The 144,179-nt window shown below is 43.4% G+C and overlaps 5 protein-coding genes across 6 annotated transcripts; 2 read left to right on the forward strand and 3 right to left on the reverse strand.

The window, feature by feature from the left end:
* Nucleotides 1–42,170: 42,170 nt before the first annotated feature.
* On the reverse strand, nucleotides 42,171–44,206 carry LOC122411149 (uncharacterized). Its single transcript, XM_043419715.1, has 5 exons — nucleotides 44,102–44,206; nucleotides 43,038–43,117; nucleotides 42,876–42,950; nucleotides 42,657–42,785; nucleotides 42,171–42,484 (listed from the first exon to the last, which is right to left on the reverse strand). The coding sequence occupies exons 2-5, from the start codon at nucleotides 43,110–43,112 to the stop codon at nucleotides 42,302–42,304; spliced, it is 462 nt and encodes a 153-aa protein (XP_043275650.1). The 5' UTR covers nucleotides 43,113–43,117; nucleotides 44,102–44,206; the 3' UTR covers nucleotides 42,171–42,301.
* An 11,870-nt stretch (nucleotides 44,207–56,076) lies between these two features.
* Nucleotides 56,077–60,896, reverse strand: LOC122410821 (kinesin-like protein KIF20B). The gene is made up of 3 exons (XM_043419260.1): nucleotides 57,055–60,896; nucleotides 56,439–56,856; nucleotides 56,077–56,313 (listed from the first exon to the last, which is right to left on the reverse strand). Exons 1-3 carry the CDS (start codon nucleotides 60,894–60,896, stop codon nucleotides 56,077–56,079), a joined length of 4,497 nt encoding a protein of 1,498 aa, XP_043275195.1.
* Nucleotides 60,897–71,695: 10,799 nt separating this feature from the next.
* LOC122410667 (uncharacterized) lies at nucleotides 71,696–74,121 on the forward strand. 2 transcript variants are annotated; one of them, XM_043419006.1, is made up of 5 exons: nucleotides 71,696–71,806; nucleotides 71,899–71,967; nucleotides 72,056–72,184; nucleotides 72,303–72,590; nucleotides 74,026–74,121. In XM_043419006.1, the coding sequence occupies exons 1-5, from the start codon at nucleotides 71,738–71,740 to the stop codon at nucleotides 74,053–74,055; spliced, it is 585 nt and encodes a 194-aa protein (XP_043274941.1). In that variant the 5' UTR covers nucleotides 71,696–71,737; the 3' UTR covers nucleotides 74,056–74,121. The 2 variants fall into 2 exon arrangements, with proteins under 2 accessions (XP_043274941.1, XP_043274940.1); XM_043419005.1 differs by lacking the exon at nucleotides 74,026–74,121 and having other exon boundaries at nucleotides 72,303–73,208.
* Nucleotides 74,122–74,149: 28 nt separating this feature from the next.
* On the forward strand, nucleotides 74,150–111,414 carry LOC122410536 (uncharacterized). Its single transcript, XM_043418734.1, has 4 exons — nucleotides 74,150–74,229; nucleotides 110,825–110,899; nucleotides 111,047–111,154; nucleotides 111,264–111,414. The coding sequence occupies exons 1-4, from the start codon at nucleotides 74,184–74,186 to the stop codon at nucleotides 111,368–111,370; spliced, it is 336 nt and encodes a 111-aa protein (XP_043274669.1). The 5' UTR covers nucleotides 74,150–74,183; the 3' UTR covers nucleotides 111,371–111,414.
* On the reverse strand, nucleotides 79,404–82,362 carry LOC122410534 (zinc finger protein 22-like). The gene is made up of 2 exons (XM_043418733.1): nucleotides 81,887–82,362; nucleotides 79,404–81,257 (listed from the first exon to the last, which is right to left on the reverse strand). The coding sequence occupies exons 1-2, from the start codon at nucleotides 82,052–82,054 to the stop codon at nucleotides 80,523–80,525; spliced, it is 903 nt and encodes a 300-aa protein (XP_043274668.1). The 5' UTR covers nucleotides 82,055–82,362; the 3' UTR covers nucleotides 79,404–80,522.
* Nucleotides 111,415–144,179: the final 32,765 nt, after the last annotated feature.

Raw genomic sequence — 144,179 nt, forward strand, 5'->3', positions numbered from 1 at the left:
GAGATAAGAAATTCCGACAGGCAGTGCTCTGTGGATAGGTGTCGAACGAACGAGAAGATGCAAACTGATGTTAGTTTGCATGCGGGGAAATACATTAGCCACGAAATAGCGGTACACGAGGAGAGAGGTTGGAAGGAAAGTAGAAGTTTGAGCCGGCATGAGGAAGGCGTGCGGAAAAGGAAGATTTTGCAAGGGTGCGGGATGAGGACGAGGGTGACGACAGGGCGCGCGGGGGGAGGGCGAATAAGCGAAAGGAGCAAGAGTCGAGCCATGAGAGGAAGCAGTCGCAGTGGCGTACCCCATCCATGCACATACGGAAAGTAGGGATACCCTGGTACGGAGAGAGAGAAAGAGAGAGAGAGAGAGAAAGAAAGAGAGAGTGGGAGACATATTTATTTGACATGCGACGCGACTGCACCCGAGTTTCATTAATTGAAGATCGCGGGAATGAGCACGCCAGACAGAGAGCACCGGAGCAGCAGCGGCAGCCGTAACATAGCACCGGTAACCAGGCAGACACGTACACACACACACACACACTATCTGCGCATACGCTGCGGTCTTCCAGCATCTCTTTCTTCATGTACAAGTAAAAGTGTGTGTATCTATGTATATATACGCGTGTTCGGAGAGACGGCAAATGAGGATTCGCCATTTCTGACATTCGAGCATTCAAGTTCGTCTCGATCTAGGCCACACCAAACCCCTCCGTAGCCCTTTCCTCTCATTCGTATAGAATTTCGGAGGCTGAGAGAGCGAGGTATATTACTTAGGAAGCAGCAATTGCTGTATACCGATGCCACCGTTACCCTCGGCTATATCCAGATTCTTCCGGCCCACGAAAGCTTCGAGCTTTCTTTCCATAGGGATCGTGTCCTCTTCGGATGAATTTAACGCTCGACGGCTGATGCAAGATCGTTACGAGTGCCAGTGGATAGGCTCATCTCTTCAATTTCTGCTCCTCTCTGTTTCTTCTTGCTGATGCACGCTCCTATATATACGCAACGTTGATTTCTTTTTTACTCACCTTGAGCAGATTCTCCTCTTCTTGTCTTCCTCACTCGCTCCGCTCGCATCTTCTTTGCCGTTTGGTCTTCACCACACCTCCTCGCATGGCTGCAGCCTTCCACTCTAACTCCGCGTTCCTACGCCCTCGTCTCGCCTCTCCTTTCGATGCTCTTATTTCCGGCGAATATTCCCCGCGAAAATCGCATCACTGAATCTTCCTTCGTACGAAACTCGAATCAACACCTGCACGGGCTCCTCGCACTCGCTTCTGCTTCGATGTCTCCTGGCATTGTGCGCATGCCGGATTTCATTTGTATCGTCAACCTCGAATGTCGAACTTTCCCGTTATCGAAATTCTAAGTAATGCTACTCTCCAGAAATTCGACGATATTTAAGAAATATTTTGAGCTCGAAAAATCCATTCGTCCACGAGGTTTTTCTTCGGGTATATACAAGCGAATGACGTTTGATTAAAGCTAAGAAGTCTTATCGCGGGTGACAGTAGCCCCTGAGATTCTCACGGGATCGCAGAGGTTGATGATGGCACAAGGGGGTTGTGGATAAGGTCTGCACCGTAGAATAGGTATATACGGTTTGTACAACAGGGTGTGCGATATCGGAGATGGCGGAAATTTCATTTACCCCTCGTAGAGTTATCTAAGAGCAATACCGGGTGGGCTTAATGAAACATTCAGTCGGGAGAATAGCTCAGCAATCTCGAAGGGTTGGTGGGGGAGGGTGTTCGTGGGTGGTAGCGATGGTACAAGTGCTTCGGTGGCGGTGTTCCTTCTGCCAGAGTCTCTTCCTCCCTCTCTCTCTCTCTCTCTCTCTCGCTCTCCTTCTTTCTCCGTCTTCATTCACGAGAACTCAAGAGGAATGGGTCTGATTCCTGGTAATGCAATTGCCGCGCGTTTAAAGTAGCGTTTCCCGGTTACTTCCGCCGTTCAGGTTAAACTCCCTCGCCCCTGCCACCGAACAACGCCAGCCGGTCTTTCTCAACTTGCCAGGAATGTTGCTCATTCGTACCCCTTGTATGTGTTATCTACCAGGTTCTCGCTAAAAAATACCTCACCGGAGGGATGCGTTTGTCAGTTGTACGAAGCGTTCCAGGAAGATGCTTGCTATTGGAACGTTTGGCGTTAACAAGAAATCTCAGTTTTCGAAACGTTCCGAATGGTCCACTGACCTTGAGATGTTCATCTCGCTCGCATAAGATTCTGAGAATAATGCGAATCGTTTGCCCAAATTCCGTGCAAACGCAGTAAATTCTGTGTCTTCTGTCATTTTTCTTAAGCCTGCAATCCTATAATTCGTTAAAATTTTTCAATTTCCTTGAATAAATCATAGAAAAGTATAGAATCGCGTACCTTTACGAATATGCTTCGGAATGTGGATACACAATTATTCGCGGAAATACGAAAACGTTGAACAATTATATCATCATAATGTAGGTCGTACAGGTATGAGCTCTCAAGAAAATTAGTGAGTGAGAGCGCCCGCGCGCGCGCGCGCGCGAAAAGGATCATGCACGTTGAGCAAAGGAACGGGCGCGCCAAGTCAGAGAAGGAGAAGAAGGATCTCGTGCGCGCACGGTGCGAGCTGCACAACTTTATACCGTTTTATCTCTCAATTCACATTCCAGGAGAGTCGACGAACGTTCAAACTACATCACACACAGCTAACACACACGTGAATACGGAGACGGAGAGAAGGGTCGATGGAGCCTGTAAGTGAGAGGGAAGCAGGCCGTATAGAGATAGGACTCGAGAGTGTACACAGCGCCGGAGAGGCCTACAGGCAAGCCCAGGTCTCCTGTGATTAAAACATGCCCCACCACCCAGCAGCTATACCTCTTGGTCGCTAAAATCCATCGAGTGAAAATCTACTGGGACGCATATACGTATCCACACCCCTTTCTGCAACGTACTCACGAGTATATCCCTTACCGACCTCCTCCTTCTGGCGTCCACGACACGCCAATATAATTATTACTCCGACACACGTTACCCGAGGGGCAGTTACTTGTGACGCCACCAAAGACCCGGCAAACTCTCGCGCTCTCGCTCTCTCTCTCTCTCTCTCTTTCCTTCTCCGTCACGACGTCACACATTTTGCCCTCGGGACGGAATTGAAGAGGAGCGTTGCTCAGAATTCATTCACCCGGTAGTGATATCCAACTTTGGGAATCTCCAATTAGGAGAGAACGGTTACGAGGCTGCTGCGCTATTGATGTACATGCGAGTAACGATTGAAAATATGGGGGAAGGAGCCTCGGTGGCGTCGATACTCATCGTCCGTTGAAATTTATGAAAATCTAGGGCAGAACGAGATTAGCAAGGCTGCAGTGCATTTGATGCAATTCTGGATAGACGGGAATTGAAAAAAAGACGCTTCGATTCGAGAGCTCGTAGTCAGATTCCTGAGCTCACAGGAAATAATCTCTCGGAAAGAAATCTCTTGGGGATAAATAATTTCTCGTCAAAACGATATCGATCGAGCATGAATTCTGCATAAAACCTCTTGAAATGTGTAGCGAGGGAATAAGAAAAGTAAACTGAATGCAGGAAGAACTCCGGGCGTATCCGCGAGGAGAGGAAAGATCTCATATCACTCCGTTGATTGTTCTGCTGCGCAAATCGTCATCATCTTTCGCGTATACACAAATTGTGCATACATAAAGTAGATGGCATAACGCTCATTCGGGCGTGTTGCTATTTAAGTCTTGCTACAGTTCTCGCAGACTTGTTCTCGTTCTCGATGCAAATTAACTCGTTTATGTGAAATCCTGTATCCTCTTCATATAATCCGAATATTTTTATTTTTCTTCTCTTCTTCAGATCTGACATACTCGCCTTCTGCGCCAGCTTCGCATCTGTTTTTTTCTGTCTTCTTTTTATTTTTCATACCGCCGTCTCTCTCTCTCTCTCTCTCTCTTAGCGATGTTGATTTTTCTTCATTAAGAAAAAGAGATGGGAAAATAGATAGAATGTGGAACAGAGAACGAGTCACAGGGATGACATCTTCCTCAGCTTTGATGTGCACTTTCACTATTCCTTTTCCTTTCCCTTTTCCGACTACATGCGCTCCACCCGTAGCACCCTCCCCCCTCCACTCCAGGTAGACCGAGATGGAGAAAAGTGAGATCAAGTCTTTGGGTGCACGCAGTGGGAAAACGACAGAGAAAATTACACTTTAATTTGGAAGCTGTATTCTAGCAGCAATGCTCCGTTCTGACTTCACCTCCAAACCTCTCCCTCCAACCGTTCCCATTATACTGCTACCAGACTCCAAGAGAGGCCGTTACTTCTTTGACATAATGACACGACTTTCAAGCTCGTGATATCATAATCATAATGATAATCAACCGGTGCACATTTTCCTTTAGCTATCAGAGTCTATGCAGAGCAATTTGCCGTGTTCGAACGAGACCGAATGAGAGAAAGGATGGAAATTAACCGGAGTATCGTTGCCGGGGTGGGTATATTTGTTGAATATGTAGAAAACGTACATCGCCCCCGGGCCACTCGTGTGGCTACAGTCTCCGGGCTGGTCTAGAGATTGAAAAAGGATCCGAGAAATATAAAAACGTTGAACTACCCACAAATGTATAGCGTGGCCTAATGATGCATCTAAATATCTGTGCCCATGTCCTCATGCTCCAATCTTTTCTCATTTCGATGTCCGACGATCGGCCTTATCACCGAGACAGATTTTATCTGACGAATAAACTGGCGGCACGTCTCACAATAAAATGGAATCATTCGATGACCCAATCGCAACTATCAGCAGTTTTTTCGTCCATATTATGGCCACAGGAATCACGAGAATTTACTTTCTCGTGAGAAATACTGTGAAGTTTCTTTCGAAGGCTTTTAAAACTTTATACACTGCTGGCTACTGTGATATCCGGAGTAGATTCCCCGACGTTCTCCAATGAAATATCACAAAAGACCAGGCTTATACTGGACGCGAAGGAGCCTCGAGAAATCAAACTGGATCTGCGGATTGGCCAGCTATTTCCAAGTTTTCACTCTCCGAGTCGTCGCTCCTTTTTACTTTTTACGCACTTCCAAGGAGAAAAAAGTTTGGCATGCCACGCCAAGATTGTTTTTCCGGTTGACCATATGCGAGGACAACTTTCTACAAAACATTTCGCAATATCTGTTCACTTTTTTCGTTTTTGTACTTTGGCTTTCGTGTCTCCGAGAGAAACACAAATTCATGGAATTGACAATCGGTGGGCACGAAGGAACATGAAAATATGCAAAACCTCGAAAATTTGTTTGTTGGACAGACTTTAGAAAAACTCTTTCCATACCAAACGTTTGATAAAGGAATTCAACATTTTTTATCTCCTGAAATATTGAAAGAAGACCCACAACAGCGAGAAACACCCAACAACAAAGTCAATACGACAGTCTACGCATATCAGGAACACTTATAAAGTACTTGCATCAGCACATATGAGAGATAAAGATAGAAAGCGAATGAGAGAATGAGAGAAACAAAGAGAAAGAGGCTAAAATCGCTTTAGAATTATTAATGCTCGTGAAATCCCAGAGACGTGTCCCATCGCGGCGCTTTAGCTATTGCACGAAGAAACAATGTGTTGAGAAGAAAAGTATTGTGAAGTAGAAATATGTGTATAGCGAGAAAAACGTAGGAGGTTGAAAAGTACCCGAAGGAGAGGCGAGAAGGGTGGTTGGCTTTGGTTCTCTCAGTTTTTTATTAATCCAGCCCGAACAGCTAGACGTTTTTTCCATTAGGTAGTTGAATGGATATAAGTTTATACATCCTTTATATCAAGCTGTTCGTCATCCGAGTAGTCATTCCCTTTCTTCGCATCCACAAAACTGTCCCTTATAGACATACGTATACAAGTGCATTCCGGAATTTAGCAATGAAGTTTTGTTCGAGAGAGCATCGTCGTATTCTCATTCGCACGACAATAAAGATTCAGCGAGTGTAGAGGAAGAAAGGCCGAGAGAGAAAGGGGAAGAGTAAGAGATGGAGGAGCCAGAGTTATTATAGAGCAATGCGGAAATGGACGGCTTATGTTTAATAAAACGAGTCTCGTATGTGATGTAGAGTGTGGCATGAGAGATGCACACACATGCTACGACATTCCCCTTCGTTTCGCACATTGCCCGGGTGCCGACGAAGAAAAACGATCCACGACGAGTACGTTATCCTCTTACATGTATAAACAAACTCGCGTTCAACCCTTAGAAAACGCTATATAGAGGTTTACAATTGACGACTCTTTAAAAGAATGCCCGTACCCGAGTCGTCGGATATTCTCACCCCCTCGAAAAAACCCTTTTTTCGCCCGACACCCTCCCTCAGCCCCGTTTCTCGTGCAGTTCTCCAACGACGACGAAACAAAAAACATTGAATCTTCATTCTACCGTGTGTTCCGACGCGCCACTCTGCACTCTCTCTCTCACTCCTTTCGTCCTCCCTCACATTTAGTAGCATGCACATAGATATCCGTTTCCCATACTCTATTTTCGTTTTATTTTTCGCCTTTCACGCTTTCTTCGTCACTCGCACTCTCGCGTATTTCACTAGTATTTACTCGCACATGTTCGTCCCGAAGGCGATACGCGTGCATGTACGTTTGTATCTCGCGCCTTCGTCCAAAGCAGCTTGCAATTTGCGATCGCAATTTTCAATTTCTGCCGACTTTTCAATTAGACTAAGAGGTGCTGCTTCCTACGAAGCGAGAACTCTTGGTGCCTGCTGCTGTATCTGCCATTACGAATACCTCTTACGACTCGAACACAAACATAGCGCTGTGCACACTCGGCACATATTTGTGTGTATACATTTATTTATATGCCGAAGGTGCCTGTGTACGTGTGCGAGCATTCGTTTGCCTGTGGAAAGTGAGGGAGACGCTCTTACAGCGGCGAGAAGAGAGGAACGAAAGCAGCCCAATAGTGTCGGCAGCGGCGGCTTCTCGCGAAAGCGTCTCGCGTACTCCCGGCCCATTCCACTTCTCTCCAGCACTCTCGCACCTTTTGCCTCTTCCTCCGAACGAAGCATCCCGTAGTTGGACTGATTCTAGCCCGCTCCGACTTTCACCCTGGGCGAGAGCGACGGAGAGGACGGCGAGAGAGGTCGCTCCATGGGGAAGGGAGTGCTCAGCTCGGCTCTATCCGAAGGAGTCCCGCCAGAGTGCGATATCTCGAATTGAAGCGACATCGCGCGCTCTCGTCTCTCCGGAAGATTCTCGGATTTCTTCTCGCATCGACGACGACGCTGGAGCAAAAAGAGAGCGAGGAGGAGAGGCAAACCGGCTGTGCGCCGTACTCCGCTCCGCGTCGATGTCACTCCGGCTAAATCTTCAGTTCCAGGAGTCTCTACTTCCATCACCCTCCACACCCCGTGTCTGATGTCCCTTCACCAAGAGTGCTTCTCTATAGATTGTGTAAAGACGTAGTTTGTATCGGATAGACGAAAATGTATAGAAATATCTTTGCTCCCCTGTACGAGTCCGCACGAATACGTGGGCGCGTACTTTTCGGTGAACCTGCTCAATACTTACGACTTCCTCGACACCCACACTCTATGTGTGCTGGAAAAAAGGTCGTCCAATCGGTGCAAAAATACAAGAACCTTTTCTCTCTAATTTTATTTATTTCCCAATCATCGTGTACAATTGAAATGGAATTTTCGTTCTGATTTGTCTGGGAACTTGTGATTGACGATCATCGCGATGCATCGACGAGAAGTGCAACCCACTGATCTCGTTGCAGCTGGATGCGGATCCTGATGGGTGAACAGCCAAATTAACGGGAAGGAAATTCACGAAAATTTAAACAATCATATAATTTTCCTTTGAACACGCGAGTCGGAAAATTCGCGACGAACGTTCGACTGTGAAAAGCTGCAAAGGAACGAGACGCTACATCGAGTGGTGAACACCAAGTGACAAGAGAAATGAACGAGGGTAGGGGGCATAAAACTGAGAATGAAAGGTGAGGTGTGCTATTCAGGGAAGAGAGAACTGCTCTGCTCCTCTCCTGACGAGTTCGGTGGTTTCGTCTCTCGTTGCCGTTCCACACCAGACGTAGGACAGGGAAGTAATAGATAGGTTTGTAATCCATCGAGAGCTCGAGGCGCTTGGGAATGAGATATTTGGAACGGTGGGCTTGGGGATGAGAGAAGACCAGAGCACGAGATATCGGCAGTCTGCGAATGAAATGGCGCGTTCCATCTCTCTCCTCCTCCTCCTCTCTCTTTCTCTATCGAGTATAATGTACCTCGTAGTTTCCTCCATGCAATATTCCATCTTGCTACTTTCTCGCTCTTTGTCTTTTCCTCTCTCCTCTCTCTCTCTCTCTCTTTTAGGCGAGAGCACGTGCCCTGGGCGCTAGGGAGGATACTGCCGAATCGGACCGCAAAATTCACTCCCCCTCGCGACGACCCAAACCCTCGTGAACATTTCACCGTGCGAACTTGTCAATTCGAAGACGGCTTCTATATGCCACTCCGACGATGAGTTATCGAGCATCTTCCTGATGAAAACTTTACATGGTTCAACATCTTCAAGTATTTCTATTAATTCTACGTTGTTGATATTATTGAGAGCAGGCATCGAATCGCAGATTAAATTTTCAGGAAATTTAGTACCACGAACTGCAGATTGGTGTTTGATAAATATTTATTGACCAACTGGAAATGTGGGTTCTGATTAAATTGGATATCGATGGTGGGTCAGAATGGAATTTTGAAAATCGGATCGATGGTACGAAGAGGGGGAGCAACGTTTTCACGGAGGCATATTTTAATGATTTTATTAGATAAATTTCGTTTTCATGGGAGATCGACATCGAAGCCTCGAATAGAGAATCCATTTTCTCGTTGGAACGAACCAAACGGACGAGGGCAGTATGAATAATCGAGGTTTCCAAACTCACTGTAATAAAAAGTTAGTCGTGTTGATAACGCGCAATGTCAAGACGACAAAAAGAGCAAAAATCAAGGTGTAACGAGAAAAGACAGAAGACAGCTGAAACCGTTCGAGCCCTGGAGCGAGTTGAACCGAGAGAGCGAGAAAGGGTGGAAAATATGTACTGAAATGAAATGGAATACTCGGAGGAGCGATCTCCGTCCTTTTCTCTCTGGTAATGCTTGCTCGTACACAAATGACAACAATGACGATCAGACAGGAGAAGGCTCAACTCGCCGGTGTACATGCGCCATCTCGTAGTTACGATTTAGCCTCAGGGTGAAACGAAGACTCGAGGTGGATGGGTTTTAGAGTTGCTCCGAGAGTTATTCTTCATCGTCTTTTCTCGTCAGTCTATCTTGCTCCAATTGGAAGGTAGCCTATCGGGGTACTCTTCATCCGAAAATCTCTGAATAATCGATACGACCGAGCGATAGCAGTTACCGATTCTTTTGTCATTTTCTTTGGCTCCCGCCAGTGAAAGCGGCGGAGAGTAAGGGGAAAGCAAAACTTTTTGATTCACGCAAAAAGTAATGCATCGAGAAAAGCCTCCCAGTTAAAGAGAAGGAAAAGAAGAAGAAGTAGAAGAAAAAGCAGAGATTTACCACGTCCTGGGCGTCCTGTAGGTTGCTGAGGATTTGAAATAAAAGTCTTTCGTACATCTCTGTATAGAATGTAGATAGACATAAAGGTATAGGAAATACAGGCAGAATACTACAACCGGGATGAAGCATTAGCAATTCCAATATGGCTGGAGGCGACTTTTCCGTGAAACAATGTCGAAGATTACTGGTCTTGGTTGGGCATAGGCATACAGGTATATAGTTGTATGGATAATGGAGCAGATCCGGAACAAACTCTGTAGAACAGTGGGAGCAGGATCAAGAAAAAAAGCGAGGATAGAGAAAACACTAAAGATGGGATGACATGCAGAGAGAGAGTGAGAGAGTCGAAAGAGAAAACAAGATCGGGAGTGAGTACGAGAAAAATGGAGAGAATAAAAAAAGGAATAGAGCGAGCCAGGCAGGGAGCGAGCGAGAAAAAGTGGATGAAGAGCAAAAAGGCAGGGAACAAAAAAAGGAAAGATTGTTAGGACATACATCCCTCAGGTGGGCGAGGGTGAAAAGCGCGGGCATTGAGGACAATCATTGTTCGACACAATAATATTTGTCACCGAAAATAACGCTCAAAAACCGCGAATAAGGAATAGAGAGGTTGAGAGGCGGCGGATGATGCGCTGTGGTTTGCGGGAGGATGCTGCACGGATGCTCTCCACTATGGTGCAACGAGGGGAAGGATGGGATATATCCATTCAAACGCAGACAATGCGAGAGATTCATCTGGCTGGTGTGCTATACTCACTGCTTCGTCGGTCGTTTCTCTCGAGCTCGAGGAAACCTCGAGAAAATATGTATGTATATGGATATTCGTATATACATACCGTTCCTGTAAACCCCATTTTCTGTCTCTCTCTCTCTCTCTTTGCCTCTTGCCAGCTCAACGGGATGTGGTGTTCCGGTCACCCCCAGCCTTTTCCAGCTACCCTCTTCCTCCACCAACCTGTCACGAGACACGCGCCAAATTAAAAACTCGGTTTCTGTTCCGTTGCTCCTTTTAACGTAGATAGACAGGCGAAACCAGCAGAGCAACCATCGAGCAACGGTGCACACCAGAAGCTATCGGATATCGAAAAGTTTTATCGCGAGTGAGCGCTTCTCCTTCCCCCTGTCACGAGAGAGAAAAAGCCAGAGTAGGGAACTAGAGACAACCACGGAGTAACGCAGGAGACCCTTCTCTACGTGCTCTTGTGTATACGCGAGCCAGAGGCCTCCGCGATTGCAAATCGAGCCAAACTTTATATACGCTCGACCTATTCATCGGTGCTGGTAGAATCAACGGGAAAGAGAAGCTCGATCGGAGGGAAAGAGGAAGAGAATGAGACGGAGAACGTGGACTAGGAAAGGGAAAAAGAAACTCGATCGAATTTCATCGATTCTCGTAATTGGTTTCATCACAAACTTTTTATACCCTCGGAAAACAGGATCTCGTTGAATTTTAGAGAGAACTGATTCCATGCAACGCTGCTCCCGCCGCCATCTGTCGAAGCGTTGACTGATTTAACTCCGCTTTTGATGGAGCTTCACGCTCGAGAACGTTGCTCCAAACGTTCAGTTTGTTTTTCATCGCGAAATAGCAGCTTCATTTTTCCTCGATTATTAGATTCGCCTTGCTGCTTCGATCCCATTTACCCCTCGATTAATCGCTTCCGAGTTTCATTCGCTAACTCCATTCATCGGAAAACGTTTGAACTCTCGATCAACACGTAAATCCAGCAGATTTCGAGACACCAAATCTCCCACTATCTCATCCATTGGTGAGATTTTCACTTGACCTTTTAACCGAGAATTATGCGTAAAAGGTCAAGTAAAAGGCTCTTTGGCTTCCTTTCAATCCAATCCACTTTTATCGTGTTTTTTAAATCACGAAAATCAACCTAGTGAAATCGTAATTTCATGGAGTCCAAAAAATCTGCGTTTATTACTCTCGAACCTTTGCTGAACGTCAATTTAAATACAAATACCTAAAATTATAAGGCCCGAATGAAAAAAAAAGTCGAAATTGACACGAGTTCAGCCGAGAATATTCTCCTATTTCGATTCTCATTTTCTCGATGGATTTTTACTCCGCTCTATTCTCTTTTTCGTCATTATTATTGATAGAGTGCATATACGAGATAGGAGTGTAATGTTTGAAGCACAACAACAGCCGAAGCGTCATATCGGGTCTCTCGCACTTAGCGAAATGATCAGCGAGAGAACAGAGGGCAATATCGGAATTATTGTGATTCCCGCTGCTCGTTCAGCTCCTGTTACTGCTCTTGGCAATACATTTATGTACACTCATATCTATATACGTATATATTTATTCATCTGTACGTATTACAGTGGGAGGAAGAGTTGGATGCCTCAGGGCGAGCAATCCATAGCAAGAAGAGACGCGCAGGCATTACTCCATCGAGCTCCGCGCTGCATGGATTTGAATATTGCGGTAGCAATATCCCTTCAGGCTCTAATAGTTACGCTCGCATCGCTGGAACACGAGCAACACGTTTCATCCGAATATCTGTATCTGTCGACATGCACGAATGGATACGTCTATATGAAGCTCAACTCTCCAAGACGTATTAGTTGTATCTACAACTATTCATGTATATACATTATCTTCGGTTATTAGGCATACTCATTAGGAATGTACAGACCACATTTAGTGTTTCTCTCCCATAAAAATAAATCGATGTGATTTACTAATTTTGAACTCCAAGAAGGGAAAAATCCTGGAACATCGAACTTTGCTCCGCAAAATGATATTTGTGGATCGGGTGGGTAGATTGATTTGGAGGAGGGAGCGATGAAAAAATACGACCAGAAATTCAGATTTTCTGGGCTAGTTGCTTGGTGCGAGCGGATTGAAAATATTGGAGAGTCTGAAAACCGTCGTATTGTGGGGCAGACCTCGAGTTGACTTTTTTTATTACTACTTGACGTCAACGAATGTTCGTGTATAGATTTTCGATTTGGAAATGTCGACGAGCAGATGAAGTTTGAAACCATCTGGGGAGTGGCTAGAAATATTGAGACGGAAAACGGCTTTGTCAATTTCCGGGGATTACCAAACGATTGACGGTCTCAAATACTTCACTGATCACGGGCGATAGCACAGCCATTTTTCCGAGTAAGAATATAACGCTGTGATTTCGTTGCGTATCGAACAAACATCGTAAAAATCACGTTACCTTTTTTATTGAAAAAAATCTACAATGAGTCAGGCTTCAATGTGGAATGCAATCGATGCTAGAACGCTATAAATATGGAGTCTCACTCGCTGGAGATTTCAAGCAAACAGTAAAAGGAACGAGAGTTTCGAGGAATATATAAAAGCCTGTTTGTCACGGTAATGACGAGAAATACGAAAGAAAGAAAAAACCTTGTCCCTATTCCATCTTATCTTCGTTTAGAGTCCATTATCGTTTTTGAGCTCCAACGTTTGGCAAATAATATAAATACGACATAACTCTATAGTGGTCGATTTTAATGACGCACTCTTTCGTTTTTGTAGATACATTCAATTTACGAACTGAGTTTCAGGACAAAGAATTTTATGCTTACTTCCGGCAGGCCAGATTGCAATCCTGCTGACCCGAAGTTAAGTGAACGAAAAAACAAAAATCATGCTTTCAATGAATTTGTAACGAAATTTTCTTTTAACGCGTTAAAATACAGAGGCATAAAATAATTAAACAACGTTTGAAATAACAATCAGACAAGAATCAATATTTATTCCGTATATTCTCTATTTTTATTGGCGTTATAGAATCTTGTTTTCCTTTTTCTTATATTTCTTATTGGTACTAACAGTAATTGTTCGAAATTTTCGAGAGAGATTAAAGCTACGACCTGAGTTTTGTGTTCGACGTCAGCGATCGATGGCTTGCTTGGAAATATGGGTGAAAAATGGTATGTCGACGATGATTTCCACTTCTTTCAGGCAATAAAAAGTCCTCCCAGGACTTCCAATCCTTTGACAGATCGTTAATAAGAAAAATGATCTTGGAACGGATCCCGAAATTTTGAGAAACGAGAAGACAAATTTTTCTTTTACTTTTGTTTCGAGTCGGTATTGTTTGCACGAGCGTCCTTATAATTTTGTGCGCACCAGCCGGTGGCCAGTCGACTACTAACTATTGTCTCCATGGTTGATAATTTCTCTTCTCAAATTTTGAGCGCTGGACACCTCGATATTAATATTAATGTTTGATTTAACTTACTATTTAATTCGAGTTTTTATTCTTTTTTTTCCTTTTGAGTTTATATCGAATATCAAATATTGAAATCGAATATTGAATTCTATTTATATATTGTCTGTAAAGTTGAAACTGAATAATGAGATGATTTTTTCTCGAGAGCAGTGTATTATTATTATTGGGAATATTGTCATTATGAGTATTATTATAGCCCACCGTTACTTTATGTTTGCTATTATTTTGTTATGATTTTCTAACTTATTCACTTATTTACAACCATATGCCTGCTATGTCTCCAAAATAATAGAAGTGTTGTCATTTTTATTTTAGTTCATTTTATTTTATTTAGTTAAGAGCTTTATGTTTGATTTTTTTATCTTTATTTAGTTTCTATTGTATAATTTAAGTTTTTTTTACACATGATTAATCATTATGATTGCTCACAGCTTTGGCTAGGGCACAAATAATAAAGTCAAGTCAAGTCAAGTCTCTATCTCTCTCTCTCTCTCTCTCTGTAGTTCGTCATCGTTACAAATTCTTGACGCTTCACCAATGATCAAGTACCTGGTTTACGACTTTTCGATACCTCGGCTCGAAAATTTTTGAGACCTGGAATGGATCTACGGGTTATTTGAGAATATGAAGACCGCTGCGTAGTCAGACAGAAGAACGAAGTTTATATACATGTATCTCATGGCGAACATTCCTGGAAGGGCACGTGTCTGATTGAGATGGAATCGGCAAATAAAAGAGTTGTAAATAAGAGATAAAAGAAGCTAGTAAGAAGGTACGCGGGTGGCAATGCTTTGATGGTTATAGGAGTGGAGTGAAGAGGCGAAAGTTAGTAAAAAAGATGGGAGAGAAACCTCAGAGGAGGCGAGAGAAAGCAAGAGAGAATGGAACGAAGTGACTGGTCGTGTCTAGCCGGAACAAAGTGTGCTTTTATTGGGAGTGTAAGAGACCGCACTGACGGCTGACTTCGTGGCTCAATAATCCCCTTTTCTACCCCCTTTTCTCATTTATAGCTTATAAATGATTTTAACCCCCGTAAAAATGCATTAGCTGAGAGTCGTCGAATGTTCGTCACGTGTGTGTACTCTCGAACGCAAGGAAATTCGTGATGGGGGTGTGTGGAGATCTTTCGCGGCAAGAGCGTATGGGGCCTCCGAGCCTAAATTGTCGAATTGCTCACTTTCTCCGTCAGGAGTGTCTCCATTCATTTCTATGGTAGTAAAAAATGATGACGAAAACGGCTCAACAGAATTTTCGGGTTAGGTTCAACGATATTTCAAAATCAATTTGTGAAATTTTCGAAAAGGTATTGAAAAATAATTTTACTAACTTTTACCGACATTTTCAGCAAAGATCGAGATCCGATGAAAGTTCCAATTTTTCATTTTGAAGTAAGAAATAACAAAAACCACATGTCGGTGGAGCGGATCACATTTGAATCGAGAATGGCGATACTCCGAGCGGAGTATGTAGGTCAGTTTCCAAGGAGTCACTCACCCTGCAACTGGGCCTAGAAAACCTTCTATAAAACACCCAAGGGGCCAAATGGGTATTGAGCAATGGACGGATGGCCGCGAGCAAATGGGCTCTGCTTTTAAGGAACTATAACGTGCCAATGGGAAGAGGAATGATGAGAGATCGTGGGATTGACGAGGGTTATGGCTCTTTTTGCTATTTTAACTCATTCCAAAATAGAAGGACCGATGGAGTCAAGAGCAATTCGATTCCCGTGGTGCACCGGGGCACCCAAATTCTCGACCTTCTCAAACATTCAAATTGACTTGAATAATGAAATTTCAGTTTTTTTTTCAGCGGATTGAGCCATTTTTATCGCACAAACGACACCTTAAAGTGTATTTTCCCAATGCATTTATTGCTTTCATTTTTCAAATCGATGATCTTTTATGAATAATCGATAATTCGATTCGTGCGCTTCGTTCACTAATCAAAGTGATGGGATCTTCGGTCCGATCTTCTCGAATCGATTGGGCTAAGAGCGTGCTAATTATCCCGGTGTCTGAGACTCTAATGGGTTGTTATTAATAACAGTAATACTAAGAGAAGATGATGATAATTTAATAGTTGGGAGTCTTGGGACTGAATTACTGGGGTATGCGGAGTAAAAAGAGTGCATCACCAGTAGCTCAAGCAGTCGTAGCTATTACGTACTCAGCGTCATAAAGACGCGCTCTTCGATCGTAAAAATGTTACGAGCACCTTATTCCAAGCTCGCGCTCACACTTCCGAGGCGATCCTAGAAGTACGCGAATAAACGCGTACGCGAGTGAGAAAGATGGCGGGCAATCTTTGCTGCCGGGTGTTGCGAGCGCGTGAGAATGCTAAGAACCGGAAATAGCGGTCTGCAGAAGTGGCCACGGGCGGGTTCCACCGTATAGTTGTGTTTCTTTTTCTTCCTCCCTTTCTCTCTCTCTCGCTCGCTCGCTTTTTTCTCCGTTTCTCGTGTAGACTTCGGGCGAATGAGACCATTATTCAATTGTTCGACGTCTTTTCTGAGCACACACGTAAAGAAATGCTCGTATGTACGGCCCTCGAGTGCATGTCAAGGAACAACAGCTCTACATATTTTACTGTTCGATCGAACTTAATTGCAGGCAAGTGCATGGCCAGGCGCTGCAATTAAAGGACTATTTCGACGGCTCCTCGTCGTTTCCAGGTTAATCTTACACATTTTCATCGAAACACACTGAATTTACGATCATTCTGCAAGTAAACTGACTTCTGAAGGGGGTCCACATTTTGATGCTTCACTTTTTTCTCTTCATCTGAAAAACGTCTTTACAAAGAAGCTACCTGGGAGGGTAAAATTTGTGGAGTAACAAAGAATGCACTTAGTGAGAAGCGAGGGATGTTGACGTTCTATCTGAAAGTCTCAGTTCCTTCCTAGAGGCCCGCTATATCGCTTGTTTGACCATGCTCCCACCTACATCTTTGCATGCTCATGTTTATGTGCTGAGTGCATTTATATTCCCGGGATAGCATTACAACGGGAAGGAAATTCTCCATAAAGTCTTATCGCAAACGAACGAACAATTTCCTGTGGTAAAATGAATGATATTCGTGGGTAGACCCAGGTAATAACCGAAATGCAAACATTCCCTGATTTGTTGGCTCTACGTCTGGCACTCCGGGCTATAACTTGACCGGAAGAATGCCAATTAATGTTATCGAGCCAAAAGCTGAGCAGGGAATGCGATGACGCAAAGAATTCGGATATCCGTTTTTGGCTCCCTTTGACGACTTCAATGAAACCGAAAAACCTTTAATGATTCCTCGAAAAATCTCAGTTCGATTACTCACTTCGATCGACACAAGTACAAATGATTCAACGAGTTCAGAAACTTTCCGACTCAATTCAAATACAGAAAATAAATTTAATATCCTAGTTCTATATTATGAGTGTCATAAACGCGTTCAAACTTTGGCTTTTTTCACCATTTTTTAATTACTAATTAACTCGTGAAACTCCGCAGTTTGAGGCATATTTCCGGACGTTCTGCTCCTACCCCATATCGATGATTTTTTTTCAAATTTCAGAAACTTCGTAAAAACATATGAAAGAAAACACCAATTTATGATATTGAGTTCATAAATAAAGCAGTGGGCGATGTGAAAACAAAAAAGTTATTTTTGTTTTGAAAAATATGAAGATCCACCATCCGAAAACTGGATTATGTGAATCGAGTTAGAAATGTGTGCTCCCAAAGTTGCACAAGCAATCCGAATTTACGGAATGTTGTTTTTTGCTAAATATCTGGCAATTTTTTTATCCATCAGTTGAAATTTACATCGGAATAAATCGTAAACGAGATATCAAAGAGTAAAATACATAGAAAATGTATTTTGTACTTTCATCGTATGCTTGAATTCGGGTGGTGTACAAAGTTATTTTCACGAACATCCACACTTGGGTGTGAAAAATGCTCTGATATTTTGGATCTTCGTCATGAAGAAGCTGATCATTGATTTCCGGCTTAGTGAAAATTCGTAGGCATTAAATAAATAAGTAGCTTCGTGAGGTATCGAATAAACGTTGAAATTCGTGTGTAGGATTCCGTTGGAAGTGAGTGGGGAGGAGAAGCTTCCAAAATCTGTGGTTGACGTTCGGGTGGCTCGGGTAGTCGGAAAAAGCAGGGTGCGGCAGTACGTGAAATCGCTTATTTGACGAATAAAATGAAAGCATATACACGAGGATAGAGATGGATGTATGGAAAAAATGTAAAGCAGGTAAAATAAAAGGAGGGATGCGACATTTGTGCTTCGCAAAGTCCCTGTACATTCAGCATTGCGGAGGCTTGTCGACGAAAGAAAAAGAACAATTTCAATTACAGCGGTAGAGTGTGTAGCCAACGGGGGATGAAGCGCGTCGCAGGACAGCGAGGCCGTTACGTAACTTCCGGTTTTCGCGTAACGTCCACCGAGCCCGGTGCGGCTCGTCAGAGCTTTCGTAAACGGTGGATGTTCCAGCGATAGAAATACGAGAGGAGCAAGAGCCTCGTGTATGTGTACGTGCTGGGCTCGTTAATGTGAGTACGAATGCAGGTAGAACGAGAGAGGCATCGTCGTCATCGTCGTCTCCGTCGTCGCCGTCGTCGTCAAGCCTCCTATATATTTATTCACATATTATATGTAAACGCACAAACATCCACACATACACACACATTAATTTGACGAATAAAGCGTGCACAAGCTCCGGTTCGTACACGTGCACTTACATGCAGAGCAATGTTGGTACAACGACGATGATAACCGAAAACGGTGGTTGGCAGGACAGGGGAACGTGTCACGCGATCCGTGAGTAATTCGCGCGCGCGAGCTGAGTGAGATAGAAAGAGGAAGAGTCGAGGTCGAGGCCTGACTGCCTCATGCTTGGCAAATCCTCTCGCCCTCCTCGTGCCTGCTCCTCCGGCCTGCCTGCCTGTTTAACAGAGTGTTATAATCTATTTACGTTAACATTACCAACGTTTAACGTGGTTGCTCGAGCTACCGGGGTCAGAGAGAAAGGGGTGAACAAGCGAAGCCTCTGCGAGTCTCTTCTCTCCTCTCTTCCACTCGTCTCTCCCCTTTTCTCCCTCTTTCTCTCTCACATCGTGCACGGATGCTGCTACTGCCTGGATGGCTTCTCCTCCGTACACGTTCTACCCGAAAGCGGCTCTCGCTCGGGCTGCACCAGACAGCACTCAAGAATTGTCGCGGCCACGTTAGGGTAGCTTTTGTCGTATAACAGCCAGCGCTAATTCGGGAATCTGCTGGATTCTCCCCTTGCTCATCCCTCCCTCCCCCTTTCGTCTTTTTGCGTATGGGTTATTACCCGTCGAGAGAAGCTCCCACTACTTTAAACTCCTGTAACAGCTTATCTGCTTGTGGTTACACGTGATCGCGGGAAGTTGCATACAAAATTGTATTCGAAGGTGCTTATTTGGAGCGAGCTGCTTATGCAGCACTTTCGAATAAGTTTTCGCAACAGTTTCAGCCTGGAACAATGAAAATTTTGCCACGAAATTTCAATCGAATCCTGTTGTCGTTCATTAACAATGACACTTTGGAACGAACAAATTAACGTGCTCGCTGATATAAAATGGCAGTGGGAGGACGCATTAAATTATCCAAACTTCACAGCCCAGTTCAAAGGTCTTGACCATCCAAGCATGTTTGTAGTCAGCCGCGTGTACGCAATGACAATACGGGCTTAAACGTCCTCGGAACCCGGAATGAGAACCGAGCATCGTCCAATCCCTCTTCTCTTCCCTCCCTCGCTCGCTCTCTCTTCCCCTTCCTCGTGTTCTTGCTCGCCCAACGAACTGCTGAGCACAACAAGAGAACATACATTGTACGACGATTAGAAACAGTCTACCGAAACTTTGGACACTATTATCTGAGGGGGTTATGTCGTAACAATTATGAGGCTGCCACTCCGCAGAATCAGGAGTCGGGTTAACTTGTTTGTCGTCTCCGTTCGTACCTGGAGAAATGGAGAGAAAGCGAACGAAGGGACACACGCTTCGCGCATGTATTTCGTCTGTGTGTGTGTGTGTGTGTGTCTTCAGCATATTCCATGTCACTTAATTTCGCTCGCTCACTTGCTAATGAATTACAACTGGGATAAAAGTTTTATCGATACGAATGCAAATCTTCGCTGCGGAGATTCACATCGCCGTGATCATTTACACGAATGCACTTAACTGACGAGGACACGAACGTTTCTCGATTGAGCAACGAGCTCCGAGTCCAACAAGATGAAGCAATCGATTTTAATTTTAATTTCTTCCACAACCGATTGGAGACGAAAATCCATCAGACATCTTGGAATCGTTGGAGCAAAAAGCTGCTCACTGCGGTGTGTCACATGCGTACGTTCCGTCCCGCAATAAAAAATAAATCCTCAGGCACATGCGTTCACGGACGATTGTAAAAGTTTATGGAACCAGGAGAAGCGAAGATGCTATCACAAAAACCGAAACGCCGTTATCGGTAGTTCAGTGTGCATGGGAAAAGGGAAGAGAACGAGAGAGACAGAGGCCGAAGCTGGAAGGACCATGAAGAATCTTTTACAGCGAAGAACGAAGCATAATAATAATATTTGATTTGAAAAAATACAAAATCCCTTGAAAAGTTGGGATTCGGAGGGGAAAAAGAAGAAAGAAAAACGTGGCCACTCGCGATGTGTGTGGCGAACCGTTCGGCGTTACAGTATTACATACATTATAAGCGATAAGGGATTGCCGGGCGCCGTGCAGCAGGCCCGACAAATAAAATCTGAACAACCTGCTTCGTTGTTTGCCGAAGGATATCCGACTTGTACAAATGCCGGTGCAGGGCGACATATTAGAGAGAGAAAATAAAAAGAAAGAAGCTTAATATACAAACACACAGCACACTGTAGATACTAGATACATGTCACTGTGCACACACCCACGTGTATATTCTATAGGTATTTATAACACCATTTATAAATATGTATGTATAGCCTCGTGTACGCGAACGATAACGAAATAACTGGTCTCGTTGTGTCAGCAATTTTTTCCCCTCTTATCCTATCGTCGTGACATAAATTCGAAGAGATATTTTTCCATTGGATGCACCTGAGTGAAAAATCTAGTCTTTTGTGTCGCAGTGACATGTTTCAATAATTCGAAACGATGATCGATTCTCGGTGTATCGATTCTGCTGGCTTTTCAGATTTATTATTCAAACTTGACTTTTTTACAGTCATTTCAGGATTGTACATTTTTTTCGTTGTATCGTTCGTGAGTAATTTTTCTGTGTAATGAAATTGTTTATTATGGAAATTGAATTCTGTGGTTATACGATTCTAAAGTTGAGTTGAAAATAGATTTTTTTTCAAATGCTCATTTATGAATGGACTACAGCAGCAGAATAGCATTTCGAGAATTTATTCCATTTCATTATTACTTTACGACATCAGAAAATGCATATGCCTAGAAATTTGTCTAGGGCCTTGATAAAAAATGCTCCTAAAATGGTAATGTTTATCAAAAATGAAAAAAAAACTACACGAATATTAGGTGGCGCGGCTATCAATTTTGCTTTCACCCAACCGCAATCGATTTTTATTTCCAATTAATCGAATGCGGACAGTTAAAAACTCGTGTACAAATTCACAAGAACAAGAGTTAATAAAAAGTCTCGTTAATTCTTGGACGAATCAGTGGCCTGCGTTGGTCCATTCGGATTGGACGGACCTGTCGTTTCGTCCTTTTTCAGGAAGTATTATATCAAGCTGCAAGTCTGGGACCCGTTGTGGGTCACCCTTTACTTCCATGATATGAGCAGCACGTGCGCCGCGCCCCCGAGTCTTCCGGTCCTTGTCTTTCTCAGAGGACATAACGTGGGTTACCAGGGTAAAATACGAGACGGACGAACCCGGGTTGAAGGAGGATTACCGTTCACGAGCGAGGGACAAAAATGACTCCGAAGTCGGTACACCGGAATTATATGATTCACCTGGTTCCTATTTTACGACGTTTATATTACACGAGATGCTGGAGCCAAAAAGGTGCCCGCTTCTCGAGGGAGAGCCAGCGCATTCTCTGCTGCTTCGTAATTTTCTTGTACTCGAGCTACTTTTTCATATTATTTCGTACTCCGGGCCACGCAGTCTCGTCCGCCGAGATTCTCCGCAGCATCCTGCTGCGGACCATCCGCTGTTGCATACTTCAAAGACGGAGATCCAGTAGGAGAAAAAAAATGAACCGGACGGAAAGACAATTTCGGGTATTTATTTTTCCGAAAAATTAAACTCCCCAGATAGCACGGAGACTAATCTTCGACAGCTGCCAGACACGTTAACCCGTCTCTCTGACAACTCTCCTCACGCCCATTCAATCTTCAGACTCATCTGTTTGTCCAAACTCTCAAATCTTCCGAGTAATGCCGCGCCAGTAGCGGAGCTTCTGTCGTATGTTTAGTTTATGAAAGAACCCCTCGAGGAGGCCCGCATTCGGGTTTATTTGGAGAGGGAAAACCGTACGAGATCATGATGCCTGGAGCATGAACGAGGAATTTGGGCCTAGAACAAATGTTGATAGAAATATTGAAAAGAGTCGTCGGGATGGAGAAAATTCATAAAAGTTGTTGAAAAATTTGAGCACGAATTTTTTCTACCGGCTCTAAAAGTAACGACACAAAAGTTGAGTCTCGATCTGATGAAGCAGCAGAAATTTCTTCATCGACTTCTCGCGCAGGTTAATCAACATTATTCGATTCTCTTCTCGCCTCTGCCGCTCCGTGCGTATAAAAAACCAGGCACATGGATCATGCTCTTAATTTTCGGACAAGCTTAACACTGAAAATTTTGTTTTAATTCAATTTTAAGAAATGTGCACGGTCCTCCCTTGCGAAGTGAACCTCCGCTGGATCCTTTCTCGCTTCAAGAGATCCTCCAGTTTCGCTAAATGAAGCGAACTTCCAGCTGAGGTTGTAATTGATTTTTTCGCGGTCTCTTGGCTGTGTGAAAGAAAGACTAGAAAAAAGGGTATCAAAAAAGGAGGAAAAAAGCGTGCTTTCTTTGACAGCGGGCTGGGACAACATGGGAAGCCCCCTGCGTTCCCTCTGTGTGTGTGTGTGTGTGTGTGTGTGTGTGTGTGTGTGTGTGTGTGTGTGTGTGTACATTTGAGCTGGCGAAAGTATCGCATGGACGCCCTTAAATTAAAAGCGTAGTCAGTGCCGGCAGCCTCTCTCTCTCGCTTCCATTTTTTGTATTCTTTAACTCCGAGAAAACGAAATAAGAGTAATCGTAATGGTGCAAGACCCGGCGTGCGGGTTAAGGCCGAGGGAAGAGGGAAAGTCCTCCGCTGTAGCGCACACCCAGAGAATTAAAAACGTCGGGGTGTCGCTGAAGAAAAGTTTCAACGACGTCGCTCTCGGGGCTCTTGGATTAATACCGGCTACGCTGGAAACCAACGTCATTGGATTAGACTTCCCCAGGAGAAGAAGATTTTCGGATGCATTCGTAGTGACACACTGAGCCAAGTTATTCTGCACGATTTCAACGAACTAAGTTGTTGTCGAGACCGTGCGAATCGCTTTTACGTCTTGTTAAATACGGTCAACTTCACCGCATCCAAGTATAACTGTGATTGTTAAATAAAGTAATTATCGTTAACCAAAGATTGATAAAATAAAAACCGTCGACACTCAACCTCATTTGTGAATAAAAATTTTCTCTCCTTCTACAGAAATGAAAATAAAGTTAAAATTCATATCTCGATGATCATTTTGTTGCACAAACGCTTATACTCCTCACCACGAAAATGTCATTCGAAAAACACTCTGGCGCAGAGTTAACCGAGAGACAACGAGGAATAACGCGATGAAAGAGCCACAAATACATTTTCTTTAGGTAAAATATATATTAATGATGAATATGCTGAGCAGAGGGGGTCCCAGTTTGGATTTATTCTCTTTCTTCTTCCTCTCCCATTTTCGGCTAATGCGTTAAAGCGCGGGTAGTTGTATGGATCGTTGTTAATGGTAGTTATAAGGATGCATTAGCCTGATAAATAGTAATGGGTTTTATTGGCGGAAAATCAGAAGATATGAGGATAGAAACGAACGGGGAATCCCCCTTTTCTTGTTCGTTCTCCAAGAACTCGGGCGAACGTGAAGCTACAGTCATAGACCAACTTTCGGTCTCATATTAATACATCTACGCCTGGGCGCGTGTATTGGTCATCGTTTTTCTTAAGGGGGTGTTTTTGTGCGCTCATAGAGCACCGGCCGAAAGCAGCCGTTACCGACCATAATCGGCCAGACGTGGATCTCGAGTTTATTATATTTGCCGCACCATAAGGATCCTCCATCGGCCATTTCTTTGAAATATATAGCATTCTTATTCTTCATTTCGTTGGATCATTCACGCTCCTATACGACGTTTTTCTCTTTTGCCAACAATGAATGTGCGCTGAACAGATCCTCGCGAGTTTCTCATCGAGGCGTCTCTCATTTCTCATGGGTGCGGCCAAACAAATATCGGGACAACGGAACTTGGCGAGACGAAAGCAAAATTCTTATCCGCTCTCCCACCCCCGATTTCCTTCTTTATCTTCTCCGACGTCGATCTGCTTTTTCATGGCTAACGACGCGCTCGCAAAATCTTGTAGAATCGAAGGGTCAACTTTGCGCAGATTGAACCAGTCGATCCTGGGAGAGCCATCGGAGGTTTGAACTCCAACAAAACTCAACATTTTTTTCCCCTACAATTGTACTGATCGTTCCGAAACTTGCTGGAATAATTTTGAGCAAAATTATTCCCGTTCCAATTCGACTGTCCTCGAGATCCGACGAAAGTCTAAATCCAACGATTCAACGATCTTTCTATAGCTCGACTCACAACGAGAGAATTTTATGAAGAAGAGATGAGCGTGGGATCAAATGAGTAGAGATTCGTCGGGCTCCCTTATCGTCTCTCTCTCTCCCCTTTTCTCCCTTGTTATGCCGCACCATGCGCATTACAACGCATAAAATATGTTGAACGTTGTGTTGTGAAAAGTAAAAGACAAAAAAGGGGGGAAAGGGGAAAGAGAGAGGAGGCACAGAGAGCTACTTATCAGGACGGGGCACAAGTTTGCATTGCACCGTAAAATCCACAACGTTATAAAATTCGTAGATTAGAGGAATGATGGAGTATAACGCTTGCGTCACGCGCTCTTACGCCTATAAATTATAAGCGACTTATTAAAAAAATGCATACACCGCGAGTGCATCGCGGACTCTTATCGCCGGTGCGGTGATAAAAAAATTGCGTTCTCCTCGTATCGCCGTGATTCTTCGGCTATGGGCTGTATTTCATCTGATATAACGTTACATTTCGTCACCGTGTTTGCGGTGGAAAAAAATCGTGTTAATGTTTACCGAGAGTATTTTTAAAGCGGTTTCGGATCAATTTTTATATTTCTTATGAGCTTCTCGACGTCGAAAGTACATTCAAAGGTTCAATGGCTCGTTGAAAGAGGGAGAAAGAAACCCGAGACGAGGAAAGTCACGTCAGAAAACCAAGGCCCGTTTCTTTCGTCGAATTTTCTTTAATTTTTCATGCACCATCAACGGAGAGTGATTGTTCGACGACTTAACGTCTGAGTTTAAGAAATATCGGGGAGTTCGGGACCGCTCAAGCCGCGAAATAATCTCGAGCCCCGCCATTTTGAAGATATTTTATTTTGGCGCATCCGTAGGGTGAATCCTTTGTAATTCTATGGGCACATTATCGACACCTGAATTATTTCACGGAGCTATTGTATGCAGAGAAATATATACATTTATTTGGGCAAGCGGACCCTCTTTCGGTAGGTTCACCCTTAACGAACGTTAACTACCCTTTGTCTTGGCGGACTGCTGGCAAAGCGGAGGAGAGTGCCGAGTAGCTCAGTGTACACCGAGAGAAAGAAAGCAGTTATACACATAAGGGGAGGTATGGCTAAGGGAGGAAAAAGGAACGACTGGCCATTTTAACCCCTTTTCCTCCAGAGACATAAATAATGATCGTCGCTAATTTGGCTCGCCCGGCTACCAGCGGCAGCCCTTGTCCATGCCGGTGAACGTAAACCGCGCAATTATAATGCTACCACATTAGAATTTATTCCAGATCCTGTACCTCCGCCACCGTCCAGGCTCGACTCCTCCTTCGCAACCTTTTTCTAAAGCTTACGTCCTTAATCCAATTTATATATTTATATATAGGCATGGATATATTTTACATATAATTTTTCCGGCCCGAAACAACGATACTATCGGCGTACACGCGCGACCGCGGATTTTCCTCGGCGTCCTTTCCGAGTTAAGCGCTTTAATTAAGTCAACGCGAATGTTGCCTATCGTTAGGGATATTGGGCATAATTTTTGTCGCCTTCTAAATACCTGGGAAACAAAAAAAATGTCGTTAGCACTCGCTCCAGGGGTGCTGCCGAAGACGCGGGCTTAGCTCTTTAAGCTGGGAACGAAAGTCGCAAGTAATGTCGCTTAATTCCTTTTGGTGAAGATTTCAGCGACACGGTTGGACTCGAGTATCGTAATAACAGTCACTGCCTGACGTCACTTTCCAATAGATATTCGTGCAGCTGCCATCGAATTCCCAAAGCTTTTTGTTATCTTGTTCGTGAATGGTGGAGAGAAAAAAAAATAAAATGATGAGCCCCTGGAAATCCTAGGAGCGAAAACACATGGCTCCATTTCGAGGATCCTCACATTCACAACCCTCCTTAAGTGGGCACATGAGGAAAACTCTTTCCAGAAGAACAAAAAGTGGGGAAATATACGTTCGAACGTAATTCCGATGGGAGTGGAGAGGGAAGCTAGAAGAACGGGCCTATCGCTTAGAACTGCGTCGTAAAACTTTGTTTACTACCGGTTGAAGTTTACAGCCATTTGTACTCTCGCTGTCAGCCTCTCGTTTCGTTTTTCCTATTCACAGTCGGTATATTATTTGTTTGCTTAACTTCATACCGAGAACTTTTAGGACAACTATGAAAATCCTGTGCATCGTTGAAACACAAATTGGAGGTACAGCCATGGATTAGAAGCAACACGAAGCCAACGGTTGAAAAAAAGCCAGCAAGGAGCCTGCCGCACTTCCATTAACTCGAACTAATCAGTTCCCAGGCTCTTCCATTTTTTCAATAGTCACACGGAGATAATCAAATGGTAATATTTAGGGTGAAATTCACTGTAAAATTAACCGGATATATTTTACTGCGGGGACAAGTTAACGAAAAATATTTATTCCAGTAACGCACTGTAATATTTTCAATATTTTGCGGAATTTTCAGTTTTATAATAGTAAATATTGCAGATAGTGAAATTTATGGTACCTATGTATACTAAAATTGAGAAAAAGTTTAGTTAATTTTACTGTGCATCGCGGTAAAATGTCTTTGCCCTAACGTAGCTATCGATCACTCCTTTCAGAATTTCGTAGCACACTGAAGCGGTGATTTAAGCACTTCAACGAAGGGCTGAGCATACAAAAAGAATGGGGAAATAGGCCGATGCAGCGACAAGATACCCCTGCCATGTCCCCAGTGTAGCCGCATCCTAGATTAACATTCGTACGGAAATGTTGACAGTGCAGCGCGGTAAAATTCACCGCACGAAGTCAAAATTCACTAAATGCTCCGGTGAAAATTCTTACTGTGAAAAATGAATATTATCTTTTTACACTAAAATTCAATTTCTTTACCACAATAATATAATGAATTCGTCGCCTCATTGTCGTTACTGAACGGTAATTTATCGAATTAAATTATCTCCGTGGCGTGTAAAAAAAATCTTAATCTTTTTCGATCTTCCTTCCCATCGACCGAGTGTCATGAATCTCTGAAGATAATTTTCATTGGAAAAGAATCTAACCAGCGAACGAACGAGACCTTTTTTCCAAGATCCGTGGCACTTTGCAACATCCAAGCGATCTTCGAGCCCGACTTTCAGGATACTCTATAGACGAATGGGTTGTATACCACAATTCCATATCGAATGACTGCTCATACGTAGTACAGCGTGAGCGGCTGGCTGCCCCGGCATGGAGTGGCACCTGACAAACTCATTGGTCTGACAAATTGAATAATTCGCCGTTCAATTGCTTCGTACGGATATACGCGTCGAATCTGCTATCCGCTATTTGCCACCCTCGTCCCTCCTTCCCTCCGGTTCGCGTTCACACACGCTTTCATTGAGCTCCCTCTCCGTGTATCGGCCCGGCTGACTCTGGATACAATCAGTTGGTGGTGTGCACATTTGTGCGATGAGAGAGCGTGCGGTTGTGTGGGTGAACACACACACACAGACGCGGAGTGTGGCACCGGCGCCACAGCATCGCGATGCACATCGAATCCGCAGCCCGTGCGTTTTCACCCCTTTCCTCGCCCTCCCGCCACCCTTCCTCTGTCCTCTCCTCCGCGTACAACGCAACAATACGCGTTTCGCGTTAAACTTAACGCCTCTGCGATCCCCGGTTACCAGCGTGTCACACGGAGATGGAGCTCGCACATATACACGCGTTTCTCCATGCTCGCACACCCGTTCGTATAATTCACTCCCTCTTCACTCACCCCCTTTCATTCGCTATCGGATAATAACCCTTCCTGCTATTTTCAAGAGCCCACTTCATTGACGCTGATACACTTCGCTGGCGCTCGCTCCTATGAATATTCATTTATCTACACGCGCCTTTTTTTCATCTGTTTTATTAACAAAGTAAACCCGTCGACGGGAAGGCTGTTTGGCTCGCGTTCACTAGATTTTTATCGCAGTCATTTATCGTCGATCGAACGATAACCTGCTTCGGGTCTGACTCTCCGAATTTTCTATTGCGACAATGTTTGTTTGAGGGAACTACATTTGAAATGGAAATATCGTGCGAATCTAATATTTCTGACTTTAAAATGCGTATAAACATCGATGACGAAATATTCGAGTATATTGAACCATCGAAGTAGCGGCACGAAAATGCTTGTCGAAAACATTATTTCATTCGTCGATGTCTCAATAGATAATGGTACGCTGAGCAAAGTTTCAAAAAATCGTTAAAATTGGAGTGGTAAAACGAAAGTATATGGATGAGAGCGTACATCCGTTGGGTAAAGTTATGACGCGAAAATGTGCTTTCACGATTATTGTAGAGTCGAGGAACATGCTGCACGAAACGGTGCTGAATGCGGACGTTACAGATAAAATTCGATGGATCGCAATAGCACTATGAATATTCTGTGAAACGTAAAACACGAATCGACGTACCGGTAGATGCATTGCGATATGTTCGACTCGGATTTATTGGATATGCGAGTAAACGCAGAGGACGATGAGGAGCGTGGGTCGTGAGCGCCGCGGTGGCAAATGCTTCGAGATCCGTTCATCTCGAATATCGAATCGTTCCACGCGTTATGGAGAATGCTCATCGCGGTGCATGGGCCAAACTGTCGCGATACGCGGAGACCGCGAAAGGGAGAGCTGGCAGGAGGAAGAGAAAGGGAGAGAGAGAATGGATGGGCACGAGCATTGCGGATGTTTCGGTGGGAGAAATGGATGTGAATCGTGGAACGAGAGACACGGCGAGAGAGTGAGAAAGAGCGAGAGTGTGGGGGAGGATCGTAGGCCGGGCATGTGACGTGATCACACGGTGTGTGATGTGTGAAATGGAGCACGGTAGCCGGTAATTATATGTATCTCCTCTGCATCCCCTATCGCCATTTCTCAAGCGTATATAGATATGTCGTATGCACATGGATGGGAGACTGCTGAGGTTTACTGCACCGTTCACTACTCCCGTACATATGCGAACCGATGCAATAGTGCAACAACGGATTTCGGAACAGAGTCATATAGAAACAGAGAAGGAGAGCGAGAGAGGGAGGATTATGTGAACGTATGAGTACGTCGGGGAAAGCGGTGTGGAAGGGTGTTCCGCACATCAAGAAATCAAGCTCGATGGACACCACGTGCGTGTGCTTTGGATCCCCTACCGATCCACGAGCTGCCTTATATAGTGTTATATAAATGAGTATGTATACGTTGTAAATGTACATAGACAACGCTTGGCTGCATCATTGTCCACATCAACGTTCGACCACCGCGAAATTGACCCTGGCCAATGTCCCGGATTCATCAGTGTTCTGTGCCTCGACCGTTTTTTTCGTTCATCTCGCAGCGCGTTGAAGTAAATTAGTGAAAATTTTGTTGGTAACGGCATGCTGGCTTTCGCCAGCATTCTTTGGAACGTTGCTCCGTTGGCGTATTCGCGTTTGAATTCGACTCGCCCATTTTCCCTGGCAGCAGATAAAACGGCGACGTTTCCAATCACGATTAAAACGATTTTAACGAGGAAAGACTCGCGAATCGCAAGAGTCTAGTTGACACTGTTTTCAACTTTCATCCTCATTTTCTACGTCTGCCAATGAGGAGACAAAACAGACATCACGGCCGAGTGCTTCCAGGCGGAACGATTTCAATGCGCATCCAATGTTATACATGCATACAAAGTATACATTCATCGCATACACCAAATGCCCGGGTGTAACTGCACGGCGCCGGCTGCACTTGCAATAGATGCTGCATGCACCGCCCGCACTTTCCCCCCTTCTCGCTCCGTCTACTCGACTCCTGCTCGCTGACTCACTCTCACTCATCGAAAGGCTCGTCTATTGCACAAATCACACGCATTATTGACTGCTATTGTATCTCTGCCGCGTCGACGAGCCTGTTCACATTGTCTCGTGCCGCGTGCGTGGAAATTAAACGCACGCAGGCGAGTGGGGAACGCGGAGAGAAAGAAAGCGGCAGCGTATCCACGGGCATACATATGCGCGTTATTATTCACGGGCTTCGGGATTATATCGGCCACTGATTTACATTCGCCCAATCCGCGGTGCATTCTGGTCTATTGCTACCACTGTATTTATCCGATTTCATTGCTACAAATAAACAACGGATATTTCATCGAAGTCAACATTTTATTTTATTTTTATAACGATTGTTTTTCCCTCCACATTCCTGAGGATCGTTTTCGCCTTTTTTTTATGGCGCATTTGGCATAAAAAACTATGATTATCGTATTTGAAAAAAGTTTTACGACGACAGGGAGAAAATTAAACGGAACAATGAGAAAAAAATCGGGGCAATAACTAAATGTCTTTAGTTAATTAACATCGGCTTGCAATAAATAAAAAATTATGCGCGAATCACTAAATTTTTGTTTGTATGAATTAACTAAACGAGGGAAACCAAACCTTTTGTTCGAAGAACTCGGAACATTTGTTTATTTCTACTTAATTCACGTACACTTTTATGACGTTGGAGCAACCCAAATATCGTCACACAACCCTTAATTTTGTTCATCCAAATCGCTATCTATTTGAATCATTATCTAAATATTTTGTGATATTTAAAAAATATTTCGTCGTGTAAATTGAACATTTTTCAAGTGTTTCAACCAAATTTTTTTCTCAGTGTACGAAAGATCGTAGTTTTCATAAGAATAATATTCAAGAATGGTCCAGTCAATAATCTTTTGATCCTTTCGTAAGCGTAAAATGATTAATAAAACAGAAGTGACTAAAGAGAGTGCTATTAATATTTAGCGTGAAATTCATTGTAAAACTGACCGTGATATATTTGACTGCAGGGACAAGTTAACGAAAAGTATTAATTCCTGTAAGGCACTGTAAAATTTCAAAGATTTTGCGGAATTTTCAGTTTTATAATAGTAAATATTGCAGATAGGACGTTAAAATGAAATAAAACTCCGGTAAAAGTTCCTACTTAGAACAATAAATATTATTTAATTCATAGGAAAATTCAATTATTCTCCCATAATAATATGACGAATTGCAGCTCGTCACCGCACTATCGTTACTCGCAATAATTTTTCAAATTGTATTCTCTTCGTGGACTCGGTTCCAACGAATGATAACGATCGTTTAAACTCTTCCTTGATTCTTTCTCGTAAGTAAATTTGTTGACAAATCGAAGCGCCCCGCGAGCACTCGGAGTGTGTTTCTGAAAAATATCAGAGCCTAAACTCTCGAGAAGTCAAAGCAAGCACTTAATAACGTACAGGACACGTATACAGATATAAACCCGAGCGTGGTATCACAATCTTGTAGGGTACTTGAGACACATACTCGCTTCTAGTCTGCACTATTACATGCCAGGAAACGACTACCGCCCTGTAAAAGCCCTTTGTCGCCTCGCTCGTTGGCGAGGGCAATGTCTGCGAGACAAACTGGTCGAAACACAGTCCCTCGACGCCGTAACTGACGTGCACATCAGCAGAAGCATCTCAACGACGATGACGACGTCGACGAAACGCTACTGTTGAGAGTCTGGCAAATTGGGATTAGGAGCTTTGCCCTGAGACACAAGGCCACTGGGCCACTAGTCCACCCTCGTCTTCAGCTTGTAACCCCGACTTAACAGGCTCAATTGTTGTGACGAGAAAACAGCTGTTCTCTCCTTCGCACACACATACACGTACATGCTCCTAGTTTTAGCAAATTTGGTCTTAAATTTGTCTCGCCTGAACACACTAATCATTGTAAATTATTCATCAAGGCATCAAAGTACTTGCTCGTAATTGTGATCCTGAGAGAGAGCAACAGAATTCGGTTTCGTCGATAAGGATTTCTGTAGAAAATTCGTTTTTGTGTAATTCTTTAAGGTAGATCATGCTCGAGGGATCGTATTTTATGAGTGTCTTAATTGGATCGATTTTTACTCCCTAATTAAAGATACAATCACTTTAAATTAATGTCAGAGTTATTAATTCGAAATTGTGAATAAATTTTTTCAACTTATCTTTTGGCGAATGAAATTACAAGCCATTAGTTAATCGGGGATCCATCAACGGAAAACACAACGGAAAACACAACGGAAAATGGATCATGAAAAAATTATTAATAAAAAGACAGACGGCTATGCCAGGAATGGCCCAAGCCAAGGAGAAACAAAATGCCGAAATAAGCAAGTGTGAGGTTATACGATAACTAATAAGACGAATCCTTTAAAATTTGATATGCCTGTCAGTCGACTATCCATTCAAACTCTGTGCAAATTTCAAGACTTTCTTAAGAAAATTGTTTCGTGCATGAACTACCTTAAGAAACAACGATCGTTCCAGAACTCCGATCTGTTATTCCGAGGCTGAGTACAAACAGGCATTTCTCGATTGATTTGAAAAGCCAGTGGAAATGGGATTTGTTCTGAGAATATAATCAGAAGCTTACCAATGTCAAGTGCTCTTATATCCTGACCTGGGACAAGCGGAGCTCTTTCAAGATTGACAGATACCAGCCTCTGGCATTTCGAGTGGATTTTCCTCGTCATTTTGTACACTTGCGTATTTTCAGTAGCTCAGATTTAGTGTGTGTATATAAACGATCTTTTTCCCTGTTTACAAGATTCTCGAGGAGTGAGACGATGCAGCATGTTTATTTAGGAACTACCCAAATAGGAGTCATATGTCGAAAAGCAGATCGAAGATTGTCGGAAGGTCGGTCATGAAGAATCTTGAAAAGATCCTTCTTTCTTTCCTTACAAATAATCGAACGCAGTCGTCACATTTTCCTAATCGTTTATCAAATCAATCCACAATATCTCCACCTCAAAAAGTCAAACAACAAAATTTCGATCAATGAACTTTCTCAGGACGGACAAACTCCTACAAAAATTTTTTCCTGGTTGCTGATATGACGTTCGAAAGCAAAAAGAGAATTCATCGTAACACCACAACGAGAATTCACCTCGAAAGAGGTCAGGCTAGTCCAGAAGCTGTTTTTTGGCGTTTTTAATGTCTTTACATATAAGCTCATGCTTCCGCAATGAAAACGCATGTATAATAATACCCATCTGAATGGACTCGCGACGATTTCATATGCTGCGAGTATACTAATATGAGTTTCGTACCCAAGTACATATATTAACGTGTCCCGATTTGCACTAAACTGTATCCTGCACTTCGTAGAGACTCCGGTGCGCGCATAGCCGACCAAAAAATTCTACTCTCTCGTTCTTTCGCTAATAAACTAAATGCGGCATCGGAAATGACCGAGTATTATTTATATACCTCGTACGAGCGTTGAACAGTTTTAATGTGTTCCAGTATACACTCCTGTACACAGGGACACACCGGGCAAGTTTATACAACGCAATAACGTTATTAGGTGGCTGGCATCCGGCATAAATTTCGCCACCACCATGGACCATCACCACACAAACGCGCACGTTCACTCTACTATTTGAGAGCCAGCTTCCATCTTTCTCCCACGCACTCCCTCCATCTTTTCCATTGTTTTTCTCTTTTCCTCTGCTATACCGAACCGACCTATACTTGCCCACTCGTTCCGAAAAATCACCCTCATCCCTCCAAATCCAAGTCCGTGCATGCTGCCACCAATTTCAATGCATACTGGGCTACAGGCCGATGCAACAGCGCGTCGGATTCTCCAACGGTGCATGGGTCTTGCCAAGTCTTCGAACCCACAATTTTCTCTTAATTTCTCGTGTCTTTGTCGATCTAATTCGGGAGAGAATTCAAAGAAGTTGCTAAGAAATTGAGAAATTCCTTGTTGGAGCAATAATAATGTTAATTTATGTCCAATTCTCACTGCTCTGAGGATCCGATCGACCCTTTTCGAATGCACGGAGCTGTTTGGCATGCTGAAAAATTCTTGTTGGACTGCAGCACCTTGAGTCAGGATAAAACAGTGAGAAATGGATGGAGTTTAAGAAAACTTACGTTGGAGAACTTTCAGGATTATATGTTCTGACACTCGATCAAATTTTTTGTTGTTAAATTTTCTTAAAACGCCCTGTACACGAGACGGTGCATTATCTATATATTAAGCAGAGAATCCGAGTTTATTTCCGCGGGTCAACGCGACTGCGCTCCGGGTTCTTGATAATAATTATTGCTCCACCTCCACACATTGCCACATTCGAGGACCCATGGGTCGTGCCGGCCGGTGGCAGCGTATCCATGTAAATAAAGGAAACCCTCCCGCGCTTGCGATCTCGTTTTGTCTCGTTAATGAATATAATTCGGGAAGCCCTTCAGAGAATATGAAACATTTTTCAAAATAAAAATAAATATTCGCACAAAGCGTCGGAGAGTCAGCCTGGAGAACGAGGCAAAAGAAAATCCGAATGCTGCAGATATTCCGAGCCGAAACAAAGAGCCCGGTCAGCTTTTTCATTTATCATTCCTTCATTTCTCCTTTCTATTTCATCTACTCGTACAAATAAATCATTTTTTTCAGACGAAAAACATTCGCATCGAAGTTACTCCCATTCAAGTACTCTTTCACTCGGTTGTTATCAAACTCTTTTTCAATATTTATTTTTTTCATCGACAATGTTAATTACACTCGCAGGAACGAAACATCCTGGATCACACAGATCCAGGAGCTCAAAACTAAAGCAACTTTTGCGAATGGCTTCAACTAGCGACTTTTTCCCCACAATTTTACATTTTTTCGATATTTTTCATTTGAATTTTCGACCACGAAAACTTACAGGTCGATATCGAAAAAGCTTCGCCAGATTTCATGCCGAATGTTCTTGAAATAAATTCGATTCTACCACCAAATAATGACGCAGGCGTTTCCTTTTTCTAGTTTTAATTAGATTGGAGCGCTGAGAGCAGGCTGAAAAACGTTGAGGCTAATGTGAGGTTTTTCGGGTTCGAAATCCCATGGCATACCGTGGAAGTAAGCGAACATTTATAAACGCTCCAGCAGTCGTCGTCGCAGCAAACGCACTGCGAATTATTGATAATCGCATCAATATTCGAGCGATTGTCAGTTGTACCGGTGCACCGGGCCGGACTCGCTGCCCTCGCGCTTGTTCTGATAATTTATGCATGGATTACAGCGAGTGTATCGATGCAGCGTCACCAGCATAGCTGTACATTGCACACCGCGTGTATGGATTTAACGCGTCTGCTAGCGATTAATAACGACGATAAGTAATAATATAACAAGTCACAGAGGCGACGGTGCGTGGTATAACTTCCCGAGCGTCAACTCAACTGACGATTCGTTTCAAAATATATTTTCCGACAGGAAAACGCAGAAATAACGGGACTCGGAATAGCGGATTTTTTTGACAAATTGCACGGAGATTCATGAAATCGTTTCAATTCAATTAAAATTATCGCATCGCCCGGAATGTTTAATCAAATATTTATGCAACAACAAATATTTATGCAAAGGCAGAAAACATTTTGTGAAGAATTAAAGTGAAAGAGGGTACGTTGACGTTTCGAACATTGTTACCGCTTAATTCCGGTGAAGTTACACCGTTGAATATTTAGTCAAAAATGGCGGCACACCCTGGTAGAAATTCGCGTGAAAAAACGGTATTTTGCGTAACTAAATGGAACTCGATTCAACGGATTAATGAGCGCCAATTAAATCAGCGCGGAGTGTTGAAAGAGAAACATTTCGTATTGAAAAAAGGGCAAGAATTCCCCCGGCATTGAACCCACAAGATCGTTATTTCGATCGAGAGAATGAAATGCGTCATTTTGCTCACTTCACTTTTTGCTTCAGATTATCCGCTATACAACTTTGTATACGTGCCTAAGAAATCGCTCGCATAGCATGTGTTCGGGTCGCTCGAGGTCGTGGCTCCGCTCGAGATGGCTCCTTTCTTCAGAGATTGAAAAAAAGAGACATCGAGCGATAGGGGATGAAGATGAGGAGCGGAGCGATTTCAAGAGCTCGGCGATGTATCCATGGGGCGTTACACGGCATCGCGACTTTCCTCGGACTTTTTAAAATTTCGATCTTCACATTTTCTCCTCGAAATACGACCTCGTATAGCAAGATCAAGTTCCATTGAATCCCAAAACCTCAAATTTGTCCTCAAACTAACGAGTTTCTCCGGAATCGAATGCGGAAAAAATCTGCATCGAATTCTCAAAGTCATCGTACAAGTCGCAAATTCCTCTTCGATCTAAATCGCCACCATTCAACGTTTTCGATGCACCGCTGAGTGTTGCGATCGACGAAAAAAAAACTGGAAATCCAGGCCCACGAAACCCTCGAAGAGCCCATGCACGCGAAGCTGTCTGCTTGAAGTACATCGGAGAAGGCTTTTCTTCGTCGGGAGTGCAATCAGTCGTTATTGAGAGATGGGTGATGGGAGGAGCGGATAGCAAATGCGAAAGAGGGAGAGGGGTTGAAGCGAGAGGGGGATGAAAAAGAGTATCGGAGAGTGAGAACTGCAGCAAAATGTTGTTGCCTGGTGTACGAAAGGCCAGGATTCCGGGTGGTGACATCGAGATGACAAATATATATACACACACGAGATGAGAGGAATCGGCGGTGGAAACGATGGGGGAGGCAGGATTTCGCGATACATTTCTATTGAAACATTGCTTCATTATGTCCGTGGTGAATGCCTCAACGCTCACCGACCACGGCTTATAAGGTAAATTTTAATGAACCGGGCTCTGTATACGCATAGTGTACCGTCACAGAGAGAGAGAGAGAGAGAGAGAGAGAGAGAGAGAGAGAAAGAGAGTGAGGGAGAGTGATGCAGAAAAATAAAAAAGGTAAGAGCAACGGTTGGCGAGGGAGGGGGTCGAAAACGTGAGAATCAAGCGGGCACGAATTGAGCAACACGCCGAGGCCTCGTTGACTTTCTCTCGCGGTTTGAGCGTGAAGCGTTAAATACGTCATTAGTCAGTATTGCGAAATAGGGTTGTTGGAAAGGGGTGGGTGGCTGCTCTCCGGCCTCTCACTCAACCCTCCTCTTTTTCATCCGGTTCTTTATTTGTGTTTATTAATTCAGGCACAGGATTGAACGTATCATTTACATGCACGTATTTATGAAAACGCGGACGCCCCGGTGAATTAGTAATGCACTCGTGCGCGATTCAACGGCTGCGGGGATACATCTGGCCAAATGTCATAGAACGTATTTATATGTACGTTAATAATACAAACACATAAAACGCATCGTGTATATCGCGTGAATATATTTATCATTCCTTCATAGCCACTTCAGGCGAGTCCTTACGACGTTACAGTCGCCGCTTGGAAGTAGACAAACCTGCGGAGCTTTTCATGCCAACTCTACCAGCGATCCGGACCAAATGTTGTTAACGGTTTTCACCATTTTTCTCGGGACTTTTTAGTTTCCGGCGACCCGATTCAATAGGCTGGCACTGAACTCCGGATGAAGAATAATCGTCCCTCGAAACGAGCTCATTTTCCTGTCACACTTTCAAGTCAAAGATTCTTGTTGTTGTGAAGTTACGAAATGAAATCGAGGCCTTTTCGTCCAGTTTTTAAAGTGGAGGATGTTAGGCTGACACAGAATGGCCTGTGGATATGCGTACATGCGAAAATATAGTGCAGGAGTTAAACTGCGAGGTGTGCGTTGTGCGATCCTCATTGCGTCTCCCCAGGGGTGCCAACATCTCAATCCACCTTATTCACAGCGAGTGTTTCAATGTGACGATGTACAGGACACTTCAGTTGTCGTCTAATTGGAGTCGCGCACTGACTAATTTCTTCAAAATACAAGACTTGATAAAAGTAAGCGACGAAAGCTTCTATGTATCGTGTGAATATGTCTAATATGCACGTATAAATATATTTCCTTTCATTTATTCCCATATCACACGCGTGCAGCGACGAATCATTTGAGCTTCTAATTAAAGAAGTTGGCGCAAAATTTTCGAGCGTAAATTGACAGCTGTTATTGCATTTTTCAAAGCTTATATATTCAGAAACGTGGCCAGGGAAGTTGACTTTAAATTGTGATTAAAATGAATTTTCATTGAATTGAGATGAGTCGTGGCGTTGCTGCCTGCGAGGTTCGATTTCCCACCCATTTTTCTTCGAATCAAGCTACGACGACGAGACTCAATTGAGAATGTATTCCATCCACGGATCGGCAGTGGCGCAGGTCGAGTTCCACTCGCGTCAAAACGTTAACGAAAGTTATTTATTAACAAGGATGCGTTCGACGTGAAACAATCGACGTCAGGTCGATGACACGTTTCGTCGGACACTCAGCGGAAGAGCAAGTCCGTATTTTCACGAGGACATATATCCGTGCGCGTTAAGGATCGTGCGAGCGCAGATTTTCGGACTTTCGGCAGTCCACGAGGGATAAATCAAAAGAGTGAAGTGCGTCCGGCAGGAATTTCGGCATATTTATGAAGGCAATCCAATGATACACATTCCCGGTCGCGTTAATAGTCAATATTTCCATCAGAAGCATACCTACAACTCACGCCCACGAGCAACAGCATCAACGGCGATGCCTACAGTGCTCCAAAGTGTGGAAACGCACGGAGCTTTCGCGGATGGACGAATGGACGAATCGTTATGTATATAAGTACGTGAACGAACGAACAAACGCTCTGTAACAACGCTGCGCAAACCAACGCGTACTTTATGAGAGTTCAGGGGGTATTTGACAGCTCGGCCGACCAGTTGTTGCTATTTATTCCCGCATTACATTACTCCGTTACCGAGTCGAGTGTGTCAGCGGCTAATTTGCATTATAAGTGCACACCACCAACCCCCCGTGTCGCGTTTCACCCTCTCGCCCCCTCTTCCTGTTCCCCTCTCTCTCGCTCTATTTATCTATGCTCTCTTATCCTCTCACGGTTCCGTTGATGGTATCATCGTTCGCTTATACGTTATGGCGCCCCGTTGACGGATCGTCCGACGTATCTTCGTGTCGCGCCCCGTTCATACGTACAACCCTTAACCACCCTCACGCTCTTCCCGCTGCACACTCTCTCTCGCTCGCTTCCTCTCTTTTCCACACTCTCGCGACTCATTCACCCGCAGAGAGAGAAAGAGGAAGAAGAGTCCTCGGGTTTAGTGCACCAGCAGTTTCCGCTACTGTCATCAAAATCATGCTACTCTGATACATGCGGACCGTCAATTATTCCGACTCTCGCACAACATTTCGAAAGCCATGAAAGCTCGAGTCATTCTCTCGAGGAAAAATTAAAATCGCTGGCGTCACGATTTTTTCGTCGAAAAACTGGAGATATGCCGTTTTTAATTGCACTTTCTCTGCTTTGTAACGAACGTGACACAATCTTTATCCTCGGAAAATATTCGATTTGAGGTTTTTCCAAACTTCAGAATTTTTCGTCTTCGAAAATAATAATTTTGCATGCTGCGAAGAACACGAGAATACTTTATCGAATTTCTGATTTCAAACGTCCCTACAATTCGTAATTTAAAACCTAGAACGTTAGTCCGACGTTCAGCAAGTGTATCATACGCTTCCATATACAATGTTTCTGTAGGTGGGTACGAATGCTCGTGTCATCGAGAATGTATGGTATAGGACTCGTTATAATTACTACTAAATAATTTGAACGACGACGAGTGGAGCGCTCAGCAGTGGTCCGGATGTCCAGTGAGCGCGACAGATGTAAATTGCATACGTTTTCGCACATGTTTCCTCCACTTTCCTATGAATTTCCCACGAGTGTCTGACCTCTGTATTCCAAGCAGTACAAGTATCCAGTCTGCTACTATTTTTGCGTAAAAATTTAAGCTCACCGTGGCTCGAAGTTTCCGAGCTAATGGGAATTTATTACGCGTCCTCGGGAGCACACTTTTTTGCGGGCAAATCTGCGGGGACGCATTGACGTGACATTTCTCGTTGGAGTCGATTAACGAGATCGCTATTTTCATAAATTTATAAAGCTTAATTGTACGAGGCCTTAATTGTCGTTTATTATTACGTCAACATTGATAAAAATCTCTTTAATTTCGTTGTGATGCTGCTGTTATTACACTCTTAATATGAAAGTTTATTTAACCACGGGATGAGAAACGATTCGATGAATAATAAGTTTATGAAACGATGAAATCCATCGTTAAAAGTGGGATGCGCATCCAACGAGGATTCGAATGAAATATGCATTAATTGAACGAATGAATATTCGAGGATGTTGAATTTCACGATGTAACGAAATCCAGCTCTCCAAATTATCCCGTCAATTTCACGAACGTGCTTCAAAGTATCTGCATCAATAAATAAAAACGACGAACACATGCATCCGGGAGCGCTCCAGACGGTTATAGAAATACATCGCGAATGTGGGCGCACGGTAATACCATTTCGAGAACGCTAATTACCAAATTCAATGAGAAATACAAGATAAAAAGCGAGTATCGTGGAAACGTCGATTAAAGGATGAAAGCGATCCTCGTAAATCCGCTCTTCGTCGCTCCGCGCGCACATTTTTTCCTCCTATAATATGCGAATTATGTTGCACCTCCATCCACTCAAAAGTGTAAACATTAAAGATTTTTTTTCCACGAGCCTGAAGGATGAAACGTCGAAAACAAAACAAGCCCGAAGTTCAACAATTTATGCCGATTTTCCGTGAACAAATTTGCCTCCCTCTGCCGTTGCTTCCGGATGTGCATCCACGTTTCTGTTGACTTGACTTTTTCAGCGAGAGCATAAGAGACTGGGAAATTTCCATACGCGTCTGTGAAGGAGAAACGATCGTCGAGAAAATAACTCATTTGAAGATTGGGGGAACGCCGTCGATAGCAGCGACCGAATGCGGCATACGCCACTTCAGTTACGACGCATGTAAAACAACGCGGATGTGCCGCCAGCCTCCGATATTTCTACACACGAACAATGTATATTTATATGTGCATCGTGCCATCCGTGTTATCACAATATTTCGGTAGAGAACTTGAACATCGTTAACCCTCTTCGTTCACAAGCGGCGTGCAGTCGCGAGAGCCCCTCAAAGCGTCCTCCCCCTCCGCTCACGTGCCCCCAGCACAACGCTGCGCGTTCCAACACTCGTCTCTCCTCTTCACGACCCCCATTTTCTTCACACTCAACCGCTCCACATGCACAAACACGTACATCGACTTGTACACACCGAAAGGACGCAACTGACACAAATTTATATCGCGAATCTTCATTTCCACTATCAACTGTCAAAGCGTGCACTTTTGTTTGGCCACATTCGTGTGAGTGAGCGAGCGAGAGCCAAACCCTCGCAGCTTCTCAACACTTCCATATCCAAAAGCTTCTCGCTTCCACTACCAACGACTCCAACTCACGATCTCTTTCTCCACGAGCTTTACCTACCGCGAGCTATGAATCTATCCTGGCAAGTGACACCAGACAAATATCCACTCACACTGGCTCGTGCAAGTGCGTAGCTTTCGACGAGAATATCCGTTTTTCCTTAAAATGAATGTTTTTTGAGGTACATTACTTTATTGATATTTTATAGGTTCATTGCTTTATTGGCCTCATCGGTGGCATTGACAATATTTGGCGTCAGATCAATTTCTGCATTTTGAGTGCAGGTTCGTAATCAGCGACCTCAAAAACCCCAGGCTACCAATTTTCGTGGATTTCCGTGGGTTTTTTTCAGCGTTTTGGGCACTCGGCGTAAAAAATGTCTTGCCACCGAAGGGCTTCAAGTTTTTTAATTTATTGCGTGGTTCATAATCGAGGGAAAAAATCATTAATTCATCCTACTGGAATGTCCTTTTCTTCGTTGTTGAGGGTCTCACAATTACTGAGTTTCTTTGCTGATTTGGGTTATTGGTGGAAGGAGTCACAATGACTGACGAACGGCACGTGTACTGGGGACCATCTCCTCGTCGAGGTGCCACACGCCCCGATTCTGGGACTTTACATTCTCCGCCTATGCAAACCTGGAATTACCGATAGTCAGTAATTAGCGAGACGTCATTGGTTTGTCAAAACAATTTCAGATTGATGAGGTTTTTCTCGCTGCATTTTATGGGAGTACGAAAAACAATCAAACGGATGCAGGAGCTTTTATCGAACGTTCTCCAAGTAAAGTTATTCGCGTTGGTAACTTACTTTATTAGTTGTACATCCGGTTCCATCTAAAACTGGTCCAGTAGAGACGGCTTCATAAATGCCAGGAGAAATGAGCTTTGCACACCAGAGTTCATCGCACCTGAATCCTCTGGCCATGATATTTTGAGACTGGTGAAAGAAAAGTACAAATTTTTGATATTGGAAATAATACCTGTTTGAGATGAAAGTATTTCTAAATTCCGTCAAACAAATACTCACGACGCAGGCTCCTTCGAACAAACCCCGAGCCGTGCATTGCAATTGTCGTCCATCGACCGCCGCCATTTTTCTACCCTAGAAATATTTTCAAGAATACAAAGGTCAGGCAATTTTTATTGGCCGAACCAGCTCAATTTTAGTCTGAATTTGAACTTTTCATACCGAAAACGTGTTCTTGGCCATCACGGTGCTTAGAGCCATGAAACATGCTAACAAGAAGGTCGAACATCGAAGCATCTTTGCTGAAAAATAAAGCGTTTACGATTTTTCACATAAGTCGTTTATTGGGAGTTTTTATGATTCAATGCAACAAAAATTGGTCAAACGCGAAGGACCTTAATTCTACCATCTAAACAAGTACTCAACGCAATCGATTCTAAAAGCAAGTTCATTATGATGTCTACCCTAATCAGACGGGCAAAAAAAAGACTATTTTCACGAATTTTTTTAACCCGTATAAATTATAAATATGGATATAAAAAATGTTGGGCCTAAAAAATACACAAATTTTTTTTTTTAATATTTATCCTACTAAATTTTCGTAAAAAAAAATGGAGGAGGAGACAGTGCCAAAAAAAATGGGTGTGCGCTGTTGATAAAACCTCTGAAATGGATGATTGGAGAAAAAAAAATAAAAATGGTTTTAGATTCAATAAGTAAATGGCTGTAGCGCATAAGAGTTTTGATTTTTTTTAAAACCACAAAATGGTGGCCACTATTCCAAAAACTACGAAAAGACACATTTTTTTCATCGTTTTTTTGCAAAAAAAATAGCTCCGCTCAAAATTTCAAAATTCGTATGATATGCGCTATGTCTATAGTCACAAAGAACATGTGGTAACATTTTGATAAGGATCGGTTGAATAGTTTCGGCGTTTAAGCAGCTGAGTAAACATCCCTCAAAAGTAAAGTTAGGCTGCTCAGATCTTTGTAAAATTTTAGTATGATTCTTTTAAATATGTATATTTTCGAAAAATGCAATAAAAAAAATCGGTTTTTCAAACTTTAATTAGGGTAGACGTCTTATCTCCGGAAACGTGACGATAGTTTTTGGCAAGCTTCTACGAAAGTTTGAAAAAACTATACTCAGATTGCAAGGACTTGGTTGTATGGAGCCGAGTCTCATAGGTATGAAGAAAAATGAAAACAGTAGTTGAAAAAATACGAATTTACTTCATAAGCAATGTAAGTTGGCGTTCGAAATAAAAAAACAATCAATTACTTACAGTTTGGAGAAAACGCTCAGCTCTTGTATGAAGAAATCAGACACTCCACTGATGAGGGAATTCTTCAGAGCCAAGTTTTTAAAGAGTCATGCATGTCATACAAAGACATGCATAATTGAAATTCAACTTCTGACGTATTTTCGTTCCAGCTGTAAGCAAAGCAAATAACTTAATAAGGAAACTTATTGTCAAAACATCTGATCCATTAAAATGGACCTATTCCTATGTTTTTCCTTGAAAGTTCAACGATTCTCAACTTCTTTTAAGGACGTTCACGACTGATAATCGAAGACAAAATTTTCGTATTCTCTCGGCTTAGTTCAACTGTCACTGTGTAGCGCGCGCCCCTCTCCCTACTTCGAAACTTTTAGCACGGACTCTATGCACTAATACGAATAAGGCTCTGGCGCACCCTATAAATATACACTAATACAAATATCCTTAGAGCGATGCGGAAATCTGGCAACCTTGCTTGCCTGCTACGTACTTTCAGTAGTATTCCATTTTGTATAAATTAATTTATTTGTTATTGTTGATAATTTTTCATATCTCATTTTAATATTTATAATCTCGAATGCTAAATTGAACATTCATATGTATGAACAACTTATTTTTATAAAAAAGTGTCATTCCCAAAAAGTCTCCAAAAATGAGAGCTAAAATGTGTAGCCATAAATGCTTAAATTGACAATTCTTTATGAGATAAACCGTTGAATATGATGAAAATAAATTTCTGCCAGTGGGCATGCGCGTGAAGTCCCTCCCCCTTGCCCTTACGTATCATTGCCCGGCAGTGTTGCCGCTACACAACGGCGTCATCCCTTTCATGCCGTGGCAAAATCACGCTCGCAAAATCGTCAAATTTATAGCTTTGAATCGTTACTACGTATGAACGACACGGCTGAGCATCTCTATTTTTTTATATTTTATTCCTAATATCAATATCTATCATGATGCATTTTTTTATCAAATACTATAGAAAATTGTGACTGCTATTTATTAGAATGTCTCTCAAACTCATGATTTGCTTATACCTTGCATGTTAAATTTCCCAACTTCAACAACGAATATCTCCACTTTGGTACGGGCATGGTCTTCAAAATTTTACAAGTACATTAAGGAAGCTATAAATAGTGTGTCATCTAAATTTTAAGAAAATCTATAGAAAATCGATTTACTCGTGAACGTCCGTAAGGTCGGTTTTAGTTTGTCTTTGAGGTAATAACTGTTTCGAAGACTGGTCAAAAAGTGCCTCATTTTCACATCAATTATTGAACAAATGAATTTGCAAAAATTCACGTGGTTGATCGTAAAGGATCACTCAAGAATAATATTCAAATATCAATATTCATATTTTTCTAGGTTGAGAAGCAATGCTCTTCTACAAAATTACCTCTCGAAATTGGGGTAAAACTCCGAATATTGTGAAATTAAAAACAGTGATTTGTGAGCAGCAATACATCAAAAGTTCTTTGAACTCTAAAATTATTCAAAAAAACTACGTTTAAGCAAATGAGCAGCCAATTATTTGCCGTCATATCAATCAAGTTTGTTTATCTTTTCAATACTTTCCAATTTTTTTCCTCATAAGACGTGTCTAGCTCTATTTTTTCCTGCAGGTGTTATTTGAATATTACTTAAATATTTTATAAAAGTACTGAGAAGTTCTGTTCATATTCATATATATTGAATTTATTCCATCAACGATCGCATTATTCGTAATCGCGTAGTTTCGGTTGTTCACTTCGATGAGTGGGGTCGAGAAAATAATTTCGCTACAGCCGCAGTCGCTCGAAAACGTTTTCATTACAAAAAAATCATGCAGACGTCGAGTGTCCTTACAATTGAAAAAGAATGGAACCGTTCGCCGAGAGTGGAGCACTGCTGAACCCAGTAAGTAAAAAAAAGTGGATAAAAAAATCAAAATTTTGCATGACAATGCTTCTCGAGTAAATTTCAAGGCACTATATTTTTTCGACTAACCTTTCGAATGAAATTTATGAAATAAAAACCCTGCAGTGTGATCTTGCTCGACTGAAGTCAGTAAGAAAATTCTCGGGTCATGAGCAAAATCACCGAAATTTCAACGCAAAAACTTTTAAAAAATTGATGCTGGGAGATAAGGGCACGGGTGATCGTACAGATGCGGAATAAAAATGTTCCAAATTTGGGTGAAACGCTTTTTTACTGTTTCCATGAAGATTCGGGATTGAAAAATCTTCGAAATCAGTTGATCTCATTGCATAGCTCATAACTCTCGTTTTTTATTGCGCGTGCGGGTAGTTGAGAGTTGAAAAGTATAAGGTATCCGACTGCGCAGTGAAGTACAGCCGGGAGAGAAAGAGAGAGAGAGAGAGAGAGAGAGCACACGCGAGAGTCCAGACTAATTCAATAATCCTGGTCGTGGGTTAAGCGAGGGGCCAGATGTATGCAACTGTGGCCGCAAAAATTGGAGCTGGGGGCCGCGATGATTCCGTTAGTATCTCGTTCTTGCGGTCTCCTTGTCCGTGCGCGTTCATGACTCACTTTTTGTCTTTATTGCACGAGCGGACCACACTGGATCATATGCGGCAAAGATATGTTACGAGGAATAGTAGATTTACAGGGAACTCGGTAAAAGTGCCGCCTTCTTTCTGAAACGTTAACGCTTCATCCGTTGGTTGGACGCGGGACGAAAGCCGCGGAGCAAAAGTGATCGCGGTGATTTATCGCTGTTGTTTGTACAATTACCGGCTTTCTCGGCACTCCCAACGACACATCCTCACCTCCCGAGCTATCAAAAAAGCTCGAGAAAAATAAGCAAATTAAATGCCCACTAGACATTCCCTTCGAAATTATTTCATTTAATTACAATCAGTGCTTCCGTTCCTGGCAACAGATCCTGACCCTTCGGTCGGTGTAAGTCTGCACATTTTCCGGTAATTATTACAGCGAATAAAAATTTCATGGAATTATATTTATTCCACAAATCGTTGCAGATTCCACGTGATCAAAAAAGATCAATGAAATTCCAGTCGAGCCTCAAAATCGCCGAGGATCTTGAAAAAAAAAACGAACACAATTGATTGAGAATGTTTCCCATAATTCCGCAAGACTGACGATCTGTCAATGAGTGCAATCGCATTCTCAAACGGTACACGAGCCCCGTATTGTTCCTTATGAACCGAATACCTCTCGACCGTCCTCCGTCAAGTGAGTGATCAATTTTGCCTGATCGAGTAGGAACTCTGAGCTCGGTCGCGATGCAGCATCCGGGAAAACATAACGCCGGACTTTTATCGAGTTGAGGAGAGGCGCGGCACAAGATCTTCGAGTCCGTCTCTCACTCGCGAGCGACTCGCATCAATTTAAGTTTTTTCTTGCGCATGAGCGGGAAGAGTCGCGCGAGCTCGAACTCCGTTGTGCACATGCACGGAGGCACACATGCATACGGTGGATAAAAAGCGAGCATGATCTTACGATTGTGCGGGCACAAAGCGCCGACTGCGACTGAAAACGTTGCGGGAACCGCAGCCTCTATCACTCTCTTTTCTATCTTTTTCTCCGTTTCTTTATTCCTCTCTCCTTTTTCGTCTTTTCTCTCTCTCTCTCTCTCTCTCTCTCCCGATCTCTTGCGATTTATCTGCCTTTCTTTTCCCGAGCATTGGATCATTCGACTCATCAACGCGATTCCTCCTCTCTCACTCGTTTGTGCTTATCCTCATTTGTCGATCTCCCTCCTTCTAGACTACCCTCAATTTTCTCTCGCTTACTCCCTCCCCCCTCGCCCTGCCCCTCCTTTCTTCCCCGTTACGTTTGATCTTTTACGTTTGCGCCGGTCCCTCTGGTTTCTTTCATTCTCCCGGCAAAAAAGTGCATTATAGACCGTAAATGCTCGTACCAGATGCTGAATTCATCATTCCTCTTGCTCCTGTCACACTCTCTGTAATACTGAATCATTTTATTTACACATGCGATTTTCTATCCGACGAATCTTAGCAGCGATATGAAAGGATCGTCATCGGAACCCTCGGCTTTCGTTAACTCTGATTACTGTTCAGTGAGATGCAAAATATCGATGGCACTGGAAGCCATTATGGGAAATGTGGCGCCTTTGGGTGGGACCCGAGCAAAAGAAGTCATGAAATGAGCCTGCTGCGTGAGCAATCGCACAACCATTAGTCGTTATCAAACTCTCAGATTGAGCTTCCAATAACGAGGACGATAACTCCGCGATCATTTGGATCTTCAGTAAAATGCAAGTTTGCCTGACTTTTCTGAATCTACATGAAGATAAACTCAAGTTATGGGAAACCCCGGGAGAACGAATGACAGAGAATGTTGAATAACCGCGAAGCGATAAGTCACTTCCTTTTTCCAGGAGGCAGAATATACTTCAAGAAATATTGAGAAAGAAAGATGAGAGATGAGAAGTGATTGTTTCGCCAGGAGGTTTATTGCCAAAGTTACAGTAAAGATCTCACGATCAGTAACTCCCTATTGGAATCGCACGTTTCCAAGAGTATAAAAAAAAAACTACGTCGGCGCCGCACGTTTTTAACGGAGGCGAGAGCTCCGTTAATTTTATACTTTTGAGCAGAAATATATGAGCTGATGCCTATTACGGGGCGAAGCAGCGATGTATGAATATTCAAGGGAGATCCAACGAGAAGCTTGTATACGTGTATTATTTACTCGACAATCTTTGGGTCATAACATAGTGCATCAATGCGCAAATAATGACACGAAGTGAGCACGAAATTAAGCCGTCTTGACGTCGTTTGTACTTTCGCTACTGCGCTTTAAACACATACCAAAGAGGATAGAGAATAAAGACCGACGAGAACTTAATTACTTGGGCCTTTCCACACACGCGATCTTACTCATCAGGCCGGAAACTGCACTTCGGGCTTGTATATATTTATCCATGTACCGCGGTGCATGTACAGGGTGACTCTTTCTCTTTCTGTTTGCGAATAAAAAAAATAAAAATGAGGAAGATTCGACGCAGTGGAAAGAGTAACAATGGAACGTCCAGAAGACTTGACCGATCCCTGGAAACGCGCGGGAGACCCAAGACCCGAAGCGTTCGAATGGCGAGTCATTTTTTCCGATCCTTCAGGAATTAACTCCAATTTAATTCTGACTTTTTCTAAAACATGATTGTAAAACCTTTTGTATGATAATAAATTCACTGGTGAAATTCATCATTTGCGCTGATGACTGATCGACCGGTGCTTCAAAATCTGTCGTTTTAAATTCATCAATCGGACGATTTTGTTACTTCAAAATTAGTAATCGAACGTAATTTCGCTTTTCTGATGGCTTCACGTATGAATGCAATTTTAGAGAGTCTTTTCTCTTCGGTTACGTTTCTTAGCGAGAGTGTTTCAGCTCCTGAGCCAACTGTCATGAAACTGTGAAAATGATAGACGCCTGATGTAAAAAATCTACAACGTTTATTGATCTTAGGCACGTATAAAAGTTGTGCAAATGTTTCAGTGTCAACGAGAAGATAAAAAAGACCGGGGGAATACATGTGGGCTGGAGATCGTGTTTTATTATAGTGGAATTTCAGGTCAATTGGTAAATTGATCGACAATTTTCATTCCAGGAATTGAAATCTTAATCTCGAGCTTTTGCGCGGGCGCGCACGAGCTGTAAGTTCACATACAAAGAGACGCGTGGATGCTCACACGGTCGAGCGAGAGAGTCCGGGGTCGTTACTCGAAAGTGCAAGATCCGAGACGCCTCGTAAAAACGCCGGCAATTATCGGCGTCTGCTATTTTATTGCGGCTCCTCCGTTTGTCGGCCCTCTTGCTAGAATTTCTTCTCATTTCTCCTCCCTCGTCGCACCATCGACTCATTTTACGCATTCGTCAAAGTGGTCAGCTCTCACGCAATTATTGATTCGGTGTTATCTTCTTCTTTGGCGAGTTTTGAGCAAGTTCAAACCTCTCGTTTCATCCCGGAGAATTCGCCATGCAATCCACCAACTGCACGTTCCTACAAACTCTTCTTAGAAGCAGGAAATAAATATCCAGTAAGTACGAAGATGACGAAAATAAGAGGAAAATGCATCAACGTCTGATTCTCCACCAGAGGAACCAATGACGACGATCTTGGACAGCAGAAACGTCGAAGGTTCATGGAAAATATGGGCAGTCGTGTGTCATCAGTTTTGGTTAGAAAATCGAGAGAGTTTGAAGGCAAGAAAGAAGTTGAGGGAAGCTGGAGCTTTCAGGAGCAGGCATATCTCTAGCCACAGGCAAATTAGAGGTTCCCAGTTTCGAATTTGAGGGCGGTTGCTGGTTACCGAACACATATGTACACACAAATACAGCTAGCAATGTTTGACGAAGGACCGAAAAAGAGAGAGAGAGAGAGAGAGAAAGAGAGAGTGAGTGAGTGAAAGCAGAATAAAAGGAAACGGAGAGATGAATAGAGGGATTCGCAAAGTTACTGGCAGATGAACAAATGAAACGAAATGAAATGGTTCCTCGTAGTTGACAATTGAGATAAGAGAGAAAGAGAGACACAGAGGCGTGCGATGGAGGAAGCCAAGGAGAAGGATTGTTTGTCATTTCCACCCTTCCATCCGTTCGCTCTACTCGTTCGTTTCACCACTTTGTACATACTATGTATATGTTCTCATCAAGTTAGACTGCTTATTTGCCTAATTGAGCCCAGCTTCCCCGATAAATTTCGACAAATCGTCCCCCTTTGTTTTACAAATTCTCCACATCGTTCCCCGTCTATCACCCTCTCTTTTGCATCTATCGAAATTAGCGCGTGTGCGTCAGTGCTCGAGTTTTCAAAAACAAAAAACCAACTCAATAAACTACTAGAGGAAAAATAGTTTTCTCAGTGAATCAATAAATCGTTTATTAAAGAATTTTTCTATTTCTTCAGATTTCGGAAAATTGGCTCTTCCTATGTTGAGCTAACACCCAGAAAGGGACTGATTGGCAAAGCCATTGTTGGCAACATTAAAATGTATCGCGCGAGCTGAAATCGTTCGCTAGCGTGAGTAACGAGCCATGGAGAGTTCAAATAGAAGGACAAATAACATGAAAATGTCTGCGGAGATAACGGCACACTATGAAAGCAGGAAAAACCTCGATATTCTCTTCCTCGATTGCAGAGGGGCATAACAATGTGTACACATAATCGGATGAGAGTTTTGTGGTATCGCGAAATGGTACGATGTAGCGAAGATGAAGGAACGAGAGGAATGGAAGATGTTGAAGGGGTGGTAGAAAAAACATGGCTCGTTGAAGTGGACGAGTGTGGGAGGCGTCTTGTTAAAAGTAGCCTGCCTCATTGCCTCCAATATCTCGTAGTATCGTGCGTTCCCCTCCATAGGTATGGAGCTCAGAATCCACCCTTGGTTCCGTGACGTTTCGTGGCTGTATGTGGCAAGGGTGTACCTTGAGAATTGAGCATTTCAATAGCCCACTCGTGATGGTGGTGGTGGTGGCACCGTCATCTTGTTACAAGACTGCAGCACATGAAATTTTACAGGCACTCGAAAGGCTCCGTATGAGTCTAAGCTGGGGAGGCGGCTCATGTCAGTGTACGTGGACCAAGAGACTGGTGTGACACTCGTACGTGCCTCAAAGTTATGTGCTCGAGGTTGAAACGATATACTTGGACGATCGGCTCACGAATCGTTGAATCGAATCGTCAAGTGTGTCATGATGATGATCGCAGTCGTCGTGTACTTAGCGTGAGCGACATGAAACGAATATAAAAAAGGACGAGGCTCGACTCTCAAAGTTCCACGACTACTGCGATACTCGCTCGTGAGATATATCGGTGGCATTTGGCATACGGGCGATTTAACGAAGCTCCACGCGGGGATGATCCTTCTCTGTCTTATTCGTTCCCTTTACTGCCTCGACATAACTCTCGCTCCGGAGACTGATTCAGCCTCCCACGCTTCCCACCCCCAGATCCATGTATACACCCACAGGACAGATTTGCCTCTGGCTACTTATTTCGCATATCAGCTCAACTGGCGTAGAAATATTTCTATACACGCTTAACGGAGGGTTCTTCTATATGAAATGGAGAAAAGAGGTAGAGAGCGAGAAAGATGGAGCGTTTGGAGAGCTCGCGTAGGGGTGTAAAGTCACCGGTTCGTATGTATCTCTGCGCTATAACGTATACGCCGAGAGACGAATAAGCCGCGGCCAACACCTCAAGGCAGAACAACGGCCGGGCAATATAAAAACGTGAAATATAAATCGCACGGGGGTATTTTCTTATCGTGCCTTCCCCTCTCTCTCTCCCTCTTTCGGACTCGTTCACTCCCGCCCCTGCTCTTCCTCTCCGCCATATGCAAAAACGAATAAAATCGCGAGAGCGGTAAGTTGCGTCGAGGGATCTACCGGGCAAGGATACACACATCGTGACACTCCGGTGGAACATCGGCCAGTATAGCCAGAGCAGCCAACCCTCCCCGTACACATATCGCCCGAGGCTGCTAAACAATCGGCCCTCGCGCTCTTGCACCCAGCTCCGGTCTATCCGTATCGCTGCAACTCTTATTCTTTTCTCTTCTCTTTTGTACACAAAACCTCGAGCGTATCGGCACAAGAGAAAACTCACAGAGTTTGTTTTCCCGACTTCTACGCACCCTCCCCCCCCCCCCCCCTCCCCTGCCCCGCACAATTATTCCTCTTTTTTGCCAGTTTGACATGCTCGTTCTTTGTGAACGGCGAGAGAATGAGAAGGCAAATTCGCTTATAATACACGTCACTGATCGTGAGTCAAGCCTCGAGGCTTCCTTTTTTTCTCTTTTCAGAATCACCCCTAAAGGACATCGTATCGGGGAATAAAATCTTGCGAATAAGTCGACGCTGCTCTGTGCCTTACACTGCCCAACAAAGTAAAGAATCTCCGATGCTTTATACTTTTAATCCTCGCATCTGTGTCCCTGAGAAATAAAGCGAGGAAAAAACCATCAGACGCGGAGTCTGCTGTTCGCCCACTCAGGAATATGCTTCCAAGTCGCACACGCCTTTTTCGTCTCCGTGCAATGAAATGGAAGCATGAGCAAGACGAATGTTAGACAAAAAATGTTGAGTTGCGCAAGAGATTGCAGCCAATCCGCGTCAATGGGGAATCCGTTCGAAGCGAATGAACTTTAACAGATTTATTCAAATTCATTTCAGACTGCTCGACCATCTGAAGTGATAGAAAAAGTATAAGAGACCGGACCAGGAGGGAGAAAGGGTGGACAGGGAAAGAAAAGCAGGCGAAAGCATGAATTGAGAAAGAGATTTGCCTGTGTATATAAGAGATGGAAAAGAAGATGGGACTTTTCAGAGCTTTCGTTGCCGGGCAATGGAAGTTTCGGTGGCGGTGATGGTGCGATTTGAGTCGTCGTATATAGTCGAAGCTCCGTGGAGCGAGAGGACTTTGATAGCAAAGTCGGAGTGGCAAAAGGGAAGTGGATAGGTCGCAGCACCGCCGAGTGTATATACATGTGGCAAAGTGGGAGTGAACGACGATGGCAATTCTCTGGTCGAGAACAAGGCCATGGTAGAAAGTAGCAGAAAAGCATATCAGAAACGAAGAGGATGGGGGCAGCGGGCGAGGCTGGCGCGGGAGGGTGGAGCTGGTAAAACGTTATATACAGGAGACGAGGTGTAGTCGAATAAGCCACAGGGACGTAGAGAAAAGGAAATTGGATGATATTTCCCGCAACGATCAAATCTTATTGCCAATTGAAAGAGGAAAGTTCGCGGTACATTTGCCCGGAGAAATCACCGCGCTCGTCGCGCTCCGAGCCAAGGTGACCCAGCAAAAATGCCACTCTCCCGATCTGCCATCGAGAAAACTACTCTCCCCTCCCCCCCCACTCCTGTCTGTACCAGCATCCCCTGATATGGAACCGCAGAGCAAGAAAAACAGACGTCACAATTTCTTCTCAAGCTGCCTTTCGATAACGAGTCTTTTTTCGAAAGCTTTAGTCCCATCGCAGACCACTCTGAGAACAGTGAACACTCAACTTTGCTTTAAGGAGACCGGAGGTCAATATTTTGTTGAATTTTCTGCATGTCGTCATCAGAAACTTCTTCAATCGAAGTGTTGTACAAAATCGAACAATTGTTAAGGCAAATGACAAATATTTTCGTTCTCATCCCAGCATCATCATTTCCTTTCGCATCGGTCCAGCATCACTTTCCTTTCGCTAACTAAACGTAATGGAACTGCATCATTTTTATCTCGAATGAATTAATTCTGGGATTGAGGCTATCGATATTGACCAGACCACACGATGCGTACATTTTCAGCCAATAATTCAAGTCCCCCCGCCCCCCACCCCCCCTTTCCATCTCATAGACTCGCCTCCGCTCTCTTTCTCTCTGTTCAAAAACACATCTATGAGCATTAGGCTTATATCCATAATTTCTCGTATAACGGGATCGGAAAAAGACGCAAAAACGCGGGGGGATAAAATAATGCGACCAACTTTTCCCGAGAAGCGTGCACGCCAGGAATGGGGAAAAGATCACGTAGAGGGTCAACCGTGCGGAGAGGTAATGAGTCCGAGAGCGTCAGCAGCATCTAATGTCAGGAATTATAGCATATTGCCAATAAAATCCGATGGCTCAACCCTCCGAAGACCAAAGTCCACACAAATGGCAGTGTCACTTGACGCAGGGGAATCCGGGCCAGGAGGCTATGGGAGTCAGTTTCCTCACGATATGCTTACAAACAAAATTGCACATTTCTTTGCAGCAGGCTCCTTAAAAAACTGATTTGAACTGATCATTCTTATTTTTTCGTAGCGTTTTGTTTTCTGTTTTGTTTTACTCACGAGTAACTTTTTGAGGAATTTTGTAAATTACTAGAGCGATATTGCTTCGAGGTACGCACGCGTTTGGGAAATTGTCGACTTCGTTCTCGATAATTTCGAATAAAATTAGTCTAAACAAATCTTAGACTGGGGCCCAGAAAGTATCGAGAGCTCTAATTTTGAGCACTTCTGTAGGAAAAATTGTTACAAATTTTTGGCTGACATGATTTTTCTAATTGCATTTTTATCCGACCAGTTAAACTATTCAAAAATGTTAATAGGCTTCGAAAATTCGAGTACCAACTTCAAACAATTTAAGCTTCTTGAATTATTGAAATTTTGAAAAATATAAAAGTAACTTATGCTCAGGAATAAGAAAAATAAAATGCTCATTTTTTCTGGAAATGAGTTTGTAGGTAGCATTTGCATCGAACTGTTATCATCGTCAGAATTATTTCTTAGCACTGCATCCACATTTTTCTGTAACTGACTGTTATTTCCCCGAACTGTGCTGAAAGTTGGAACACCGAGACAGTCACGCTCACTGCGTATCGGAGGCTGCTCGGGGGATTGTTTGCCTCGGGGTAATATTCTGCTGTCAGCTTATTGTAACGAACCTCAGAAAAATCGTGTTTTGTCATTACGGTCTTGGCTCTCTTTTGTGCGTGGCGCATCTCGAGCCCACGCAAGCACTGACGACATTGGTTATCGATGATTCTTTCTCCTCCCGTTGCCTCACGACTTATCATAATTTGGTTTACGTTATTCTCCCATAAACATCGGTGCAATAACGTTTGAGGTTTTCCCTCGTTCCATCAGCAAATGAGATTTGGCACATCGACGTATTTATTTCGTTAATGAGTCATGGATATCCGTACAATTTTTTATTCTGTCGCAACACAGAAACATAACATGCAGAATGAAAAAAAAAATTGAACGAGAGCACGGTGGACGAAAGGAATGGAACGGATGAAATTAAAAGTCATTTCGTGCTCGAACCGCTGCAGATAACTTTGAATTTCATATTCGCTCGGTTCAGTGCTCAACGAAGTGATCGAGCCTTGATTTAACGCAGAAAAATTTGTCGACAAACGATTAATTTCCAATCCTCTCAGAATAAACAAATAATAGTTGACCGACGGACTGGACGTTTCTCACTTTAAGGCTCTGGTTGAAAAAATCGAGTCATACTCTCGGCTTAGCTTCATCCATCGCGCTTGCGTTCCCTTTTCGCACACGGAAGTGTGTCCTTCCATTGGTCCTGCGGATTTCCATCCATTCTGGAACGTCGCAAATGTCAGAAATCGAGTCGTCGCTCGTCGACGGTAAGCTAAAGGTCGCAGGCGCCTGCGAGAGTCCTTTCCTGCATCCACAGCCACGACACTCGACTATACCAAGGTTCAATTCTGTCCGACTTTCTGTCTGAAACGTTTGAGGATGTCAAGCGAATCGAGGTTTTTGATTGGCTCAGCGAATCATCCATTTCCGCATGTTGCATAGACGCGCAAAAGCTTGCTTTTCTTTTAATTACCTGCCTTGTATTTTACCTCGACTATTTCTCGTTCGAAAGACTCGATGTCATCGTCGTCCCCGTCACCGTAATGAAAAGGGAAAATTTTACTCCCGCTCGATCGCGAACCTTCGACCGAAGTTGACGAAGCAGCCAGTGCCTGTGAACTCGATCGTTTGACGACCGTCGAACACGTCACATGCTTCTGAGCGCCTTTGCGATCGCAACAATCCGCCCGGCCCCATTTACGATGGACTCCCGTATGTACGACCCCCTTGGAACTGACTTTTTCGACGCTCTGCCGGAGCGTCGATCGCCAGTGAAGTGACTCCGTTTTGCTCCGCAGAGAATCCCTCGATGACGATTTTTTGGGGTATAAAATTCGTAGCTTTGACGTCTCTCGAGCACATCGCATCTCAACGTCAGCTTGAAGCTTTCTTATGAGAGCCTCATATCTGCGGAGATTATGGGAGATAAAAAGAAAGCAAAGTGGTGATAGGAACAATTGGTTTTTAACGGATTCAGGAATGGCGGATATGACGTTCTTTGGCTCTTCGAATAATGGCAACTTCACCGGAATGAAGTTCGTGCATAAATGAAGTTTCGGAGGAAAACAGAAAAATACTGGGAATTCATGAAAAATGCTCACATACCTTCGTACAGTTTTATCGCGATTTTTCTTGAACAGACTCATTTCTCGTTCTTTTTCATGAAGCAGCAGTTTAAGCGTGTCCAATTCGTCCATTCGTGAGTCCTCGTTGTCTTTCATGCGGGCGAGAATCGTCGTATTCTTCTCCAAATCCGCAAGTTTAGCTGTGAGATTTCCAATCTCCTGTACGTATGTTCTCTCGAGTTTTCGTCGGTCTTCCTCCGAGCGCGTCATCTCCTCCTTCGCGCTCGTCAGTCTGTCGTCGGCAACGGCTATTTCTTTGCTCAAATCTTGTACTTTCTCGCTATTTTCCATGTTCATTTTGGCAACGTTACTCAAATCCATTCGCAACGATGAAATTTCATTTTCTCGCTCGTGCACTTTGCTCGTCAGCTTCTTGATTCTGCACTCGAGGGCGACTTGCGTCGCCGATCTTTCGAGCAATTGTCGTCTCAGTTCCTCCATTTCTTCTCGATGCTCGTGGAAAATTTTCGTCAAGCTCGACACCCTCTCGCTCAGCTCGTACACGCGGTCCAAATCCTTTTCGAACCGTGACAATTTTTCATTGAGCTCGTTCACTCGCTGGCTCTTCTCCGACAATTCTCTCTCCAAATCCTTGATCTTCGATACGTGTTCGGCGTAACATTTCAATGAATTTTTTTCCATTTTTCCATGTGCCACTAACAGCTGACTCTCGAGTATCGAATTTTTTTCTTGACACTCCTCGAGACACTCGAAAGCCCGATTTTCGTTGCTCTCGCGAACTTTCAGCTCGTCGCTAAGTTTCAGAATTTTATCCTCGTAAGCGATGGCACGTAGCTCCAGCTGTTTCTCCATTTCGAACTTTACTCGTCCGAGGTTCGACAGATCATTCTCACGCGACAATAATTTCTCTTGATATTCGTGAAATTTGAGCTCGTTCTGACGCGTGCTTTCCTTGAGCTCGCTCAGAGAGAGTTGTATCGATTCGAGCTCTTGGGATAACTCGGTGACACGAAGAGTCTCGTGGAGATGTTCAGACTTGAGTTTCGTATAATCAATTTTTAACTGTTCCACGCGGTGTTGAACGGACTCGCTGTTAATTTTCTTGCTTTTTTCAAAGCTCTCAAAATTCGTCTGACTCGATTTCTCGTCGGTCGAAGTACTCAGACTGTTTTCCGTGCTCGACGATATGATATTGCTCACGCCTATTCCCGAATCGTCTTTCGAGCAAGACTCGCCGCCGCCACTCGAGCGAAAAACGTTCTCGATCGTCTCCAAAAAGCTGTTGTGCAAGTTTTTCAACGACTCGCCTTTCTGGTACGGAGAATGCAAGGAAATCGTCGAGTTTATGGTCCCCGTTGTTTCCTCATCCAGGATCGAGGTTTCTGTCTCGGTGATCGAATACCTCGTTGAAGAAGATAGGAAAAAATGGCTGCTTTCTTTCTTGAACGTCGAGGAAGAGAATTTTGCGTCGATCTCTTCTTTCTCCTCTGCCGCAAGAAATTCTTCGAGAACTTGAATACCTATGGATCGTTTGTCAGTATTGATTCCGCCAAATCTGGTGCACAGTTCGTGCTCGAGCTCTTCTTTGGTCAACGATCTCAAGATCGTTTCTTTCGTCATTTGCTGGTGGTCAGGATCGACGATTTTTTTGTTATCGATTGAATCTCGCGTTACTTCGATCGACGCTTTTTTGGCTGCTTCCAAGCGTTTTTTCAAGCTTGAAATGGTTTTATTTTTGTCACTTATCAAAAGCCTCAGATCGTTGACAACTTCAGCGATGTTTTCGTCACTCATAATGATTTTTTCGCCAGTCTCTTCATCCAACAATCGTCGGACTTGTTTGACGACGTCCTTGACCAAGGAGAGCTCGAAGACGCACTTATTTTTGTCGGTGCCCAATGTTTCTAGTTCTTCCTTCAATTGTTTGACGGTCTGCCTGAGAGCGACGACTGTGGCGGTTATCTGGTTGTTTTCAGCTTCCAGTTCCTCGTAGAGCTCCTTGCTGTCGTGAAGCTGATCGCCTCCGGAAGTGCGGCGTCTCTTTCCCTTCATTAAACTCTCAATTCTCTCGTTATAGAAGATTTCTACCTGTTTGACGGACCACTTCAGCGTATCGTCTTGCTCCTCCTCGACGTTTTTTATTCGTTTTTGCCAGTTGGCCTCGATATCTTTGATTATATTGCCATAAAGACTAGCCATTTCTTGACGGATCTCGTATTCCCTGTTCAGAGCTGCTTCCCGCAAGATGCTGATTTCCTTCGTCAGAGTGGCGTTCAGCTCCTTGAGCTGTTCGAATTCAGGAGTCGAAGAAATTTCTCGTCGTTCGGAAGTCTCGAGAAGGACAGCGGCCGACGGTCTCGCGCACTCCTGAGGCAGCGAATCTTTCGTGCTGGAAATTTCACCGGCGCACATTGACTTTCCGTCTTTTCCTGTGTCCATCACTACCCTCTTAGCCATCGAGGCAAACGTGAGAACGGCTTGGGTTTCGACGTAAAGATCCGGCGAGGAATCGATGTTCACGAGGAAGCACAAATTGTCCTTTCCCGAAATGCCTCGTTGGAAGAGTCTCGTGAGCTTCGATTCTCGAAACGGACCGATCACTTCGACGCTCTGTCTCGTGCTCCGAGAATCCGAAACACCCTGAAGACACCTGCCGAGCACCAGCAGACTGGTGTTGATGTTCTTCGCCTCTTTGAGCTCGTATCCGGCCGTCGACGACTTCCGGCTTCTCCCCGTTCCCGCCAAATCGCAGAAAGTCATCGTCGTCATTTCGACCTCCTCGGGAGCGCGCTCCTTCGTGTATTTCAATAGCGTCATCGTGAAGATCGAGTGCGACCTGGAGCTCGAAGGAGTCGAGGGCGTCGAACCGACCGTCAATCTCGACCGACCGGCCATCATCACGCGGTAAGCCTCGAGACCCGTTGTCGCGCAAATTACTCGTGAACCTTGAATGAACGGGTGACCTTGTTTGTCCACGACGAGTCTCAGGGGTGTGAGCTTCGTTCGGGTCTCATCAGTACCCAGAAGATCGTAAATATTGTCATTGTAAATCTCAACGAACGAAAGCCAGACGGAGCACATGGTTTCACATTTTTGGCCACACTCTCTGTCGTTCTTCGTCGAATTTTCCAACGACGAGTACGCCTCCTCGCAGATCGATTTGTCCATCGATCGCGAGGAGAGCAAATTTTCTCGGGCTTCGTTTTCGTGGGACCGTGCCGCTTCGCTCAGAGCGATAACTTCGGAGACGTTGGCTGGCTTGTACCAAGGCGTGAGGGTACAATTAACACCGGAAAACACAAATTCAATGCTGCGCGGTAAAATTCCAGGTGATTCTCTATTCCCGTGGAGCGTGTACGTTTTACCGGAATTCGTGGTGCCGTAAGTCATCAGGGTGAAACTCTGTCCACTGAGAAAGTCAGAAACTCGCTGCTTCGCGAGCTCTTCAAATATTTCTGACTGCGTACTGGAAGGACCGAAAATTTGAGTAAACCGGAACAACCGACTCGTCGCTTCCGGGGATTTCAACTTTTTGGCACAACTCGTGCTGCCCTCCAAAGACGGAAATTTAGTCAACAGCGTCGTTGAATCGGTCACGGTGTAAGTGTCATCCTGCACTTTTTTAACTCTCTTCAATTTTGTCAATTGGGGCTTGATCCTCAGATAGACGTTCATCGTTTGAGCCGATGATGCTATCGAGGAATTGTCGTTCGAGGCTTCACGGGTTTCGTCATCGAGGCTCATTTTCATCTGGGCTAGTCGAGGAATCGCGGAACTGGGTCGACGCGTCGTCGCCACGTGTACCGGCCTCACGATCGATGATCTCGATGTCCTCAACGACATATCCGTCAATTCTCGCATTTTTATTTATCGATATTTCACACTTTTCAACAATTAACGGAACGAATGATCGAAAGGAAATGATATTACGGGATTGCTCAAAGGATCAAATGAAAATCTGCACCCATAACCTCGAAAAATGATGAAACGAGGGATAATAAAATTGACAATGATATTAATAAATCGATTAATGAAATTCTCAACAGTTCGGAACTCTGGGCTTTGGAGTTTTTAATAAAGTTAAGAAAATTGTAAAACCGGGCGCGGCAAGATTTAACGATACGAAGATTAATGATTTCGTTGAACTTTGACTGCTTTAACCCTTATCCGCGTCTCTCGAGCTATCCAATATACATGCCCCGATGAGGTCGTCAAACTTAAGACGTGATTCGCAATAGCCTCAAAACTTTGCGTTCATCGTGGCATAACCGAGCTTCTCTGGAGCACTTGTCTCTCAAGGAACTCGGGTGGCAAAAGTTACAGACCCTGACGAACGAGAGGGGTACAGAAGCATCGAAGACGACGACGACGACGACGACGATGACGATGCTGGCGACAACGAAGCTGGAATTTCACGAGTTTGAGAATTTTCAAAGTTCGTTAGCCACGTCGACTCTTTAGCTACCGATTGTGGAAGGAGAATATCGGTAGCGAGCATCGAGAGATCCAGCGCGGATATTTCAAGGATACGGTCCAAGTCACATAATTTTTTCAACCTGATATTCTAACCGATCAACACAAGACGGAAAACAAATCGTGACGTTAAAGTAATGACGGATGTTGGTACGAGGTTACGGAGCACTTGCCGCTCGATCGAGCGTGCGTCAGTCTTTTTTTATATTTTATTTGCATATTCACGCCACTTACGATCTTTATAATGCACATTTTTAATGATAAATGTATAAAAATTTTCGTAAAGTTTTCATGCTCGATTATCATGAAAACTCACAATTCATCAAAAGTAAGTTTCTCCAAATAAACGAAGTTATCGAATTTTGCACGAAGCTCCACAATGCATCGTTTACAATTAATACGACGTCATGGAAGATTCAATCTATTTTCAAATAGAGGTCAAAGATAAGAACTTTAGAAACGACGAGACCATTTTTTGCGAGAAATTCAAATATGATGCAATTTAATATATTTGTGAACAGATTTCTAACGGAGCAGATGGAAGTTTTCTCTTGCTATTGATTAGCCACCGTTCGATGCGTTCGTTAGAGAATCATGGAGTGTGGTCTGGCGAGCCAATAATTAATGCTTTATATGGATTATACGCGAGAATGGGAATAAAAAAGAGTTCGAAGAAGACAAGACAAAGTGAGATCAGTATTTTTTCCAGTCTCTTTCGCACTTGGTAGCTGTCAGTGTTGGCTTCTCTCTCTCTCTCGAAATATCTTGAAAGCTGAAAGTAGCAATTTATATGTGTGTCGTCTGGTCCATTAAACGTAGCCAATCAAAGTTGAGGCAAATAGGCTTGCCGCCATTACGAGATGGAACGAACGATGTTTCGGTATCGCGGCATCAGGATCTATCGGACACAGTCGTTCACTGTCCTATGCTCCGGGATGCTTTTGCGGTGCGTTTGCTCTCGGTCCGGGTGCATGCGCGGTCCCTTTAAGCTCTTCCACAATCGACTCCTTGTATCGACATAAGTCGACCCCGTGCTCTCGTGGTCGCACGCCCAAGTTTCTCTTCGTTCATCTGTCTCATTCCCCATTTTCTCCCTCTCGCTTCTCGACTCTTACGTTATCTTCTCGTATTTCTCGCCGATTCTGGCTTTTCGTCTTTGCCGCTTCGCGTATCGCCTCATCGCACCCGCGCAATATTTAACTAACTTCCATCAAGTGCTATCCGCATATTTTGCGCGGTCGAAGTTCAATTTCACCGACACATTAGCTCGGGATTCAAAGCCAGTAGCAGTTTCGCAATTTCCCGTTCTGCGTTATCGAGTCAATGAAACTTTTTACTCGCGGGCGAGAGCAGCTCGAAATTCGCATGGAATTCGAAGGCATAATTTCATATGAAAATTCAAAAAATCTTCATTTCTCGAATCGACCTTCGCGAAGGCTCATTTGCTCGTCGAAACGAAATCGATTCATTGAAAACCTGCCAGTAATTACATCATTATGATAAAACTAGTGGAACGAGCGAGTTACGTGATTAACAGAGAAGAGCGAAGGGGAGAGGTTGAATGGTGGATGGGCGATGCGGCCTGGCATGAGGGTCGTTAAGTGTTTACGTTATAATGGAGACATCACTTTTGATCTACGACACCGTTGCCTATAACGCAAAACTTATAGGTCGTAAAAAGCTCGAAGAGATAAGTCCTTTTCTCGGTTAAATAAGGACGCGAAAGCTCTTTCCTCTCGCGCCATTTTCGTCTTTCCTTCTCCCTTTTGTCTTTGGCTCGAAGCACGCTTCTCTCTCTCCCACTCGTTGCCCGCTGAGACGTTTTCTCTCTTCGGTTCATTGAGATTTCTTCTTCGCGTCGTTCTTTTTTCTTTCATCTCATCGCTGCCGTTCGCTCTTCTTTTACCTTCTCTCGCTTTTTCCCTTTTTTCTTTGCTTCGCTGCCGCATACACACGTACTTTGGGCTGACGTGTGCGAGCGTATCTGTAGCTCTATGTAGACACGACGCTCATGTGGTGTTTGTCCGATGCCGGTATGAAAAATAACAGCCGCGCCGCGTCTCTCGTATCGGGCGTTAATGCTTCTATGGGGATTGATGTTCTTGCCTTTATGGGTTATTTATTTAATACTGACAAATTCGCCTACCGCGCGAGAGCTTCGCCTCCGCCTCGTGCTTATAAATATATATACGAACGGGTATATTTATACTTGTATATTGTTCTATATCGGTGGATCTTTCTTCACTTGGATTCGACCGATGCTCCGATACTCCCGCGGCCGTTTCTGGTCGTTGTTTCTTTTATGGCACCTTTAATGGCCTCGCCGCACAGGAGACGGAGTGTCCGCGCTCCTAGCCACGCACAGTAACGTTGTACATGTACTACATAATGGCCACATGGGGAATTTCACGTTGATTGGACCGGCGTCTCTGATAAACATTTAAAACTCGAGATTACCCTGAAAATTAAAGGGGCTTCAAGTTCTTCGATATACAGGCGGGATCTGTTGCAATGCGTAGAGATGGAAACTTTTATTGATTGAGAATCTTGGAAATTTCGATTCATTCAACAACTTGTACGAGGATAACACTAAAAGATAACAATTATTAACACTTTCGATGAAAGAGCACGGATGCCGATGACGATGAGTGATAAAGTTCAAAAGTCTGCTTGAATTTAACGAACACCGAGAGATCACGACAGCTGCCGATTCTTCACAGAGACGAAAAAGTAGGCACGTAACTCTTTATTCGCGAATGAGATACGAAAAAAAACGGGCCATGAAATCGCCTGTGGTATTCTTAAATTGCTCTCGATGAGGAGACTGAGGAGGATATAAAATATCAAGTGACGCGAGGGAAGGACCGCCGTCACCGAGAAGACGCGTGTTTCTAATCAACTCAAATAATAATGATGACTTATAAATGCCAGTACAAGTGCCTCAGCATCAAGCGAGTGAGATGCGATGACAGAAAGAGAGAGAGAAAGAAAGAAAGAAACCAGACTGATCCCGACTCGCGATTACGGATTGGTGTGCTCTTCCATCAACCGACCTACGCACTAATAGTTATCACGTACACGCGTAATACTGTCCACTTCATGAAATGTGGCAGTTTTCAATGGGCGAACTTGTGCAGCTATTACGATTGACAGAATAATCAATGATGAATAAGTCAAATGGGAATCATCGAAAATTGGCTCGTCTTTAGTACACGGAAACATTCGAATAGTGAAGAACACAAAACATCGTTAACCAATGTGAATTCAGCAGTTGTAGAAAATTATCGAAACATCTGTGCTCAGCGACGACGTGTCGCGCCACATCAATGAAGACGACTAGCTAATAAATGAATGTAAATACGGAAATGAGGACAAACATATAGTTGATTTCTATTCAACGCTCTTTAGTTGTGAATACGATTGATAAGCTCCATTGTAGCTCGTTCAATTTGCCATAGTACCAGGGCATTGACACTGTCGTCGTGGTAATCGCGACTCCAGGCTCGTTCATTTTTGCTCATTTAACGATTCGTGCCGAGCTCGATATCTATGCTTTCGTTCCTACGATCACAGCGCACAATTTATCGCTCATTTGTATTTAACCAAAGCACTTTTTCATCGATTCTCAAAGAATTCTATTTTCCGGTTCATGATGAAAAAGATACGAGCAAATGTATCACTCGACGTAGCAATTAATCTCGCTGCTTTTTGAGAAGCGCCTCCACTCGACGAGACGCACCTGGTGTGTATTTCCGTATCAAAGATTGCGAGCGGAAGATCGCTCGGATATTCGAAGAACTGTTACGCCACGCTCCTCTGCAGAGGAGCGAATACACGGAAGAATGGGAGGAGGAATCGAGAGAGGAAGAGAACCAAGGAGGAAAAAGATATTACGTTTATCCATTTGTTTGCCGAAAGTCTCATAAATAAGGATCTTTTGAGCGAGGAGCATCCACGATATCACCGCGCTCGCTCGCCTTATCCTGTTTCAGTATCTATCTTACCCCCTCCCCCTCCGTATACATATATATCGACAAGCTTTCGCTCTCTTGGGAGGGTTGCCCGTCTAAAGGATCGATCCATAGATACATACACCTAATATGCTTTTTCGTAAAGGATGCTTTCTGCCAACGGTATTACCAATTAACGAGATAGATCCAGAGATAGGTGGAGAAAAAAAATGAGGGCCGAGACCTAAGGAAAAGCAGCGAAAGATCCCTCCATCGATGCTCCCCTGCCGTTGAATAATATTCATCCGTGGAGCTATCTCATATTTATGGATATGATAATCGAGATGGTGAAGAGCTTAATATTTGGGAAGTTAATCAAAACAACTGATCATTTTTATCGGGAAGATAATGCGAGCTGATATCGGTGTTGGAAATTTCATCATCGAATAATGAAGCAATATTTTAGTGGATTGATCGCACGGTATCGAAATGCTTCTGGCATGAGAAATATAATTCGACGTAAAAAGCTTTCTTTTGTCGGTTTATTCGAGTGGGAAATATCTCACGAATTTAGTCCAATAAGGTTTATCAACAAGGTGTTCCCAGTAATTTCTCATCAGCGTCACAGTATCCTTTTGCACATGATACACTCTCAAGGAGTTTAAACTTAAACGATGGAATTTGCAGCATCGTATAGAAGCAGAGCTTTCGTAGCTGCTAATTCCCATGAAATATTCGATTGAAAGTTGATCGAGACACCGGATACTTTAAGGCCACGTCGGAGGCTCGTGTTCCTGCAACGAGGAAGGAGCAACAGCGATGTGCACGAGGATGGAAGAAAGCGGAACGAGGCGGAGGAGTGTGATAGAGAGACGGGGAGATGGAGTAACGAGAAGAAGCGATGAAGCATCTTGTCTAAACAGCGGGGTAGAAGGAGAACCGATCTCAACAACATGGAAAGACGAACGCAAAATGACAAGGAGGCAGGGGAGGATCGGGGACATTATAGGGGCGTCGGGAAAGCTGATCAAAGACGATGAGGCTTTGAAGAGGAAAATTGGTAAAGAGGGACTCTCTCTCTCTCGTCTCTCATTCCTCCAGTTCCTTCTTTCTCATACTTCTTCTTCCTCCTTTCTTCTTCTTCTTCTTCCTCGCCGCTCGTATATGTCTGTCTTCGTCTGTCTTTACTCATCGCCCCTCATTCCCTTTTCCTTGTATATTCATCTAATTTACCTGTACAGACACACAACTACACTAAATTCTCCGAGACCGAACATGCATTTCCCATGAAGCACAAAACACCGCGTGTATAGAGAAAAGCAGACGGGCATCGAAACTATTACTACGTTAGAACTAGAAGTAAGCGTATTAACAAATTATATCGGTTAGAAGGAAAAGCAAACGAGAAATTAAATAAGATGTTGGAAAAATATAATGGAAAATATATTAAATGAACTCAAATGACTTCCCGTACTTTTAGTCTCAGAATTTTTATCGAAGCAGTTACGACTTTAAGTAAAAATGAATGTTTTGAAAAATCTTGAAGTTGTTTGCTTTTTTTATGGATAAATGACGACTTTTTTCATCAAAGACGAAAAAGTATCGAATATTTAGTGGAGCTTATAGTTAAGATTGGAATAAAAAAGAGATTGAAAAGGGCTGGCAAATAAATACAGCAAATAAGTGGCAGAGCGAAGAGAAGCAGAAGCAAAGCAATTTTTCTACCAATCATCGGAGGCGTCCAAGAGCCGAACGGTAATCAGTGTTCATTAGTTGTGGGATCCGCGATTTCTGGTGTATTTCAGGGCTTCTCAGTCCCCCTTCGGGATCTTTTCAATAACTCTTGGTCGAGGGTAATTGGTGGGCGACGATATCTCTTCGGCTCGGTGTTTTCTCAATTCTTTCCCTGTTTCTCGCGCTCCTCTCGGAACCTCGTATTTCCCCGTTGGGCGCAGAGAGTACCTCGCCATCTTCCTCGCCCTACATCCGCGACAATATCGTATATAACAATATCCTGGACGCTCCTGGTGACTATAGATAGAGAAACATTAAGTGTTCCCTGGCGTTGTAGGGAGGATACAGTACGCGAGAAACCCTCGTCGCCGTCCCCCGCAACACCAACACCACGACACTGAAGAAAACGTCACCGCATCGACCTCGCTGCCCAAGAAGGGGTGGTTTTCGCCTCTGATGGTTGTCCACGCGAAGCACCTATATATACCAATACTCGTCTCATACTTTCCTTTCATTCCGCATGTCTTATAGCTTTCACCGTCGTAACTGATACATGGATGCTCAACCTAGGTTCCTGGAGAAAACCTTCCGAAGCTAGGAGAGCTAAGGGCTTCGTACGAGTCTGAAGAGAACCTGAAACGTCAATAAAATGAACCGACAGTCGCTCAACGTCCATGAAATGAAATTTAAATAATTGCCTCTCTATGATTTCCAATTCGTCGTCAAGTAGTTCAAAAATCCTTCCGAAGAAATTCTCATTTCCCGAAGCATATAAAAGACTGAATTACGACCAGAAAATATCGTACTTTCGTTAGATAACTTAATAAACGTTTGTAGATTGAAATGATGCTAAAAAAGCATTGGAAAGACGAACAGTTTGTTGCTCACAGAGAAGGAAAAGCCTGCAGGATGTGGAGAACCTCTGCTGGAAAAAAGCAATGTTGGTACAATAAAGAGGACGAAAGATAGGGGAAGAGTAGCTTGGTGGTATCACAAAGGGGGCTGGATCGAGGAGCATTGGGTCATAAACGTTTATATTGCGCTCAGTACGCCAGTAATACCGATATTGGCAAGTTATTGGTTGCCTTCTCTCTCTCCGAAGGATCATCACGTGGTTCTCGTTACTGGTATGTGTACACTTCCCCCGGCTGCTCTGCGGCTCCTCTCTTTTCAAACCCGGCCGCATTGGCCATTGCAAAAGCACGGGGTAGAACTCTTCGGGAAATTACTACGTTGCGTGTCTTCTCTCTAATCCTACGAAAGTATCAGCCGAATGTTCCAAACGGTCGGCCTCTCGCCGCACGAGTGTGTCCGTTAAGTTTTGATGCCACTTGTGTACACATATATGTACAGAATTCTATGGCCGAGCGGGAAGTTTAATTGGAAATATCTCGGGGATGAAACTGGAGATCGGCGACATCGATTTTTCGGAACAGGTGCCTCAAACTATCAGGATAATGGAAGTTCTACTCTCTAATTCTGTTGCTTCGCTATCTCCGAGGATTGCTCCCCTTGTATTTAGCCGCTTTTGGGTAGTTTTCCGTAAAATCGATATCTCAGTGCTTAGAGTTTCATCCAGTTACATGAATTTAGTTATGAGGATACTCAAGATTCGTGACAAAGCGACTGATTTGTCGGTCGTCCTCATTCCAGTTGAATTTGACGTCAGGACGAATCCAAAGAACTTTTATTCCTACTTTTTCCTTAGTATTGGGCTTCCAGCAACGGCGAAGCATCTAATTAACAAAAAACCCGAGGTCGTTTCATCAGCAATACCGAACTCTGAAAATCTTTAATAAAAGAATGTAGTCAAAGGAAATGTCGTGCAGGGCGAGCACAGGAACAACTGATATCGTGGAAAATCTTAAGCCGAGACCAAAAGACTCGCAACTTCTGATACGAGGGCATTTCGACGTTGGTTAAGCAGCCTGATCACGAGTTAGTGGCTTCGAGATGGTTTCGTCGATGGTCTATCTAACCAACACGAGCAGAACCACCCACTGTGAACGGAAGGCGATAGTGAGAAATGGAGGAATGAGCACCGGTAGCCAAGCCGACTTTATGTCGGGACGTAAGCCGGTTATAGGCGCTGCCAATGTTATTTGATGGCCAAATGCACTTTGCCCCTACGATTCAAGAGCACGAGGCTACAACGCTACACTGTCTTTTTTGTCTATACACCTTAATAACTTCGTGATATTTTCTCGTAAGAATCTCTTTCCGACTGCTTTATGCTCCACTGTCGATGAATTTCAGCTCCAGCAGGGCGAGACTTCATCGACGTCGGGACTTTTCGTGTCGAGTATGATATTCGTGTCAGGAAAAAATGTGGAGCTGGAAATTAGAATGTTAATCAGGGTTTTTATTGGTTCATTGAGATTGACGACGACACGAGTCGTCGCGGGGAATCGAGCCGCTCGACTTTGATTATTTTGATTGAATATTCAACCCTCTGCATATTGAACGAACGAGAGGAAAAGAGCTCGGCAAAAAAAAACAACCCTCGGCAGCTGCGAAGGTGAGAGCGCGTGAAAACAAAGCTCCGGATGGAATGAGAGCGCGTTAAAATTGATATAAAAACGAAGGGAGAAGTGTCTGTTTCATTATTCCGGTAAATATTGAAAGATTATCGATCGCAACGGGGTTTTTCATATGCCCGGGAGTAAATGTCCGTTAAAGCAAAGAAGCCGCAGCTATCGAAGGAGTCGAGCGCGAAAGAAAAGTTAACAAAAGATGAGAAGATGAGAGCTTCGTGAGATTGAGAGAGTGCAAACTTTTCTATCCCGTTTTGCAGGGGTTGTTGGAATTCATGGGAAGCCGGTAATTCCCACCCTGTATTAATACCTCAGCAACCTCGGGCTCCTACGGCTCGCCCATCCTACCGAACTTAATGAATTCTTCAGCGAGATCAAACTGTAGAAGAAGGAGCAGCGAAGAAAGAAGAGAAGAGATGCTTCTCGTCATTTCTGTTTTCGATACAAAAGTACATTGTGTTGCCCACTGTAGACATGGAGTTGAGAGACAAAAAAAAGCTCAACGAGGCAGGATCTGATTATCCACGATATTGAATAACTGACTTTGTCTACTCTTCATTTCTCGCACGAGAGTAATTATTTCTCATCGTTTTTCTAATGCAGGAATACTTTGAATTTTTCATTTCGCACGAAATCAATTACGTTGCGAGGTGTAATCAAATCATTCCACTGCATCCCGATGATTGAAGATCAGACATGAAACGATGCATTCAACAGTCGTTTATGAAAATCTACAATGCATATAAGCACAAGAATCTTTTCATCGAAAAGTATTTTTCACGCGAACAATGATAAAAATTGTCTCCCTAATACCCAATTGGAATGAGTGATTAAGGTCAACTTTTATGATAGGCTAGACAATTTGGTAAAATTTTTCTCGATAGTATACAAAAATTCGTATGCTAAACTTGGTTATATCAGTACGAAAAAACATAGTCCCAGAAAATTATTGAGCCATTATCGAGTTGTGCGTAACGAATAATTAAAGCGTTACTCTTCAAACTGTTGGAGAATCATTATTCTATTGAAATTCGTCCGTACGTCTCTCCCAATATTCCTCCAATATGAGTTATCAATACGAAAAAAATACTCTAATGAGACCATTAAGATTAATAAGTCATTTTTGTACAGCTAAGTAAATTCACAAGTGATATCATTCCATCGATACGCCGCGCTTATTCTTCTGTACACAACAGTCGATCGCACTCTCCTTCTTGATTCACATGTGTTTAATTTATTTTCGTTAGAACCAAGATCCACCACAATTCTATCATAAAATTTCGCATAATTTACTGATAGCATCGCCGACTATATAATGTGGTCGATCGACCCTTCGAGTATCAGAACTCAGCATCGACTTCTCTGGAACTCAGGGACTAGCATTTGTTTTAATTGCGGTGCCAGACAAAAACGTAAGTTGGAAAGTTGCTTCAAGGTATTCCTTTTGCCTGACTATATTTTTAGATGGCGCAAATTGAGACACTCGAAATTTGGACTGATTTCTAACCTTTGAAGAATCGCGGTTATATAGGAAAACCATCTTTCCGACTTCTGTCGTTAATATCTCTTTTATGCATTCAGTAACTTTTTTTTCTATCTGTGAAACAGTTTCTATGAGAAATTTAGAATTATTTAGTATACGAATTGTTGAATAGAAATGTAGTGATGATGGAATCTCCTTAAGCTCGCGTATAAATTTTACGACTTTTGAAATTTTAATTCTTTATTAAATGTTTGATAACCTGACCTGAAATTTTGCCAATCTATTCGGACGCACTAAAACTTTACTGTTATTTAAAATCAGTTATTTGTAGAATATTCGGGTTCGGGAAAGGAATAGCTTAATATCTTGTTACGAGAAAATTCGAGTTCTAAATTTCATCTTGCAACAGAATTTATGGATTACGTTTAACCAATTCTTGTGAAAATTCTAATTGAAGAAAAACTCACATGAAAACGAGGGACGTAAGCAGTATTTTGAGCAGCCTGTATTTGCATTTTTTCAGTAAAGATGTTCAAAATCACGATCTATTTGATGGCATGTGCGATGGCCACCGTAATGGGCGTGGACCCATCCTCGGTAAGAGAGTTACAGATTCCAACTGCAATGTTGAATTCAAAATTTTATGATCCCGAAAAAGAGAGACTTTGAATTATTTTAAATATTTCCAGACACCGGTCATCGTCAACGGATTGAAATATCAATGCCAGGCTCGAGGTGATTATTTGGGAGCTTGCTCCGTAAGTGATTTGAAATGTCTCCATAGTTTCCAAGTCAAAATAATATTCGAGATTGAATTGAAAATTCGTGTTTTTTTCTCTTTACTAGGCCCTGAACATCAATCAAGGCGAATTTACCTGCGACAACCTTATGTGTGCGAAATTAATCGAAGAGGGCGTTTATGAAGCAGTCCCGACTGGACCTGTTTTGGATTACACTGCGTGCGCTAAGGGAAAAGTAAGTTCCTAATTATCAGGAATAATTAAAGCTGGAAAAAGTTTTTTTTTTAATCCAGACTTTGATAGCTCTGCCAACTACGAACCAACCAGCAATGACCAACGATCAAATTTTCTAGGTTTGCAAGGCAGGAAAATGTGAACGTGTAGGACCAGCAGGTGTTCCTCCCCAACTGGGACCCGGTCCACAATATTCGTGTCGTCCACCAGCAAGTACTGTGGCTGCAGTACGTCCCCAAGTCAATACCGAAACCGCAGGATCAAGCGGTCAAATTCCAATGCCTGCAGTACGACCCAAAGTGTGGGCCTCAACTGTAGATTCAAGTAGAGTTGATCCAATGCCTGCAGGACGCTCTCAGGCGAGTACCCCAGGTGCAGAATCGCGTGGTGGAGTCCCAATACTGGCAGTACGTCCTCAAGTCAGAACCCCTTCTCCAAGACCAAGCCATCAACAAAATAGCAAAACAATTATTGTGGAACCGAATACATCTGCACAAAAGAGAAAAAGAACACAGTAAAAAATAATGTATTAAGCTCGAAGTAGGGTAATATGGGGCAAAATGGACACTTAAGGATTTAAGTAAGTTTCATTGATGAGCATATGGTCTTTTAACTATTTTTGAATCCCAAAATTGATGCCCAGTCTTTGTTTCCCGAATTTCGTAAAAAAAAAAAAAAAAAATTCGGGGCAAAACGGACACGAATGCAAAAAATCAACCTTGGGCCCATCGTGCTGGGGTATATTTCGTATTCACTCTATATTGGAGACCCACCACTGATTCATGGCTCTAGTTTCCGGAATATCTTCAAAAAAATTTTCCGGGGCACAACGGACACAGCCTCCAAGAGGCATAAAAATCGAAATATCGATATTTTTCGAAATGTAGCAGTTGTCCTTTGAAAATTGGATTTACTATGTAACATGCAAAAAATGGGCACACACCTTGTGTACAAGTGTTGAAGACGAAGCTGTCAGCTATGAGTGCGATTTTTGTAAAAAATGAATAAAAAACCTTTTTTCCTTATTCGTACTTTGATTACTATTGTGGTTCTTAAAAATAAGTCAAAAAAGCGAATAGATAATGAGAAAGTAGTTTGGGATCTATTTTGCTCCGAAACTTGAATTTTTTGGGGATGTCATCGTGGAATTCAACAATTTACCATAATTTATTGTCAGGACATGATTTGGAACCGAAAAAAAAATGTATGCATTTTATGAAATTTCAATTTCGTGAAAGTCCATTTTGCCCCATATTACCCTATATTTGGAATTTGATTAAACATCTCACGTAGTTATCTCTGACTCAAGTGTTCAATTCAATTGCGCAACTGTATTGACAGAGAGTCTATTAAGACGATTTCTAAAAGTGTCGAGTACGCAGCCTTCTCATACAAAACCGACTTTCATAAGCGATACGAATAGGAGAAATGGATTCTTTTTTTCGCTTTAACTGTCTTGCCACGTGTCCTAAATTTGAAGCCTGAAACTGACTTGTATTCTCTGAATACGTCATCGAAGAACATCTTTTTCTTCATTTTTCCATTGATACGCAACGAGAACCATTCCGCGAAGACAAACATCCATTTGATTCTACTCCAAGCGATAGTCAAATAGGTAATTTAGTGGGACTCTTTATGCGTAATTTCGTAAGAAGTCTAAAAAATCGAACGGTCGCAAAAGTCTTTTTTCTAGGACCGAAAGGCACGAATTCAAAATCTTTTCGATGACGCAAGCATGTTCCATTGTGATCGTTACACGTGCCCGGTGACAATCGACGAACTGACTGGGTCGTTGTAACGCGCACCTAATACATTTATAACCATAAAGCGCTGTTGGCATAGTGTTTTAGAAACTGTTGGAAGAGCACCTGATGGCCGGGAAGCGCGTACGAGAGAAGCAGAATTATCAGCAACGGAGTAACTAACAGGAGCTGCGGCCAATTGGTGCCCCTCTGGCAAGAAGAGCGGCGAGACTGCATGTCTTAGGGTGATTGGGAGTTATGAGTCCTAAACCGTGCTCCAGGGCGTCGGAAGGACTTGACACAGGTCGGATACCGCCTCGTAAAATGTTATGAGAATTAATGCCTCTCCTCCTCTCGCCACCCCCTCAATGCCACATCTTCTCCGGTTCTCCCAGTGTCTTCGTCTCTGTCTTTCGTCCTCGTGTCATTCAGCGCCCCCGCGATTTCTCTCTCACTCGCTGCTGTTTTCTCTCTCTTGCAATCTATACCCAAGCGCTTTTTTCCACTCTCCTCCATCCAGCCAAGCTTCTCTATAGCCAATTTCATCGTTACCCTCTGACCACAAGTTTGCTGCTAATGGAAAAGTCGATAGCCGATTGCTGGACACCGAGGGACCAAATCTTCGACCTTCGCATCTTTCCTCTTCCACCGGGCTCAATCTAGTTCCGTTTTTTTAGTGTCGTATCTCCTCATAATCTCGTATTATCAACTAGTTCTATTCCTCTTACAATTTCCTGTTTCTCTTGCCTTCGAATTAAACGTTTATCAAGATCGAAATCTACTGTTAATGATTTCGGATTGAGGATCAAACAACGAATGTGAATTTCGTACGAAAATTAGATGTAATACGAGAATAGATTGGTAACAATGAGCAAATAAAAGTTTCATGCCAGTTTGAGAGAGCGTAAAGCGTGCTAAATCGATAGAAATGAAACGAGGCTCAAGTACATGATGGATTCGTGTGTAATTGACGGAGTTATTATTATAACATGCTTGTAATACGAGAAGCGAGTATAATGTTCGGCATGCGAGTGTAATATCAATGCTTTTCGTGTATACATAGAGACGAGACGAATGCACGTATCGGTGTACTGACGCTTGATGGTGGCCTCATAAAGACGCCATGCATCGGCAATCGCTGGATGAGTGGAAACTTCCGGTCGCCCACACGACGCGCAGAATCAGCAGTAGCGACTAGTCGCAAGGCACATGAGCGGTATGAGCTCTCATCTCGGGTTATACGTTATTAAACCTGTGTATTGCGTCCGTCAGTTTAGACGATGATTTAGTGGATGCATTGATTGGGTCGATCAGAGGCCATATCATCTCGTTTAAAGTCTTCCATCATCGGCCAACTCCACTATTTATAGACGACGATACATCGCCACCAACACATGGCTATCCGTACGTGCATACATTAATTCATGTGAATAGACCGATGTGTCGAGCTATAGTTCAGAGAGACGCGAGGATGATCGAATCAATTTCGTTTAGACGCGCTACTGAAGAGAGAGAGAGAGAGAGAACCCTGAAGCAGTGCCATAAACGTAACAGATGACACACGACCTCCCCTGCCCTCACCCACGCGGTGCGAATCATTCGATAGCTATCGCCGTTCAAATTGGAGATATCGAGTCTCCAATTGAACTGAGGAAGAAATAGCTACTTGCTAAGAGAAGCTTTAGGATGGATTATTCCTAAATTTTTTCTCACCGATCTAAATGCTCGTTTGTTACTTTGCATTGGACGCGAGTCGCTATTTATTGGTCTCGTGGAATATTTTTTACACGGTCAAAACGACAGGGACGATATTCGAATGTACGTAATTTCTTTCAGTTTTCCGTGCATTTCGTTTCCGTACGGCGACGTGAAGATCCATCAAAAAACGAGATCACGCTCGGAGCTGATACGAGCGCTGGAAGGCGCTCGTGTATAAGTTATAAGACGCGAAAGCCAACGCGAGCAGCTCCCACGTGAGGATATATATTTTTCTCATATCAGCCACGTCGCTTCATCGTGCAGACATCGCCTTCAATATTTTCAAATTAACGTGCCAATGACTTTACCACCCTGCTTCTCGCGCACCAACATCGCGCCCCTGAAACAAAGAAGGCTCTTTGACTCGGTCATATTTTCATCAATATCCTGACTCATCCCTCATTCCTTATTACACTGGCGTTACCTCGACTAGAAAACCCTCCACCCTCCCCAGCCTGCTCCATTTTTTTCTTCCTTTCCCGCTTCCTCCCCTCCCCAACTTCCATACACGATAGTTAATATCAGCACCCATGTTTCTTCATACGGAAAATATTCGCTGATATCTCTCGCTCGTTCGAACGAAATATTCAACCGATGGCTACGCGCACCCTTTATCACCTCGTCGATCAGTTTCTCCACGGAGCCTTCTTTCTCTCGTGCACAATATCTCTCGTGCTCATCTCTATCAACTTCAAAGGCGCACTCGCGGCTCTCGGAATGCATCTTTTTTCTTTCAATCGCGCTACTTTTTATTCGTTTCATCAGTGCTTATGAGTTTTCATAAAAGATGCCTATTGATTTTAGCCTGTCAGACATTCGATGCGGCCCTTTGACATGGTTCAACGAACGGGAAAGATCGCAAATAGATACGAACGAGGAACATTTTTTAAAAATATATTTTCACTGATGAAAGGGTGTACTTTCGTAATTAATTGATGGCGAGAAATCCAGTTTTTCTGTTACAACATTTTCCAACAACTTTTATCGATGTTTGAATTTATTGAACGAACAGGCAACGTTTTATACGATAATATGAAAATATATCGCGAGCAAACGGAATCTTGATGAATCATATTCATCAATTTTTCTATCCTAAAAAAAAAATTCGCAAAAAAAGATAATCGAAGAATCAATTTGCATTGTGTTTTCGAAATTCTGTACTCCGGTGGTCGGAAGCTTGACGAGACTTTTTCAAGCAGTGCCAGATGTTGAGGGTCGTTTAATGATAAGAAGGAGACTTTTCAGCACCGTATATGGACGGACACGAAGCACTGTCACGTATTTATCGAATGTGAATAGTTCAAAGGAACGTTTATTACATAAAGCGATGTGATTCACGCCGTTCTCGCTGCAAGTGAATCGCTTATGTACAAAGAAAAGGAGAAACGAGAAGGTCGTTTGGGTTATTCGTATGCTCGAAGGGTGTTCGTTTTCGCACGGCGAATATCGATGCAATATTAAGCGTAAGCGTGCAAAACTCAAAGGATAATATGACTGGTCCCTCGTCGTCTAGTACGTCGTCGTAACGACTTTTCAAAGCCCTCGGTGGACATGTGTATGCACGCTATAGAAGCTCTCTTGCGTTTTCACACTTGTACATTCTATACATATATTTCTATCTCGTGCGGCAGCACTGTACGGTGCGATATCAGACTCTTTTACGACTGGTAATTGGCCTCGTTAACTCGTACTTTCCACTTTATTAATATTTCTTTCGCTATTCAGAGACGAGACGTACTTTATACCTGCGTCGGTACACAAAAGTCTGCTTATCCGTGCCGAATATTGACGCCGCAGTGCGTGCTGAAAAAAAAAATCGCCTGCAGGTGCAAAATTTCGACTAGAACATTCTTTTTCAAACGAAGAATTCTGAGAAAACATTTTCTCCCAAATTGTAATACGAGTACGTGAAAAGTTGAATGAGTGTCGAATTTCTTGCCCCTATTTTTACATCTTTCGAGCGCAAATCCCGAGTAAATGAGTGTCTTTCATTTCAACAAGGATTACTCACTAATTATCATTTTTTGCCTCCACAGTAAAGGGATTCATACATCTGAAAGGCTTGAAAAAGAGCAATAGTATTTTCGGAATCCTTGCGATGTAATCGGACGCAAGTTTAAAGTTGTTAAAAATGTGCATTATGCTTTCCAGAAATATTATTTCCAACATCCCGAATTCGATTGAAATTCGACGAAATTTAAACGAATTTTAACATTGAAATTGAAAAGGTATGATTACCAACGTTGGGAATTCGATTAAAATTTCTCCATGTTCAGTGATATCGATGAAAATTTGACGCCTGGCTGATCGAGGAGAGCGAAATGTAGAGCGACTGTTGTTATTCATTGTGACACTTGTCGTCTTTCTTCCCTCTGTAAACCTCATGCGAATAAGGAGGTTAGCATAGGATGAACTCTCACGACCCTATTACCGTTCTTTTTTTTCAAACGACTCCGCTAAGCATTTCGTATTTATTTGAATGCGCACAATACCATTAGCAAGGCTTTGCCAAGGTCCTCATGAGCCTCGTGTGTGGCCACCGGTGGGTACGTACCCTTAAAAAACTTCAACGACGTCGTCATATCGTCACTGCGATTCGAACGACCCCCCTTTTTTCCTCTGTACGATAACTGTACTATGGTACAATATTCCTATACGTACGAATGTTGAAAGTGAAAGAAAAAAATGAAACCTCTCGACACACTCGGGGATGCAGTCAAATAAATATGCATGCGTATGTACATGCACAGCTTACCGAACCTCAAATGGCACTGTATTTTTCCTTCTTTTTCTCGTTTGTTTTCCCCACTTACCCTCCCACTCGAAAACCCTACTTTTTCCTCCCGTTTTTTCGTTCCACCACTTCCGGCTCGTACGAGAAAAAAAATCCCTCCCAGGAATACGTTTGAAAAGGGGGAGTATTGAGCCCGTTCATCCATAGGATCCGACGACAACTTGCTGCATCTAGGGAATTGGCATAAACCGAGAGTGGAAATGACAGAAACTTCTTTCGAAAAGAACTTTCGACAAGAATAGCTGCTGACTGGAAGCCTCAAAACACGGGCAAAAATGATAAACAGCTTGAGATTCTCCGTAGTATTTCTAGGACAAAATGACATGTGCAGCACAAAATAGCAAAAGCGTGAATACGCGAAATGCTTAGCGGTTTTGAGAACGTTCGAGGAGTCCGCATTTGTTGCATAATCCTCTTTACGGACAAGAGCCGAGAGTCTTTGCCAAGCCGGGTTTGTACGTGGCCACAGGTACTACAGGAAGATATGTATACAAATATGGGTTAGAGAAGAAGACGGTAATGTCGCGAAAGGATTCTCCTGCCTGTGCTAACCTCGGGAGTTCGAAGCCTCGCCAAAGGGACCGCAGAATCTCTGTGCCTCGTAAACCCTTATCCCGCCCCTACTTTGCCAGCTTTCTGCTCTCCACACTCCTTTCTGTGAGCCAGAACGTTCGCCAAAACTTTGTTACATTTTTGGTCAAGAGTGTCGTCGCTGCGAGCTAAACCAGTCCACGAATGTCGTCGAGAAAACTAAAGTGAATCAAAGCGATGGATGTATTCGAATACATTTGAATCCGTTTGAGATATTCCAGATCAAATTGACGAATCCTTGACTTCTGCCCTTCGAGTTCCCATGAAAAAATCTCTCAACAAAGGTGCACTGAAAAATTGAGAAAAAAAGGTATTTTTACATTCAATCAAACAGATCATTTGATGAAAATTTATTGATTTATCATTCTCCAACGACTGACAGAACACGAATGATACAAACATAATAAACGAGTCGAGCAATTCGTTAATGACGAATTAGTGTGTTTGACGAATATCAATGCACGATGATATACTCCTGTTAATAATTGCACAGTGAATGTGATTTATAAGGGGGAGCAGAAAGAATGAGCGTTCACAGAACGAAGCGAGTCTGTTCGAAAGTGCTTTGGCGACCAAGACCGGCCCAAATTTGTATTTCATTCACTGACGAATAAACAAACGGTTGAAAATACTTTTTCCCTTTGCTCGAAACGTTTTAACGGGTTAAAGGAAGAAAAAAATAAACAGAGAGATATGCTGAGTAAAAAAATGATAATTAGAGCTCGACGGACAAGAAAGAAAACTCGGCGGGTCAAACGACTGCGTTTTCTCTGATTTCTATGCTCGTATACATATATTTATGTCTATATTTATTTATGAAAATATACATCTATACATGAGTGAGTGCACATTGCACTCACGGATGTCTTACGAACCGAATTATTCGTATTGCGTACTCGACTCAACCACATTTATTTATATGTATTTTATTTTTTTGTTTCCGCACTCCCTCTCGAAAATCCAACGAGACAGCACACCCCACAATGTTTATATATTTTCGACTCGAGAACGCAGCTCCAAACGTACCGGGGTAACAAAGGTGCCGACGGCGAATTAAGAACGATATTTTAACGCTCGACTTAATTGCATTAAATTATACGAGAGAGCGAGCGAGAGGAGTATATCAAGAGTCGCCTCTCGCTTCTTTCTCCCGTTTTCTCCGTTCTCGAGGCAAAAAGAATCAAGAGAAAAATATGAAAAAACAATGCGCGAGCGAAAGCAAAGAAACGTACGAGAGCACCTTCTCGTTCAACGAGGCAGATATTTTTTTTTCTCGAATACTTTTTTTTTTCTCGTAGCCTTTTTCTTTTGCATTCACTGATTTAACTTCACGAGAAACAATCGTCGTGATATATTCATTTTCCTCCCTCCGAGATACTGATTTATCAAAAGTTTACGTTTTTAGTCGAATCACAATATTTTCGACGTACGGATGTCACACTCTTCTTTCAACCTCACTCCTGAAACGCTCTTTCACTCTTAACGCTCAAGTGGACGAGCTTTTTGTGATTCTCTAACGAGAGCGGACCCTTGAAGTACTTGTCACAAATCGAGCAGTAATAACGATGTCTGTTCTCGTGACACTTAATGTGCTTTTTGAACAAATCTTTACGAGCGAAAGTTCGGTCGCACGAGGTGCACGGAAATTTGTCGGGGTTCGTGTGAAAGGTATTGTGACGCGTAAGATTGTCCAGCCGCGAATAATTTTTAGTGCAAATGTCGCACGTGAATTTACTTCTCTCGGAGTGACACCGCTGGTGATAGCGGAGATAACGTTTTTGAGCGAAAGTCTTGCCGCAGGCGCAACAAGCCACTTGATTCGACTCGTCCTTCCGCACGTTCGAGTGCTCCGTCAGCTCTTCCTCGGTGGAGAATTTTTTCTTGCAAAACGAACACGCGTAGTTCGAGGCTTGTTTATTGTTGCGCAAATTCTCGAGGAACGACGAGTCCGTCAACATCTTGTAGAGAAACGTCGTTTTCATATCGTTCTGTGGCTTCGCCGATTCCATTTTCGACTCACGATTCTTTGTCGATAAATCCATCGCCTCGAGCTGAGCCTCGCTCGATGTGCTCAGCAAATCCGTCATTATACTGAAACACGGAGCGTAGTGCTCGTGCTTGCAACGCGAACGCGTTGGCATCGCCAGGTCCAGAGCTTCGTCGATTCCTGGACCAGAGTCCTGATGAACCTGCAATTGTCAAACATTTTTCATGGTTTTGAAACTCGAAAATGCGGTCAACGAACAATCTACTTTATCCTGCTCACATTGTATTTCTTAATCATTGATTTTTTCTCGTAATTGAGTTTCGATAGTAACGAACGATCTGTCAAAGGCTTTCGAGAGTCAGTATTTAGAAATTTATCCAAACAAACTAAACTTAAAAATTAACATAGAATCAAAAATTCATTCTAGTCGTATTTTCCAAAAAATCTACACAACAAGCTAAATTCAAAGTTACCGAACGAAAAAAAGGAAGAAACAAACTTTTCGAGCCAATTTCTAAATGGCAAATCGACTTTGCACATCCAATAAAAAAAACACGTAAAAAGTAATTTTTCAATCACGATTTTTTTATTAGTTTCTATCTCGTGAAAAGTTTTCAGGAGAGATTGAGCTCAAAAGGAAGTTGAGAGTATTCTTTACGTTTTGTTTCATGCTGTCAATACGTTACACAAAAAAGGTTCTGCACCGACTGCACGAAAAATTTGAACACAAAATCGTGGCAAAGTTTGTTTTTATGGACAATGATTTGTTTATATTTTTCGACGAAACTTTTCGCTCGCTTGATCAGTAATAAAAATTGGAGGTGAACTTACTTGTTGATTAACGAGGACCGACTCCATGGTAATTTCCAGATCACCGTTGACGAATCTGAGGCAGGGTTCACTTCTTGATATTTTAGTATCGTATTTGGAGTTTTTTGGAGTTTTTTCAACGTTGTTCATGTCCACCTGATGCTGTCTCGGTGGATTCTTAACTCGCATATTAATACGAAGCACTTTTAACGAGACGAAAGACACTTAGGGCGAGGGAATGAAATGGAAAACGGTGACTAGAAACGCGTGTGCGTGACCAGTTCGTACGAAAGATAATTCGAACTGAAAATCCCAACGCCTGTGAAAAGTCGCTTTCTTCCTTATCGTTTATGTTTCTCATTCTATCCTCTTTCTTTTGCTTTCCCGTTGGAGTAAACAGGCTCGGTGAGGTACGATTTACCAAGAATTTCGAACGACATTATATTGAAAGGTCATTCGTACTGGACGGACAGCGGAAAATTTGGCGACGTTGTTCAAGGAACATTAAAACTGGAGCAGTTTGCAAACACTCGTGGACGATCGTCGACCCGATTACCGATACCGAGAATTCCAAATTCTCCTAACCTTCGACGCTCATTCAATCTATACATCGATAAATTAGGAATGTACGCGTGTATCTTTTGAATTTCATTTGAATGAATTTTCGATCCGATTACAAATATAACAAGAAGGATTTTTCCGACCTCGAATTCCTCTAGGATTTATAGCCCATTTGAAGATTCAAATGATTCGATCATGAGAGCAATCGAAAGGTAATATTTGTTAAACTAACGAACGAAAGATGACAGGCCACGTTACAGAAATGTATCGATTCGATAGCACGTCGATTAAAAAATTACGAATACACTTTCGTTGAGACGATAACCAACGATCAGCAAACAATTTTTACTGCAATAATACTGCAAACTGAGAAGAAAATATTCTTTAAATATTACAATGTTTTGTTGCACGTATTGAAAAATGATTTTACGAAAACCACAGGAAAAAAACGAAAATTTCTAAGTATCGAAATAACCTTTTGTGGCGATGGAGCAATTTTACTTTTGAAACGCGTCAATGAAAAATTTAATAAAAAAATCTAGTTCGAAAAATTCTGTAGTCATTGGCTCGATGGCGGTTTGAAATTCTGATTGTTTTGATTGCTAACTCAGCAATGTGAATGTAAGTTTGAAGGCTGCGAAGGGCTCAAAGCTGAGATAAATGGAATTGTGGATGGCAGGGAGGAAGGAGCGTATAGGAGCAGAGGAATGAATACTCTTAAAAAAATTCTATTGTCAGAAGAATGTTTGGGAAGATGTTTCGGAGTGGCCTCTTCGCGACTTTGTCGTTAATGGAACATAAGGAAAGAGCGGTGAGGGGTTGAGAAAGGGTGATCTACAGGAAATAAGGGCGGGGTGAGTCGGAGGTTAAACGAGGGTGAACGAGAATTTTTTAATTGTAGTCCACCTGGTATAACCCGAGCACCGGTCGTCGGTATTGTCATACCGGGCGGCGCGCTTTTCTTTATTTCCCCAGTGGCTGGATGACGTTATACATTTCTTCTCTGCTCCTCGTTCTGTATTTTTTTCTTTAATTTCATTTCTCCCCCCTCCAACGGCGACTTCTTCGAACGATATTCTTTCTTGCGTCCTTTTTTCATTTCTTTTTCGTATATTTCTTTTTTTTCAACTACGGCAATGCCTCCGTCTTCTTATTAGCAAAGCTAATTGGAAATACAAATGGTTATTCACGGTGAGGGAATGGCTGGCCAAGGTTTTGCGAGAGAAGAGAATCGAGCGAGAAAAAGGAAACTGAGAGAAGGAGCCCGCGACAGTATTTCGCGAAAGGAGAAGGGAGAGAGAGAGAGAGAGGAAGGGAGGCAGTGAGGGAGAAAGATTCAGTGTCTCCTGGAGGCAGAGGAAGGGAACATACTTCTTCGTATTAAGCTTGTATTTGCCCCGGATAATTAGGACTTTTTTCTCGGCCAATTTGGATGAATAATTGATTTCATTCGTTCCGACGTACCTCTCGTGCACCAACCCTCAAACCAGCTTTATACATGTGGCTTCTTTCAGACTAAATCGACAGATTCATAACCCGGCCCCCTCTTGGATTTCATGTGCTCAACTTCACTTGACGTTGAACAATCATTAAATTATAGGAAATTCTTTGATCCGATGGGGAACTTGGCAGTTATTTGGAGTCCTGATGAAAAAACACGGTCGAAATGCATTGCTAAATATCGAAGGTGCTTACGCGATTCGTTTGGTTATATTGACGAAATGTGCAGGCAAAAACGGATTCAAAGCATTCGGCGGCACTGCGGAGAGATTGCCAGAAACGGAGATAAACGATCACACAAGCGTCCATGGGGGTTAAGAAACCCCATGTAAATAAACGAACCTGAGAGCTTTTATCCGTTGAATCTTTTGTGAATGGCAATCGCCCCGAAAAAAATGAGAAACTTTGGCATTAAATATTCAGGAGGTAAGCAGCTCTCTCATCTCGCCAGGAAAAATTCCTCTTAGCGACTAGCAGGTCAGAGAAATGATTTGAAAAATTGCGTGGGGTGTGAAAACGCTGTGTGTTTAGTCGCGAACGTTTGCGAGCTATAATCGTCCTCGAGAAGAAGAAATTCGAGTTCGTTTAAATTGGATCTTGAGACGAAAATTACCGAGTTTCTTTTCCCTGAAATCGACTTGATTCTGAATGAAATTCGTACGGGAAAACCTTTCGAATATGAAAAAATAAAAGCATCAGTTGGTTTTTCAATATTGAAAGAAAAACAAGCGCTGAAGCTTTCATTACAATCGATAAAACATCGCGTAAGGCACTGTCCTCTCTTTCCATCATCAATTTTATTCGCCCTCGATATTTCACCGAACGAATATGCAAGGAAAAAGCGAGCAGCGAGTTTCCTCAAAAAATATGACTTTAATAAAGAAGAACGTGTGATGTACAACGCTCGCTAACTTTATGACTCTCGGAGTTCTCTCGTTCGGCCCGATAGGGGTGTATGAAAAAAAAGTTTTTCGAATCAGGAGATTTCGATGTGAGCCCAGGGTACCGTGCTATCGGTATTTCAACGATCACCTTGGGATTTTCATGCATATACAAACTCGTGTCCATAGATTCTATAATATGAGAAGTCTGACAAGAAAAATCTCATCCACGTGTACTGGGACCATAAAAATCGATCCGCCGAGAAACTCTGCTTAATAAATAGATGCAGATGCATCACTTGGAAGAAAACAGCTACGAAAAATCGAAGTTTCTGAAGTTTGTAAAGCTGTAAGAGAAAATTATTCCAATAAAAAAAAAACCACTGACATTGCATTTATTTTTCAACAGCCTGGCAAACTGACCCAACGTTTTTCGAAGTTTCGTACAATTCGTTCCGTTGGATGATCGTCCATCGAAAATGAAGAAAATATCTCGAAGCTACACTTTCACCAGGATTTTAAAATCAAAACAAGTTTTTCTTCAGAAATCTCGTTTAAGGTGAAAATATCGATGTTCGTTCTAATAATTTACTAAAAATTCAATGCCCATTGTTTTCCCAATATCATAATTTAATATTAGCTATGAATAATAATTATTCTGGCACCCATAAAAATATCTGTCGACCGCTTTCGTGAGTTTCATTAATAATTTTATAGAATCTGTAAATTTCGAGGTCATTTCACAAAAGGCAATCCTCTGGATTGCCCTTCGAGATATTGGATTAACAAAACGAATGTTTGAAGTGCTTCAGTAAAGCTAGAAACAAATGTAAATGCTCGTACAGATCTTTGGATTTGTATATTTACATGAAATCTGCTGCGTATAATAGATTCGGCTACATAAATATATATGGGTGGATATGGAAGTCTGTAAATCCTTTGAGACTCGTATGGAAATCGATGACGCCCCGTGGGCTCGAAGTACAACTTCTCACGGGTGAATTCTCGGCTGGCCCGAGATGCCCGTAACTTATCCAGATAAGGGGTTGTAAAACGATGCCATAGCTATCTGCCAATACGGTTAGTTTCCCTCGAGGAGCGGACTTTCTCTCGCTCTCTCTCTCTTTCTGTCTCAGACTCACCCTTGCGTCTTTCCTCTTTCGCGATGCTTTTGCCTACTGCTATGAAATGCTGCCCTTTCTCACTCCGATATAGAAGCAATTCACCAGGAATTGATGCCATTTGAATATCGTCTCGGGTAAACTAGATACAGATACATCGGGCGCGACACGATACTCGCATTGCCTATTCCAATCTCTCGCGATCTCGTTTACTTTGGAGGTCTCTGAGCTCACGCAATACTGGATATTACGGGCGTTCTGATAGAGATCTCTGGCAGGAAATCGTTAAATTTGCCTATTGGCTTATAGCTCATGGAGACGACGAGGAGACTATGAAATTTTTCGATTCTCCGAGCTCTTCGGTGACTTTGGAGTCACATTTTTATTCTGTACTTTGACGAATGTTTTTCAAGCGTTTTTTAAACGCTGCGATCATTCAAAGGCCTTTAATCTTGGCTTGGAATCAAAGGTTTATGTAAAATCGATTAATTCTCAATGAATCATCCCTTAATGGATGCACAATAAAGACCCTGCGAAAGAATCTTTGCTCGTCGGCCCTCTATCATTATTTTCTCTTCTGAGTATTTCAGGATTCACAGTCGCTTTCTCACACTCTTTCAACGACTGAACAGCAGCCAGCAGAAGACGAGCATTTGCTCTCCTCCGTTCTCTCATCTTTCGGCTTTTGGCTCTCCTCCCACCCTTTGACTTTTCTTCCTATTGCCATCAAAACCCCCGGATGTATCACAAAATCTATGGCGTGGGAGAGGCTAGCAGCTGAGGGGATGCAGGATCGAGGGGTGAGGAGCTCGCTCACTCAATTCCAAGCTTGTGCAAGGGTGCACAACCTTACCCTAGCGTCACATTTCACTACAGACTAATAACTTCTGAATATTCATTTCGTGTTTCTCCTCCTTGTTCGCTTGCCGTTTCAGTAAGCAACTCTAATGCGACACTCACAACTAAAGAATCTCTCGTGTTGAAAGCATTTCGAATATTTCAAGTTTTTCTCAATTCGAACTCCTCTAAGCCCTTCGTTGATTTCTTCTTCATTCGTAATCTGGACTTTCGAATCCTCTTAATGTCTTCCAAGACACAAAATATCAATCGACAAATCGAAACTCGAATCGATTCGTCGTCAAAACGTGAGTCTCGAAACCACAATTCCTTTGCAATCACTCACTCTAAAATCATGCATTCTTATTATCGAGCAGAGTCCCAAATTCCACCGAAGGCAGTCGACATTCTTTTTTTGGTTCGAATGTAAAGATTCCACGGTTGGGATAAAGTGGAATTCCATAATCGCATCATTGGCCATGCAATTTCCAGTAGCAGCAGCAGCAACTCACAAGTACAACTTCGTTTCGAATGTGTGAACGAGGCCTAAGGCACACACTTATTTCCTCGGGAGTTGCTTTCGACGTGAGAAAAACAGAGTAGCCATAGCCGGGGAAAAGGTGGGAGTGGCTAGAGGCGAGAAGGAAAAGAGCAGAAGAAGAGACGACTCGCGCGACAGGAAAGCGAATAAAGGAAGAAACCAGACGGTCGCCATAGCAACTGTGAATTACGTAATCAATGAATTATTATTGACATTGATGTCTTGGCTCCCTCCCCTGCTACATTTCCCTCACCATTCGCCCTCCTCGGCACTCCGTCTACGTCGCACGAGCGCGATATTTCAAGACTCATAAAGCCTCGACGCCAAAGCGTCCCTGATTAATACGTCGGCACTGAATTTTATCGAATATAACGATGTATATGTATAAGCCTGTAAACAGCCACGAAAACGAGGAAGAGAAAAAAGGAGAGCGAGTAGGAAAAGATTCTTCGATGAAGCAACGAACCGATGGAGCAGCAGGTTACATTATTAACGCGAGCAAAGCATCAGGAAAGCGAAATAAATCGAATCGCGAATTAAGATGTGTGAGCTGTGCGAATCATTGATGCAAATCCGAGAGCGAAATCCAATTTTTTTTCAAATTGACATCGTTTCACTATTTTTCGATCTCGTCAGAGCTACTTGCCGTCTCAAATTCATTGATTTTGCATTTTTTAAATGAATTTATAATTCACGATTATTTTGTTTCACCGTAACTGCAATTTTACTGAGATTTCAGTGACTGAACATAATCAGAATCTAAACAGACGTCATCATGTTTTCATATGCCATCGAGAAGAATCTTGAACTCGTCTCGTGTCATTTGGAATCTGAATAACTAATCCAAAGAGCCGCGGTATTAAAACCGTTGTTGTCGGGCACAAGGGAACACTCCGGATTCGACGGAATATCCTTTGAAATAATCGGAGAAAAGACTGGAGAAAAATTAATCCGCGATTGGAAGGACGAATAAACGAAAAGTATACGAGAAACAGTACATCAGACAAACCGAGTTATGAGGCTGTAACTGAATAAGAGCGATAAAGACGAAAACAGAATGAGAGAGGAGAGGCAGAGAGAGAGAGAGAGAGAGAGAGAGAGAGACAAAGAGAAGAAGACAATTAGTTTCTAACGCGAATCCATGATAAAATAATATATGTACGAAACGTACACAGCGCAGGTACTCAGAGTTCCACGAAAGCAACGTGTGTCCTTTGGTCCGGTAACACGCGGAATTATATCTCCAGGTTTGTTATTATTCTTTGCGGATTACGAGGGGTAGGGCTCGTACCGGTTTTTCCGGCGGTGGGTATGCACGTATAGTTGGATTGAGTGTGTATACACAGGGGTGGCAACAGAGAGGATCCGATTCTTTGTATAAAAATCGGAAGAGCACATCCTACGCAGAGGTCGGTGTAGTAGGTAGACATAGAAGGAGAACGCGAATGAAAATTTTACAACGACAACTGACAATCGCGAATTTAGCCCGCTTGTACTCACTTTCAACCCTCTCCTTCCTTCCCGTTCGGAGCTCCTACGTTCTTTCTACGTTGGCTAACCGGTGGCCGAGAACATGCGTCCGCCGTACAAAGCGAACCGCACAAACCGCGGCATCAACGCCAGAAAAGCAGTAGCAGCCTCCGGCGACCCTCCATTGTCTCGTCGCGCAGTGACCTCTCTGTTTTCTCATCCTCCCTCCGCCCTCCTTCCTCCGCCCTTCCCCTCTCTTCCATGGTTAGGAAGCGTGCGATAATAAATATAGAGAAAATGAAAAATTATTAAAAACTTCCTTTTTAGCCTTGGTAATCCTCGTCGCCCCCAGAGACGCCGCATTAAAAACCACCCCCTTACTCCTTCCCTATTCTCTTGCTCCTACCGAATCACCCCCACTATCTCTTCCTCTCTCCCTCCTGCTCTGTCCAAACACCAGAGACTCGCGCCTTCGTCCCTTCGTACGCGACCTCCGCTAACCCCCAGCCTTCTCGACCCACCACCCCTCCTCGAGTTCTCGGGGTTTGCGTCCGGACACGCGAATTATTTATACACGCGAGTCCATCTCTCTCTTTCTCTCTCCCCCACCCTTCCTCTGACGACATTACCACAGTGTTAGTATTAAATCATAATGAACGAGCTTGCGCCCGTTACAATATACGAAGAGAGTGAGACCTGCCTGCCTGCCTGCCTGCCTGCCTGCCTGCCTGCCTGCCTACCGGGATACACACAAATACTTTCTGCGGGAGCACCAAGTCTGGTTATTCTTTATCTCGTCCCCTGTATCCCTCATTGGACATGAGGCAGATCTGGAAACCGAGTCTTTGCGATATTTTCACGATTCCTTGCCCGTCCCATAGCTCGTGGAACGTCGCACCGAGGATTCTCCAGGGGGGAAAGATATCTTGGCCGGCGAAAAAGCCCATTCTGGATGGCAACTTTGAAAAATTATAAATTAAGGGGGCATGGATATGATTTCATTTGAGGAAGAACTGTAAGTGGATGACAAAAGTTATAGAAGAGCCTGGAAATGTTGCCAGGAGCTGTACACAGACTCCAGGTTTTCGTAATCGTACTTGAAACGTACGATCGTGCTCCAGCATAGGAATCCGACGAGCCCATCGGAGTTTGGGCTCCAGGAAATTGATTTTTTATATGTGAAATTTGCATAACGTGTCGCACGAAAAGATACATAATAAATCAGGTGGAGCCAGGATGAAAACAGAAGGAAGAAGAGGCTGAGAGAGCGGAAATGTGGAGAAAGAGAGAAAGAGAATGCGTTGCGTACGTATAATCTCTTACGTCTGGCCGAACGCTGGAAGAACACAAAGCTAATGCAATTTTGCAATTACAGCTTCGTGCTTACCCTCTCGTATCAGCCTTTCCACACACTCGGACACTCACACGCGCACACACGTGCACGTACACATCTCATAACGCATGGAGAGAAAGAGAGACTGAGAGAGGTAAAGACACGCACAAAGCAAAAGAGAATGGCACGAGAATATTTGAATTTCGTTTCGTTTCCAGCGGAGCGTCGTTATTCTTTTATCCGCGAGTTCGCGCTCAAACTCCGAGTATTTTTTTCTCTCTATTTCCCTTTCCATCCCTCTCCCTTTTCGCTCTCTCTCTCTCTCGCTCGCTTGCTTCACATGCACTTTCTCGCATCTGTCGCATGCTTCACGAAGAGCGTTGATTAATCGAAAATCCAATCAGTAGGCGTAATGCTAAATCCCATTATCGTGTCCGCAGAGGGGGAACCCAGAGAACGCAGAATATTTGGATTTCCCACTCGAATCCGCCCAAAGTAGCTCCAATTAGCCGTATCGTCGCTCGCTCTCTCAACATCACTTTTTTCCTATTGATATACCACTCGTGACGCCTGCATAATTGCATTTTCATGTTGCACCTATGCGATCAAAACGTTTTCAGGATCCTCGATAACTCCCGCCCTAAGCCTCTTAGCGGCTATTATTTAAGCAGCGTCAACCGATCCGGCGGACTCTCGCTACACGTCACTTGTAACACTTGTAAATTCCTATAGAAAAATCTACTTTTCAATCTCCGCCTTTCGAGCTCGATAGCTTTCATTAAAAACGACCATCGAATAATCGCTTTCTTTACAATTATTCAAAATACCTGAAAAATCAACCGGAATTCTTCCGCCACGATCTTACTAACCGTCAACATAAATGAACCCGGGAATAATGAAAAAAAATTACGATTCCCGTGCTATTCAATTACAAAAAATTCCATAATATTCGCACTCTCCGTGGATTCGCAAAGCGTCGCATCGGAGTACAAGAAACTTTAGCGTCAAGTCCGCAGCACAGCGTATTAAAGAGCCGCTCCTGTCGACGTGGTCCGCTGCTGTATTAGATTTGCTTTCTAGGACACTTTAATCAGAATGTACCTATGTAAATTTTTGAATACACATCCTCCTCGCTGCTCCTTCTCTCTTCATTCCGTTCACCTCCTCCCTCCCGAGCTCTTACATTTTCTTGCTCGCTCGCGATGTTTGTATAGGTCAGGCAAAGGTATTTTCCTGAGCCGTGAGGAGCGACCAACGGGGGAGGAATCTCGTGCCTCGAGGCGCGTCCCGGGAATTAAAGAATTTGCAATTCTGAATTTCCGGCGATGTTGTACGTAGCTACGTATACGGGGGGGGCACGTGTATGAACAAATATACGTGTAATGTAGATATATATGTGTGTATGTATAAATCGTAGATGCATATACTTCGCCTTCGAGCAACCGAAATGGCCTGGCTGAAGCGAAACTTGCCCATAAATCGTAAAACTTGCGTCCTTCTGGTCCCAAACGTCTGCTCTCCGAGCTTCATTCTCGACGACATTTCGTCGAGGAGAACGCTCCCGGATACCGGAGCCGGCGTGCCTGTTTGGGTATTTTTCTTCCGTACGGAAATTCTGCATGAATGGGATATGGAAATCAAATGAACGAAACCAAATAATATCGCAGGTGCACAACGTTCATTTACTCAGCTGACAATTACACGATGATCATCCTCCATATTACCAGAGGATATTATGAACTTTACGAAAATTTGCCTCACTCGTGTTCGAAAACGGAATTCGGAGGAGCACCTGCGGAGAGAAAATCGAGGAATCTGACACGGAATTTTGACACGACCAGAAAACCTTCTGTACGTTTCATAAAACGCAAAAATATTCTTCATCCACTCCAAACATTCTTTTATTCGAGAATAAAAAGTTTTTCTCAAGATCCTACCTCAAGTGGATTATCGAGAATAGTAAGAAGACCGAGAGGTTCGGAGCTGAAGAGGGCAAAAAATCTGAAGAATAGGAGACGAGGATTGGTCCAACTGCATAAGGGATAAAAAGGACGTGAGTCTGGCAAGAAATGAGCAGGAACATGCTCGCGTACTCTACGCGTATGCTCATAAAATGTGGGCATATAGTTATAGGGCGTAATTATAATAAAATTACTTGACAGAGATGGTGGCTAGTGAGGTTAGCGTCAGGTAGCCCAAGGTTTGGAGCTCGTGCTCTTGCAGAGCATTGAAATATTATACCTACCAAAGGGAAAATAATTAAAATTCAACCCTTGCGCTTGCTTTTTCGCATACGGATGTATACATCCTCCTTCTTCATCCCTCAACCCCCCCCCCCCCCCCCCCCCCCACCCCTCCCTCCTCACCACGCCGTTCCGTTTCCAGTTCCCTACGTATTTCAACGTATCGTACGTAAAACATAGGGAAAGAAAGAAAGAGAGCACTGCCATCTCGTATGAACACCGAGAGCAGTCCGACCTGTTCTACTGGGGGGTAACTCACACCCCTTGCGCCAACGCCAAACTAAGGATGGGATTTCCCGTATTTTTTTTCCACCTCTATAGCTCCCAGGTATTCCAGAAACGTTTGTTTGTTTCTACCAGCTCGTGCTCATACGAAATTGCCAGTACGCCGCTGACCACCCTCAGCCCTCGGCCTCTCCTCCGCAATACTACCCTTTTTGTGCTTGATTTTTCCGTTCTCCGTTCGACCCGCGATCTCTCTTTAACGCCCCAAGCAACCACAAAAGCATCCCCACAACCGCAACGTAATAATCATTCCTCGAAATATTACGTATTCGGGCAGGAAACTTTCGCTGTATTCTGCAAATTTATCACAATTACATTTTTCCATCATTTCGTATGGTATTTACAATAAAATTACAGGATTCGTAATTAACGTGAATCGAAACACATGAGTCTATGCATAAATTCTCAACAAATTATTTTTCGATCAATAATTCAACATTTGGACATTGTTCTTTCTAAGAAAATATGAAGTCTGAAGTGCTGTTGGGTTTGGAAAAAAGAGAGAAAGTCAAGAGGCTTTCATTCTTTCGACGAAACTTTTTAATGAATAATCAGTAGCTCATTTGAATAAATTATAACCGATGGCGTTTGACGGCCTCACAATTACCACGATTCTTATGTATTGCTTGAATATTCTCTCTTTCTCAACGATAAGAATATCCATGCGAAGGGAATTGTGTTGCTGAGAGTGGACGAGTTGGCGAAAGATGCCATGCATTAATTCCTTTGTTTTTTCTTCTCGCTCTCCCGATCACGAGAACATGTGCGCGCGGGGAGCACGAGGAACGAAAGAGAATGACGTGCCAGGAGGGTTCGAAAGGACTGAATTCAACTTCAGAACGTCTCTTCATCGCACGCAGCTCATTGAAATATCAATTAAGGCATCGAGCCTCTCCGCCACTGGAGCTAGGGATCCTGACAAAGTTCCACGAGGAAATGGACGTACAGACTTTTTCCAATCGCGCCTAATTTTTCACGCTGAAATACCTTGGATCAACGAATGTTTTAGCGACGCTTTTTTTGTCACCGAGGCAAAGGAGCCCGACTCAGTAACATTAAACTACATGCCACCCCGCTGGTACGAGGAAGGAAAACCGCAAAATCGAGAGGCGAGCGGTTGTACAAGTACACGGGCACGTTTGCCGTAATCACCCTGCGGCCAAATCGAGAGGCTATTGTTGTACGAAAAAACAAAGGACGACCGCGAACTCGGTCATAGTAGAGCCTCCTCGTCAGTCCGAGCAAAAGCCAGGTTGGCTTTGAGCCGACTTCTCGTAGACGACAATCTGCGAACGTGACGTCTTCTTCCGCATTGAGAATCCCTCAAAACTATTGGACCACTGGAATAAAAAAAAATACATATAATTTAACCTGTTATGAGCTCACCAATTTTTGAATAGAATGGTTTTTAGGAAGCTGAATATTAAAAAGGGAAAACCAATACCAGATCAGCAGATGAATTTCGAATCCTCTTGGTGGTTTCTCTTCCTGTCGTTTGCTCCCTTAACAGTATGAATTGGTCACCTAACCTCTTTTAGATTTTTCAAAAATCGGATTATTTGAAAACGTTTTCCTGATTACCAGAAAGCTCTGTGAATGGTCACAGGACGAAGGCGAAAATGGGCTGACAGGGCCTTTCGTTTATCATCTGCATCAGGCTTACAAGACGATTGAAAGTATCTGAAATGCGTCAGTTTGTATTCATCCAGTCGTTGTCAATGGCTGAAGATAGGTTGGATTTCATGAATGTAATATAATGAAAAGATGATGGAGGGGGTGAAGGGAGAAGCTTGGCTACAATATGGTAATAGATGGGTCTTATGGGAAAGCTGCTGAATCGAGTTGCTTCGAATTTTCATGGTGATCCTTGTCCTCGAAGCGAGATGGTCGTATATAAGGGTGGTGTAGGGCGAGGAAAAAATTGAAAATGAGCGTGAGGAGCGAGGCGCAAGTATATTGCCGTGCGGAATATTTCCGAGGCAAAAAGCGGTCGTGTAGCCCAAAGGGCGGGGGCAGGGCGGAGAAGGAGGGAAATTGGTGCAATTCATTTTCGTATGCCATATCAATTTCTTGCTTCGCCTCTTCCTTTGCTCTCGTCGTTTTCGCGAGGTATTGCAAATTTTTATCTCCTTCCTTGGCCGCGCGATCTATAAAAACTATATTTATATGTATAGCTGAACCACCCCCTTAAAACAGGCGTTCCCTTCATCCCCATCGGGCGAAAGTGAACGTAGCTCAACGATCCATAGTCTTTTATCCGTTAAAACCGTTAACTCCGGCAGACATCAAGGGGAATACGAATTAGCCCCCTGTCGGTCGCCATTTTATATCCGCGGAATATGATGGGGAAAAATCAAGAGATTCTTAACCACTCAACCTCCTTTTTGTGCACGCATACCTGTGCGAGATTGCCATTCTTTGCTCATCGTTTAATACAGACTTTGACTGATCGACGTAAGAATCACGAGGGCCTGAACCGAGGTCTTAATAAACGAAGAATTATATTCAAAAATACCAGCGAAAATATTGCGTTCGATGATCAAGTTAAAGAGAATCCTTGCCATTTCGTTGTAATGAGTTTTGAAGGAAAGACACAAAAAATAAGCGAGAGTCTCATAATCGAATAGAAATAACAGCTGCAGCATCCTTTATAAGCACAATCTCGAATGTCTTCAGTTAAATCAAAGAACATGTTGGAAAATGGGAGTCCCCGGAAGAGATTCCACCGGACCTCGACTCCGATCGATCATGAATTATAGACTGTAGGAGCTGACAGGCTGTGTGATAGATCGTGGTAATTAAATAACTGGTGAGCCAGGGAGTGGGAAAGGTACGGATCCGATCAGCCGAGAGAGCTTGGAGATCCAGCAGTGATGGTGGATGTTGGTGTCAGAGAGGGTTTAGCTGCATATACTGACAGATGCTGTACTATGCTTTGAGCACAAGCTGTTAGCATGTGCCTTCCTGGAAGCGAGCATGGGAGCACATACACACAGAAACAATGGCATATAACTTGCTCTCGATTCTCTCGTCGCGAGCGAAACGCCTCGGTAATTGACGAGACGCAATGGATAATCGCTTCTCCCTGTTGAAAGCTGAACGCCGCTCCCGTCACAGATTAGAGGGTGTTAGGAAAACCGTGCGAGATGGAAGAGAGGTGATTGAAGTGTCCGATCGAGTATTCATCGCGAATGGTTTTCCTTGCTCGTACCTCGCGAGCTGCAGCATTCATTCGATCGGTTGTTTCGAATCCGTTCATTCGAAGCAAAAATAAATCCTCTTGTTTCTACCGAATGAGCACGGTGATGCAAAATTTATGGAAGTACGTGCACATATTTATGTAGCTACGAGAAGGCTTGGCGGCAAAGATCACAAGTAATTGAATGGGCTTTTCTGGTGCGAGGGCGTGCGAGGCTTGTACCGTAGCAGGTTCGCTCGAGCCCCGTGAGTGTTCAACCAATTAATCCACTTCAATCCCGCAGACAGGCAGCCCCACGAGTATCGCGGTGCTGTTCTTTTCTTCCTTTTGTTTCTTCCTTATTCTTTTTCTTCCTTCGCCTCTGTAACGTAGCCACCCTCTTCATCCTCGTGTACGTCATATAACCCGCGACAGGCACAATAAGACGTATCGAGATCGAAGAAAGGGAACATGCCTGCCTGCCTGGTGCTTGGTGCAGAGCAACCGGGAGAAGGGGATTTCAGACAGGCTGAGGAACGAGGCACCCATCTCTCATCCCTCTTGATGACGAGCATCCCCTCACCTTCCAACCCACCTCCGAGCCTGAACCTTGTTTGTGAACGCAGACTTATATAACCTCGCTATTTCTTTACTTTATGGGCTCCGTCATGCCCTCTTGAAATGCCAAATAAAAGGGTTCAGGATAGGAGAGTCGATGAGTTCGTTTAGGTCATGTGAAAACTTTGGAGTAGCTTTTTCTCGTTCTTTGATCTCGTTCTATAGGATCCGTCGATACTAAATGCGGAATGTAATGGAAATTGAATTATTGACGTAATGATTAGAGGGAGTGAAACTTGGCCGGAGCACCGGGCCGCTGGCTGAATTCGTTTTATCGTTCAAAAGTTCAGTCGTCACAGTCGAGTTTGTTTCTCAACGGACGTTAAGACTCATTCTCAATGGCTTATCGAATCCTCCGTAACGACGATGCGAAAAACTTGCCCGATCAATTTCGTTCGCCAGTTGGTTCTCACAGCGCACTGCGGGACAGAGAGACTCTCATTTTGAAATGAACGCGCAGATAAATCTCGAAGCCTTGGGAATTAACCGGAGTCTTTGGTCGTGCGGTATCGAGAAAGAGAAGACCGCAGATTGCACGACACACCAATTAAGAGCCGTTCAAGTAGGTTCGGGTCGGGCAAACCAATAAAACAAAGTAAATCCGCATCTGGACGACTAATCTTCCAGATAGAAAGGGATGTTGCTAGTTTCTATCTGGAGCGCTTTCTCCCTGCACCTTCTTTCCCCATACTAAGGTCGTTCTTGTTCCCACCGATTTCACACATGCACACATTTCTGGTATTATACCTTCGTGAGTTAATGTATACCGAATAGCCGATTACGTATGTGTATTTCGCTAACTCACCGATACTCGCTTTTAACCAGACCCGCCGCAAATCCTGGTTACATCCCCTAATAATACTCAATTCCGATGTGGATTAATAGCGGTTTAATTTCTCTGTCTCGCGTTGCCTGTTACGTGTGCACGTTATACTAACTGCGAGTCAGAAGGCCGCGAACCCTGCAACATTTTATTTCCGATAGTTTCAATCGAGCCCTTTTGTCCTTGAGCACGAATTCATAAAATCTTGGCCGCCAATGTCGCGGCTTCAGACTGCCTGCGTTGGTTCAGCCGATGAGCCTCTCCATAGTCTACAGAATTTTCGGTCGCGAGCCCAATCCTCTGGAACTATATTGTCCCTGTGATACTAGAATTTCCTCTAATATCACTAACCGAAGAGCTATCTTACTTATTCACCTAGGAACTTTCCGGATTTCCATTGATTACCTTGAAACTCGCTCCAGTCTCTTATGCAGCGGAATTAAGATCGCGAAATCTCCTTCTGCGGAACCTTCTTCGTCTTCTACTCGAGGAACGAGCAGTGCAAATTATTAGTAGAGATTGTTGTTGTACTTTCTCAAGGGTGCCGTTCACCCTGCGAGCCTGTAGCTCAACTTTGACCCTAGAAAGTGTAGTATCGTAGAAAAATGGAGAATAAAATAGCACTTAATACGAGAAGACGAGGGAGAAGAGCAGCTTGATCAAACGGGGTAGACCGGACTCGCAAACGAAGGCGTTCTGACGAAACTCTGCGACATCGGTGAATCTCATACGCGGGGGCGTACAAAGAAGGAAGCGAGGGGGAAGGTTGGTTGAAGGAGGAAGGTGAGCGACCACGCCAAGTATGAGAAGAGGGCAGCATACTAATTTATGGCACCCTGGCGCTCCATTACGAATATTTATCCGTGGCGGGTTTAATCTAAACTTCGAGAGAGTCACCGGGTCTTCGTCGTCGTCTTCTCCACTTCTTCTCCTTCTTCGTGCTCTTTTTCTTCGTTACTCGCTGCACGCTTGTGGCCTGTTACTTGCTCTTCCTTGAGGACGAGTAGACTCCCACAAGCTCGACGGAAGAACATCCCCGACTCACCCTCTCGACTCCTTAACGACGTATTGTCTCGGCGACTTATCAAAACAATTCGTTGAACTCGGTTGCGGAAAGACCCTCTCATTCTCTCTTCTTCTTACTGTCGTTCACCTGCCCGTTTTCACTTCCCCGCCTCGCGCCCCCGGGAATATTTTCCTGTTCGCGTTCCACCTTGATTAAACGAGCCTCCGCTAGCGCGCTATTTTTGAACGAGTACGGATTTTTTACCTGCTTCTCCTCTCTTGCGAAGACGAAAGCAGAAATTTTTCTGCTCTTTGTCTTCGTCGATCGAGCCTTCTATTTATCCATTATTCGCATAATCATGAGGATTCATTGCTGAGAAAACCATTCGATCACGTGAGACACTCGAGATTAATTAAGGAGATAAAAACGAGGCTCGAAGAGAGTTCTGTTTGCATGGAATGTCCCTTGTAACATCTGCGTACATGCGGAGAAACAATGAGATAGAAGAGAGGCGCGATGAGCTTTTGAGGAAAGGAAACTTTTCACCGATCGTTCGAGCAACTAAAAAGTATGATCGCACCACAAGAGAAGCGTATATTTGTTCGTTGCGCCCCCCCTTGTTATGTTCAGGCACTGAGATAATCTCCGGCGGCGGCGACGCCGACGGTGCCGCGGCAATTTCGGCCTCCACCTTTTTGCCCGTGGATTCGCAGTAACAGAAGAGGCATTCCTCGCGTCTGTTCCTTGCGGCTTTTCTATATCGAGCCTTCCGTAGGATCTCCTTTGCCCACTTCCATCAGCGAGGATCCCTCGCGCCACCGCGGAGGGAAAAAAGTGCGCAGACTCGTGGTTATAGTCTCATTTCTTTCTCGCCACCCCATATTTCGATGCTCCTTTGCATATTAACAATATCGCTCTTCGAGAGATATAGATGCCTCGTGAGAGAGGGAGCAAGTGCGAGAGAAGCAAAGCGACCGCGAGCTTTTCGGATAAAAAATTATGAAGACCTTCTTCTTTTCCCCTCTGTACTTTCCACAATGTTTTCATCCCTCTTTCTCCATCGGAATATCGGCTGGAGTTTGTACATATAAACCACTGACGAAGAGAACGTCGTAATCCGAGTGATTTCGCGCGTAAAGCTTTGAAAATCGCGCCCTTTTGTCGACCAGCGATCGATACAGTGATGGCTATAACTCAGCTCTCTCGCTCGCGTTTCTGTTTTTTCCGCGTACCATGCTCCCTCTCGCTCCATACTTCCTGCCTTGTTCCTTCATCTCTTCTCTCTTCTTCCCGATCTTCCCATCCTTCTTCCTTCTTTCGTCTCTTCCTGAGCAGAGCGCGTTACCCTCTTTTCGCCCGAACGGTCTTGACTCTTTTTTACGATACTGCCAATTACACGCCCGTTTGAATTCACTATCCCGAACGGGGCGAATATACCCTCCTCCTCCCTGCCGCGCCGTGCTCCTCCTGTGCTCGACGTCTTCTTCAGCCCCTCCGGCCCCTCAGCCGTGGCCGGCGATATAAATTTTTATCTGTAGCCCACATCCCTCCTCTTTTATTCTCGTTATTTTCTCCCTCTGTTTCGTGCTCTTAAGCAGCCTGCCGGATTGTTTTTTTTCCTTCCTTTCCTGTAAATCCAATTTTTCATCAACTAGATTTCACTCGATTTTTTTATTCGGCCCCCGGAGTGGAAGGCGAAATGAGTGAAAACTCGAGACGAATAAACGAGCGCGAAATATCACGAGAATAAATAATGGTGAATTAGTAATAAAGTTGAGGGAACGAAGATCTCTCGAGCGGCTTCGCGCTCGGCTCCGATCAGTTTTTGCTCCCTATTGACGGAGCTTACGCGGATTTTTATCTCAGTCCATACATTTATCTCGCATATTAATTCGCGTAGTCTCGTAGATATCGAAGGGCCAGGAACAAGAAAGAGCGAGCCCTGCGGGGCTCGGTGTTTTTATTCAAACCGCGTTATTTACCTGAAGCCTCGAGCGCGTATGCGGGACTTCCTTCCACCTTTCTAGGGGCCCGAGTGTTCTCGTATAAAGCGGTTAGTGGAGCCACAGATATAAGCACACAAGCCGGTTCATTAGAGACATTTGAGCTGCTTTCTGGCAAGCACGCATATAAGGACAAGCGTACATAGATATACGAAATCGGCATGGGCCTGCAACGAGATACGATGGGATTGAGAGACGAGGCACTCTTCCGTCTCTTTCTCGCCGGAGTCTCTCTCATTATATTCGTATTTAAATCTCTATATAGATGGAAAACTGTGGGGATAGTCAAGTGAAAGGGTTGAGCGGTCCTGTGACCGTACTTCTCTATATATTATTAGTAAGAGGGATGCATCCAGAAGGTGGTTAGCTCAGGCTGACGGCAAAGGAAGGGGCGAACGCGAACCACCCCCGCGAAAAGCCAGGGGTACGTCGGAGAGACGCGCAGACAAAATCAACAACGAGTAACGAGAACTCGGCGATATTAATCCACTCGTCGAGTTTTCAAACTTTCCACAAAGCATCCAACGTCACTGACTGTACACTCTCTCACTCTCTTTCTGCCTCGCTCGTCTGTCTATGCGCGCATCTATACGCAAACCTTCCCATCCCATCGCTATATCCCTCTCGTTACAAGGCATGATGAGCTCTCTCTTTCGTAACTTCCTATCGTCCGCGAAATGGTGCATCGCGAGGACTTTGGCTTTTTCATCTGCCAGGCAAGCTTCTGGGCTTGGCACAATTGGCATCAATTCTTTATGAAAACTTTGGCTCTTCGAATCGAGCCTCGATTCACTCGAAACGCTGGTACTTGTGACTTGAATTATTTTTAAATCGAACGATAAGTCCAGGAAACGCGATGAAGGTCGATCAGTAGTTCGACTACGGATTTTATAGTGAAATTCGGTGTCAGAATTTGAATTTTAATTGGTTTCTCTGTCAGTTGCACGAAATTTCTCTTCTTCAATATGACAAAGCCAAAGAGTGACGCCGAATGTTTCGTTCTGCGCTGAGAGATCAAGCTCGGCACTAACCGCAATTCCGTTTCAATCGAGAATCAGTGTCGCGCGGAGACGAGAAATGTTGAGCTCAAAATAGAACTAACGTGACTGAATTTACAAGCCACTTTGTCATGGAAGATTTCGGGTGAGTCACGTGTTCCGTGTATTTTCATACGGAAGAAAGATGAATGAGTTACTACTACGTGGAATAATATTGAAATGAAAGAGTTGTAAGATGCTCGAAACCGATGATGACGAAGGCGACGTCGACTCCGGAGGACGAAGATGCTCTCGTTACGAGTGTCAATGCCTGTGGATGCTATCGGGTCACCTCAGCCAATTGACCCGGCTCATCTCGATCACACCGAAGATATTTTTATGCCTCATTCTCTATATATCATGGCACGCGCCAATAATACATTTATAAATACGTTCGTATAGATGCGAGTGGAAAAAACGAACGAGAATTCATCGCCCGATGGCCACTGGATGGAGAACGACATGTTTGCGAATGACTGCCGGATCGCGTCATCGTCGAAACTCGACCAACCACAACATCAAAGTAACGTTATAGCATGCGATGATCAACGACGTATCGTCGTCTTCGGTTGGCCTTCTGTGTATTACTCGTATTAACTTTGCGCCAAATACTTTTATTGGAATTCATTGTTTCTTCGTTTCATCACAAAAGAAGATTCCTATCACGATTGCGGTTTTTCCTCAAGATAATTATAAATTTACTTACTAGTTGATGCGTGAGGTGATAAGCAGGATGATGAAAATCGAAATGAACAAGATTTTTTGAGTATATCAATCGCAATATTTGATTCCAATATCAACGAACGGTACCGAGCCCTTGAGGCTTGGAAATTAACTTTAAGATTCTCTGGTAAAGCCTTCAATTTTGCCCGGGAAAATGGACGACGTTTGGGACGATTCGTCATTGAACGTCAGCCGAATTATTGAAATCGTCGGTTTTTCAACTCATCTCGTTATTTTTTTTAATGTCGAATTCATTTTATCGCGTTTACGGCGAAGTGACTCCTGTTCGTGGCAAGGAGCGCTTTAGGACAGCCTGCAAAGAAGACTTTTATACGCTCCTGCATGAAAGTCCACGAACAGTTGATGCATGGCTATTCCAACACGGCGACGATCGTTTTGAAAGCAGAATTTTTCAGGGTGTAGAACGGAACTGGTCATATCTGGATATCGGTTGAACGAGCTCGACTGCAATTTTTCTCTCTTCTTGTTCGACTCGTTATTTATCGTGTTTTAAGCGCGTATAACGATAGCTGGTTTGCGGTTTGCCCGGCTAAATCTCGAACCGAATGCATCAAAATAATTAATTGCGAAATCTCTGCAAAAGAGTGAGCACGAGCGAAAAGTAGAAAGCGAGCACGAGGATGGCCGAAAGTCAGAAAGATGAAGGCAGAGAGAGCGAGAGGGGGGGGGGGGGGAGAAATGGAGGGAGTTGGAGTGAGAGAAAATAGCTGAGAGGTAATGGCGGGGAAGCGCGACCGGGAAAACCGAGCGGAGGATACGACTCTGTGCTAACTGCAGAACCAAGGGATGAGGGTCGTCGTCGTCGCGAAAGCACGAAAGCAAATGGAGAGTACAGACCCGACGCGGTCTTTCGTCTCTGTTACTCTCACTACAGCTCCTTCCCTCTATTCACAAAATCATTTGGCTACATGCAAGTATATAGATTCGGAATATCTGTGTCCCACTTTCTCCTATACATTTTGAGAGCACGATGCCCGATCGAGATGTCGCCAGTAATAAATTAGAATTAAAATGTAGATTCCTCCAAATATTTTCTCGAACGAAGATAAAACTGGAAACGGTGGATAAAAATTAAATCTTCAGGTCCCCGTGGCCTTTTGATAAATTACTCATCGCCTATGTGCAAAAGTGAAAAATACGTGATGCATTCTCAAAAAAGAATAATGCACATTCTCAATTGGAACGAGCGTAACGAGTTTACTTCAATTTCTCTCGTTTTCGAACCAAAATAGAATGTTTCATGAAAGATCTAAAGTAACTTTTGGTATAAATACTTCCAGAGAATGAAAAAACTCAATGAATAATGTTGAGAGATAAAAATTGAATCCTTGGCTAGAAAAAAGTGTCTTCATTTCCATCGAAAATCGATGAGTTGATAAAATTCGAATCCAACCGTCATACAACGATCGGAAAAATGTTTATAAAAAATCTAAAATACGAAAATATTCCTCAGTACTAAAATAAAAAATGGAAAACCATTTCGTTCAATTACGAAGCTTTGGAGTCGTTGGGACTTTATTAATATATATTTACGACTTTGTATACCGGGAAGCCACAAATACTTAGCCATTTAATGTCGCATTCGAAGTCCCGAAGCCGAAAATAAAAATCGTCGAACGTACATAAGCGCCGGTTCGGTCTCGTGCACCGTGAATTTTCGAGGCGGCAAGTACACATCCCCTTCTTATTTTCTTCCCGATCGAATTTTATTCTCGTTTCGAGGTAACGCCCGGCTGGGGAACACGCTTCACGCCATTTTAATAAAGCTGGAAAGTCTCGAAACGATCCGTCTTCCCTGGCTTGAGTCACGACGATATACGAATACTATCGAATTCGAAGCGTGGCATACTGTAAACTAGATGTATACGTACGTGGCCAGGGGTACGTGCAATATCCAAACACGCGTAAGCACATCAAGGTCTCTCGAGAATTCTGCCGTTGAAATACTAATACTCGGGACACTCCGGAAAATTTGATACCAGTCAACGCTGCTGCATTCCATATTAGTAGTTGATTCTCTCGACATATACTTTTCCCCATCAATCGCCATGTAGAACAGGCCTTTTCCCGTTCCAGGCTTCTCTGAGATCATAAAAACAGAGTGAAATCAAACAAAATTGAAAGAAGCTGGATCGATCTGAGTGTTTGTAAAATCTCTGGATTTACACTCATTTTGAATTAATTTCTTTTACAATTTTCTGGGAACATTGATGTAACATTGTTCGTTCATTCTTCACGATGACTCCGTCTTAATGAAGGTGTGACTCCTTGCCTGGTGCGTTTCAGTTGTTGTTTCCAGTTTATGCTCGAAGTATCTCTCAATCCTATCAGAATAAGAAGAGCGAATTGAAAAGGGTGAACGTTGCGAGAGGGAGAAGGATACGCAGTGCCTCGAAGCGAAGGGGAAGAGAGCAAGAATGGAAAAACAGCAAAAGAAGAGAGAGGGAGCGTCAAAAGAAGAGATCGAATAAAAGTAAGCAGAGAGGGAGGAAGTGAGAAAGGAAGAGAAAAGCAGAGGAACACTTTCGTTGGCGTCGTCTTTCCTGTGGGATTTCTCTGCCCGCACTCTCACCAATTCTCTTTTTAATTAAAACAATGAGGTCGTTCTGGCGAAGCTTCGTTTCGAACGGAGAGAAATAAGCATCGCCAGGACCACCACCACTCGAGGCTGCCTCGTCCTATTTATTTCTAATTATCTTCGATTCTTTAATCCTGAAAGCGGCCTGAGCGGGAAAAGTAGCCGAAGAAAAGCCTTTTTCAAGCGACACCGTACAGATCTATAGCACTAAAAACACCTCTTAACCACCCTTCTCTCATTCAAGATTTATACAACGCAGTCAGAGCGAGAGAGAGAGAGAGAGAGCGAGCGAGAGGGAGGTCGGGAGTAAGAGGAAAAGATTGAAAGAGGGCAAACTCTACCATCGGCAGAGCAACAGCGGGGTAATCGAATAATTAAGCCTTTGATTGGAGCTTTATTGCCCAATCCACGAAGTGAGTTTTTATTGGGTCTCTCGTCGCAATAGAGAGAGCCTCTCGACACCCCCTCTGAACTCTGTGGCCATCAAAAACAAACGGAAAAAAAGAATAAAAAAGGAGGAGAGGAGCATTCGCGAGATTGGACGTTGCATAAAGCATGAAAATGCGGAAGCTGCTGCTCCATTCAAACCCAGTGCCGGTGCACTGCGTCGATCTGTTGCTCAGCCTCCCTCACTTCGTTATCCACAATGTTTTTTTTCGTCAATTTTTTCACCCCATTTCCCTCCGCGCACATGCACATCGAGTTCTCATTTATTCCGCATTCGGTTTCACGCCGTACAAAATGCGCGCGAATAAACAAAAAACGTATGTAAAGATCGCTCTTCTGAAATGCGATCGGTAAAGGATCGTTTCTTTTATAGCGTCGTGCTACTCGCCGAGCAGGAGAAAAGAGAATCGCAGAATAATTAATGCCTCGCGACACGTCTAGATTTCACGTCGCTTCGACGCTCCTCCGTTTCACTTCTCCTTTTTCTCATCACCGCTTTCGAAAGTCGAGAGCGAAAGAGGGAGGAATAGGGACGCGGAAGAGAGCTGAAGCTTCGGATATCAAAACGCGTTTTCAATAATTGTGTGATTTACTGGAAGCGGGATTTTCTCCCTGCTTCGTACCATCCAAGTTCTACTTTATTCCTGACGGATCATACTTATACTGCACAAAAATAAAGCAGACACGCCCGCCTTTTTATGCGCTGAATCCATAGGAAAGTTAACGTCAAACTCTATCCAAGCTTTTCACTAAAAAAATTATTTTTCAGTGTTTAATGAAAGTTCGTTTCTGTCGTCAACGCAATACCTCGCGAAAAATTTTGCAATCGGAAGCACGACGTTGTGTGCCATTGCAATGACGCTTTGAATAATACTTTTTCCGTCAGTTGGTGGCACAAATGCCAAAGTTCAGGTTTTTAATTCCTGTCATCTTTATTGCGGGAGCGAAGGATTTAGAGCAGCAACGACGAAATGATAAAATCGAGAGAAGAAACACGGAAAAAATAGCGACAGGCCGATGCCAATGATTTTTCAATGTGAAACATTCGAGTGTGTCCACGCGGATGGGAAATGAAGAACGAGGGTAGAAGGGAAACGGTGAATGGAGTTGACAGTGAAAGAGAGAAAAAACGAGGAGAAGGGTGGGTTCGACGTGACGCGCCTCGGGTTTTCGAACAGCTTTTAGGGCAGGAGAGTTTCGAGGGGGTGGAGATGTGTGTCTGAGGGATGTAGCTCCGTGTTCCGAGCATACAGAAACGAAAGATATTGATGGTTACGGGGATTTGATGGCATATTGCTCGCGCTGCTCGAGATCTTTTTCTGCCTCTTTCGTCCGCACAGATCACTTTGTGATGTCTTTACTTAGGTGCTTTCCGATGCGACAGACAGTGCCACTGTAATGGTTGCGGATGCTATTGGGGCTTGTGGATGGCGGAGAGCGAATTTCCTCATTGGAAGGGGCTGAAAAAGACGATCGAGAGGTATGAAAAATTGAGCAGAGCGAAAAACACGGATATTCGGATCTCCAAATATTTTTTTATACGTTTCGTGCCACGAAGTGTATACATAAAACCAAAATGTTTGTGACAATATCGCTCGTGCTGCTTGCAGCTGTCACTGTATCGTAATTTGAATGGGGGAAGGGGGAAGCCCCGATACACACGTTTCCTGTCACTCTCATTTTTTCTCTCCTCGCTGTTCGTCCTTTTACTCTCGCATTCCAAGACGAAATGTCAAATATGATTAATCGTGTTTTCTTCCCATGAAACAATGTAATTTATGTTATCGCGGGCGTAAATATACCTTTTTTACAGGCGACGAATATTTATGGTTTTGTTAACTCCGACGTGTGATTCACGTCGATGTACTCGGCAAAACAACAAGAAAATGGTTTTCAGCTACATTTCGCCGAAGTATCGATTGCTCCATTTCGGCCAGCTCCAATTCATCGTTCCCCGGAAGTGTGCAAATGCAAAGTACAACATCGAGCTTCCTTGGGGGCAGAGTAGGAAGTTTGAAAAAAGATGGAAAGAGGGAGGGGTGAACGGCGAACATTGAATAATGTCAGAATGAAAAACTCGAGTAATAGCGAGATGAAGAAAAAACCGTTGTGTCTCCTCGCTTCGATGCCACGATAATTGCTTTCGTGTCTTTCTTGTCCCAATTATTGCGCGTCTCAGTGTAATACAGGCATTCTCGAAGGACTCGGACAGCATCTACTTCACAGGAAATAAAGGCTCGTCTCGTTCAGACGGCAAGAACGAACGAACGAATAAGGAGTGGAGAATAAGAATGAGAATGGGAATAAAATATATATACAAAAAAATCGCGAAAAAAAAACGGGACGATCTGAACGAATAGCGAGTTCGCATCCGGCTGGTGACATTTCATTCTCGGCCTCTGTGAGCAGGGGAAAGACGAGAAAAGAAGGAGGCAGACGGAGGAGAAAAAAGGAGCTTGCATTGTCTATCCACCTTTCCCTATCTGATTCTCTCATTTCGCTGCCTTGGCTCACCCGTCGAGAGCGTACGATTACTTTCTTTTTGTTTTCATTTAATTACAGATGTCAAGGGGTTGTACCGACTATCACTCTGCTCGCTCCCCCCCCCCCCCCCCACTGCTCCTCCTCCTTCGATCCTCCCGCCCTGCTGCCTGCCACGAGGCTTCTCACACTTTGCGAATATCTTTCTGTCTTGTTCTTTTCCCAGGTCACCCTCTATTATTCCTTTATTTATTCCAATTATCCAAACGACGTGAATTTGTCATTACCCTTGATTTTTTTTACCCTGCCAAGCCCTCTCTTCTCCTGTGTTTCACCCACTCTCGGTCAGGCTCTAGATCACTGTCGTCACTCGGTAAGAAAAAAAAGTTCGTTTTTCTTTTCTGAATGGCACGAGGGAAGATTTTTAGCTGCGGGCGAAATCAACCGAAATATTACCAACTCACTGTGGATCTCGAATTTTTGACAGTTTTCAAACCGACGATCCGATGTTATCGATCTGGAAAAGATTTAAAAATAGCTGAACATAAGGAAAAATATGCGGAAAGATTCGGAAATGTTGAGACGTGATCAACTAGAGTTTCCTTATCACTCAGCAAATACAATTTTAGTTTATCTTCATTTCACAGTCGAGGTGTGTCGTTCCGCTAAAAATGGAGCAATAATCTTGTGCCACCGGAGGAATTCTATTCATTACGAAATCCATTTATATAAACCGATATTTCGATACAAACTTATTAAAATATCGTATTTACAGCGGTGACTCGTAGAAAACGAAATAGACAGATACGTAAGAAATATAATATAAAAACGTTTCGTATTCTCAAATCAGACTCGTTATAATAATGAATGCGAAGTCGATGATACGTCAGCGCTTCGATCTTTGCTATTTTATTTCTACTTCTAATCGTCTTCTGAGTCGTCAGGGCTTTAGTATAAAAAGCAGAAATTTTTTCACACCTGAGTCATATCTGTCCGAAGCGTTACTTCTACCACTTGCCAGCATTTAATAAAAATTGGATTGTTCGAAATTTTTATCACCGTAGTTTGTAATTTCCATCCAAAATGCGTTTAGGTGAGTATTGTCGAAAGTCCCAGATCATTTTTCCACCGATGTTGTTATAATAATTTGAATTTTTTAATTTCCAACTTTTATTCATTTTTTATTTTCTTTACTATCTTTTCTCCATCAGTTTTATTATCAGGGATTTTGATCCTGAAAATCATGGCTATTGACTTATGAAATTAATCCGTCGCAGAGAAATTATTTCATTCGACAGGTGTCCTATGGCATGAACATGTTCACGAAGAAATTTTTTAAGGTATCAAATTTATTTAAGCTAAAAATTCAATTACAATGGACCACTGAAAGCAGCAATGATTTCGCAGATTGACAAGTTCCCTCAAAATGGTTTTTCCGCTCGATAAAGAAATCAAGTTTTCCAATTAAATTTCGAGAGAAAAATCGTCGACTTGCTCACAAGTGATTTGATTTCTCATGTATAGGGAGTCAACAAAAGTCATTCAAACGATGTCCTCATTTGCCCAATTGGTGTTGCGCTATCTTTATCAATGTCTGCGGGTTGTGCAAACTTTAATTCATAAACAGCTCTTAGTAGAGCTCTTGGACTGGCACAAATCGAAAACGACAGAAGACGTGGTTTCCAGCCATTCATCGATCGGTTCAATGTAAGTTCTTATTCGTGATCGAATTGTCTTTTTACAAAAAAAAATCATGTTTTCCACATTGGATTATCCTAGTTGATGGAAATTAATTTTCTTAAAACTTTTTATTCGAGAACGTTATTGAAAGAATGATTGAAAGATGATGAAAAACACTTTATAGAGTCACAAACCGGTGGAACTGCGTGTAGCGAATAGCTTATTTGCTTCTTCCGGTGTCAACTTAGAATCCACTTACAGGGCATCTTGTAAGCGAGCTTTCCGTTCGTCACTACATTATGTCTATTTCAACGAATCAGCAAATGCGAGTGAGGCCATCAACGAACTGTGCGATAACCAAACTCAAAACCGTATAGAAAAAATTGTCAATCAAGGTAAAACTTTTTCATGTATATTAAAAAACGTAAAATGAAACAGAAACGTGAAGGAATGTTGAATCGTTATTGGATACGTGCCAACGCAATAATTGAACATAACTCGAAACAATACAATCACTCACTCCTTCCTGATTCTTTTAGAATATCTTTCGTTATCAAATGAATGATAAATTCTAAAGTAAAAACTCAAACATCACGATTGGCGCTTTTAATTGCAGATAATATTCATGAAAATACGTCCAGTCCTCGTATCGTTACGATAACCACCATACATTTCAAGGGGGAATGATCGAAAAAATTCAATGTTTCATCTACGAAAGAGTCATTTCGCTTGGTGAACGGAACGACAACGAAAGTGACGTATATGAAGGCACGGCATGTGGTCCGTTTTGGAGAATATCAGGAAGTGAAAGCAAAATTCATTGAACTTCTTTCCCTGGTAATCGAATATTATATATCGATTTTTATGGCATGAAAATTTCAATCAATTGTATTCTTAGATTGCGGATGGTCGTTGCTTTTCTACCGTTCTGCATTAGCAAGGACCATGAAAATGGAAAAAAATGTGTTTTTTTTTCAACGATACCCTCTGTACGATATTTCATTTGGACTATCATTTTTGCTGAGAGCAACGACCTTGAGAGCACCACGAGTATGATCATCCTCCTTCCGAATGAAATCGAGATCTCGCCTACCTCGAAGAAAACTTCGATAAAATTCGCATTCGAATTCTTCGGGATCGCGGACAATACAGATTCGTTAATATTCAGCTACCAAAACTCAGAATTGAAAGTGAATTGAATCTCAACGAACCCTTGAAACGAGTGAGTAGACCGTTGCACTGAATTTGAATCACAAGATTATTGTTTTTTTCTTAAATTCGATCGTGTTTCGTTTTTTCTGACGAAAATCGCCAGCCCGTATACCACAGTATATTTTGCATTTTTCAACAGCTGAACATGAGTCACTTGATCGATCCGCGGTCAGGAGAGTTCTTTCCAACCACTGATCGCACTAGATTCTTCATAGACAAATATGTGCAAAAAACCTTCATAGAAATCGATGAACGAGGCAGCGAGGCTGCAGCAGCAACTAGTAAAAATTTCAATTGTTCATCACACATTTATTTCGTTTAATTCATCTAAAAAAAAAAAACAAAATGATTATTGACTTCTACCCCAATTTCTCAAACAGGAAGAGTGTTTCGCTCAGCAAATGTCCCATTCGTTTCCCCGGTGAATTTACCCAGCAAGGAGGAAGTCAAATATGGTAAAATCTATGTTCACTAATATTTACCTTTTTTCAAAATTGCTCATATAAATTTCAACGATAAATGCATTCTTAGCGTTTCTTGTGACTTTGAAAGTATTTCCCATTTCGTACACTCACAATAAAACTGTTTTTTTCTGTTTTAAGACGAATTTTTAACCGAAGACGGAAACATATTCAAGTTTCGCCAGAGTCCGGACTACACGTTCGAAACGAAAATCAGTGAAAAAGGCAGTGAGGCTGACGCAGAAACAGGTTACATTTTTCAGCACTTACCATCATCAGGCACATTCCTCTAGTACATTAACGAATACAGCGATGTTTTCTTTTCTGTTTTTTTTTCATCCACTACAACTCCCAATAGCTGAGACACTGGATTTCATCGTGAACGGTCCGAGTTACGTTATCATCGCTACGACAAATCACACTCCTCTGAAAGTCTTCGTAGGGCGCCTCAATGCTTTGGGTTAGGAGTCATTTCTTTATGGGGGTCGATACAAATAACGGCTCGTCAAAGCTGGAAGGAATTATGTGCATCTCAATATATGGAATGCAAAATTCGTAATCAGTTTAACAAAAAGTTCCGGGAAACCGAACCTTTTATCTTTGTAAATGAGAGCAATAAATAAATCGACTGCTGCTCCTCTGTTTCCCTCAATGATGCCTTACTCTCTTATTACTGCTTACAGATCGACTGAGCTACCAGAATGTGACTACAGTCATTTTCAATGTTTACGAGCCTGATTGTGTATGAACGAAGGATATTTTTTCGCATCCATCGAGAAATACCAATCCATGCTCCCCCAGCTTTATTATCCCGAGGCTCATTCATCGAGGTCTCCCGCTTTTTCTTTTTTCCTCTCTCACTCACCCCTTTTAATTCCTTCATCATCAAAGGCCAACTCGAGTCTGGCGTAGTTTCATTGAAAAAATCGTTCTTACAAAAAGAAATCCTGGCGATAATAGCGATAATAATAATAACGACACTCACGCGAGCAAAAAATACGGAGATAAATGCTACATAAAGGGCTTTGAATTTTACGATATGCGCACGATACCGCAACGATTCCCTAGCCTTTTTTTCAACCTTTCCATAGACTCCGGGACTGTTTCGTGTCGAGTTGACTGACGTCGATCTCTTTTTGAACTCCGCTCACTGCGAACGCTCGCGAGTATCGCTACATCGACGGAGAATATTTCAGGCCTCGAATTCGTAATATTTTTATTCACAACGACACATGGGAACGCCGGAGTCAAAGTTGGGAAAGACTGGGAGATGCTGAGAAGAAGGGGGTCGCGTACACGTGGCAAATATGAGAAGAGCGAGAAAAACAATGGTGAAAAAATAAAAGAACATTTTTACACTGGCTTTTTGAGGATCAATAACTTTCAATATCGAGAATAAGAATATCACGATAAAGAGAGGGGAAGCAACCCACACGAATTTACTGCGTTTCATCCAATTAAGTTTTCATACGTTTGTGACGGTAGCAATTAAACCTGCTGATTTTATTATTGAGAGCAGAATCCACGACGAATTGACGTTATTGAGATCGGCTCTGAGTCACCCTGCACACACGTCAGAGCAGGCTGAGCACTCATCGAGTGAGAAGTGAAGTTTCAAGTGAAGGTGAAAACCTCGATTTTTACGTGTCTCATCGCTATTCAAAGACTTTTCAATTACTTTGACTTCGTTCCTACTCTTTTGTTTTTTGCTTTCTTTTTCTTGTTCTACAGTGCATGTGAGTGAAACGGCTTCGATATCAATATTCTAAAAGGGGCGTTTCGTTGCCGAAGCGAAATGACTCTCGTGAGAAAGCGTCGTTTTTCGCTCCGTCGTAGTTTTGTGTTTCCACTCTCATAGTAAGAAAATCTATAGTTTAAAAATTACGACTTTCCGCTCGGTGCAATATTTCTGAGTAAACACGCCTCAAATTTTTGGTTTTACACTGAGATTAACAAATGGAGGTAACGAAAGGGGTCAAAAAGAGCGGTTCTGAACTGGCATTTTTAATTTCCTTCATGCTACAATGGGAGAAGTAAAAAAGCTCAAAGACTACGCCTCTTTTTACTGCCTCAGAAAATCAGAGTGAGGAAATGAGTAATTAACTTTTCAGGATATATAATTAAGATAAAGAAGCGAGACTTGAACGATCGTTCACAGAGAACCCTTTTCTTCGTTCCATCTTTCCGTTTCCCATCCTTTTCCTCTTCCGGTTATGCCCTCGCCTCACCCTTGCAAAATCAAAGTTCCAATCTGCAGGCTTCGGTGGTAGATCAATCAAGAGATTCATAAAGGAACGTTCAAAAGCAGAAAAAAAACTCGAATTTCTCACTTACCATTTGCGATTCGAGCACAGTGATTCCAAGTCACTGAGCACAATGATCGGCAAAGTTGCAGAAAATAATATTTGCATTTTTATCGTACGAGCACGAAATTACGTTTCTGATAAAATTACAAGAATTAGACAAAAATAGATGCTGCGAATATGATAATTCAAGACAAAGAGTGCCAGGCGAACCCCCCCAACCCCTTCCCCCTCCCCGCCATTAAGTCTGATAATAATTCGTTGCTAAAAACAGTACGAAGTAGCTCGTCCTGTACCGGAACCTGATAATTCTTAACAATGCGTCATTACCGAGTTTAAATGTGCACGAGAAGTGCATTCGAGTACGGCAGCAGCGACGACCACGTCGAGGTGGGTTTGGATGCTGATAGGATGAGCGATGCCAGTAGTAGCCGAGCGTTATAGAGAAAGAGTAGATTCGGAGGGAAGAGAAATAGAGAAAAAGCATGAGAGAAAGAGGAAAAGCTATCTGGCTATTTTTCCATACGTCTTTCATTGTGTTCTTTGTGCAGTTAACTATAGATTCGAGAACTGACATTTTTATGGTGAGACAATAGAGGGCGAGACTGATGCTGATGTCTCCTCGACGGAGAGGAAACACGAGGGAAACAAATCATACGGATGAGGGGCAAACGGAGAGAGAGAGAGAGAGAGAGAGAGAGAATGGCATCCGATTTGACGCAAACCGGCGCATCGTTATCCGAGTAAATAGGCTCGGTCGACCGTGTGCCTCTGTTTTGGTCGTTAACAATCTTCCGAACCGAATTCACGATTCATATTATTGTCTTCAGTTCCGAGTGGAGCTGTTACGAAAGACGCAAAACATTGTAACGAGATTTAAAACCGTTGTTTCATTGCTCATTTAAAAATGAATTTAATCTCATGTTCGTTCATCGAATAGTAAAAAAAGCTTTGAAAGATGTTGATAATAAAAAGTATTCTCGCATGTTACTTACATTATTTGTTGAAAGAATTTTATTATTAGAGCGACTTTGAAGTTCATTGGATTATAATCGAGCTCTAATGTGTTCAATGAACATTTAGAGCGTCGTAAAAGAGACGAGCTCGTGAAGAAAGGTACAATTTATGTTGGCAACAATTTAAGTGCATAAAGAAGAGATTGGGACGAGGAAGTTTAGTAAGAACGTGCAAAAATTAAGCTGAATGAATTTGGAATGGTAAAACGTCGAGAGAAGAGTACAAAAAAGATTTGCTCTATTGATAAGAAGAAAGAAAAGACAATTACAAGCACATAAAGTAAAGCGAATAAGGAAAAAACGGGACGAAGTAGCAAACGAAAAGTTGAATTCCAGTCTCGAAAGCAAGGTGAACAAGAGATGGTACAACAGAGCCATTACCGGACCAAACCCACCATAAAACTCGTACATTTATTTAGCAACATACTTTTTCTCCCTTTGCTAACTTAATTTACCACCGGGGGTATTAATTATAAAAAAGTAGTAACTAAATATAGCCGGAAAGTTGCGAGGGGTCTGGGGTGATTTTTTGTTGTTGGAAATGAGTGCGCTGGGTGGCCGCGAGCGAAATCATAGTGTCCTTTTTCCTCGCGTCCTAAGCTCCAACGATTCCCGCAACACACACTTTTGTAACGATCCTCTTCCTTTTGGCACACACCTTAAATAAGAGGCATAGAAAGATATGCCAGTTCTTGGAGCTTTTGATTAAGTTATTTGTGGAAAACTTTCATGAAGCGTAAGCTCGAAAACGATCGTATCGTCGGTTTGTCTCATCGACCGATCCTTCAATTTCCTGGCGATTAATGAACTTCTTCATTTTCCTCAAGTCAATCAAATCCAAGATCCGAACTTTCGATTCGACAGATGAAACGAAAAGATTTGCAGGTTTGAAAACTACTGAAAGAAATCTTGAATAATTCAAATAATTGAATAATTCCGACCCAAAGAGTCGGTGGTGAGAAATACTCAGAATTGGAAAGCCAAGGAATAAGTGAGAGAAGAGAGGTGACAAATTCCGTAGCTCCAGTGTAAATAAATAATCAGAGTTCGCGTCATCTCATTTCCATTTATCAAGCGTCCCCCTGTCCACGTATTCTCACTAATATTCCGCCTCGTTTTTCCGCATTTTATCTCATCCAATTTCTTCTTATTTTCCTCATGGCAGGTCGGTGAATGGCAGTGATTGGCAGTTAATGACGACTTTTCAGAATTTTCAGACATCCCCCGGTCCAGCCTGGTCCTGTTGCCTGCGATCAGAGATGCCGTGATAGAAGTAAAACGAGAAAAAGTGTTTCGAGTCATCCGGAATGAGGACGAATTAACGTTGCTGTTTAAAGAGCGTTTTTGCTGCGTGCCGAAAGCCAAGATCAAATGTTTCATCAATGACAAAAGCATCGGCGAATCCGAGTGTTTGGATCGAGTTGAATAAAAAGCTCGGAGGTGAGAGTGCGAGAGGAGGAGGAGGGATATTATTGATTATAATATCGCATGATTGGTACAATCACGTCGCATTGTGCGGCCGTCGATGCGAGTTGCATGCAACCTCCCGACGCCCCTGTAAGTATTAGTACGTGAGTGTAGATGTGTTCTGAGATCAGGTTAGTACTTGGCAATATTATAGACTGACGAGGCACGGTTGAGAGGGTGAAGGGAGAAAAGCGATGGTAAAAAAGAGTTCTGTGTGAATGTGTACAGACGAAACGTATACATCGATGTATTTATACGTAAACGTATTATAATCGTACTCTTTTTGCCCCCTCTGCTGACTTAGCGTGGACTACGATAGCATCTCCGTGGGCTCGAGGCGAATCGATTTCTTTCATTTATTCTTCCCCTCACCCCCCGAAGGCCTTCCTCCCCCATTGGCTTACGGACTCTCTCCCATTCGGCACCCTCGCGTTCGCAAAACTGTAGATGATAATTACGGTCAACCGATCCATCGCTCATGGCACGTCGCTAAAAACACCGCATTGCGATATTCACGAGCCTCCTCCCCTCCGCTCTCCACTCACCCCCTTTTTTCTCCTTCACTGGGCTTCTCTCTGTCTCTTTCCACCGCGACGCGCGAGCCCCCATTGCCCCGGTGTCTCACCTATTCTCGGTACTTTCTCTCTCGCATTGTGCCACCTTCGAGTAGTTTTCCTCCTGCTCCTGCCCCTTTCCAACCAGCCCGTTTGCACCCTCTTCCCCATCGTGGTTCGCAATCACTGAACGCTTTTTATATATATCGAACCGACGAAGAAGCCTGCACATTGAAATCTATTTTCGCACATACACAGAGCGGAGCGGTGCTTTTGTCTGATGTAGGCATTTCTCGTGCACTTTTGTCAAGCCCCCGAGAGCAAAGAAAGCCTCTGCGATATCAATGTGCACAGAAACGTCGAACGAGCAGAGGTGTGCGAGGGATATAGAAATCGTGGGTACCCCGAGAGCCACGGCAACGACTCGATCCTCTGCGTACAGTCTTTTAAAATAAATGGCCTTGAATGACTTCCGAACGACAAAGTTTTTCAATTTTTTCCAAGGGATCGCGCATTCGGAGCATTCGGAGAATATTTTTTGAAAATAAGTCACTCCCTGCTCGAAGGTTGAAGATTAATATGATAAGGAATTATTACTTTGGGGAAATGTCATTCCGGGTAGGACACCGCGCGTGTATTTTCCGTGCTTTCTGATGTATTGAATTTCTTTCCGAGCAGGCCTCCTCGCGGCGTCCTTGCTTTTTCATTTATTTTTCATCTACTTTGACTCGTACGCAGCCCCGGTGATCCACGCTTGTGTGGAGTCTGCGCGTATAGCTCGTGGACGTGTGATTTCACGTGTTTTCCAACTGCACAAACCAAAAGATCTTTATGTCTTTCTTTCTCTGTACTCGAGCGAGCTTCCGATAGCCTTTGCGTAGCCTGGAACGCTAATGGGCGCCATTGCCTTGTCTGCGAGCACCAATACGCAGAGAGCCCCGAATGTACAAATACGTTTGCACCGCTCTTGCAGAGGAAACGTGTATACACGTGAAGATCGACTCTGCAAAAAGGGTATGCGAAAAATAGGATATAAAGACAAAGCGATACAGAGGGGCTTGCACGAGAGGGAATGAAAGTTTGGCGGGGTATAGTGGGCGAGAAATGCTCGAGGGAGAGGTACAAAGCTCGTGCACTGGCTGCACTCACACTCCTCTTTTGTATCGACTGTTGAGTGAAAAGCATAGAAGTGAGAGGCACCAAGGAACAATAATGGTCACGAGTCTTTGTCGGGCTTTCAGTTTGTTTTAGTTCAATGTACAGATATATAATAGCCCAGCTATCAATTCTTTAGTGCATATTCTTTAGTACTTGAAAAGAAGAATTCAAAGGTAGGCATTTGAAGTCGATGATGCATTTCGTCAAATCGATACCCCCTTCTTGCAAATCTCTTCAACGAAATGCTCCATTGTACCAAAAGCATCATTGTAACTTGAAAATGAAAATACGATATCCTAAAAACGTGAATTCGTGGCTAACGAATCACCCGCAGGGAGCAACGTATGCGTTAAATCAAAGTTTTTCAAAGAGAATGTTTATTGTTCGTGGTGAATGATGCCGGTACGCTGTTTCTATCTCTCACACAATTTCCTTTTTTGCGATCTCGAAACAACGGATCAGGAGACATTATTTATCACTCAGGGAACACGGAGAGCGCCTCCCTTTCCTACGACGTTGCCAAAAGAATAAGAATAAAAAGTGTAGTGGGTGACGAAGAAAAGCGATAAGACGGAGAGAAGCTTCGCGAAAGAGATCTTTCGGGTAGTGCTTTCTCGTAGTCTTAGAGTCCCGCTATACCGGGGATGATCTCGTCGAGTCTTTCCCAACCGAAAGAGAATGAAAGATGCGTATACATTGTTGCGAATGGGAGGGGATCGCGTATGAGAGATGATAGGGTACGTGACAACTGCCGAAGATATTCGGTTGTGCCGCGAAAGAGTATCGTATAAGCTTAATCCACGGGACGACAGGAGCTGCAGAAATATGGGTCCATATTGTCCTCGTATATCATCCGACTTTCTGTGCTTCGATACTTTTATCTCTATTACATACGTATATATTCTCACGTGTATTGTATATCAGCTTAGACGTCGTTCCAACTGGATGTGAGAGTTCGTGGAACTCATCACTTTTGGCTCGTCATTGGCCAAAAGTTCAGCTACACTTTGGTTCATAAAAATGGAAATACGTTTTATCTCACACCTGGAGAGTCCTTTGGCGAGGCGGCTCGACTCGCTAAGATTCATTCCGTAATAAGCTTGGTTCTGGTGAAAAAGAATCGCTGGACTGCAGAGTCGTAATGAAACGGCCTTTGCGTCCCTGCACCCGATGTGGACCTTAACCGTATTTGCAATTTTACGGCATGCGGAATATAATTACAGGAAAGTCCACGAAAGCCTGCAAAAGGTAAACTCTGCGGGGTGCGAGATCGTAATCGTCGGAGAGGAGAGGGAGAGAACGCACTCTGCAAGGGGTAAGTTGTGGCACGAGCCTCTCGTCCGCTCCATCACCGCGAGGGTAACACGATAGTAAGCCCTACGACCCTCGTTTACGCTCGCAGCCGTCACTCGCCCGAGTTGTGCATCCCCCTCTGCAGGCTAAAGTGCGAGTGAAACGGATCCTCGCGATCCTCAGGACTCGCGCTACTGAAATGCTCGCGTTGACGAGTGAGCGTTTCATCAGAAGCGCCATCAACGGTTCCACAGACCACTTGACTCATAAATGAGGGATTATTTCATCGTGCATGGATCAAAAAACATTACAATTAACGTTAATCGACTATCCGAGGGCAACCACTGAATCCTTAACCACTTCATTATGTAGGAAAAAATAAAATAAATTTAATATTATGATAAATATTTACAAAATTTTATATTTTGTGCTCGAGATAATGAAGCTTCGATTATACACTATGCTAGAAAAGCTCAATTGTGCTGTGTTCAAAATGATTAAACGATCACGTGATTTATTATATAGTCAACCTTTATTATTATCTAGTATGAATATTGCCGGGTTATAATTGATGTTTTACTAAAACATAAGAAACTATGAATAAACATGAAAAATAGAATGATGATGCTTTTGTTTTGCTGCTCAATTTTTTACTCCATCAAAAAATCTTGACGAAATAAGATCATAACATCAGCCTATTCCCCGTTGATTTTAAGATCAATTTTATTTGTCATTGATTTGACTGCAATGAAAAATTCACGGTGAAACAATTATTAAATCGAATCACACTGATGTAATCGTGTATGATTTAATTACTTAATTTATATACCTATGCAAAATTATTAAACCACGATTAATACGTTTGTTCTTATTAGTCGTCTCACAAAATTCTAGTTAGAGTCATGTGTAAGGCCTTTTGTTGGATTTATGATTCTGATGTTTGCTCGTTGTCACGAGTCTGTAATTTGTTCGAAATGAACACCTATTTATTGTGAATACTGGTTTTAATTTAAATATACAATTAATTTGAATTTAAATCTTTTCAGATGGAGGAACCATAGATATTCTTCATCAATCAAGATCAATCAATATTCGAATCTATTCCCATATTTAGCATGCTTTCTTTTTCGTTCACATTTACTCACAGCTTCTCCCTTTGACCCTAAATTGTTACTGTAACAATAAAATGGGGGAAAACAAATTGACCGGAAACCGAGTACATATTTCTGGTGATATATGACAAATGATTTGAGTGATTATATCATCCGCGAGTGCAAATAATTAATTGAACGATCTTTGTATCTGCCTTGGGAAACAGTTCCCGTGCGTCAAACGATTTGACCGATGGTCAGAGTCCGTCCGGTTGGGTCGTTGTTTTTTTTTTTCAGTTTTCTGTGTTCCGGTTGATTCAACTTTTTTTTTGCCTTCGTATGATAACGCCTCATAAATCAAATGGTCTGTCAGAATAATTAGTGGGATTGAAAAACAATCAAATAAATTGTTCAACTTGCGTGAGTGAAAATCGAATAAATTTCACTGGCAGCCTTCCAATGGCACTCCTCTTGAAAGTGAAGTGGTGTGGTTTTGAAAAATTCGAGTTACCATTCCTGCCAAAACGATCATTCACGTACACTCGGTGACCCGTTCGAACGAAGAAATAAGAATTGGCTGCTGTGGGGCCACGTGGGCACCAGAGTGTACTACAAATAAGTCTTGTCCCAAGCACTCTGGAGTAAAGGGTGTATGATTGATCGCACCATGGCATGCCAGATAATGCAATTTTATTTCATTTGATTCTTCGCCAAGGTAATTGCTATTTTGGCGGCTGTAGATGCCGGGCTAGCACTCGACTCTCGAGTGATGTATTGGCTTCTCCATTCTCATCCCGCGGGCATTTTTACACTCCCTGAAGAATATATTTCTCCTTGGAACTCGCAGTTTGCACGATATCAAAGAGCCCTTTCACGTTTTACGAGCGGCGAAAGAAAAAAAAGAATATTGATTCGGCTCCGCCAGTCGTCCTTAGATAAACTGCATCGAACTCCGCTGCAGGAACATGCAATTACTTCAAAATCCTTATCAATCTAGAACATTTTTTATGCAGAGCCCGGTCTAATTGGAGCGCCTCCGCATGTACCTCGAAACACACTCGGAACGAGAGGAGTCCTGGATGAAACTGTTGAATTCTTGGTACAAGAAGAAGGATTCCGCAAATGAGAGAATGTCGACAAAGTCGCTGAAGAGGGAGGGAGTACCTCGCGGGGAACACAAGCATCAACATGTTCAGGCATACTTGCGTAAGGATAAAACTTCATCTCTCTACTTCTTAGTCAGGAAACTGAGAAGGATGAGCGAATTGGAGGGATCAAGAATTACAGAGCAAGATACATGCCAGAAGAAGACACAAAATGGAGTTGTCGTTGCGACGTGTACTCGTCACAGTATCGTTATTGGCTCCTGTACAAAAATTCACGGTGTGCGGTCGTGCTCGGTGCGACGTTCCTACCCCAGACCAGAACTCTCATACATTCTTCCTTCGAAGTTGCTGGAGGGGATTGGCAATGAGCAGCGAAGATGTAGCCTCGACAGGATTGAGCCGGTGTACGATGACGAGAGGTACGTATAAGCAGTGGCAAATGGCAAGGTTGCGAACGAAGCACAGGCGAGGGACCGCCAGGAGTCGGAGAGGGGACGAGGCAAGGGGTGTATCGCGGCCAGAGACGGGGGAGTAGCAGATTTATTCGAAGCAACGCGATAAGTTGGTACCACGACCGCAGCAACCGCATTATTATTATCATCATCTTGTGTGGCTTATTGTTGTTGCTATTATTATTATTGTTATTATTATTGTTGTGGCTACATCGACCGCGATCACTCAAACTCGTTAAAACTTTCGGCATTACCGACTTCGGCCTGGATTCTCTACCCTCTTTCGTGCACTTTGGAAACTCACCCCTTCGCCCTTTGCAATCCTTAAACCACCCTCTTCCTCCTCCTCGCCCTCTCGGGCACTCGGTATCGCAATTTGAAATTGCGTCGTTTCTTTTCCTCTTCAACCGCAGCCCCCTGTCAACGCCCTCGCCACAACTTGCTTTTGTATCGGGTCACGGATTGCACGAATGTCTTATGATTCCTGCTTGCCGAGCACAGGAGACCTCAGTAAATTAGACAAGTTCGGTTATGACTGATATGGAGCCATAAAAATGTGTTGTAACGCTCTATTATTCTCGGGGCAGGTACCAAAATGCAAAACGCATGAAGCGGCGAGGAACTGGCATGGAAAGATTCTAAGAAAACGAGAAAATCAATCGAACCGATAAGTCGATCTTTTTTTTCAATAATTGCATAAAATTGATGGCACCATGCCAGGAGCGTGGGACGAAAACAAAAGAATATGCAAGAATTAAAGACTTGCCCACTTCAGCTCCTTTGAAATGAAAGATTCTTCGTAGTGTGCCAAAGCCCGTTGTACCTTTAGCTCCCTCAGAATGGGCTGCTCCCAAACAAAAGTTAAAAGAGAAGGAGAGAGCTCTGGATGAAGTACGATTTTAGGGTGGCGTGTCTATAGTCAACGCGTAGGAGAGTTCGGAACTTGATTATTTCTTGCTTGGTTCGTTCTCCATGTTGCAACTACGAGCGTGGCAAACGGAATATCTAGGAATACTGAATTAATCGTTTCTCGTATAGAGTCCGGAGGTAACAGCGAGAATTGGTATTCGGGGGAGGCAGGAATAAGAATAAAAGGTAAGGCAAGCCCGACATTCGGTAGTGCGGTGGCGTCGTAACCGTTTCTTGGCCGACAGAAAAAATGGCGATATAAAAATAAACGGAGGTGAACGAGGGGTTACGGAGAAGTGGAAAGAAGAATAATGTGAAAAAACAACGATTACCGAACACAGCGAAATGGAAGGGAGAATAAGAGAGGATGAGATAGAGGATGTTACTGTTCGTTCGCGTCGAAAGGGAGAAAAAGGTACGTTGGTGCGCCGGCGGAATGTATGGCGATTTGGAGTCATGCGATTCAACTATAAAACTCGGCGAGTTTTGCAACTGGCGAGAGGCGTCCCGTCCTTTCCGTACGAGCCCACCCCCCCAATGCCCATTCCTCTCAACGGCCAACCTCTTTCATCCTCTTTCCACTTTCCTTTCTACCGTTCAGCAGTTATTTACGGTTTGATTCACCTTATCGCAGCACTCTTACCCCTTTTACCTTTCTCTGTTGGTTCCCAGCTCTCTTGTCTTCTACCAAAACCTCGAAAATGTTTGCCTCATACGGTCTAACTTCGCTCACATGCCTACCAAGTCCACCCTTTATCAGGCATCCGTGACTTCGAATCACGTATGTTCAACTCCGAAGATCCACGCTGCCTGCTCATTGAACCTCATGAGAATGTTGAAATACGTAGAAAATCAGCGAGGATTTAATTTTTACACGTTTCACAGATTGCATGCTATTCCTCTGAGGTTTTTACTTTCAGATGACGTACCATAGAGATCCATTGTGTCATCGAGATTAACCAAAATGGCGTTTGAAATGCTTCAGCTGCTATTCAACCAGTTGACAAACCACAGTCGAATTTATTCGCTCAAAGAGCCTGTACGAAACGGATTCTCAATAACGTACCAACGGAATCAAACTGTCCAAGGATCTTCTTGTCTCCGAGAGCCGAGAAGCTCTGTCCGCTTGATTCGTTCCAGCTATAAAGGCAATTGTGCACAGGAGGGTATTTCCTTGAAGTACATTCCTTCCTTGATCTTACGACGCTGGCCTTGCTTGGATGTAACACAAACATAGCTTTATATAGAAATTTAGATGCTACGGAGCCAGGTCCAAGGATATTTCTCTGAGAAGCTTTGAAGCTGGAGAGAACGTATCAAGACACTCCTCGAGGATGGAACGTAAGGAAGAAAGGACACAGCCGGAGCAACGGCTGTACAGGATCGGCACTAACAAGTGGTGGACTGGAATATCTGGAACTGAGGAATAGACGATAAACAGACGAATGAGACGATTCAAGAGCAAGACAAGATAGACTTATGCGCTTTCCTTAGGATGTGCAAGCTCAACGGCATCTTCTGACGTTACTACTGTACTTTCGCAATCTCTGTGTGTATACTTGCCACTCTCAAGCCATACGGAGCAAAATACGAAGACCCTACGTTGTTTGTATCTGACTTGGTAAACCAGTATCCGAAATTCGAATATGTACGTTGTAATTGAATGTACTCGGTCTATACTACGGTTTATATAGTGCATTATAGCCACTAGCGAGAAGACACGATATCCCAACACAAACGTCTTTCATCTACGTCAATTTCGATCTTAATGGCGAATGCTATTGCATGAACCACATTAGCCAGATGTGGTAACAAAGCTTCTTTAGCTTGGATAGGCTTGATGGAAGGAACGTCTTTTTCCATCCACTGGTCCGGGCACTGCAGCGTAGAATCCATGCAAAATTATGCGAAGGAGGCATTCGCGATAAATGCTTATCTCGATGAACACGGTCAAAGAGATTGATGAACGCTTTCGAGTTACCGAATAGCAATGTAAGCTGGATTCTTATACAAGCACAATCGAACTTCAAGAAGTAAATAACGTCGATAGATACGTACTGAAGTAACTTACAGAGTCGATCATCGTTACAAAACAAACGTAAAGATCCAAAACTGCTGTAATTATCTCTCAGCAAGTACGACGCAGAAGTGCATTCAGCTTAGTCTCCCTTAATGATATCTATGCCTCTGTAACAAGAGGATGAAGATCGGCCATCGCTGAGTTCATCCTCGGATAGGACAGCAATCTCACCAAAGCCACGTCCCAAAGTGACGACGAGTTGAGAAATGTTAGAACGTACTGCTTACGCTATCAGTGCACGATTCCCACTTGCATTCCATCCCTTAGCGTCTAGATCCAGGGCTCTTTCTCTCCTCCTATCTTCATCCATCCATACTACAATGCAGCGATATTAATTATGAGATATTATGATAAGACGTGAACAATACGCCCGTATTGAATGAGATATCCTTCGGAAGCATACACGGCGTTTCTTCGCCTTCCCCTTTCTCTATCCCTCTGCGTTTCTCCCCACTGCCTGCTCTTCAGTCGTGCCAGAAACGGTCGGAACGTATTATATTATTCGTCTCGACTGTCGAATCGATGTATCACAGATATACGGATATGGATGCACTACGCGGAGAGGGTGCGAAGGGTTATCCGTCTGCTGAATTTGCTCCAGGTATTCCGGAGCCTCCCCTGTCGCATTGGGCACAAGCAAACCATCGTTGTCTTCTCTGGAAATATACCAGAGAAAGTTGTCGATGTACGTTAATGGAATATAGTAAGTACAACCGAACACGTACAGATCCTAATCCAAAAGCCTTCTTCGCGGTATAAGATGCTGAGACGAAAGCAGTGAATATGTCTCATAGCAGGGTTAACGAAGCGTGCACGCTCTTCAACGTTCTCCCTTTAAAGTCTTCTGTTCATGCTTGCTCTTGAACTAATTCGTTGAGAAGACTAGCTGTATTAAGGATATGCCGTTACCGTGGAATCGCTTGAAACGTATCATTTTCGGTGGTCTGTTTCAACGTTTGACAACCATCGGAGCGAGGCACCTGGGAAATGGAAGATCCGATCGATGTTGAGACTGACAATAAAGGATCCGTATAATTACTTCGTTCTCGTTCTAAGATCACTACTTCTCTGTATTTGACCTTACTCATGCATGGCTTTTATTTATCCTGATGGTCCTCTTCACAAAAGCTTTCTTGACGGTGGATCAAGATTGTTGTTCTTAGAGTTATTAGGATTCGATGGAGCCATTCCACGCTTCGGGGATAGTCTTTAGGACCATTGAAATAACAAAAAAATGATCCACAGTAGAAACAACGTTGCAACCCAAGCTATGAGTATGCCAGACGAGAACAGCGATATGTTATTCCTCTTGATTCAACATACACATTTTCACTTGAGATTGACGAGTTACACACATTTGCAAGAAATACGCGGAGAAGATCTCTAAACTCAAAAACACACATACCATTCGGTATTCCAGGTGTCATCGGATATTCCGTACTCGCACCAAGTGCAAAGAGCCTTCCATCAGCTCGTGGGAATGGAAATTTGATTTCGCACCCACCGGTTGTCATTGCACCGTCTAAACATTGCTCGCTTCCATTCGCAGTGTGCGAAAAGGGGTTTGATCATGAAAGAGGGTTCGAGTTGTGGTACACTATAATATCGAAACAATGTTGTTGAATGCGGAGAATTTGCATGTGGCGTTTCTCTGCATGATCTTTGATTACAAATAAACTCAGAAAACAACTGTCGCTTCGCTAAGTCTTCCCTTCGTAGAGTGCGAACGTTAGTAGTCGCGATACTCATGCACGACGTATACCGTGAGGCATTGCGAGTCTGAAAAGGATGTGGATTGATGGGTTCGCGTAGACAGGAGTAGAGAAAAGGACGCCGGAACACCAATAGCGTAATCCGTTGAAATAACCAGACCTTTTCATGCTTCTCTTCCTTCGTTGGTGTACACATGTTTTCATCGGCATTTCATTCCCCTTCGATTGCGTCTACGCCGCAATTCGTTTCTTGGTAATCGTTGTGTCTCTCGTATCGCCCAAACCCATCCATCCATTCATCCCCTTACGATTCGTAATCAGACGCGAAGACGACTCGAAGTCTTCGTTTCGTGTATGAAAGACACGCAGTTAGAAGGATCTGGAAATACGAGAGAGACACAAAATTCCGAAGAGAAATTCTCACAGGACTTATATATGCCCTCTTTGCCTACCCCCTTCCCTCTCCTTCTCCCTCCCTCCCTCTCTCTCTCTCTCTCTCTGAAGTTAATTAGATCCAGTTTATGACGGGGTTGCCTGATGCTCTGATTGAAGATGCGAATATTTCCTCCCCTCTGCTTCCATCAGAACCCCTTCAGTACCATCCCACCTATAACCTTACTTCTCTAACCCTATCTATCCCTCGACTGTCGTCACACTGTAAACTTGGGAGGAATAAATTAATAGGAAAGTCATTAAGCGCGCGAGATGGCAAACGAGCGCAACGTCAAAGTTATTTCTTCTGAAGATATCCGTCAAGTTAAAATACGGCGTCTCGTGGGTGATAAAATTGGAATGTGAGCTTCGGCGGGTTTGCTTGCCGGTTGGTGAAGGCTTATGCAAAAATATGGCACGAGCAGCTCGTCACATTAGTTAAAAGTCCCCGTATTCACGCTTGACGATGTGATTACAAGCAGAGCCCATTCGCCTGCTGATGAGTAATGCTCATTTAATTTATAATAACAAAAGAAACAAAAATATCAACACAAAGAGAAAGAAGCTTACCGAGTCCGGGGAAGCAAACGCACAACGAGGGCTTTCCCTTACGCGTATCCGCTGATTCGTCGTTCCGTTCAAGAAGTTCATGGATAAGGAAATCTCTGATTAAATCTGTGAGAGATGAGCAACCGAAGTCATGGGATCGCGCAGAGGGAGTGTTTGAGTTCGTCCGGGGTTCTTGGAATGTGCGCGTATATAAGCTTCTCCGAGAGTTCAGGCGCCAGAGTTCGGATGAGAAGGCTCTAAGAGTATAACTATCAGGCACTCCGGCACCCGGCACGTCCTTCTCAATCGAATTTCGGGTTGCTCTCTCCCGGTCGACGTTCGCCACGGAATCGGTCGGATTCCTAAGACGTTGGCTTTCCTCATTCCACCGATACTTTCCTTTCCATTATGCAGAGAGCGGATAGCCCGAAACATTGAGACTCGCGCAAGGAATGGGCAAATCTACAAACGCCGTTTATTTTCGGGCGAGCGATATTCAAATTCTTCTTTTGACCACGCGCGGACTCTCGAATTCCATGGCGAGTGTAAACACACGGCTTTGGTACTATTGAAAATACCGATTTGACACGTGTTCGCTCTGCTCTTGGCTGTCCGAGCAGACTGCCCTCTCGTTTTCGAAACAATACACGAAATACCGGGGTTTAATAATACTCGTGAGTGTGTGCACGAGTCGAGGAGAGAAAGTGCGGGAAAAAGAAGGTATCGCGCGGCCGAGAATTAAACGCCACAGTCACGTTGAGCACGCTTTCGTGGTTAAGACAAAAAGCATGTATAGCAATACGATTTGGAGTTGAGCTTTTACTAATGCGCATTATAATCAAGTTTGCCGAATCGTAATGGCTTTCTCTAACGGAAAAATTAAATTGCTCCGTAGCCTTAATGAGGTGAGTGAGGTAAAACACCTCCCCCTGACAGGTTTAGCATGGTGAGCCCACGTACGAGGCGCATATTAGTATTAAACGTCTGACAAATTGGTCGTCAGTGCAAACTTAAACGGCTAAACGAACCGACGTCAGTTATTAATAATTAAACATTAAAAACCACGGCTATGGTGGTGTACCGTTAACCTGGCACGAGCGCTTCGAGAACGCCGCCTGGCGAGCCTTTGAGCTTAATTATTTCTCTTTCGTAGTAACACATACGCCCGCGCGTCGACGCCCGAGCGCAAGACTCAACGTCGGCGGTTGCACTCCGGCTTAAACTTGGGAATTATGGCAAAGGGAGAGAAGGAGTTATTAAGGGTGTAAACGCCCTTCTTCTCTATTAGTATGGAAGTATCTGCGTGTGCAACTGTTTGACGTTTCACAAATGAGTGTTTCACTGACACCAAGCGAGTGATGGAGCGCACAAACCTAACCATGGACGTACCCACGTGCGGACTCGGAACATCCGAGACGGTAATGCATAGTAATCTGCGAGCATATCGTATAATCTTCCTCTCCCCTCACTCCGGTACAAAAATTCCTAAAATCAGAGCCTGCGGCAATCGTTCTTGAAAATCGAGCGAGCAATAAAACAAATTCTGTCACCTCATTGGGAATGCATCTTCATTCCATAGAAACTCAATATTTTGATGCATCGCTGATGAATGCCTGCAAATTGATCTCTACGTGCCAAGCCAACTTGACCTGTGGTTCTAAAACCTGCCTGGCAGCGAGAAATAATTGTACAGCACTATTCGCACTGCACAGAGCCGATTTTAAGCAATAATTTTTAGAAACCGTTTCTGAAATCACCCATGAATCGTCGTGAACTTTTATAATTCTGATTTTCTAATAAAGTATCTCATAAACGAAAAAATACAATGCCTTGAGCCATGTATGGAGCGGTGATTGCAAGTTCGAATTCGTAGCAATATAAACCAGCAGTAAATCTTGCGCCATCAAACGTCCATTGTTTAACAGAGGGTTCTATGAATTTAGGGATCTTACAAATATGCTCATATAACGAGGTGGATGGATGGTCGGTCGGAGACTCCCGTATACGTGACGAAGTACATGCGCTCACGTTATAAAGTATTCATATGACATTCGTCTATAATATACCGTGTGTAACGAATTTGTCTATGCTTCGCGATAGTGAAATAACAGTGATGCGTATTTGTTAGGGTATGGAAGCGTAGGAATAACGTAGAATCGAGGGATTCCTCATGGAACAATAGTGAATTTCAGTGCTTTTGATTTAGCACGAAACAATGCGAGTGGTTGGGGTTTTACCAGCGGGCCGATGGCGGCGACAGACGCTACTTACTTGCAGTTATTGTTGTGCGGCGCTGCATTGCGATAACAATTCTCCATGAGGATTGTATCGTTAACCGTGTCGAATCTCTATCGGTCTTTTAAATTCGTGTGAGCATTGACTTTTTTGCGTTATCATATGCACGACATTGGAATTAATAGATTTGTTGGCACGCACGTGACATTTGGAACGAAAGACTCTTCCTAAGGATTTCTCTCGAGGTTCGGTGGTCGAGGAAAAATGAAACGCATTTTCCATGGACCTCTACAAGACCGTTACTATCCTCGATGAAAATTTAACGGGTGTGTACTCGATGCGTTTACGATACACGATATAATTTTTAGAGCTCGACGCTCACAATATCGCTGGCGCACACTGCTCGCGACAGGGAGTTTACCACTCGCAAAATATGTATGGTTGGGAAAATTCACGGTTCGTTCACCATATTATTATTACGATGAAAACTCATTACCTCCCTGGACTTATGAATTGAAATCCCGTCCATGTCGCTGCAAACGTATATGATTATACATTTATTATTAGAGAGATTGCCTCGAAAGATTGCCGTTTTGTGTGCGCGCTTTCCGAGCTTTTCTTCTCACTCTTTCTCTCGAAGTCCCTTTCTTCTCTCTTTTTCGCTCTTGATTTTCTTCTTTATTCGTCTGTCTCCCTCTCGCTCGATCTTTCTTTACGGGTCTTTCTTACTTACCGCTCGAGCCAGCACCCCCGTGATTTTCCCTTTTCGAATAATGTGTATAGCTCCTCCCGACTCGCCTCCCCGCCCTCCCTGCCCTGTCGACTCCCCAGCCACCCTCTGGCGTTCTCATCATTACGTTCGCTGGTAAAGCTGCAGCAGGCATTCGAATTACACGCCAAGCGAGCGTTTATATTCAATTTGTTTCTAGAAATTACAATTTGTTGAGAATTGGCAAGACTCCGAGTGAATTGGGAATGGGAATGATAGAGAACGGGGGACAGAGAATGAGAGTGAAAAAGAGAGCGAGAACGACGGTGAGAAAGAAGGAGACCGTTAAGTCGAAAGGAAGCAAGAACGATCGTTCAAATAGAGAAACTAAGAAGAATGGACTGATGAGAAACGGAAAACAAACGAACTGAGAAATTACAGTCCCTTCTTCTTTTACACGTTCCACGAGGAACACTGTTCGTCCATCTATCTCATAAAATAAATTCTACTAACTCCAGTTAACATGCTTCGTGCTCAGCCAGTCTCGTAAGACTCCATGTCGTATGGGTCAACGGCGCGGCGTTCCAGCACCAAGCTTGGATTTATACCGACCAAAATGTCGAACGTCTTGAGAAATAGTTACTGCCCGAGTATTAATCACATCGCGGTAGAAAATTTATCATGCCAGACAAAACGGTGCGATTTCGAGGTAGGAAAGCGCAAGCAAACTTTCGACTGCAAAACAATTCGTGATTCATAATGTCCCCTGAAATATGCGTCCCCATTGATCGAAACATTTATTCACTAGTCGTAAAACAATAAAACTTAGAAATGATTGGAGGAGAAAGGGAATATCCGAGTGAATTACCATATTTTATTCATACAAGAATATTGATTTTATAGCTCTTGACATTCCAAATAAAATTTACGATCAAGGATCTTCGACTTTTTGAATATTCGACATTAAACATCGGAATGAATAGACGGTTAGACAGATTAACAAACGAAAAGAATAACCTGATACGAAAGCGATAAAAAGCAGTATCATATCGAGTGGAAATCACCAGCGGGTACAGTTGTACATTTTATAGCCCAGTCATCATTTTGAAGCCAATAAACCGAAGTTATTACGACTTCGATATCTATTGATTGAAGAGCTTTACGACTTTTGTACCACCCGTCAACGTATCTGTGTCGTATCTCTTCATTTCATGCTTCTTCGACCGGTGAATGTGACCTTCGACCGAAATTCAAATTGATTGAAGTAGAATCTGCTATTATGGGCATATGTACATGAAAAGTTTATCGTAAACAGCATAGAAGCCGCAGTAACTTTTGCCTCAGTCGTCTCAACGTACGAATTGAAGGGTCGTTTTAAAAAATGTAGCTCGTAGCTTGTTGAACGAAAATTTCGAGCGTGGGCTCGATATTGGAAAAAAAAAGTTGAAAATCATGCTGAGTTTATCCACAAAGTAACCAAGTCAACTGGACTCTAAACCCATTTGAAAAATTGGGCAAAGTTGAGCAAAGACGAAAACAACGAGCAAAGAGTTTTTTTATCGTACAACAGGACTTAATGAAAGTTGAAAAAGTAAGAGCGAAGAAGAGAGACGCACGAAAAAATAACAATCACACAGTTGCAACAAGTCAAGCCTGCACAAAAAGCAGACAGAAAAGGATCGTCGCGTTGGCTGGCAGGAGGGGACGCGGGCTGAAATTTGAGAAGAGAGTAGCACCACTCGCGCGCTTCAATTAATAAAATTCATTCGAATGCGTCCATTAATGTTTTTTTTTCTCGCTGGCGAAGAGCGTGGGAAGAGAGAGAGAGAGAGAGAGAGCGAGAGAAAGCACGCGACGTGGTGAAGGGTTTCGCAAAAGAGTCATCGTCTCCGTCGGCTATGCGTCGTTTAAAGAAACGGGTGGGGTGCAAATAAGGCGAAGGCGGGATGCAAGAGGAGTGAAAAGGGCGCTCGCCCGAAGACTTTTCTGTAGTGGTGGGAGTTTATAAATAAATATACGCGAACTGGAACGAATAAATATCCGCGGGAAGGAGCTTGCGCGAGAGAGGAGTCAAGTACCCACAACGAAGACGAGGGTCCAAGGAACGCGAGAGAAAGAGAGGGAGAAACGAGGGGAAGCGGGTGAAATGAGTGTGGGGATGGAAGCAAAGAAAAATCGCGAGAACGAGAGGGAGAAGCACGGAATGGGGAGAGCGCTCACCAAAAGACGCGAGAGGGATGAAGAAAGGGAGCGACGAGGCTCTGCACGACGCCGCAAAAGGACATTTTAATTAATATTATTCACTTCTTAACTAACGATCAAACGTCCGTTTTTGAACGCGAGACGTGCGGAGAGACTCTCACCGGGTAAAGAAAAAAGTACGAGGGACTCGTCGCCGCGCGGTATATGAATGTACGAGCGAATCACTCTGGCGTGATAGGAAAGCAAATTCAAAAAAAATAAATCAGATTCGTCGGAGTGGGTAATGATATCGAGCCCGTCACTAATAAAAACAGCAAATTAATCGAATTAAGCGTTCAACGAGCTTCCAGTACTGAATGGAATGTCAATTATTTTATGAATCTTCAGGCAATTCAGTTGCAAAGTAGACACTTTTCTCTGTTCCGCATTATCTCACATTCGAATTCGTTCCAATTGATGAATCAGCTATCCTTCGAATGAGAGTGAAGGAATTTTGAACTCGACTACACTCGATCGAAATATTGCATGATTCGATGCAAGCATACAGGGGCAATCTGCCGCAAAAATAGCAAATAAAATCTCACGTCGAATTGATAAACGATCGAAATTCCTCGATGAAATTCAACCACGTGATCGTGGGCTCCACAGGGGTGAAAAATCTTGCCTACACATGCCATATTCTTCGGGGAAACTCTGGGATGAGAGCCACACGCGCCTTTTCTCCGGCTTTTTTCCATCTATATCGTTCTCTTCTCTGTATCGTATTTCCTCATTCCAAGCTTCCATCCGACGTCTGAAGCATCCCCTCAATAATAATACTTTGACTGCTTGGTATCTTCCGGTGGCTGGGCGCACTACCTTCTTCGTCGTCAGGTTCGAGACGACGTGAACTTCGCGTTTTGAATACATTTATGAATCGTTTCTCTCTTGCGAAATATCTATGCACGTCGCAAATGCTCTCCCCCGACCCTGCTCTCGGTATTTATTTTTCTCTTCCTTTCTCTCCTCCCCCCCCCCCTCTCTTTCTCTCGGGAGTGGATGTCTTATGCGATAACTCGCAACGATGTATAGCCCACCTCGATCTTTCGCTTCCTCATGTTCAGCCTACACCGAACCTCTCTTTTCATCTTCTCTTCTCACTCCTCCCAACTTTCATATATCTCCGCGATCTCCAAGCCGGAGAGCTTTCGAATCTTCGTCTCATATTCCTCACGATATTAGCGACCTTCTACGTAATGGAAAGTGGCGGATGATACATGGGTGCGTCAAACGTGACGTGCCGTTTCGCATTTTTCTCCTCCTCATATGAACGTACACAATTTGCGTTTTTGGAAACGATTCCAAGCTGAGAGTTGCCATAAACTATCGCGTGGCACCGTGAGATTCTCTCCTGTCGGTGCAATCGATAACATTTTCCAAACACATCGGATTCAAATTCAAGTTTTCGTATATAAAAAAAAGAAAAGGGTAAAGAAAGATCGTGGGTGAGGATAATTATATATTTAGGTTCGATAATAATAACAATGTCGAACAAGCGTGATCCGATTTTGATCAGTACGGAGAGAGGGAACGATATTGAATGTGATAAAGGGACGCTGGGAAAGAGGGTAGACACGCAGAGGACCGATATTCCATCGGGGATAATGGAAGAAAAGCAGAATAAGAGGGAGCGCGAAGGTAGTACGCAAAGGAGAAACAGCTGAAGCGAAACGGAGGGACAGAGAAAGCAGAGAAAAGGTACGGAGTTGATGCTGGATAATGCTCGCGATGTGGTTCGGTTTCCATTGAGGGTGAGGTTGAACTGATTTTCCACTCGTGGGATATTCAATAAAGCAACACTGAAAGGAAACCTTCCCGGAGGTGGCGGGGGACGAAGCTTTGGGTGGTGGATGAAGAAAGAGGGCGGTACCGCATCGGATGATGGGTGGAAAGCCTCGCTTTTCATATTACGTTTGTATACATGATTTACAAACAATACATGTGCGTGATTCTTTTGACTCTAGTTTCATGGATTTATTCGAAGAGAGAAAAGTCGATTTGTGATCAACACGAAATTTTCTTTCCGAATAGAAAAATTGTGACAGGCTTCTCACTGACTTTTTTCAATTTTATTTATAAATTTATGTGAGCATGCGATTCGACAGCGTTGAAATTCAGTGACGCGATTATCGGAGAGTTTTTAATTTAAAAGCTTGCTTCTCAAACTCGAAAAACGAACTCCTATTCGAAAATCGTTTGAATTCGAATTTTCTACTTTATGAGCCTTGGAAAGTGATCGACGTAAACAATTCGAAAAAAAACTTGACAGAGATCGAGTTCGACAGTGAAAACCGGAAGCACAGTTGGCGTCGAATGACCCATGCCCTCGCGATATGCGGTATCCACGTGATACGTAGTCAATAGATAATCAAGCTGGAGGTTTGAAGGAGCGGGAGTGTACATGTACGAACGGGAGAAAAGGAAGGAGGAAAGAGTCGTCAACGTTCTGTGAATGCCTGGCCGAAGATCAAACAGCAACCTAAACTGCTGTTTGTTTTTCATCACGCCCTGATCTCTTATGCAGCTCCGGTTTTATTCAAAATTTCAGTTGGGTCTTAGCCGGGCCTGATACTCTCTATAGACTGCTCACACACGCGAGCATTCGCGGGATTATTTCTATATGGATACTTTCTTCCACGAGCCACACAATTCTTCGAGTACACATACAAGTATCAAAGTGTTGCGAGGTGCTATAGATACTCTTTTATATAGACGAGGAGTGTATGTCTATATGGATCATGTACTTCTATCGACTTGACGAGGGTATGTACAAGAGAGGAGGGAGGGCTTTCTTCTACACAAGTCTATAGTCGTCGGGTGTCTGAATACTTTGGCTTCTGCTCGTGTCTCAAACCTCCTGCTCCGATTGCGCGTTCGAGTTTGTGCCCCTATGCGCACATGCACTCTTGGTACATCTCACGTTTTTTCCACCATTATGATTCCATTGAGGAAAGAACTTGACTCGAGGACAAAAGCTATCATGCCTTTGATCTCGGAGGAGGTTTATCAGCGGAGTTTGTTTTTGAAGCTTCTGGAGTTATCGAAATTACCAAGAGTTTTAAAATATCTTATGCGGCGTCTCGTTCCCATGATCCTAGAATAGATTCAAGATGAAAAGGATTTTTAAGAATCTTCCACAATCAGCGGTGTCTTCGGTGATGATTTCTGGATGTTTCCATAACGACACTTCGGTCGAGGCTCATCTGCCTGAGGACGAGGATACAAAACGTTAAAAAAGGCATTTCACTTTATGGGATTTTTAACAATATCCCTCGCACATAAACAAAGCGCATGCATCATCATTTTCGTCCATTATGCATATGACTCCATAAAACAAGCCCATCGCCCTACCCCTTCCCGTCTCTCCGCTGGCTACAAAGGTAGAAAACGGCGAATTCGAGCTTACCGATGTAGAGAAAATGGAAGAGGGAGGCTGCCTTAGGAGGATGCAAATTCAGTGAGAAAGAGCCCCCGCCCCCTTGACAATCTCGCTCTCTACCCTCAGCCCCTCGTCCTTGGCCCCACACCCAGCAAGTATTTCGTGTTATTTTATTGTGCTGCGACTCAATACTGCGCGGCTGTCTGACTCTTGACATATCTCCCGTATTCCTCCCAGCCAGCCCCTAACACACTGTCCCAATGCCTTTTCACGTCCGTATTACGCATGCCGGAGGATATCATCCTCCATACGTGGATATCGCCCAACGAAAGCTACTCTCGTAATACCACTCGGCTGTGTACTACGCACACGTATAATATACAGAGATCTGCTTTCTTGTACGAATATGGGGATGCAGGAGACGAGCACGTGTATTGCTGGGCATATATCTATTCATGCGAATGGGAAAGAGAGAAAGAGGGAGGAGGAAGACAGGCAAAGGAAGAGGGAAGAAGCACACAAATTTAAACGTACCCGCTCAAAGGTGGGTGCTATCCTGCCGGGGTGCTGCCATCTCCCTTTCCACCTTCTCTCTTTCTCACTTTCCTCCATATGCCGCGAGCCTACAGGTCGATTCACGAGTCGCGGCGTGACCGTAGTCCACAGAAGCTTCGCCTCGTAGTTTCATCGTTTGGCAAGTTTCCAGTTCACAGCAAAAGCTACCAGTTCCCATACGTTTTTCTGCAGCCATATTGCAGTCGAAGCAATAAAAAAAACTCGTGAACAGACGAAGACTCTCTCATCGATGATTTAGCTGGCCACGGTGGATGCCCACGATCCGAAAAAACAATTCTGAATCGTCCTGTACGTGGGCTCACCAGCACGAAGGATTCAACTGGCACAGATAGCCCGACGATACGAAGTAAAACGTAGAGTCTTCGAGCTGGGGAGAAAGAAGGAGAGAAAATGAGATAGAGATATATAAATAGATGAAGCGACGTTGGCAAGGGAGCGAGGGGGCGGCATGGGGGAAGGGGAGGAAACGCGCGGTATATGCAGATACAAGCGAGTACTTAGCATTAAGTATTCAACGCAAAGGGATCACGTATTATCGCCGACGACTCCCAGCGCACGCCGTACGTTTATTTATTGCTGTACCCTCTTTGCCTCCAACCCTTCCCCCCGTCCACTCCCTTCGTTCCATCCAACGTAACCTACATGTACATAGCATGAACATTTCGTAATCGCATATATCCATGTGTATATGAGTTTATGCGTGGTCGTGGTGGTGAACCAGGGACTCCTCCGAGTTACGAAAAGAATAGCTACTCCCGGCCGAGAGCAACCCCCTCGTGTATCGTATACAGTCGTACCTCTCCCACATCACTAACCACCCCCTCCCCCCGCTCCGCAACCCCCGTAGAAACCTCTCCAGAACCGCATAGAACATACGAAACCGTTCTGCGGAGTCTCGTACATCCGGAGGATTATCGTTCACTTCCTCCAGCTTTTCCAACACTGATATAACTCCCCCTGCTGCTGATGTTTCTTATCCTCACGCCCGATTAGCTCCAAACACATAGAAATTTATAGCTGTGAAGTTTTTCCGATGAGTCACTATACCTACGCGAAATCGTTTTTACTCGATTTACATCAAAATCATTCGCTTCGATATTGATCCTCGCGTTGTTGTCGTTCGCGTGGATGGAAAAACTATTCCCGGTCGTCAGCCCTTGTATGATTTCAATGAAAGATGATTTCTTTTGCTTCGTTTTTAGTCTGCCTGTTTGAAATAATCGAAAGAACTTTCGTTGGATAAATGACTTTACAAAGTTGTAGGTATCGATGATCAGGAATTATCCCCTCGTGCGGCAGAGCTCAGGACTCGATTTCCTTTCTCTCTTGCTGAAGCTATACTTAATTCAAGTTCGCCGCAGGGACACCCCCGTTGATAAATAACGGCTGCGGAGACTCTCCCCGGAAAATACGAGCGATCATTACGTTATGACCGTTATACCCGCGAGTTTAGCCCGCGGTGCGGAGTCTCACAAAACGAGGACTCGCGAGCCGATGTATCATGCCTTCGTTGTACTTTTCCCGCGGGATAAACCACCCGCGTAAAGCGTGTGGTGATCGATCTTGTATGTATAAATGATACAACTTGTGTCTCGGCGCTGTTTCGTCTTCGACTTTTTGCGCTTCCCCATTCGACAGGAATCTCCACAGAAGCCGAAATGGGGAGGGAACGAAAATATGGAAAAGACGAAGCGAACGACAAGATAGTCCGAAACAACTTTAGCTCTGAAGATATCCGCAGATACTTATCGAATCGTATTTCTGGGTGCGATAAAACACTGAACAGCCCTCTGCCCTTGAAACGAGCGTCGTATTTGTCACCCCAAAACCGAACCACATTCTTTTCGGATTTGCATACTCGAATCAAAAAGGGTGTTTTTCGCTTCGGTCCATTTCCTCATGCAGCCAAGGAATTGGCGATTTTTTAGTTTATCCGTAGAACTGGATCTGGGAAGGATCTGATGTCGAATGCGATTCGGAGTCCCACTTTGGTGTTATAGTCTTCGCTTTCTTCGATAACATTTTAATCAGAAAACGTACAGTCTCGGCGAAAGCCTCAGGCCAGCAGACGACGGAGCTGTCAATGTACTTGTCCCGAGACTCTACCGCGTCTCTTGAACAATCGACGATAAATTTGTTTGCAATCCATTCCTCGAAGGGAAAAGCAATTATTTTATCGGCAAGAAGTTGCAAGGATCGATTGGAAAAATTGGTTCTTGTAATAATGTCCAGACGCTGGAGCCTGCTCCGCCTCCAGGTTTTCCAGACGTTTGCCTCATTCGCCCCGATCACCGAAGCGAATCTTTATTTATGTCAAAAATAAAAATAAAAATAGACGAAACGCGGAGCCGAAAGCTTTCAGGGAAGAATTAGAAGCACGCATGCCACAGTGCTCGAAGAAAAGAAAAATCAGGTCGACGGAGAAGGCGAGAGTATCTGTGAGAACAGCGGCTAAATAAGAGGCTTGGAGGAAGGAAGAAGAGAAGCAAAGGCACGAGAAGAAGAAGGGCGGAGAGATTGTCTCTTGGCTTTACGATTTCTGCGGGCCAGAAAGAAAGGGAAGAAGGAAAGCTCCGAAGGGGTGCTTATTTTTCGACCGGTTAGAGAGAAACGGAAAAGTATACGGGCACATATACATATACAAACATTAAAGCAAAAGGAGAGCAGACTTGTTTCGCAAACAGTTAGGAAACGGCTAACGCTAAGGATAAAGTGGTATCGGAACGAGACGATCGTCGAACAGATGCCGGGCCATAAAACAACCGCTTCCTCCCTCTTTTCCACAAGCCCATACCGTACGATACAAGCTCACGGACACAGCACACAAATCTCCAGATTGTACATCCTCCTCTTTCCAGCAGTTCGCACACAACCGAGCCAAGCATCTTCTCCTGAGAGAAAGAAAAGTGAACAGAGCCAACTAGCGTTTCTCCTAATGGGCCAAGACAAACTGCGCCCTGTTTGGTGTTTAGTGTGTCGAGCCCCCGTCTTTCTCTCGGAGCAAGAACCGAGAGCTCTTCTCATCCCCCGAATCCTCCAAAAAAAGAATCTTCTTCCAATGCTTCTCGATACTCGCTGATACCTTTTTGTATCACACTTCCAGCCGTTTTCTTACCCTCCCATCAATTTTTTCCTCGTTTTTCCTATTATCGCCCGACCTCGATCTTCAATCCCGTACATCGGCAAAACATATCGCAGCCATTACTTGTTTAAACTTTCACCATTCCACACACACACACAACGATAGCTCAGTTTCAGATTCGAAGAAATCTTGATTCAATCTTCAGCTGAAATCGCCTCATCATGAAATTCGTGTTGTCTGAAATATTGGGCTTTTCACTGGTCACCGTCAAATTCGTTTTCGAATGATGACAACAGAGTGAGGAAAATTCAAGCATTTTGCAAAATTCAAGCAGAATTTGCAGATTCGCTACGAAAAAAGGTGAATAATCGCGACACGAGAATAATCGTTGCTCAACAAACGAATTAGCCGAATGCTTTTCAGTGTAGTCGCCAGTAGTTTTTCCTAATGAACTAGTCGAAGAACGAAAGTTTAAAAATGAGTGAATGGGAGCTCCGTACATAAATTTCCTCTCGTATATCCAACGCTGCTGTATTTTCACCGAATGTGCCAAAATCTATGGCATATACGTATGAACTACATTCGGAATAACTACGGTCTGAATATATGAATAACATTGGCGAAGCTAACCAACCCCACGTTAGTAACGTACGTATTGAATATATCCGCGAAGCGTGTACACGGCTTCGTACCCATTCTCCTTGATTACGAGAATCTGTAACTTGGTTAACGAGTCCAAATTCTCGAGGGTTGAAAATCCCTTGGTGCTCGGGCAGTCCGTCAGCGGCGTTGCTTCGTGGATAAGGTAAAATGATGAGCAGACGAGAAACGAACTGATTCACGACTGTTCGCTGGTGCGTGATTGAGCCATAATTTTGAGTAAGATTTTTCGTGGCTGTTACGAAGCAACGTTGAGAATTCAAAATATCTAAACGGCGAAGTATCACCAGGATTCAGCTATCAGCGACGTTCTCACCGTTCTACGGTGTATTGTTTACCAGGAAAAAGTGCGAGCGCTCGATGCCAACGGTAAAACCATTCCCGTTCCGGTCTAACGGTTCTGCCAGCATTGAGAGACCCGAATGTGTTGCTTTCGTTTGGTACATCGATGCACACGACAATTGGGACTCAAGAAAAAAGGATGAATTACAATAATGCGAAAGCTCTGTGGAAGGACAAAATAAAGAGCAATGGATATGCGTGCGTGCACACGAACCTGACAATAATCACGATACGATGTTGATGATGATAATAACGAAGCAGCATATATAACACCAGGGCCGTTATTTCTCATTAAAAACAAGGGATTCATCGCTCGCCTTTATTGCAGAAGTGGAGTTATTCTTGGCAATGTGTAACGCACGTACGAACACACGCGGGTGTGTTTATGCCGGTTGTTTGTCCCCGGACGGTGCTTGGCAGGCGTCGAAACGGATTTGCAAGCTTCGTACGCGGGCTCGATATATGCCCACACATGATTGTAGTGCACGCGTATGTGTTATATGGGCAAAGAGGCGAGGAGAAATAGGAGCGAGAGAGGGAAAAAGACGAGTCATTGAGAGGTGTCACTTCGTGGCATATTCGTTTGTGTTTTATCCGCCACTTCGTCATTATCTGACTCGCGAGTTCACAGTTGGGGCTATTGTTAATGCTCGACGGCCGCACTCGAGTACGACAACCCACAAAATACAAATAATCAGAACACTCAAAAGCCCGGGATTGCTTCCGACCTTCCCATCTCTATATTCTTCGCCTCTGCCTCCCTCTCTCTCTCGCTCACGTAACCCTTTTGCCAGTCCCTAAAGCTTTATCTCACGTTCGCTCTATCTAGTGCATCCTTCAAACCCTCTTCCTGTCTTCGTACTCTCATCCCCCAACTGTTTCGTCAATCTATGCAACGAGTGCCCGCGTGCTCGTTCGCCCTCCCATCACAACGTATCCCCAAGCCTATTTTGATTCATATATTCGAGAACTATAATGACTCGGTTCACTGATTTTTTTCAACGTCATGAACTTTGCCTGATGCTTCCTCCAAGAGGTCGTTATAACCGGGACGCAAAAAAGAGAGAAATCAGATCCGAATATGAGCCCGAAATTCGACAGGAGAATTTCATAAATCCTCAAATATTTCATCCCCCATTCCGAGATCCTCGACCTAATCGAGAAACCAATTGAAACTCAAATCGGAATGTCAACATTTATGCAGTTCGAAAACTCCAATATTCCGGAAAATTTCGCTTTTTTCTCCAACGAAAATGATTACAAAATTCGATTCAACGGAGACTCTCAAGCCAGAATACATGGACTGATATTTTCGTCATTGCCAGTCAACGGATTCGAGTCAATGAGCAGTCGAGATAAAACGCATTATCAATGAATATAGAAACTGATGGGAACGTATTAATAAACGGTAAATTGGTGTCGTAATGGCAAAATGTATTCGTCGAATGTGACGACTTGTACTTGCCAGTACTGCGAAGCTAATATAGTATGCAGGTTGATAGAGACCAGTGAAGAGGGATTGGATGGCCTGGGCTCTATAACACTGGAGAGCTGACCGCGCAATGGCACCTCCGAGCTATTGTTGTAACTGCCAACGTTAATTGTTAATTTGAATGGGCTTATGTGTGTAGCGAACGAGTCCATACGGAATTATACACCGCGTGCGATGAATCCCAGGTACACACCGTTCGCGATGACATCCACGAGAATCGGAATGATATTATGGCCTTGGGAACCTCGGTACATACATACAAACCGTTTCTGCTATGAAATCATAGTATAATCAGACTTGTTTGCATGAATGCATTCAACTTTATTGCTTATAGGCCCGCTCCCTCGCAACTCCGAACGAAATCGACTCGCTCGACGAAACGAAAGAAATTCATGCAACTTTGGATCCTATGATCATTCTATTCGACGCAGTCAATAAAGCAAAAAAGTCAAGAAATATGATGTAAAAAGTTTTAATCGATTTGCCGTCATTTCGAATTGGAGGGCAAAACGTTTTATTTAAATTCTCTCATTTCATTCAAATTCCTCTCCCGAACATTTCCTTAGCTCCACACTTTAAGAAATGCAGTTTTCGTAAAAAAAACTACACCAAACAACATTTTATCGAGACGAAGGAACGATCAGAGCAGAACTTTGAAAATCCATTTCGATTTTAAAAAATGACATGACTTTATCCCAAAAATACGGAGGCAATTTTTCATGCTACGAAACATATTCAAACTCCGAAACGACCGGCGTAGTTTCGGCACAAACGCAGCTTCGTATATCGAGGCGCAAAGTTTTGGGTCGTTAACAAATACGGCGAAGAGGATGAATACGAGAGGCGAGTGATAATTAATCCTGAGGCTTGTGAAAAGTGGTGTGTCGAGTCTCGCTATTGACAGCCGTTGGCATGTCGTATACGTCGCGTAAAATCGGGCTCTCGTCGTAGCCTCGAGCGATATATCGAACACTGCGAGAGCACGATATGGGCTCACCGAAACTCACAGCATCGCCGATACACGTATAAACACACGTAACACATGAGAGCACGTGAATTTATAGATGCATGTATGTACTGCTTGATCGCTTACGTTTCTCTCGCATATACCTGCAGCGTGCGGTGTACACGCCGGTAATTACCTTCACCCTTAATTATCTAGCCAATTAGCCTGAAGCTATTATGATTAAAGCTACACTGTAAGTTTATAATAATAATTACTTGCTATCGACCAAGAGGCTGTTGCTACGACAGGATAATTCTCACTTTCCAGCTCACATTATACCGCAACCTTTGTCAACATACATATTTCGTTTGCATACGTGGGCGAGGATTTTTTCTTAATTTTGAAGCATTTTACAAGCTCTTTATTTCGTTAAAGTCTGGTAGGAATTGACTTTATTTGTGGGAGGGGAAGTAAGCAGTTTTTTTGGAAACAGTACTCACTAATAAGGAATACAAATGTTCAAAAATGTGAGTTGTGTCGGTCGGTTGAACAATAAATAACGAAGAATGGAGCCGCTATTTTAATCTGTCAAAAACATCTCCACTAAAGTTCGAGGAACGTGTAAGAATGATTTTGCTGACGGTGCATAGATCTCGGCAACATCAATCAGTTTGTTCGCAGTTGTTCTCATTGCATTGAAAAAAATGTCTTCGTTCAATGCACGCCTGGAATTAATGGAGAGTCTTATATCGGACGTAATTGGTTTCACGTGCTGAGCAAACTTCTGAATTTCAGCCAAACTGGAGTCAAACGTATCCAATATGGCCTTTGGATCATCCTTCATTTTTTCATCTTTGAAATGAGCCCGAAACTATGAAAATAGATGACGGATGTTACAGATTCGAAATCAAGCTGTTACAAGAAAACTTTTTCTCCATTTTCCTTTGAAGTTTTATTCTTATTGCAAGAGGAGGTAAAAATTTCAATAAAATGTCTCGTCAAATACTGCTAACAACCTCCGCTTTTGGTGCAGCGCTGTACTCCTCCTCCTCTTCCTCCGTGTCCATTTCAACTTCTTTTTCATACTCCGCAAATACTACGGATTCGAAGTACACGAGAAACGAAATGAGGAGAATGTGAAACTTTTTCATCGTGATTAACGACACTCGCGACTCGCGAACGGAGATTATCTACTGTTCGGTAATCTCCATGAAAACACCAGGTTTTATAGATGTTTATCTTTCACTCCGAGAACAAGCAATCTCTATTCTAAAGCTCGTCAACTGGCGACGACACTACGAGTAAATAAACGCACAACGAGTTTTCGTTATATATAAATGCTTCTGTGTATATCGGGCGGAATTATTAGATGATTGTACGACTGCGGATCTCCGGAGAGAAAAAAACAACCATGTGGAAATCGTGTCATCAGCTTTGCAAAGAAGAATCGTCGCGGATAAGCCAATTCTCTCTCGATGATAAAACACCAA

Source organism: Venturia canescens, chromosome 5 (assembly GCF_019457755.1).
Source record: "Venturia canescens isolate UGA chromosome 5, ASM1945775v1, whole genome shotgun sequence".
Lineage (NCBI taxonomy): Eukaryota > Metazoa > Arthropoda > Insecta > Hymenoptera > Ichneumonidae > Venturia > Venturia canescens.

What these genes read in the sequence shown, in the direction of transcription:
- LOC122411149 (XM_043419715.1), bottom strand. Translation starts at nt 43,112, where the DNA reads ATGCTTCGATGTTCGACCTTCTTGTTAGCATGTTTCATGGCTCTAAGC. An exon ending in TGGCCAAGAACACGTTTTCG is followed by an intron (nt 42,951 to 43,037) that starts GTATGAAAAGTT and finishes AAATATTTCTAG; the next exon opens with GGTAGAAAAATGGCGGCGGT. An exon ending in TGTTCGAAGGAGCCTGCGTC is followed by an intron (nt 42,786 to 42,875) that starts GTGAGTATTTGT and finishes TTCTTTCACCAG; the next exon opens with TCTCAAAATATCATGGCCAG.
- LOC122410821 (XM_043419260.1), bottom strand. Translation starts at nt 60,896, where the DNA reads ATGCGAGAATTGACGGATATGTCGTTGAGGACATCGAGATCATCGATC. An exon ending in CGCGATAAAACTGTACGAAG is followed by an intron (nt 56,857 to 57,054) that starts GTATGTGAGCAT and finishes TAATCTCCGCAG; the next exon opens with ATATGAGGCTCTCATAAGAA. An exon ending in TCGAACGAGAAATAGTCGAG is followed by an intron (nt 56,314 to 56,438) that starts GTAAAATACAAG and finishes CAAACGTTTCAG; the next exon opens with ACAGAAAGTCGGACAGAATT.
- LOC122410667 (XM_043419005.1), top strand. Translation starts at nt 71,738, where the DNA reads ATGTTCAAAATCACGATCTATTTGATGGCATGTGCGATGGCCACCGTA. An exon ending in TGGGCGTGGACCCATCCTCG is followed by an intron (nt 71,807 to 71,898) that starts GTAAGAGAGTTA and finishes AAATATTTCCAG; the next exon opens with ACACCGGTCATCGTCAACGG. An exon ending in CTGCGTGCGCTAAGGGAAAA is followed by an intron (nt 72,185 to 72,302) that starts GTAAGTTCCTAA and finishes CAAATTTTCTAG; the next exon opens with GTTTGCAAGGCAGGAAAATG.
- LOC122410536 (XM_043418734.1), top strand. Translation starts at nt 74,184, where the DNA reads ATGAGTCCTAAACCGTGCTCCAGGGCGTCGGAAGGACTTGACACAG. An exon ending in GTCGGAAGGACTTGACACAG is followed by an intron (nt 74,230 to 110,824) that starts GTCGGATACCGC and finishes TTTCTCAAACAG; the next exon opens with GAAGAGTGTTTCGCTCAGCA. An exon ending in CAAGGAGGAAGTCAAATATG is followed by an intron (nt 110,900 to 111,046) that starts GTAAAATCTATG and finishes TTCTGTTTTAAG; the next exon opens with ACGAATTTTTAACCGAAGAC.
- LOC122410534 (XM_043418733.1), bottom strand. Translation starts at nt 82,054, where the DNA reads ATGCGAGTTAAGAATCCACCGAGACAGCATCAGGTGGACATGAACAAC. An exon ending in CGGTCCTCGTTAATCAACAA is followed by an intron (nt 81,258 to 81,886) that starts GTAAGTTCACCT and finishes TGACAATTGCAG; the next exon opens with GTTCATCAGGACTCTGGTCC.